Source organism: Sebastes fasciatus, chromosome 11 (genome assembly GCF_043250625.1).
Source record: "Sebastes fasciatus isolate fSebFas1 chromosome 11, fSebFas1.pri, whole genome shotgun sequence".
In the NCBI taxonomy this organism is placed as follows: Eukaryota; Metazoa; Chordata; class Actinopteri; order Perciformes; family Sebastidae; genus Sebastes; species Sebastes fasciatus.
The window spans coordinates 25287010-25429782 of record NC_133805.1 but is presented as its reverse complement, the minus strand read 5'-3'; the positions used below and the strand labels follow the sequence as shown (position 1 = coordinate 25429782).

The following is a 142773-nucleotide window of genomic DNA, read 5'->3' as shown; positions in this document are numbered from 1 at the left end:
ACACCATCCGGATAAAGACCATCAGCTGAGCCGTACTGCTGCTGTCCACCGACTCGTCACACTGGATGCTGAACCACCGGCACCTCGCCAGATCACGGTCCAGCTGGTCGGCCAAGTTCCCAGACATCATCGACACTCTTCTTACCATTGTAGTTGCCCCGAGTTGAACATTGGAGAGACTGGAGAGTACATCGGTTCCATACTTCTCGTCTTCAAGCACAGTTTTAGCAATTATCATCATTGCTTCTTTGACAACCTCCCCGTCTGTAAATGCCTTCTTTTTCTTCATCAAGAATTGCGTAGCTCTAAACGAGGCTTCGGTTGCTTTTTGGGAGTTTTTAACCGGTCTAGTGAAAAAAGACTGCTGTTTGCACAAAGCTGCCTTTAACTCGCGGGCTTTTTCTGCTCGCAGTGCGCTGCCCGGTGGGTAGTTAGCATGGTAGCTTGTGTGACATGTAGTGAAATGTCTCTCCACATTGTGCCGCTTTGCTATCGCCACAGTTGCCCCGCAAATGAGACACACGCAGGATCCTTTCACAGTGGTAAAAAAAAAACTCTACCTCCCATTCGTCGTGAAAATGATATGTTTTCTTTCTTTTTTCTGCCATTTTTTGGGGTAACTCTTCTCCTCATTTTCGTTGCGTCTGCTAGCTTGTTTGTATGAGCGCAACAAACGCTACGTTTTGGTCATGCGCACAATACTGACCTTTGAACTATACTAGGTCAGAGTTCATTTATATTAAACACAAAAAACATTTTAAATTTTAAGTGTTTTTATATATATATGTTGTCATTTGTAAGTTACATGCAAGTCTGATTTAAACAACAATAGCAAAAAAATAAAATAAATAAAATTTAAAAAAAATAGAGGCAGCTCACTGGTAAGTGCTGCTATTTGAGCTATTTTTAGAACAGGCCAGCGCGCGACTCATCTAGTCCTTACGGGCGACCTGTTGCCCGCGGGCACCGCGTTGGTGACCCCTGGAGTAGAGTATATACTGAAGGTCTTGTGAAAAGTAATGCTCTCTGGCCCACCCATGCTGCACTTTGGATGAAAGTTATCTTAAATGTAATATGTTATTACCATATTTCATCTCCTGAGTATCACTTATATTAAGCAGGAAAAGCTCTTCCCTGAGTTTTATTTGCATGAAGTGCTTGTTTTCCCTGGGAAACAAAACTCCCAGAAAAAGGCCAGACAAACACAACTTGCACAACTTCCTGCACAGCTCCAATGAGGCAACACCACCTCTTGGAGTTTATACCATGGCTGCAGGCATTTGGCGGCAACACAGAAGTCAGCGCGAGTTATCCGAGTTTAGAGTCGATCAGAGGCAGGTCACACAGAATGAAGTGGCTGATGGATGGTCCGGGGTGACTGTTGTATTTTTGTGAGTGAAAAAATAATCATTTCCCCTTTGGGTTTGATTTGGCCAAGCGGAGCACATGTTCCAGTTTGACTGTGACTTACTGTATTTACTACAGCTGTGGGGGAGAAATGACTTCAGCAGTTTGTATTTTGAGCAATTTCATATTTTAAAGCCAACTACAGGAATTACAGAAGTACATGACCTTCACATCAAAGGGGTTAGGCCCTCAAACATTTGGATGCAATGAAATCCAATATATGCAAGAATTTCCCTCAACAGTGACGCCTCTCGCTCCAGTTACAAGAGAACGATTTGGAGAGCATTTCCCAGTACGCTGTATTTACATCGTCATTTCTTGGTATTTTTTTTATACCCAAAATATGCTTAAAATGTTTACAACAGCAATGAAAGTGGAGCCACTTTACCTCTCATATAAACAGATATTTCCGCTACTTGCCACTGCAGTAAATGGCCTTCAACCAAAACGGCTACACACCCACAGCAAAGAACTGCGGGACCTGAGGGAGAGAAAAGCCGGTTAATGAAAGCAACACTGGACGAGAAAATCAAACTGCGTAATAACACATGGCATCCATTTTGATCACAAAGTGTGATTCATCTGCAGGAATTCGTACCACGCTTGGACTGCATGTGGTTTGACATTTTCAAATAAAAAATCGTTACAGCTATTTGTTTTTCCTGACATATTTTTCATGGGGTGATAATGGCAGGTTAGACCTTGGGCCATGCGGGAGTTAATGAACTCCAAATAAAAAAAAAGTGAAACTCCTTGCCTGCGAGGAACTTAAACTGAACAGAGGAGACTAAAGTAACTCACTTTACCTATTATCCTCTCTTTATCCGCTCAAATTAACGATTATATGTGTTTCCCCTCAATATTCACGTCAACATTGTAGCGTGTTGGAAGATAATAGTGTTGGTGTATACAAGACATCTGTTATTGGTAACAGCACTGACAAGATCTACAATAAACATGCCAAAGTATTACAACCTCCTCCCATGTCCAGCTGCAGCATGTTGGTGAGTTCAGACATCTTTAGAGGAAGATAGCAGGACGGAGGATGCAGCGGTGACTCTGGAGGACCCAGACAGCCTGAACAACTGCTGCGAGCAGGTGTTTCTCCTCTTCGCTGAGCAACTCTGAACTCTCCAAAGATGAATTAACACTATCCATTTGGCCTGTATTTTTCTTTATACAATGAAATGATTGCATTAAGACATTGGGCGTTACATTTTCTAATTGCATTTTAAGATTTATACAAGATTGCTTTGAGGTGGGGAATAATGTGAGGTCATGGATGCATCATTTTATAATAGAGCTAGATTGTTGACTCCTCATGTTCATTCATAATTCATGTGCATTTCGCTATTCGCATCCATAAATATTTAAAACCGTTAAACCTAAATAACCATTAATAATTCACTGAATTTATATAACCGCTGATTGAAAAAGATGACACTGCGTGAATACAATTTGTGTTTCAGCAAAGAACTATTCAATGGCCCGATTGGACTCATGATAAATGACTGTCGTCTATGACGTGTAAACAGTGTTAACACACAGTCTGGAGTAGAGTAAGGTGGTCCAGAGTGGCTGCTACAGACGCTGTAGCTTTCTGATTGGCTGGTTTGAGTTTGAGGGGGTGGTACTGTAGGAGCAAAGGCTGCTTAATTTGTGTTTTGTGTCTCTAATAGATCTTGCATGGCACCATCCCTGCAGTTGCAAAGAATGATGGCCATTCTGTGAGCGGGCTGGCGTGAGTCTGACTGAACAGAGAATCTTCTGTTTGCTGGTTTTGATGTCCTGCAGTCTGACTCTTTGCAAACAGTCGCACTTGGCTCTTGAGGTGAATGTGGCTGTAGAGATGCTGATGATAGCAGTCTCTGTGGAAAGCTGTTTGGACATTTTGCAGATGGGCACACTGTTTAGCAAACAACATTAATGTTATTGATGGTACACAGAGATATGCCGGGCCTTTGTAGTAAAGCTTACACAGTTACATTAGCCTCAGGATACTCCTTTCTCTCTGTGTGCCGCTCGCTGTACTGCTGTTGTCAGCCTTTGTTTTTAGCTATAAGGAAATTGGCTCCCATGTGGATCATAATATGCTCCACACCTTGAAACTTTTGACCCCCGCCCTTCTCTTTGCCTTTCTTTCTAGTAGGGCTCCACAGTTCAAACAATGTACAGTCAGAAGGGCGCGATTTAAATGATGGTAAAATGCCTTTGATTTGAGTCAGATATAAAAAATGTCTGTGCATGCCAGGTTGTTTATTTTTCAGTGTTGGTTGGTGGGTGTGTGAGTGTTTGTAGTATGCATGCATGAGTGTTTTAAAGGGGCTTTGGGGTGGGGTGATGATTGGGAGTGGCAGGATTTGATGGAATAGCGGGATTAGAGGGCGGGGAGGGAGAAGTGGGGCAAGGTGTAGAGCTGGAAGGCCGAAGGAAGTGAACATCCTGCAGATCAATTCACTCGCTCTCTAGCATGCAGCCTCTTCCCCCGTCTCCACCACACACACTTTATTGCTGAATGCTTTTATTGGAGCCTTCCTGTCTTCATATTTAATGCTGTTGACATGGATGGATCCAGGATGTGCATACACCCTGTTTATTATGTTTGTGTTTAATCTTCCTCCACATGATGTTTCACAAACATCAATAATTAACCTAGCTGAGATAATGGTTTTGTGCTTAATTATAATTTCAAAACAAAATACTCAAAAATGATTATTATTTAATAGTCTAGTAGTAATTTAGATGTACTGTGTGAATGGAATCAGAGACAGAAAGAGGTATAAAAGACGGAAGGAATGAAGCAGAGCTGAAGAAGTGATGAGGCTGACTGATGATAAGTTTAGTTGGAATTTTGATTCTACTGTCCTCATGTAGTGAAATATTTACAGAACAAAGAATATCACCTACAGGTGTCATTATAATTAACAAAATCAACATGGAGCCATTGAAGCGAGAGTTCCCTTTAACAGTCTTTATCTGCATGGTTCCATATTCCTGTTCAACGTGTTCAGAGCACGCTGTGATATACACCTTTAATTAGTCTGAAATTCATAAATGAATCCTGCAGTTTCAGGACATATTTATTAAGTACTGTATTTAGAGATCTATATTTTTTCACATGACAGCTCCCCCTTGTGGAGTAACAGAAGAATGACAATTAAGAAAAAACATTTAAACCGACCTGGGGTTATTGTAGGCCATTATGTGATGTATGTATTATATATATACTGTCCATTTAAAATAACATTGAATAAATGAATACATCTAATTATATATACATATATGTATTTATGATGCTTTCCTAGACTGACTGGGAGTTGTGAAAGAGTTATATTCAGATCCTTTACTTGTATGAAAGTACTTCAAAATGTAAAAAATACTCAAAAAATCAGTAAAAGACCTGCATTTGAAATGTTAAGTAAAAGTACAGAAGTAACAGCAATTTGTTCTATCATATTATATTATATTAGAATATCTGGTTATTCTTACTGAAGCATTAATGTGTAAGCATAATTGTTATGTTGCAGCTGATCCAGGTGGAACTAATTCATCCTGTTGGGTGGTTCTGTGAATCATATCTATGAATCATGTAGAGAAGAATCTCCTCCCACTGCGACTCTACCTGCCTCTCTGCTTCCTTGATGGGCGGAGCCTCAGAGTCATTAAATGCAGCCTGCTCACCTGTTGCAAATTTATTGAGAAAAAACAAGCCAGCTGGCCTCTTGTGGATCACTTCAATAGTTTATCTGTGTATATGATATGTAAGTTTCCTTTTGTTTAAAAACCTTTATGGCAGCTTTAGTAGTTTATGATTTATTAGCTGTACTGATTCTGTTTCAGCAGTGGTAAAGTTATTTCTTCATTCCCAAATGTATGCAGTAATAATTTGAAGCTAAATTGCTGTTGTTAGATTATTAATGATTGAAATTAGCAATTATGATGTCTAGATTAATCTGTTGTTGTTTTTTATCCTTTTGCTTCTGTTGTTAGATAAACCAGTTGAACTGGAACTCCTGCCTTTCCTGGAAACAGACTATCCTGAGGCGAGATCAGTATCCTTTACAGTAAATATTCTTCAATACAGTTTGTATGTGAATTATTAAATTGACTTTATCTGTAAAGTTGCCTTTGAAATGTAGTGAAATAGAGGCATAAGTAAGGCCCTGATCATTTCTGCTGGTACTTTGCTGTAGTGTTGAATATCCCCAAGTGAACTTGCAGTTAATCAAATAACAAACCAGCTGACACACATTTCCTTTGGGTCTCCTGAAAGTCTGGGTTTTCTGGGCAGTTGCCTGGTTGGAAGGAGTAATATCAGAGAATATGAATGTACTGTAGTTAGTCCAATCTGAAATCAATATAGAATGGAAAGGAAAGATGGGAAGTCTTGTTTTGAATTTAACGTAAAGTTTTTTATAACAGTGAAGGCAGGTATAATGCAGCAGATACATAATGAAATAATTATTTGTAATGCATGACCCAGTCTTATGACTTTTCTTACACTTTGTCTTTCTATGCATTTTACTTGTTTTCAATGTGTTCTTCCCGGGCCATAAGTGTAGAAATAGGAGACAAAACCTTTGTTTCTGTTTCAGACTCCACTGATGTATGGAACCATATATGGTTGTTGAGTAATTTATTTATTTTATTAAGCTGATGTTTGGACTTTTAACTAAAATCCATGTCATGCTAACTCATTCATTTCTTTATTTATACAACATCCCGATCTGGAGGAGGATAATTCTTGTAAATGCCTCAAAAGAAATGGTCATGTTGAAGCGATTCTTATTTCCCCCAGACCTCTGGTCTTGACTCCTTGTAAGGAGATAAATGACAGAGAATCATATTTATGGGATATCACATAAATACTCTGGTTTTGATGATTTTCTTTTTTTATTTATGACACCTAGTGTTTATCCAAGCTGCTAAGAAGGAAGAATATAGTATGACTTTTATATTTACGTCTGCTAAATGGCATAAAAACACTACTCTCCCCTCTCCATCAAAGCATTCCACAAATACTTATTCTAAGTATTTTCATCACAATCTATTATCAGCTTTCCCATCTGAACTTAATCCACTCTGACATGACTGTCCTTAAAGTGTTGCCAAAACTTCCCACGTCGACAAGGACTGCATGACTCATTTACAGTCTTGTGCAGTTTTGTAAACATGCTTCTGCTCACAGGTGATAACAGGTCTTAAAAATGTGGTGTCTGAGGCGTTAATTAGAATTTTGCACTCCGTTTTAACGCTCACTGAGTTATAACACCGGAGCGGACTGTGTGAAGAAGAGGAATGAGTTTAGTGTTAGGTGGTGTAATTTGTTCTCCGTAAGGAATTTTTTAAAAGGGAGCTGTTTGACTAATGACATAAGAGGTTAATTCCTGGGTTTTAACTTTTTTTAACAATGCAAATTAGGTGCTTCTCATTCTGACATCATGACATGTATAGGCTTGATAGTTGTCCAAGTCTACTGAAATTCAGAAGCTGCTGTAACTGAGTATCACTTACAACAGCTTCCACCTGGTCTGAAGTAATGCATTGCTACAGCGTGTCATTTGCATTTACAGAGCCGAAAAACACAGTCTGAATATTCATTTGATCCAAAATCAATGCAAATTAATTCTGTTCAGATACAGAGGAATTTTATTTGGGCAACTACAACAAAGAACATTTTTACTGTTCCATATACCCTGTGGAGTTTTACACCACAAGTAGCACTATGAAGCAATGTATTTGCCCGCGTTACAAGTGTGTCAGGTTAGGAATGACAACTTGTTGAAAGCTACTGGTTGCATGGCATCTAGCGGCACCTTGCAAGTGTTGCGGGAATTAGTTCTGTCTTCACTCCCCACAAGGTAGGGCGCAGAGTGTTGCAGAGGCAGCAGGTAAAATATCTCCTAAAAAAGAGCGCAAGGAATGCCATTCACTGTTTCTAGGCAAAAACAATTGCAGCTGTTCTCATTGGTTGCACTTTGAAAGGTCAGCGGCAGCCGAGGTCAAAGGTGAAATAATTTAAACTTTGAGAGCAGCGCTCGGCGGCAATTTGGAGCGGTGCACCACGCCAAGGCTAGCTCTTCCGCCTAGTTGGGCGGCACCGCTCTCCCCACAGTAAAACAACCAGCGCAGAGCATTTTTAACACTGATCATGTGTAGACGGCTTTAGTGCTAGTGATTTTGGTGGACAACTAAAGCCATAGTATAGTATGTCGAAAAAATAACAAGCCATAGTATGTGGAAAAAAAGTTGAAATATAGCATGTTGAACAAAAAAAAAGAAATAGTACAGTATGTCGAAAAAAGTCACAATATAGTGTGACAAAAAATAAAAAGTCGAGAAAAGTAATAGTATAGTACGTCGACATTTTTTTAAAAGTCATAGAATAGTATGTCAAAAAAGTCATAGTATAGTATGTCGAAAAAATAAAATAAATCGTAATGTTGAAGTCGAAAAAATTAAAAGTCATAGTATAGTCTGTCGAAAAAAAAGTCATAGTATAGTATGTTGAAAAAAAGTCATAGTATAGTAAGTCATAGTATGTCATTAAAAAATGCAATTGGATTAGATTTTGGGATTAAAAGTTTATTGTCATTGCACACAGGTACAGGTTCTGAGACAACTAAATGCAGTTTGTACAGCATATATACAAAATAAAATATTGTATGTGGAATAAATGGTATGAATTCACTATAAATATATATATACAGTATATACATAAACACACAATATGAGCAGTATGAGCAATATTGACGGTGTGTGTGATTGCTGTGGAGTTCAGCAAGGTGTCAGCTGAGGGGAGAAAGCCATTCCTGAGCATGCTGGTCCTGGAACGGAGAGTCCTGTAGCGTCTCCCTGAGGGAAGGAGGACAAGCAGACTGTGGCAGGGTGAGAGATGTGCTATTACTGTGATACTATGTTGAAAAAATGAAAAAGAAAATGAAAAAAAGATTGTCATTCTATCCCAGCTTTTATTTTTAGCTTGTTTTTATCTTCCAATTTTTAATGTTTTTATAACTGTTTTAATTATTTCTTAATGTTCTTTTGCACTTTGTCGCAATGTTCTTGAATGTTTATGTAAAGCACTTTGAATTGCCCTGTTGTTGAAATGTGCTATACAAATAAAGCTGCCTTGCCTTGCCTTGCCTAGTGTAGTATGTTGAAAAAGTTTTAAAAGTCATAGAAGGCTATAGTATGTCGTTAAAAAGTCATAGTATAGTATATCGAAAAAATAAAAAGGCATATTATAGTGTGTGGATAAAAAGACATAGTATAGTATGACGAAAAATTTAAAAAAGTCATAGTATGGTATGTCAAAAAAATAAAAAAGTCACAGTATAGTATGTCGAAAAAAAAGTCATAGTATAGTATGTCGAAAAAAATTCAGTGTAGTATGCCTTTTTTTTTTTTTAATTCATATAGTATGTCGAAAAAAAAGGTCACAGTATAGTATGTCCACAAAAATCATAGTATAGCATGTCGAAAAAAATCATAGTATAGTATGTTGAAAAAGACATAGTATAGTGTCGAAAAAAAAAGTTATAGTATGTCGAAAAAAGTCATAAAAAGTAATATAGTGTGTCGAAAAAAAGTCATAGTATAGAATGTCAAAAAAATTCATTGTAATTCATGCTTGACAAATCTCCCTTTAAGGTACATTTCAAACAGTTGAAAAAGGTGATTAATTTGCAATTAATCATGGACAATCATGCAATTAATTGTGATTAAATATTTTGACAGCCCTAAGAAAGGGTCACAGTGTGGTATGTAATTTAAAAACTAATAAAGTTATAGTATAGTTTGTCATACAAAGTGTCATATCGAATGTCAAATAATGTAAAAAAAACTGTCATACAGTAGGTCATAAAAAGTTATAGTACAGTATGCTATAAAAGTCATACAAAATGTCATAGTATACTTGCCACTTGTTACTGACAGTAGTGTCTTTGTCCCTTCGGTACAGGGACAGCAGTGTTCTTGTGCCTTCAGTCTAGGACATCCTGGGAAAAAAAACCCAGAAGATCTCATAACACTTATAACAAAAATTTGGTGAAATTGAATCCAACTCTAAATTTTGAGCTCCATTTGAAATCATTCATTCAGTCCTCCTTTTCCAGTTAACATTTCAAACCCTTCTTCAGCCTTATTATTTAAAAAAAGTCATCCCTGCTTTTACTTTTGACATACAGAGTATGGCCATACTTACAAGAGTTGTTGTGCCCTCTGACCACTGGAAGGAGGCTCACATCTCCAGAGCCGGGACTTCTAGCTGTTCAAGTTCAGGGCTGAAAATGAAATGTGATCATGCTGTTGCTGTTGTTTTTCCTCGACAGTGGTGGAAAGTAACTACTGAAAATACATTTAGTCAAGTACAGCTTTTGGGTACTTGTACTTTACTTGAGTAATTACATTCTCTGCTAATTTACTCCACTACATCTCAGAGAGAAGTATTTTAGTTTTTATTCCACTACATTTATCCAGCAACTTTAGTTACTTTGCAGATTCAGGTTAATAACATCAAATAAATGACAAGATAAATAGACCAAGATAAATTCCACAAGCTACCCAGCAGTATATAAAGTCATTAAAATCAGCTCCACATTTACCAACTGCAACATTAAAGTGATGAACACATTAATTTATCAATAACATACATTATTCTAAAATGGTCCATTCTGCATAGTGAGTACCTTTTTACTTAAGTACAATTTTGAATGCATTACTTTTACTTAAATAAAAGATCTGAGTACTTCTTCCACCACTTCTCCTAAACTCTGTTTTCTTTTTTACACATTGTATTTTGTGGGTTGTACACTTCATTGCCTTCTCTATTTTATCTATCTGTCCGGTCGTGTCTAGAAGGTAACCCATAATTTGGTAACTCTTGTGAGATGGTTAAGGCCAAGTTTGAGGGTTACCTTCTAGACACTACCCTTTGTTCCCCTGTTCTTCTTCCCATAAAGCACTTCTGTTTAGGAAAGTCCTGCGTATAAATAAAGTTTACTTACCTAGTTGTGCATTTCACCTGTTGTACTCAAAAAAGGGTTGCATTTAAATTAACTTAACTAGAGGTTTGTAAAAATCAGTGGGGAAGAACCTATGTTTTGGGTTTCTTATGCAGATTTGTTTTATACTGTCCCAACATCAAAGGTCAGAATTTGTTTGTTGTTTCATTACACGTATTTATGGGAGACACAGAATAATACTTTCCTACTGAGTCACCACAGGAAGGCAGGTAAGGAGAGTTTGGGGGCAACAGCAGTTATGTTCCTAGTTTGGATGTATATGATTTGGTTGGGCTGTTTTGATAGGTACATGCATCAAAAATTCATGCCCTTGTGCGTGATGAATACTTTATAAGCAAGTTTTGGCCCTATTCCTGCTACACGCAGTCCGAGCACAGCATACATCAACTTGTAGGCCAGATCCAACACATGAATACCAAACAGATGAACCGCTCTCCCTTTCTTTGGCTGTTTTGATTTAATACATCTACAGGAAACAATCAATGTCAAAGTATACCACACTCTAAGGATGTCTTGCTCTGAAATTTGGATTTAAGTTTGGATCTTACATTGAAAATCAGATCAGGTATCAGAAGGAAAAAATCCCAGATGTAAGTCCAAAATGGTTTATTTTGTAAAGGGGGGTAGTTGGAGGAGATGAGAAAAACATGGTGCGCTACTAAATGATATATTCAAATGTACATGACATTCAAAGGGTATTAAGAGTTATCACTCAAATTTTCCACACATGAACTTAAGTCTTCATTCCAACATGTTTTCCAAATGAAAATGGATAAAAAGTTTGTATAGCTTCAAAATAAAAATATGTATCAACACAGTAAACCCTTGGGATGCTGAAGAGAAAAAAGGAAATAACAGTTACATGCAGAATGTAGACTGATGAGCTAATTTTGATTTGGAAAAATAAAAAAAAACCACAAAGTGAATGACTAACACATCTTATTAATTTAGAGACAAATTTGAGGTGAATCCTTCTGCTGTTTTGTCCTCGCATCATTAACTCACATTAGCAGAAACTGCATTGTTTCAGTCTTTTATTCTGTATAATATAGGTCAATAGGAAATATAAGAAACTGCTATTAATGACAACTTGAGTGGTCTTGGCTAGCCATTACAAACTGCACATAATGTGTTGAGATGTGTTCCAAAATAAATTACATTTGCCAAAACCTAACGCACAGACTGGTTGGGATGGGGGGGGAGGTTGGAGGAAGGTTGGACTCAATGTAGGAACAACTGACTGATGACTAGTCAAATACAATGTGAATGAAGCTCCTCTGGATGTGTGGCGTCCAGAGGTACGGCTGTAGAGTGAGTAAAAAGGTCCCAAAGTAGAAACTGCAGTCTTAACATGTGCCATACTTTAAAATGTAGAGGAAAACACCCTTACACTCATCAATATGATGAGCAGAAAAGTCCCAAACCAAAGCTTTGAAGTCTTTATTTTTGCTATCGGGGAGAGGAAAAAAATACTCGAAAACAAAAATAAAACACAAAACAGGAGAGGGAGGGAAGAAACGACTCCAGATATTACGCTGAATGCAGAGAAGATGAACTGCACGAGTTGGGTGAGACACTCCGGCACAAGGGGTTATTTCCTGGAGCTAGACTTCTAATATCCAAAAGTACTGGTCTGGAGGACCCATGTTGGTCAAGGGGTGTCCATGGAGATGCCTACAGCAAAAATGCCTCAACGGCAGCATCTTAGCAGGCTGTCCAAGAGAGAGCGCTATGTGCTTCCTGTTGCCTGGCCCTCTCCTCCCTCTGAATTACCTGCAGGAAGGAAAGTGACAGCAGGTTATCAAGGGCTTTGTAAGCGAGTGGGCTAAATATATACATCACAAAACAGCAATGAAACCCACAAACACTCCAAATCATGACTTTCATTTGGTTTAAAGGTACAGTGTGTAGGATTTGGTGACATCTACTGGTGCGGTGGCAGAATGCAACCAACTAAGTACTCTTCTGCTCTCTGGATGTCACGAGGACCGATACTTCGGTACCAAAATTCTAAAAATGTGACGGTACTCGTTTTCTTTCGGTACCGAACGATGCCTGTAATGGTCATTTGGTACCGGAGCGGAGGTACTGGAGATGCGATTCTTCCGGATCTAATGGGGGCAGTATACACTTACAAGTGTTCTCATCTGCCGTGAAATGAAGGAAGACGAAGAACGCCGTAACAGCACGGAAAAAAAACAACAACACGAGACGTGAAAGATGCCAGCTGGCTAGTTAGCAAAGATACGTGCAATGAACGAGAGCGAAAACGCTAAGCAACCGACCGGCCAGTTGTTATTATTTTTCGACACACCTCCAACTCCGGGTAGTTTGTGAGCTGCGGCAAGGAATAAATCCGGCTCTGTTAAGTGCAAAAGAGGAACCGTTTCCAGTCTCCCTTCTTCTACAAGTTAGCCACACGCAACGTTACAATAGATTCGCAAAAAACAGTATGCGGTGCGGTAACGGTGCCGTCATACTTTTCTTTCCAAAGGAGGAAATACTTCCAATTTAGCAAAGCACCTCAAAGACAGACATCCAGACAATATTGTTTGTTTTAAATACTTGAAGGCTACATGCCACTGTTCTGTTTTTGCAATGTTAATAGACGTTTCTTTTTATTTATTACTTCAAGGCTACATGCCTGTTTTTTGTAATGTTCAAATGTTTTAATAAAAAGGAGTGTGTGTTGAATTACATGGGATTTATTGTTTTTTTTTACCGTGGTACCGAATTGGTATCGAGAATAGTGTAAATTCACTGGTATTGGTATCGACTACTAGATTTCTGGTACTGTGACATCCCTACTCTGCTCACTCCTTTCCAGTTAGAGACCATCCTTACCATGATAACACTACTTTAGGAGCAATGGAAGTCAGATGGCGCCCGGTGGTACCACGGTTTTGCACTCAGTGGCTCACATTATCGCAGTTTCACAAGTGTGTTGGAGAACCACGGTGTACTTCAGGTAACATAAAAGGATCTCTCTAGAGCCAGTGTTTGGTTTGTCCATTCTGAGCTACTGTAGAAACATGGAGGACTCTGTGAAGAGAACCAGCACCCTATAAATATGAAGGGCTCATTCTAAGCTAACGAACACAATGATTCTTAGTTTCAGGTGATTATAAACTAATGAAAACATAGTTATGAATATTATATTCCATTTCTGCTAATAGATCCCCCTAAATGTTACAAGCTGTTCCTTTAAGAGCAAGTAAACCAGGGAATGTTGAAACATGCACATTAACAATAAAAATCACTGACTCGTAGCAGGAGTGGAGGCTGAAGCTGAGGCGGAGGCATTGTCTTCCTCGTCGCTGTCGTCCTCGTTGGACTGCGGTACATCGGTGTCAGGGATGGTTGTTGTTGGGGTCTCGGGCTCCTGATCCGCCCTGCTCTTCAGGGCTAAGATACGGTGATGTAACGCTGCAGCCAGCTGACCTATGTCCTTAGAGCTACCCTGAAGAGTAGAGAGACATAGGGAGAGACCACTCAGCACATTGAGAAAACAAAAAAAAAGAAATCAACATTCATACATATTATATGACGTTGTTGGCGTCAAGTGCAGACCTGGAGTACAACTCAACTCTCCATGTAGATGTTTCACATTAAAAGCCCGCCTGAAATATAGATTATGCCCTTTCAGCCACTGGGAGGCTTTTAATGTGAAAGATTTGTGCAGGAAGTTTTGAATTTCATTAACAGAAACTTGGCACCAACTGAAATATATAAGTGAATGAGAGTAGTACTTATATTAAAAATCAAAACAAAGGGTTGAGTATTGTGTAACTATGTTGTTGTATAGATGGGAATTAGTGCTGTGGAAATGTTCATCATCTTGAATTCATCAAGAACTGGTATATATGGAGGAAGAGCATTAACCAAACCAAATTCTACTTTTTAAGCTCCGTCACTTCCCATAGCTGGGTAGCTAACGCTAACTTGCCAGTTGCCTGCAGATATCTGGCTGACTATGTCTTGTCAAGAAGTATTAACAATATGTAGGTATGTATGTGTATATATGTATATATATATATATATTTACTTTTACGGTCAGTTTAACCAGTTATTTTATGTAAAATGTCCCGTTTCACCCATTTTTATAATTCATTTATTTTTATTTATTGGTTTTGGGGGAGGGTGGGGGGGTCTGACTGTATAGAATAATAAAAATATGTTGAAAAAAAAGAAAAAAAGAAGTATTAACAGTGTCAGCAGTTGAATTATGAGAAAGCATTGAGTTTCTGCCCTGTTTGTGCTGAAACTGAGATATAACCAGATGTCTGTGCTTTACTTAATTGAAGCATCTGGTAGTGATATTCTACAGCTATAAAAAATAACCCGCATTTGTTTACAAGGAGATGTTTGTCTTATTGCCTTCGTGTAAATTTTCCCCAAGATTGGAAAAAATATTGTACAACTCTAGTATAATGTTTGATGATACATACCGATATTAGGAAGACCTTGACCCCCTGGTCCTCTGTGTCCATGGCAGTGATTCGTACACTCTTCTCGCTGGCCTTGTCCACCTGCATCTGGGCCCAAAGTTTAGTGTTGAGGATCAACCGGAGGCTGCCCTGGGTCCTCATCACTGGAAGAGTTTAAAAACAAAAACACACACACAACCGCAATGAAGTACAGTGTGAGGTAAGTATGTCATTTTAGTCCAATTCCTCCGGGGAGGTCAGAAGAATAGTCAGGTTTGGTGTTCAGTTAGTGGCAATGTGCAGCCTCACCGCTAGATGCCACTAAATCATACAAACTGGTCCTTTAAGCCAGTGCTGTACTGAGGGGGTTTCTGGTGTTTTCCAATGCTGAAGCAGAACTTTCTTCATAGTTATAAGGCCATAAGCAATAAATTGTCTTTGAGAATTCCTTAAAAAGGTAGAGTGTGTAGGATATGGCAGCATCTAGTGGTGTGGTTGCAGACTGCAACCAAATGAGTACCCCTCCACTCACTCCTCCCTTTCCAAGACTGCGGTTTTGTATACATAATGTCAGACCTACTACTTTGGAAAAGATGCTGAAAATGTCCTCCCAGTATTTGATCAGCTTTGGACAGCAGGCCAAACTATGTAACAAGGTGCCCTCCTTACACATATCACACTGTGATGATAACTCAGGCTGTATTACTCAAAAAGTAAACTCCACACCATTTTTCCTATGCAGCACCTTAAATTGAATTAACCTTTGTCTGCCATTTATAGAGCTTGTATGAACATAATGTAGATCATCATCCCAGATGTCTCCAGATATCTCCCCAGATATCTCCCCACCCAGTTCTTTTTCCCCATGCTTGTTTGATGGTTTCTGTGTAAGCAGAGTTCATCCTTTGCAGTTTCATATATGATAGTTGTTTTTAGTGCTGGAAATAGACTTCAAGCAAAAATCCAGTTTATCTGGTTCTGAGGTGGTGAAGTCTGGCAAGTGTTGTTTGATATAGTTTCTCTTGTAGGTACCTGAAGAAATTGGATGTAGGTAAGTTTCTAAAATAGTGTTGTAATGCAAAACATCCCTTTTTGAAATAAAAAGCAAAAATCTAAACTTTCAGTAAAAAAGGTGCTTTGTCTGTTATTATAGTTCTCTTTCTTTGATGACAAAACACATCGTACTCCACGTATATACAGTGTATTACAGTGCATTTAACAGCATGTTGTGGTGCCTGCTCCACAGAAGTGTATAGCACAGGAATGGGCTCCCCCTTGTGTTCAATGTCAGGTATTGCAATAATTATGGCAATGGAACCCACAACTAAGAACCATTTGTATTTTTTTTTTTACGGAGAATGTTATCTCTAAATCCTCCCATATCTATCTGGCACAAACATTCAACTTACAAACAAACATGAGCATTCAATTTTGCAATCAAACTACGCCCTGATCAATGAATCATAAAAATCTGGAGCAGTGCACATTCTTAACAGTCAGATGTTTATTTACATTTTTAACCCCCAAGAAGTTTCGGCAGGTGTGCTTACCTAAACGGGACTGTAGCGTGCCGTCGTCTGTTGATGCCATGTCGTTGAGCCTCAGCAAACCTCGACCTCTCTCTATCCACGACTGAGCAGTCTTCTCAAAAACATATAACTTGCACTGCATCTGAAAAGAGAGTGACAAAAACAAGAATTGTATTGCTTTCTACCACATCTATTTACTGCATGTGTTGAATCGAGTGCCTTCTACCTGTAAAACATTGCTTTCTGATTCCTCTCCAGTTTTGACGTCGACTTTCTCTAAGATGCACTTCTTGGCTGTGGCTTTGGTGTAAGCTGCTGCAGACTCCTCCAAAGACTCTGACACGCTGTTCACTGGCGAGATAAAAAATACAGTGGTGAGAAATCTGCACCTAGATGGAGTTATTTTGATGCTGAGATTTTTATCAAATACTGATGTGTCAGTGAGAGAGTCTCCTCTCACACCCATATCGTCTTGCAGTGACACAAAATCAACATTCTCTGCAAAAAAATGTTGGACAATCCAGTGCTGAAGCGTGATAATGAAGGACCCAGGCTGTCACTCCATCACTTAACACAGGTGCTGTACAGGCCGCTGCAGATCATTTGCAGAGAAGAGCCGCTTCAGCTCTCAGCTCATATTAACGAATGCCGGTGCACGCAGCAGCTATGAAATGCTCAATGTCGTTTCATTGTCATTGGACAAAGAGGACAGTCACTGAAACATACCGTCAAACCAGAAAAATGTATGTACAGTATTATCTCACTCAGTGATGTAGCCTTTTATGTTTAGGCCATAAAATAACTGACTACTGCCAATTTGTGTTAACACAATGACCTTGGTTATAACGTAGGAGTTCATGAAACCAAATGAAATACATGCCATTCTCTAAAATAATAATAATAAAAAAATAACCAAAAGAAATATCAGTATAGTCATAGCCTCCATTGTTTTAAATATATTCATCAAACCAGGTCATGCAGTATTGAGTCTTACATTATAAGGCTGCTCGATTATGGCAAAAATCATAGTCACGATTATTTTGGTAGGTATTGAGATTACGATTATTTAACACAATAACTCATTGACTTTGGAAACATCATGCATTTTGATAGAGAACTTTTTACATTTTAAAGTTAAATGCATCAATTTGGTGTACTTTGCAAGCAAAAGAGGCTTTAGAGAGAGGGCACAGTGAGCACTAAGTCCACGGCCTGGGAAGCGGCGAGGACCAGGCGAGGGGTGCTGTAAAGCTCAAGGACGGATCCACGAGCCACCTTCACCCCGGGCCTTTCCAAGCCGACCTAGAACCGGTCAGGGCGAACCGCCACAGAGGAAATGCACCAGGTGAGGCCCAGCTGGCGCCGGGGGAGAGGTCCCACGAGGGGATCCTCCCACACAAGTACGCCGTCCCTGACTGGCTGAACGCGGCAAAAACGCACCGCTGTAAAGAAAAGGGGTGCGCTGGCTTTATAACACGAGACAAAACGAGAACATCATTACGAAACGGAATGCGGCACAATAATGTTTTTATCTCGGTTATCTTATTTTCATAAACGTTGGATGCCAAAATCGCAATTGCAAATAAAATTTGATGAATTGCCCAGTCCTAATTTGTAATAATATGCTAATCAAACACTAGTTCCCAACTAATCTGATCTGGATATTAAAATACTTTACATAACATGTTAAATAGATAAACACATATTTCAGTGAATATTTCTGTTAGAATTATAATTTCAATGTCTCGTTTCTGTTGAAATGCTTATTTAACCATCCCAGGTCTTGCTTTTGTTGTGTGTAGTTAGCACTGGAGTGCAGCCAAGCATCTCTCTTGCATCTATTAGTGGACAAGCCAAACATCAAACACTTTCAGTAATCAGTGGGGTTTGTGTTTTTACCCTTCTCTGGGGTGGCTTCCTGTGATGAGGGCTCTGAAACAGGGGCAGCTGTAACTTCTTTATTTTCATCACCTGAGGACTCGCCCTTCGGGGGACTCTGAAAACAGAACAAAGCTGATTGTTGGAACTGGTTCATCACCTTTTCCACGTTTTCCAATATGGCAGACTCACTGTACAACAGGTTGCATCAACTCACCAGAACTCGCTCAGACATGTTCTGCCCAAAAACAAATTTTGCCCCACTGTCTGTACTGTTTGTGGCATTGTTTGAACTGAAAGGACAGGGAATAAAAAAAAAAAACAGTGAGTTGATGGAAGTTAAAAATGAATGAAGAGGAGTTGCTAAAAATACTTGAAGGACACATTTACATTACCTTGGGGTAGAGATGTACTGTAAGAAATAATTAGTGGCCTCTGATTGAGAGTCCAGTGGCACACCATCCTTTGACTTGCCTTCTGTACTGTTCTCCTCCAACTAGAAAAAAAAGGTGGTACATTTGGAGTTATGCTTAAAGAAATGACCCAAACTTAAAGACCAAAAAACTTCTACAAATCTACATTAATAAAACTCAGACGGACCACAAAATGATACAAAATAATATTGGACAAAACACCACAGGAAATGCACCTCTTATCAGGAACTTGAGTCACAAAACATTACAGGAAATTCTCTTAGCAAGGGAACCGATACCCTTGACGTTGTGTTAATATGGAAATGCTTCAAGGGCCAGTGTGTGGGATTAAGAGGGATTTATTGGCAGAAATATAATATAATATTCATAGCTAAGTATTCATTAGTTTATATTCACCTGAAACTTAGGAATCATTGTGTTTTCGCTAACTTAGAATGAGCCATTTATATCTAGATAGGGAGCGGGAATTCTTCACGGAGTTCACCATGTTTCACCAGTAGCCCAGAACGAACAAACCAAACACCGGCTCTAGAGAGGGCCTCTTTTACATTAGTAATGTAATTTTTACATTACCTTAAGGCCACCATAGGTTCTTCAATACACTTGAAAAGGGATGGTTGAGCGGAGGTTGGTTGTAAACTGCAACCTCATTGCTAGATGCAGGGCTCAAAAATAAGGATTGCCCAATTGCTCATGGTGAGAAAAAATGCCATGTCTGGCTAGTAAATCTAGCAACTTACCTGATCAGGTAAGAGGTTAAAGAGGTAAACACATTGGGCCTCATTCACTAATATGTGCGTAGAAATGTTCTTGCTTCGCACACAAAATTACCGTCGGATTCATGACACATGCACACCGGCCAATTTTGTGAATCAGATTCATTCTAAACTGAAAGGTACGTGCCCGCTATTTGAAATCAGTATACTGCCACGCCCCCATTTCTCTTTATAAGGAAAGGAGTCTCGGGTTGCAATAACCGAGGCGGTGAATGTTGTGTCCCCTGAGATACCCAGAGTTTTTTTTTTTTTTTTTTAGTGTGATGACATCATAAAATACGCAAACGAGCATTTCAATTATCCTGGAAGCTGGAAGGAGTTTAATGAGGTGGCGTTAGAGGACGTGGGCGAAATTCCAACTATGTATTGCACAGTTAGCTGCAAGTTTGAGAGCAAGGCGTAAAAAAACGGTGGCTGCCATAACAAGAGCTGATAATTTCAATAGGGGCGAGTAAAATTTACTTTGGGCAAGTATATCTCTAACCTACAAGTGAAAAAAACATTAAATTGAACCCTGAGATGTCACTAAATCATACACACTGGTCCTTTAAAAGTCACAAATTAAACATAAAATGTAGACTACAACAAGGCAACTCATTATTCACAGTATCATCTCAAATGTGTAATAGCCTCTCCTCCGTCTGCCACATTTAACTGTGCATTTCTGTTTTTGTTTGTCACACATTCTCGCCTCAAGTTTGCACGCTCACTATGTTAAACAGGTGTAAGACAAGTGGAAAACAACCCACCTTCGCTCTGTCTTTGATATTCTGACCAAACACAAACGATATTGCTACATCCGTCTCCTTCTTCTCTCTTTCGTCTCCGTCTTTGTTACCACTTGCTCCATCTTCCTCATTTTCATGTTTCTGAAACGGGAACAAAAAAAGCACCAAGGTCAACTTTACATTTGTCCGTATTTTTTTTATACAATGCCAGTTCTAACAACAATGTTTCTAACATTGCTCTGAATTGAATAAAAGCAACTTACTGACAAATTCCACTTGCAGTACAGGGAATCTTTTGATATCCAATATTTGCCTAACAGATTCAATATACTTCCTCATTACACAGGAGCACGGAAATAACCACAAATTTTCTGTAAATAACCTACAGGTTAATGCTTTTTCACACTTTTCTTTCCAATGCCGTAAACAAAGCCCGTACTGAACTAACTGCCATTGTTCATCAATACCAAGCCCTTATTATAACAGGCAGATTTAGCCACTCCTCACCTGTGACCTGTGCTCTGTGTTGTTCAGGAAGAGGGACTGGATCCCAGAGCCCCCATCTGTTGACTTTTTCACACCGTTGGTTCCACAACTGGAATCTAAATGAACAGACAGAAAGGACAAAGATAATTTACTTTTTTTTTTTTACTGTCCCAAAGGAAATTTAGCCTGTTAGGCACATGCCGAAAACACACTTTGCACTTGCACTATGCAAGTTATCATTATTCAAAGTTGAATTAATTATCAGACAAAGAAGATTTTAATGATATTTCAGAATGTTTTATAAGTATCAACTAATGAGTGCAGGTGACTCCAAGCTGCACTCACTGGACTCTATATGTGATTTAGAGGGCGGCGCCTGGAGAACTGCAGGGCGGAGGACACTGCGTTGCTGCTCCTTGGGTTTCTGACTTGGGACGCCTGCAACAGAGCCAACTTGTCTCATACTTTTTGAACACAATGAGATGTTCTGGGTCTACATGTTCAAGTCTAGATGTACCATTTCCATTTCTAAGAGGGGTCATATAAAAAGGGTGCAAGTCTGGGTTCAAGTTCAAGTCTTTTTTCCATTTCAATCAAGTCAGGGTGAGAAAAAGATGAAGGCTCACAACCTCAAACACCAACCTGAACTTGGTGCCTGTCCATGTATGAGAGTTGGTGGCTTTAAACGGAATCCGACAGGCTTCTCCTCTGGTGAGACGGAGCACAAGAGAAGGCAGACATTAAAAAAAGATCTTATACAACTTAGAAAGCGTGCATTCCTTCTGTCTTTGCACCTTTCTAACCACAGGGCCCGTTGCCACAGTAACCCTTGTAGAGCCTCGAGAGTTGTGTCGCAATCAACTCTTGTGCAGTTACATGGCGGGCTCTAGGGCCTCTGATCTATTTCTACCTCTGACTCTCCATCTCAGTGGCTTTATTAGCCTGACATGACCTGGCCCTAATCAGTGCTAAAGCAGAAACCACTTGTAAAAACGGCATTCTCTTTTTCATCAACATTTATGAGATCATTACCATGTCCAGTGAACATAAATTTAAACAAAATCTCTTTTTTTTTGACAACCAGGGCCTTATTATATTTTACTAACCAACATAATTCTTAGGACATGGAGGCGCACTAGACACAGCTGTTCAATGGAAAAAGGCAACTACAAAAGCGAAAGAGTCCAATTTAATCAAATTAGCGAAACGAACAGTACAGTATAGTACATCGGACCTGCCATACTTACTTTAGTTCTATATGTCAGTGTTTGATTTCTAGTGTGTACATCTTTGTTTTCACTTCCAAATAAGGGCTTTATGCAATATGCTGAAAATAGTTATTAATTATGCCCAGTTTGTTCAAATGGATACCCTGTATTCTCTGTAAAGCTGTGTTAACTGGTGACATCAACCCTGCCAACTCAATAAAACTGGTGATAAGAATTTAAACAATCAAATCAAAATCCCAATCAAAAATTTAATAAGACATATTAACAGAAAATGTACACTTTTAAAGGAACAGTGTGTAGGATCTTGCGGTATCTAGCGGTGAGGTTGCAGATTACAACTTCCCCCGTGTGCCAAGCGTGTAGGATTGCTACGGTTGCCGCCGTGAAAATGCAAATGGCCCTCTCTGGAGCCAGTTATTATAAGAATAGTGTGCTTAGAGTATGTGTATAAGTGGGAAGTGAGTGATGAAGCAAGAGAGAGAGTGGCGGCGACGGGAGCAAGTAACATTATCGACTCCGGCCCAAGCAGGACAAGTTAACAGTGTTTGGTTTGTCCATTCTGGGCTACTGTTGAAACATGGCGGCCGGCTCCGTGAAGCGGACCCGCTGCGTATGTAGATATGAACTACTCATTCTAACGTAACGAAAACACAACGATTCTTATTTTCAGGTGATTATACACTAAAGAAACATACTTATTAATATTATATTCCATTTCTGGCCATAGATCCTCATAATTGTCACACACCGCTCCTTTAAATAATTTACAAAAAAGCACATACATTTTTGTTAAAGTCCCACTGCAGTCATAATTACAGAAACAGTCTGACTTATAGACATTGTATGTTGTTGTTCCTTGTTGTATTGTTTACATATATTCTTTTTTTATATATCTATTTATCTCCTGTCACCTACTGATATGTAAATAATAGCTACATGTTTATGTTTACCCTTGTTCAGCTAGTTTATTGTCCTTGTTTTTAGCTGTATTTATATGTTGAGGGCAAAATAATAACTGGCTAATAAAGCTGATTCTGATAATTTAAGCAACTGTGTGATTTCAGTTTTGTATTACTCCCTCCAATGAAATGCACATGGTGAACTATAACAAATATTCTACCAGAGATGATCAACAGCATGCTACCAACTGCGATATGATAAATACTGTATGTTAGACACACAGGGGGTTCCAAACCTCAGCAAATAGTCTGCACAAGCGTGGAACTGAGACCCAAACCAATTCTGTATATGAATCTTTAGGACGTAACTCAACTTAACTGCCGACTTGTACTGCTAAATTTGAGACCCAAACTCAATGTTATATTTTATTCCTATTTTAAAAGAGACAGAAAGGCTTTCTCTCAAATACAAATGAACTAATCTGGGGACAGCCATTATATATGTAAGGTCTATACAGAATAAGGCACAGCAGCCCACCAAAACAAAACACAACTGTTTTATAATCCCTCATACCATTGATTTTACATGTTCAGTGGCACTACAGAGCAGTCAACTACAGCACATAACATTACGGCTCATTATAATAATGAAACCTATGCCATTACCAATATCAAGCTCAACTTGTTCCCAAACTGGCATCATAAATTTGGCTGGTAAGCTCAGAACTTGTTTCTGATCTGAACTTGGCAGTTCAAACAGTCATAATCCAGAACAGGACTACATTATGAACCAGCATGGTCACAAGGTCATAATGTTCCCACAATGAAGAAGCCTCCGCTGAATTACAGAGGATTTTGAGAAGCTCCTGTTCTATTTCATATAATACTGACAATTAGCTTACAAAACAAATGCAACAAATAGACTTCATCATCATCTCTCTGCTGCATGTTCTTGTTGCAACACATGACGAAATTGACACAGGCCATTGGTGCAGCCATAGACAGAACAAGAGGAGAACCAAAAACTATCAAAATAACCTCAACCAGAACCTAAACGTAACAGCCTGAACCGATACAGCGATATCCAACCTGACTGCACTGATCTGGCACAGTAAGTTCCTTCCATTTTAGTAATTCTATATGACAAATACTACATATAATAGGGGTGTCATGATTTCGATTCTAAATCGGAAATCGATCTAAATTAACTTACGATTTCAATCATGGAAATCAAAATTTGCAATATTTGCATTTTGAAACATAGAACGGCAAACTTAAATCTACTCAGTCCAGCACTCGGGACAAGGCAGGCATGATGGGAAATGTGGGCCATCCCTGTCACTACGATACTCAGGGCACTTCCTGCATATGCCTATGGCATTTTACACTGCATGAATTAGCCTAGCGGGAAAGCAGACTTAAGTTTGTTTTTTTCCTTACTCATAGCTCTCTTACTCGGTTTAACGTTAAGTCACTGCATCTCCCGACAAAACACCACCATTGAATTTCAGCCTACGTGCACGTTTTTTCAGCTCAACATTGTTTGATCAGTGCAACTGATATTGGTAGCGAGAGCAACAAGCTAGCGGGACTGTTGAGTACCGTCCCTCAGCGCACACAGTCTATGTCCAAAGCTCCGCCTCCCCCTCATTGACAAACAGCTATCAGAGGAGAGAGAGGGGAGAGAAACAAGCGCGACAGTAAATGACAACAAAACCGTATTTTTGTAGATTACAGCACACATGTAATGCACTGCAGAAGGATTTATGTTTTGTTTTTGTAATGATTCTGTACTGAGGTGGGTCACACAGATAATGATATTGAAAAGATGCAGCTTTTTAAATTGTAGACTGTTGTAGTCTAATTTTTATACTTTCTAAATAAAAAGGGAGTTTGGTTCTCTTTTTAAAGAAGAATTTGAAAGTGTAAATGACAGTTGTCAGGACATAAAATCAATGGTCTGTTGATTTTTACAAATCAAAACTCTAATCTAACAATGGCATGTTTAAATCGAAAATCGAATCGAATCATGGCCTTAAAATTGAAAGTCAAATCGAATCGTGACACCCCTAACATATAAAGGAGGCAATTTAGAGTAAATTTCTTGTTCTACATTCACTTATCATTTAAAATCATTCCTGCAAAAAAGCCACTCATGCCTGAGGACTTTGGCCGTCTATGGAAGTTGTGCTTTGCATTCTCTAACTGCTTCTTTTCCTCAATCCATGAATAACGTCAGACCTCCACAGCAGATACCTGAAGGGCTAGCTCAGAAGTAAAATTACCACATGCAAGTTAACTAGAGCTGGTCAGAGTGGATGGGTGCATTTGCAGGCAGGGAATACACAAAACTTCACTGACATCTTATTTGCAACTATTGATGTCATGATGTTAGAAAACATAAACACATGTTCAAAAATAAGTTCTTACATATTCTCGGGCTAACAAAAGTTTGTTTACCAATCAATTTATTGTGTTTGTTGCCTTAAATTGTTGTAAAGAATTACATGTTTGACCCCTGAAACTAAGATTTTTACTGCAGGGGGGCTTTAAGCTGTGAAGAGAAACTAATGGTGGTCTAGATGCCTCACCTGGCTCAGAGTCAGAGTTCCCAGTTGGAGACTGGCAGAAACTTGAGGGCATGAATACATTGTTCTTGGGAACTGCAAAGTAGCGAAGAGGCATTGCACTCAGCATACAAATCAATGTGTACACCACAAGCAAAAACCAAGAAAAAAACAAATGCTCTGCTTAGTCACCACGTGCCCTTACCAGAATGTGGGGGTGGGAACGATGAGGTCCTTTCCCTTTTCACAGGGGGGCAATAGCTTGCCTCGTCTTTATCTGAATCTGAAAATGGTAAAAAAAATATTAATATTGCAGTTTAAATAAATAATATGAGAAATGTAATAACAAAGAAAGTGGCCAGTTTGGACATTTGAATTACCTTCTCCATCCTCTGCACTTGAGCCATCTGCAGATCGCTGCAAGAGAAGTGAAGGATTTGAGATTGACAACTCTCCTGCAATGTGTGCTTTTCAATAATGCTGTCCAGACTGATTATCAATATAAATAAAGTCTGCAAAATGATCAAATATGGCTTCAGCCTCAAAAAATTCTTGAATAACATAGAGAGACTTACCTTCTGTGCTTTATCTTTTTGGAAAACAAACACAGGTGGCGCTATGGCAGGCTTGTCTGTTAAGAGAAGATGTAGGCTAGTCATCCAAGCACTAACTTAAAGTGTACAGCAATCCCATTTATTTGATTCTCCGTCATGGTTTACAGTAGAACACAAAATATAGCTAAGGCTCTAGCTTACTGAATCTGTGGCCTTGATTTTCCTCTAAAAAAACAGTGACAGCATGAGTGTTGATAAAGCTAGAAGGTTATGTGCATTGGTACTAATCAGCAGCATAATCATCCAGCACTAAATCAAACACCAAATTCCAATGCACAGTGATACATACTGCATGCATTAACATATGATGCCAAAAGTCATCCAAAATATTAGACATCCTATATTTCACAGACAGTATGGCAGACAAAAGCTTTGGTTCACAAACTTATTGCCTGCCTTATACTTCTGGTGAAGCCTTCAGTGAGGCTAAACACAACAATTCGCAGTTTATTTATATGTCAGATTTAGCTGAGTCAAAAAATAAGTGTAAAAATAGGGGAAGTGTGAAAACATTCTGACCAAGGTGACTACAGAAAAAACATTTCTATAATGCTGAACAATGTTGAATTTCAGTCAAAAGAAAATCCACTCTTAACCATACTATACCGATAGAGTTAATTATGCAATCCTATTAAAAGTACCAGGAAAAAACAAATCACATTGTGTTGACCTAAACGAAACAATCCTCAAATACCAAACAATATGAACCGATGTAAAAAAAAAAAAAAAAATCAATAAAGTAAATACCACAGTAATCACACAGCCATCAAATGTCCAGTCAATCCACAAGGCCAAACTGTAGCTACTGTTGTCATCAAAAAGGGGATTTTATTCAGCTCACCATGTTGCTGCTGCTATTGAAGCTATTATCATACCTAACCGAGAATAGCAATCCACAGGCAGGTTAATGATTTCATGGTCACCTCAGGCCACTTAACTCGTCTACCTGTACACTGTAACCTCTGTAAGATGTCTAATCCTATAACGTTAGCAGACAAAGGTTTTCCTCTGTCTGTCTGTCTGGGTTGGGCCTGTAACACTGAGCAGGTGTAGCATCGTCGTGAGCCTTTTTTGCCGGGGTTATGAACACATACATGCGGTCAAATATCCATAATAGTCAACAATGCACACATTGCCAAGGATTGTTTACTGGACCAACATGTCAAACACACAACCCCCTCATGGCTCATACTAGCTGTTTGTGTATATGATGCAAGAAAATGCTATGTGACCTATATTAACAGTATCTTTCTGCTGCTTGCAATATTGGCTTAATGACTGTAAGAAATGCCGACACTGATATTCACTGCAGAAATCCAAGCAGCCCGAGATGCTCCCGGCTTATGATAACCAGCTAGCATTTACACTATCTGACCCGGCCCAGCACATAGACGGCGCCCACCACCGGTTGTTTTCCCTAAAGCCCCGGACGTAGCTTAGCTTACTAGCCTACTAATGCGCTCCATCCCGCATGAGTCATCTCGCTTGACAAGCAATAACCACCAACAACCTCACTACAATCTCACAACATAATAACGAGCATAAGTACTAAAGTGGAGAATGTAAAGGAAGCAGTGATTACGCCAAAGCATTGTCTCTTAACGTGACGCTTTTCTCTCTGCGCGCCTAAATGATCCTGCAGCTGAGCGCTAACTCCACTAAACAAGCAGGATGCCGAGCTACAAACGAGTCATATCAATTAACACACACGTTTAATAGCGTTGTTACTTCTCCTCTTTGGGCCTAACAAGCTTTGGGTTCTGTCCACATTACATGTTTGGCCAAACACACAGCCTATAAATAGCCGGGTGCTAGCGCGAGGAGCTAAGCCAGCTATGAGGCAGGCAGCGTCTCGAGGGCGTTCCGAGGCCATTCCAGGTATTACCCACATCCCAACCAGTTAGCATTGTTAGCCTGCTCTGCTAACAGTGTAAGTCTTGTAAACCGCCGCGAAGCTTGTTGTTTACTACACGAACTCACGATTCACATTCAGGCCAAGCACAGTGTTATTTCAGTTATCAAATATGCACACAATGTACAGGTATATGTCTACAGCGGGCACATAAAGCGGTATTGTTTTTCTTCACTCTGCCACTTACTCACCTTCGTTTGCCAAGTCCGCCATTTTACTTCGACGCTCACACACCCACAACCCACCGCGCAGATAACCGGAGAGCAGAGAGCTGAGAGCAGAGAGCGGAGAGCTGAGAGCAGAGAGCGGAGAGATGTGTTCAGAGAGCTGAGAGATGTGTTCAGAGAGATGAGAGCAGAGAGATGAGAGATGTGTTCAGAGCAGCGAGAGAAACATTGAGCACGTTGAGAAAGCCCGCTGAACTATCTACTGTAACAGACAGGAAAACACAAACACAAAACACTGTCTGTCCACGCCTGTTAAATGTGTTTATGTTTTGAAGGGAGCACATGTTTCACCCAGCCTTAAAGGCCCCTTATTGTAAAAAAGTGAGATTGTCATGTCTTTTATATTATAAAGCAGGGTTAAAGGGACTATTTGTAACTTTCAGAAATGCTTGTTAACAGCGACACCTGTGGCCGTGAAGTTAACGAAAGTCAGCATAGGGCTCGCGCTTGTGCTCGCTCTACATAGACATGAACGAGCATTGCTCAAAACAGTGAGGCGACACACGTCAGGTAAAACCACAATATCACTCTATATTTCAGCTGCTTGGCAGTAATGTTAGCTGACCAGACGAAGGTCTCTCCATGAATCACTGCTGATCCTAGTGTTGGCTTTTCCTGCTGGCTGAAGCAGGAAGAGAAACGTTATCGCCTCCGAGCGCGCCCGTAGGGAGACACCGGCACCCGGTCGGAGACGGTAACGTTTCTCTTCCTGCTTCAGCCCCGCTGATAACGTTTCTCGCTACAGAACCCCGTCACTTCACAAGACACGGAAAACCTCTGTTGGTCTGGAGGAGCTGCAGCATTTATTTCTGCACAAACGTCCACTGTACATTCACTAGATATTCTCAGAGCTAAACTAACTCTTCTGCAGTGTGTAGTGTGCGCGCATTCACATCTAGAGGTGGAGCGAGACAGCAAGAACGCGTGCGGTGTGAGTGAAGGCAAGCAGAGGAGCAGTGACTCCGGCCACACGCGGGTGCGCATGTGTCCCGACCCGGTACATTTATACGCTTAAAAAGTTATAAACAGTCCCTTTAAGTGATATATAAATACTGTGAAAGTATCAAAACACTCAATCCATGGAGAAATACAAACACGGTTTTAAACTTAGATATTCTAAATGTGTCACAGTTTATTTCCTGTTGCAGTGTATGTGAATGACATCAGCTGACAGGAAGTAAACATGGACCCAAACTGTTGCCTAGCGACGCAATTCCGTGGCAATTCCGTGGCAATTCTGTTGAAATGCACTAAACAGAGCGTTTCAGACAGAGGGTAAATACAGGCATATTCAGGCAGACAGTACGAGGAAAATAATGTGTTTTTTGTAGATTACAGCATGTAAACATGTTCTATTAGAAACCCCAAATACAAGTATGAACCTGAAAATTAGCATAATATGGGACCTTTAAAGAACAACTTAAAGTTTGCTTGGGTAGCCTTACAGCAGCTGCTTTAAGGCCCCTATAGAAATAGCCTACCATGTTGTGATAATTTAAAAAGTGGTGTCAACTATGATAAGGTTGCACTGAGTGGCACAGAAACTCTAAATAAGTATGAATAAGGTGAGTTTCTTATGACCTTGGAAAGAGTAGTTTGACAGAAAAAACTAATTCTGACTCTGGGGGCCACATCTCATGATCTTCCCCGGCGGATGGTGTTTGTTGAGTTGTCGTGGAGATAGCTTCAGTTGGCATCATCATTTTAATCACAATGATTGATGTAAAAAAAAAAAAAAACAGCCGCCAAGGCTTTGATATAGATGAGGCAAATTGCCAAGAGGAGGAAACGCTGCACAGATCTGACACACTTGCTCATGGTGTATACAAACAAAAGCAACCACATAAGATGAAATACGTCCAGAGTGCTATAATAATGGAACCTAAAGAGAAGTTGCTGAGGAATAACAAAAGAGAAACTGAAAGAAGACAAAAACTTAAGCTTCTGCAGCACAGATAAGTACTCCAAGTCAGCTGTGATGGGGGGAGGATGAGTCAATAGCAAAGGTGACTCATAGATAAGTCTTAAGGTAAGAAATTCCTGCAGACTGTAAAAAACGACTGCAGAAAAATGGCTCTCACAATGGTTTAAACCCTTCCCACATTGAGAGTTATTCTAGTCTTGGATACACAGTTCACAAACAACTATTTTCTTGACACATTACTTATTTAGGGTATTTACCTTTCTATTGGAGACAGTTTCTTCTAAAAGTAGGCTATCTTGTCAGTTTTGTAATAGAGTGTTCCAAATCATATTTGTTTTACAAAGTCAGCTGTACAAATCACTGAGGACTTGTAATTTGTGGGGATTAAATAAAAAAATAGCAGATTTTATTACCATTTGTCAATAAACAGTAACATGCTGGCATATCCTACTGTTGCATACTGTAATCAATATACAGATAAACTGTTTAAATAAATGCTGGCATCTGCTGCCAGTATTTTACTGTTATTTTACGGTGAAATTGGTTACAGTGCAGCTGTAGCTCTACGGCCTTCTTCAGAAGGGTTACTACAGGTGGTGGTGGTGGTATTTACTCTGAAAGCCAATAAAGTGAAGGTAAACAAACACGGCCTTGTTCACATTTCATGGAATCAGATTGTGTCTCATCATGTTTACATTTCTACACACGGTGGCGCAGTGCTGCCACACAGTGGGTTTGAATCTACTGGAGAGCTAGGCCTTTCTTCAACATTGACAGAAAAACACCTTGATGATTAATATGCATGTTTATTAGGGAAAGGAATGAAAGGAATTTAAATCAAAACTAAAATCTAAAGCTCTTTGGAAGGCTTTGGCAGGTCGTCTGCGGTAATTTCAAGAATGAGTCATTTCATTAACAGACTTAATTAAAGATAGCCTGTTGAGTTTTTTTTACAGTCATTGTTCCCATCAAAACACTTTGTGAGTCCTTGAGGTCTGACATGTTGAATATATTTAACATATATTTATATAACATATATTTAACAGTTGCAAAACTCTGCTCTGATTAAAAACCCAGGAGTGTCACATGCTTAGACATAAACAAAAGCAAGCACTAATCTGATTTTTGACCCCTTTCATTTAATCTTTTCTGATTATTATTGCCTAACATTTCGTCTAATCTGTTTTCATATGGATGCTTTTACAGTTTTGTGTTGTGTACAGACTATCTAAGATGCTGCTTTGCATGTCTTTTTTTTTTTTTTCAATTTAAAGCCAAAGCAGTTCACTACATCTGCCACCAGAGGGCAACAACATTTAATGCTAGAGGTAAGCCTCCTTTATACACAGACAGTTAACACAATACTCACTGAATCACCTCAGTAAAACTAAGTCATACAATGTTCACACTGAGGGAATTATTCAAACCCAAGATGCCATGTTTTTATAGCGGTACAATTCTGTCAAATGGAAATATTCTAAATGTCTTGTGACTCATTTTATACACAAACACACACACACACACACACACACACACACACACACACACACTATGCAGCCCACAACACAACATAACATAACATAACATAACATAACATAACATAACATAACATAACATAATATATAACATTACATTTTATATCTGACAAGCATTCATAAGTATTCTTTTCAGTGCTTTCAATTCTAGCGCAGGTTTTCGATAAATCATTTGAACAGAATATTTTACTTTATCCAAAGTCATAAAATGTCATTCAATCAAGGGCAATGAAAGTTCATAGAATCGTATAGAAAATATCTAATTTCCCTCCTGTAATCTAAAATTGATTTTGCAAAGTTTTTTTTAGGAGGTCATTATGTTTATTAACTTGTGAATAGGTTCCTAGCTGACAAAATTTTCTAACATCTATTCAATAGCCTGATAACAGTCAGATCGAGTGCAGCACACCATTAAACTCACATTTATACACATTGGCAATATCCTTTTTTTTTCTTTCTCAAAACTCCCCAAATCAGCTTCTATTATCATGAGAAAACTACTTTTTCTTTTTCTGGATGTAACCAGACAATAAACCCAACAATAGAAAATTACATAGTCATCCAGACATAATGAGATCATTATTTGATTGGATGGCAACAGCTCCGACACAAACATATATGAAATGTTTTCATTAGAAAGTGACCAGGTGCCATATAAAGAAACAAGAGTTAGGGCAAATACAGCACAGACATAAACATAAACCAGTTGTTTGCCTTGTTAGTTCAATTATAGTTGAGGAACACTGAATAGAGCACATTTCATAAGAGTTTTCATTGCACAATAACGACCAACATTTTTCAGCAAGAATCATAGTTCAAATTTCCCTTCAGGCGCAACTCAAACATGCCACTGCATGTGTTTACGCTGTTTCCCACAAAAGCACTCATCTGTCAGGGAAGCTTTGCAATGACTTGCGCTTGGAGCCACAGCAGTTTCATTTTTTCTCTTATGCATCAGTGTAGCCGTTGTCTTATGTCCACTGTAAATCAGTGAGTCAACATTTTTATTGGTTGCAGGCCAGGGAGCTTAACTCTCACTAAACGCTAATTATACTCCGGCTAAATGTTTGTTGTGCTCAGCAAAATTGTCTGTGTCACCATCCAGTGTTTCCAAAAAGGCTCTGTAACATTATTATAATAGTAAAAGTGTCTCCAACAGAGACGGCAAAAGCAGACTTACTGTCCTTCTGATGTGAGTAATATGTGTATAAGGATACATTCTGCTTTGAAGTACAGTGACACTCTGTACACACACACTCTGTTACATAACAGACTTCGTTTCTTTCCGGATGATTGTAACTAACACCTAAATATAAAACCCAGGGGGATTTCACTAGCAAAAAAACATGATGCAAACATTCTTTCACAAAACCCAAAACCATCTCATTTGTTGAGTGGTGTAATAGTTGATCTTATCTCTGAGCAGTGTCATCTGAAGTACATAGCTTCTGGATATAGAGCTAATTACAGCTGAGTGATGAATAAATTAGAGTAAAATAAGAATGCTAGCTTGAAAACTGCACTCACAATAGTGCAGCGGAACAGCTCGAAAAATGGTCAATTTTGTAAATATTTGTATACGTGTATGGATTTTTCTTGGTGAACGAAACCGCCTAAAAGGCCTAATGCCAGAAAGAATGTTAATATTGGACGTTTGGAGCGAAACCCCAGATTACGTTTGTTAACGTCCAGTGTCAGCGTTTTTTTTAAATAACCTTAAACTTAACCTTTATTAGATTTGTCATATACATACATGAAATTTGACCTCCTAAGGTCAGCAATGGGCTGCTATAAAGTGTTTGGGGAGCAACTTGGGGTTCAGTGTCTTGCTCAAGGACACCTTGACATGCAGACAGTAGGAGCCGAGGATCGAACCGCCATCCTCGTTAAAGAATGACCTGCTCTACCAACTGAGCTACAGCCACCCCCAACCTTTGGCTACAACGTCTGTGCCTGGCAACTATGGTTGAGGTTAAGGAACGATCACTGTTAAGGTAAGAAAAAGTGTATCTTAATTGCAGCTCTGTGAAGAGACAGGAACTCCAGTCTCCCATACAAAACACCCCCATCCACCACCCCAACACCCACAACCTTACTTATTGCTTTGCTACATAAAGAAAAACACTACTTCCTGCATTGGAACTAAATGTTGGCACTGGAAGTAGATTCATTTGTCTAATCTGAATGTAATTCCTTGGATACTGTGGGTGGGCTTTGTGTATATTAAGTCTGTTAAACTGGTACTACATTAAGTGTTGTTTCCCTGCAAAAAACACACAGGTATGCTAAGTTTAAACTTTTATATAGTGGTGCAGGAATGAGTTCTAAAACACAGAAATGAGTTAGCATTTTTGTACTTCCGGTTCCGTCGTCTGGAAGTCAGTTGAATGGGTTTTTAGTTAGATGTCTGAATTTAAGTCTGTAGTTAACACAAGCATAAGAGATTTTAAAGTTTTGTTCTACAACATAATATATGTCAGTAAATATCCCACTCATGAATTTAGAAGCCTTTATGTGTCTTAAAAAGGCGGTCGCTTACAAGTGACTAAATGAGACTACTAAACGTCATCACACCGAACACTAGTCCACCTTTAGTTTAGTGGTGGTGATGTGAAGTCATGCGACCGTGGTGTGGGTTGTTTATAGCCTAACGTTAGCTTTATACCTCTGGCGATTGCATTCACACTTCAAAAATCATAAAAGTGGTGTTCATTTTTAAAGATTATAAGATTTATTATTAACAAAACGTGTAAGTCTTATTTTCTGCAACAATCCAAAATCCAATGGAAAAATCCCATTGGCTTTTTGTCGAGGCAACCAGTGTGATACTAACTTCCAGGTTGGCCTACAAAAATATGTAATTTCTGCACCACTCTGTACCAAAGTACTTTTTGGAAATACTGTGGAAAAAAATATTTTTGTAGAAGCAGAGAAGATTTTTTTGCACAACTTCACCTAGGTGCATGGAGAAGGGAAACATTTTAAGAGGTAAAACTCCAGCAGTTGTTGTATCAAATTATAAATTTCCCACATTCTACCCAATTCCTATTAATTCAAACTGCCTTTCTCCCCATGACTCATAACCATTGGTTCACATAAGGAAAAATCATCCCATTACAGTACACCATCTCGTGGAACCTTTAAAATTGCAGTGAATATACTTCTGTTTTTTGTTGCTTTACTTGTGCCGATAATGGGATTGCCTCTGTCGGTCATTTCTTTCTATGTTGTTTTGTTGGTGGTATATGAAAAGTAATGGCTGGATTGTGACTTTTGATCTTGGTGACATTTCCTCATCTAAAAATAATTAGGGCAAAGTTACACTTATCAAATGAACTTATCTCCTCAAACTTTTTACATTATAGATTTTTTTTTAATTTTCACATTCATGCTCCCAGCAGAAGTAAAACAACTGATTTTGCAACTCCTTGGCCTTTCCGTTTGTCATCAGAAAACCTGAACCCCTCTGATGCTTCAAAATCTGTAAAAAAAAGAAGAAAAGAAATATGACAACCGGTAAAAACTGCTTTCCTCCAGGTTTGCTTTCATTTTTCTTTTTCATGTACATGTAGTTTATAAATGGATGGTTGCAAAAGAAGTCAAATCAGTATCATTATTCAGTCTGCCACATTCGAGACATCTCCGGCCTCATCTCTGCTGTAGTTTTGCTGTACTGTGTGCCAAAGTAAAGTTTCTCACACATTGGAGTTGTCTGCATGCAAAACGACAGTGACTGTGAAGGGCTGAAACAACAGATCATATTATCTGGAAGGAATGCTGAAGAGAACACGCTGTATCATCACACAGCCTGAGTCCAAGTTTGGCAGTGGACCATCATCTCCTGACAAATACTCAATGCCATTAATCCATCAGGATATTTCAAATACACAATCGCAAACAGGAATAGAGACAACCACAGCCAACTCTCAAGTGTTTTTTTTTTTCTTGTTGAAGATGCAGATTGTTTTGCCAACGGACATTTAGATCTCTTTAATTTTTATGATCAAACTCAAACACCTGGCAGGGAGCAAGACCAGAATCGCACAAAAAGACTGAGGCAATTAGTGAATTAATCTTTAATGCCTGGGTGGCAACTGGGAAGAAACAGGAAACTCTCTTTAACGACACAATGCACATGTCGTGTGTTCTGGAGTAGAAGTGTAGTAAACAACTTAAGTGATCACCAGATATCCTGCAGGCAAAGGAAAAGAAAAGGGTAGGTTCATGAACCGCCTCATTGGGCTTTAACAAGAGTAAAAGTATAAACAGTGAACAGCCTTATCCGATGTCCACTCAGGCACTCAAGGCTCATTAATATCTGTCAGCATTCATCTCGGGGAAACGAACACTGCGGCCTGTTTTCAGGAGTTAACGGGAAAGGTTTTGGGTGGATACGCGATATGGCAATGCTGACAAGTGTTTGTAATGCACAGCTTCTACCTGTCAGATCAAAATATGACTAAAAGAAGGTCATCTCATATCTGATTCTGTTTCATGCATCAGAGTCAAGTTCTCCGGGAATACTGACAAGCATGACCAAGAGAGTCAACAGGTTTTTACTTGAGACATGGTGTATTTCCACACAACACACTTTCTTTCAGTTTGAGTACAGACAGCCACCTAAATGTTCTAATTGCTTCGTTTGTCACACGTCACTGAAGTCGATATAACTCTCTGGCACAAATGTCAAGACATTTTCAAAATCAGTCTAACCGTTTCTTTGAAAAGTGAGTTTTTCTTATCATACTATATCTAGTATACAGACTACATGGGACTACTGTTTTTGCTTCATTATATTTTAGGAAACACAGTTGTCCCATGTGCCCAAAGACTAGATATAGTAAGAAAATGTCTGTATCTCAGAAACTACAAGGAGCACAATCAAGTATTTGGTATCTATGAACTCATAACAAGTTGAATATCAAAGACATGCACACATACGGGTGTAAAAAATATTTCATATTGAAAACATTTAATAAACACAATGATAGTGTTTTTCCTCCTTTTTCAAAAATCCTGAATTGGACCATAAAACTGTGATATTTCATGTGATTTAACAATTTCAGTTGTGTTGTTAGATACTTGCCAAAGTATGTCTGTACCAAATTTCAAGACTTTGGACCAATCTAAATGCTTAATTTCAATTCATTTTTATTTTATATAGCGTCAAATCATAACAGAAGTTATCTCGAGACACTTTTCATATAGAGCAGGTCTAGATAGTCCTCTATAATTTAGAGACCCAACAAAAAATCCACCATGAGCATGCATTGTTATGCGACAATGGCAAGGAAAAACTCCCTTTTACCGGGTAGAAACCTTGGGAAGAAACTGGCTCTGGGTGGGCGGCCATCTGCCTCGACATGTTTTAAGAGAGAGAGAGAGAGAGAGACACAGAGAGAGAGACAGAGAGAAAGAGAGAAAGAGAAAGAGAGAGTGTGTCACTCTTTCTTCAAGTCGATATAACTGGTTTAAAATTGTTAGGCAATAGTGATATCAGACTAATAAAGTTGACACATATAGGCCATTCATTTTAGATGTACATGCATTAATGACTTTAAAATGCAATGACTAATGACTTCCTCTTTCCCATCAGCTCCAAGGATCAGAACAGGCCGTTCAGATTTTCAATAGTCACTTCATGTGAGCTTTATTGATTCTGAGATACAGTCTTTATGGCCTGATAAGACTTACTGGTTGCCATCTGTTGGGGACTTCCATACACAATTAAAAAGTAAATGAGCAACAGAAACATTTCACCTTTACACTGTACATCAACTAATGTTCTCTAAATGATATGCAGCGTTTATGTTTCAAACTTTAAAAAGCTAACCAGAGACAGTGAATGCAGTTTATCTCAGCATAAAAAATAATGTGTAAGAGCTAAATGAATAACCAATAAAACGATACCCGTAAAATAGAGATGATATCATGCTTCATGTCATCAAATGAAGCTTAGAAATTATTTCACGGGACATTTACAGGCTTAAAGTGTGATGCAGTCAGAGAAGATTTATAGTTGATTTCTCTGGAAAACAAATCTTGTATTGTACTATGTGTATTAAAAATACAAAAGATTTTAAAACTTAAGGGGGGATAGTTTTCTAAATACAAATAAGATGTCTCCAAAATGAAATAGGAGTTCATACTGTGTATCACTGTAACACCAGCAATCATTTTGTATCAGTGGAGGGTCATCATTTTGAGGGGACAAGTGGAACTACATAAGGCAACAACAATGTCCCTATGCTGTTGCAGTGTATGTGAACATAAGCTGACAGGAAGTAAACATGGACCCAAGCTGTTGCCTAGAAGTGCAATTCTGTTGAATTGGTCTATAATGCCCTCAATAAGCCTGGAATTAACAGTTGCATCTTAGCACAAAAATTCAATGTCTAGATCTGTTATTCCATATAACATGGGACTTAATTCTACAGTAAGATCGGTTTCCTCTTCCTAAATCTAAATGTAGACTAAGAAAGATACATGTAAGAACAATAACCTTCCACCTCCACATACATGCATGCTGAGGATTCCCAACTTCTTGATAATTTCAAAGATGTTATAAAGTAGCAAAAGCTAAAATTTCTGGCTGCAACACACATCAATATTGCCTCGGGGAAAGAAAAGAGAAAAAAAAAGAAAGATGTCGAGGTGCAAAGGTGAATAGCGTTTATGGAAACATGATCCCTGGCAGCAGTCCTTTATAAGCGTGCTTCGCCTTGCCTTCACAGACACAAGAAGAGAGCAACAAGTACATCAGGAGCTTTGAAGGTAGGTAACTTATAATCCTAATATAAAAGGAGACACTGCACTGTTTTCATTTAGAGTTTTCTTAATATTTTATAATGGTCATAGCTATTCTATCAGATAAGATTCAGTAAGATTTATATGATTTCTAGAAGTATTTGTTTGGATTATTATTAACTTTACTTTACTTTACTTTACTTTACTTTACTTTACTTTACTTTACTTTACTTTGGGTACATGCATTCACATCAAATCTATGTAAATGTGTCAGATTTAACACATTTTCATTTGCAATCCCTGTGCAGGTTCATGTTAAGAATTAAAATGTTATGCCTTGAATTAAATCAAACAGATTTCAGTAAGTGAAATAAGATCACAGATTCGGTGAAGACATGTGATTTTTTTTTATCAGCACATCAAAAGCAATAATATTTAGTTTTGTTTCTTTCCAAAAGATCGAAATGACTTGCTTAACAAAAGCAAAAAATAATATAAACAATAATGGTCATCAAAAACAACACGTTTTAGAACTATGATTGCTTTATTGAACAGGTGTCAAAATATCCTGTAATGTAAAGAGAATTAAATTTGTTTAACAACCGAGAGTTGTAGAGTTAAAACGGTCAAAGTTGTTGGATAAATATGTACATGCACACACAGCCTATATACGCAAAAAGAATCGATATGAAATATTTGTTCAAGGTTCAAGGTTTCACATGTGAATAGGGAAGGCGTGGCAGGAGCTGAGGTACAATGATTACAGAGCGATAAGGCTGATTGCAGGTAAACATTGTAATTCTTTGCATCCTTCTGGCTTCTTGCAGAGCTGAAACTACAGACGACACCATGCGGTTCAACACGCTGTTCTTCCTGCTGATCCTATCATGTCTCTGCCTCGCCCTGACACAAAGTAAGACACTGCCAGCTGGTATCTGGCAGTAGTTTCACATACTGTTGGTTTTCATGTAATAGAAGTCAGTCAGTGAGGTTTATTGCCTTACCACCTGCGTAGGCTGATGTGGCCTCACTGTATTGCCTTGTTCAGGACCTTTAGCATTGTGGCAATTACCTTTTGATCGATTTATTTGACTTTGTCGTACAAATACTGTTCATACTGTGGTGGCACTGGATTGAACTGGATTTCTGACTTTACTGTCCTGGGTTTCTAATTCAGCGACCTATGAAGACTGCTGTTTTAAGTATGTGAAAAGAATGAACCACCGTACTCAAAGACATGCAGTGAAGTACAGACTGCAGGTGACAGACGGAGGCTGCAACATCCCTGCTGTAATGTAAGTACAAAGACGATAAGAACACCCACTGTAAAGCTGAACTAACTTTAACTGCCTAAACCGTTAATGTTTTCTCTCATCACTACTCAAAATGTTCTCATCAATTATCCTCTAGCTTCACCATGAAGAGGGGGCGTGATCTTTGCACAGACCCCAGAGAGGATTGGGTCGCAGAGCTGAAGAAGAAGATCGACGCAAAGGCAGAGAAGAAGGTCGACGCAAGGTCAGGCAACACTGGCCGCAGGAAAATCAAGAAGGTGGGTGATTACTGAAGTTTTTGCACTGGAAAACTCTCCATCTTATCAAGTCTATAGTTGAGTCCTAACAACCTTGTTTTCTTAAAACGAGTGAAAAACTCTGCCAGTGTATTGTGGATATTTCGGGAGCGTGTCTATGTTCCCTCCGACCAGTACCTCTGTCGTTGCCGTGCCTTTGTTCCGACAGCCCAACATTCCAAAACGCCATGACCCGTCCTACTCTACCTCTGATTGGCTTACCCTGATATACCCTAACCCTAACCAATCTCACTCCTCATGTCTAAACCTAACCAACCAAACCAAGGTCTGAGGGAACATAGGGCTGACCCCGCTATTTCAACCAGTGTCCAATGGAAATCATAGTTTTTAATCTGTTCTCCAGAAATTGTTGTGTTTGTATCTTGACATAAGAAAGAATAAGGCATGTTGCTGCTCTAGAATCAACAAAAAATACACAAGATTCTTGAAAATGCTTAAAACAATCTGAAATATTTGTGAAGTGATGTTGAAATGTATGCCTTTGCTCTTCACAGCACGACGGTCGTAGAGGCTGATTGTGACCGCCCACTGGCATCTTTCCTCCATCTGCCAAACCGTATCATGAAGCAACATGTAACTGGTTTTATGGAGGTTTTTACGATGCCTTACTGGAAGTTAGTCGAGGATGCTGGCCAAGGAAATCTTGTAGCATTACTTTTGCTTTCACTCTGCACTAAGATAAAGGTCAAAGCTTGGGTAGAATCGCAGCAGCACTTTGTTGCTCAGGGATGGACTGCTAATGCCGACTGGCCACCACACACATATACATGTCTTCAATAGCATGGCTGCTTCAGTGACAATATCTGTGACTGTTTTCATGAGGTATTCAATAAGCTTAATTAATGGTGACGGAGTGTAAATGATAATAACATATGTGATATTTAGAGTATTTCTTGCATTATGTGTCCAACTACTTGTTTATATGCAAACACAAATTGTTAAATGTAAATGCCTTTCTGAAATGTGTGTCATAGAAAAAGAGAAATTCTTGTCTTAATTTCGTCCAACCAGTTTAAACGTCTGTCTTTTCGTACATTTTGTGTATAGGTTTTATTATGTGTTCCCATAAAAGCATGATTAATAAACTTGCTTATCACCTCCCACTCAGTGTTGTTTAAAAGTTTATTATCACATAAACATTTTATACACTGTTTTCCTCTTGGCCCACTGGCTGTTCATTTTATTGTGTTATTTGAATTGAAATACATTTTTTTCCACTATATTTTCATAAAACAGGGGAAATGATGTAAAAACAAAAAAAGAGGAAAGGGGAAACCCCAATCCTGTCCGTGCGCACACAAAGTAACAATCTAAATGTTTACCTACACATGGTCTCATTTCAAGGTTTCTTTATGAGGCTGCTATAAAGCATAATTCTCCTTCATCACCTATATTTTACTTTACAAAAGTTTAAAAACAATTTAAATACGACACAGTTCGATGTAACAAGTAGATATGTAACTGATCTCACCTTAAAGGGCTAGTTCGGGGATTTTGAAGTGGGCTTGTATGAGGTACTTATCCATAGTCCGTGTATTACCTACAGTAGATGACAGTCGTCACGCCACCAGTTTGGAGAAACAGACAGGAGTTACCGCAGAGAACCAAAGCAATGTACTGCTGTGGACGGGGTCGGCAGTAAAACATATTTAAGAAAGAAAGGCCCCCCTAAAAAAATCAATATCAGTTTAAGTGTACGCTATATCTAGAATATTTTCACTGATTTACTTTGCTGTAAGACAGCTATACAGTCTATGTTTCTGATGAGGAACTGAAGCCGTTATCTATGCTCTCGCCAAAGCAACCAGACTCCATTGAAAAAAACACTAATTTTACCTCACAGACCACGGGAGTTGCTGATTTACTGCTGCCTCGCTGCCAGCGGTAGACCAGCAACAACAGTGTTCCGCAAGGTAAAATTACAGGTTTTTGGCTCTATTTAACAGATAATCTGAATGTGAGATGATTTTTTGATATAATAATTTCACAGTTTGCCTTTAAGATGCACACAATTTATTATTAATCATATTATATTATATATATATCATTTATTATATTAATTAATTAATTAATATTATCCCCATATTCATGTTGTTCTTGTCCTATCTTGTCTTGAAACTTTAAATATCACAGCCATTAGGACTTTGACTGCAGTTGATTAGCTTTGCACAGCTAATCAGATCTAAAAAATTATCTAACAAATTAAGTAAATTCCAGTAAAATTCAAAGATTTGAATATTCTGATTGCAACTGCAGTGCAAAATATCTACAGGAAAAATTTCAGGCACACATAAAGCTTCAATGAGAGTACCTTTGAATGTGATGATCTGACATGGTGCTGGGTTTACTCATTGATCTGTGTGTGTTACTATCTCATCTCCATGGACATCTACAAGAGCTGCTGGTACATGCAGCTGATAAGATCTCACTATGAGTAATGCAGCGATTTTGCAGCTGTCTGTGGAGATTTATGGCTTCTTTCACACATTTTGCATCGCAGAGGCTTTGTCTTGCAAACTGTGTGTGTCTCGATAGCAACATTATCAGACAGTACAGGCCTGTGTGCACTACAGTGGATTCATTATTTGATGTGTGTTGATTAAAGGAAAGGTGTGAACATATCTTTTCAGCAAAAGACTGAAAGGTGAGAGTGATAAAAAAAGATTTAAGTAGGGCAATCAACATTAAAATGCCCGCAGGTGATGTATTTCTTTGGCTGCCAACGTCGGCCTATAAGGAGATGATAGATAACTTGACAGATTTATAATAATTACACAACAATAATAGCATATCAAATATTGATGGACGTCCAAATTGCTTTGAGTATGACTGATAGATGCACCACATCCAGAGGTCAAAGAATGGGTTGCAGCATGAAAAGGATTTTGGTGCTGTGGGTTTCGTTTCTTCTTGTTTATATCACAACAACACTGACAAATGTGCTTTTTGCTTTTGCATGCTGGGGCAGAAAGAAATGACTGGTTGGCATCCTGATCAGAAATGTAAGCCTTTCTTTCATCAAGGGGAAAATACCATGAAAGGAAAATATGAGACGGAGAAACAACATGTGGAGAAATCCCTTTACACTGAAACAAATGTGATGAATTACAGGAAATAGGATGATTAACCCTCTGAGACCCGCGATCCCGACCGACTTTACTGTCTATCAGAGGATGTAGCAGGTTCAGTTTTAGAGTTACAGTAAAGGTACTGATATCATATGAAACTAGAAAACCTAAGGGATTCATTGGTGCATGTCAGGAATGAGGCTAAATAACGCTCCAAAGTTAGGCTAAATTTTGGCGAGGAAAAACTGGCATGGCCATTTTCAAAGGAGTCCCTTGACCTTTGACCTCAAGATATATGAATGTATATGGGTTCTATGGGTACCCGCGAGTCTCCCCTTTACAGACATGCCCACTTTATGATAATCACATGCAGTTTGGGGCAAGTCATAGTCAAGTCAGCACACTGGTAACTGACAGCTGCTGTTGAAATTCTCAAAAAAGTTGGGAATCCTCAGCATGCATGTATGTGGGGGTGGAAGGTTATTGTTCTTACAAATGACATTTATCTTTCTTAGTCTACATTTAGATTTAGGAAGAGGAAACAGAACTTACTGTAGAATTAAGTCCCATGTTGCCTGAGGTGGCTGTCATTGGAGTCTGGCCTGTTAAGGTCTTAAAGGTTTTAACAACCCCTCACACTGACAGTAACATATTGAGAAATACTTCTTCTTCCACAATAGCTGTTGAGTGAAGGTGTTTAATGACATTATTCTTACATAACTTGTTCTCAACCCTCATCCAAAAAGTTCCTCAGAGTAAATCTTTGTACTTAAGAACAGCAGCAACACAAAGGATGGAATAACAGACTAAGACATTGAATTTTTGTGCTAAGACGCAACTGTTGAAGCTTATTCTACCTCAAGTGTTGACATAAGCAACAGATCAGATATTTGTATCTTCGCCTTCGAATGATGTGTTTCTCCTTGCAATCAAGCACACGCTCATATCAGTGTGTCCTTTTGATATTTTTTTGATCAAACAGGATAGATATTAAAGGAAGGAACTCCAAATATCTATTTATATCAATATAACAATTATAACAATACAACATATACAGTATACTGAATAATAGCATAATTAACATCACTCAGTAAACCTCTTTCCCCTTTTAATACCTTCTCAGGTATGTACAAATAACAGAACAGCTAAACATATGCCTCGATAGTGGTTATTAGAGTATTTGGTGTTTATGCCACATTTAATATTACTAAAAACTAGGGCTGTCAAAGTTAACGCCATAATAACACGTTAATGTGAATTTGTTTTAACGCCACTAATTTCTTTAATGCTTTAATGCAATCAATCTTTCTAGCTAGAGGGAAGATGCTGGAATCATGAAACTAGAAAAACCTAAGGAATCCATTTGTTCCAACCATGTCAGACTAGGCTAAATAATGCTCCAATCTAGCACTAAATTTTGACGAGGAAAAACTGTCATGGCCATTTTCAAAGGGGTCCCTTGACCTCTGACCTCAAAATATGTGAATGAAAATGGGCTCTATGGGGACCCACGAGTCTCCCCTTTACAGAAATGCCCACTTTAATATAATCACATGCAGTTTGAGGCAAAAATGTGCAGTTTTTTGCATGCAGTATAAATGTGATATTTTTGCCCATGATGTTAGTCCCATAGTAGCCCATAGTTTCATTGTACTGAGACCATTTTTTGAAATTTGACCTCCCTGTATAAAATGACCAGTGGTGACCTCTAGGATAATAACAGCTTCATGAAACTTAACAACCACAAACCTAGGGCATTCGGAGGATGGATGGCTTTCCTAGGTAGATTGACAATAAGGGGGTTTCTGAGCAGTGTACAGAACAGAAGTGCTCGCCATCTAATCACCAAAAAATTGCAGTTCTTGCAGAAATCTCCAAATGTCAAAAGTTTTTGATACCAAATGACAGCATGGTTTTTTCTATGGAGTTCCTCAAAGTCTTGGTGTCTTAATGTGGTATTTTGGGGAGATTATTGATCTTTTTTATTCATTCTCGAGTGGTAAAAAATAATTAAGTTTAGCGCCAAATCTGTGTAACAAATGGTATCAACACAAAAATTGCTGCAACAATTTATGAGACATGATAGAGCCATCATCCACTTCTATCATAATGTCCTAAACCCTTATACAATTTATTTTTAATAATTTTTATAATTTAATAATTCATTCATTCATTCCTGTTATTTCTCATTTATGACCAGAACAACTTCACACACAGTGCTGATCTCCCTGTAACCTCCTAAAAAAGACAAAAATGGGTCTATTGTGGGCCTCAGAGGGTTAAGCAAATATAGACCAGAAAGCAGAGAAAAATGTGAAAAGTCCTCGAACAGACTTGTTTCCAAATGTTGAATCTCTGCCACCTTCATAACTTAAACCACTTTGAAAATTATGTCAACAGAAGTCTGTACAAGTTTGGTGTAGAAGACTGACACATATGCTGGAATTATAAATCATGACTTTTACGAGAGCGTAGAAAGAGCAAGAAAGAAAGAAATAAAGATGAAAGCCGTCGTCAAGCATTGCACACCACAAAGCTATTTGAAAATGACATCATATTTATTGGTCTAACATTTTGCACTGTTTAACCTAAAACAGCTGTGTTCTTTTTACTGTAATTGCAGGATCATAAATAACGATATTATTATATTGTGCTAACATGTGACCATGTATTTTGTAACTAATGAATGTAGTGAGTTGTTTGTCATTCTTAAAGGTCAATGTTACATTCAGTTTATCACAGGTTTCAAGAAATGTCTTGAGATCAAAAATTAAGATATTTACATTTATACACTTATTTTTATAATTTTAAAATGAAAAATACTATACATATAATATAAAACAAGATACAAGAGCAATTTTGCAGAAATAAAATAGACACAAATCATTTGCTTTCAGATATTAACTCCACACACCCCTTTGTATGAAAGATCTGTCAGGACATTTTAGGGAAGTTCCACATTATTATGTCTACAATATTAATCATGTATTTTCTTTGAAATAAACAGGCAAGAAAGAAAAATGAAAACCCAATGGAATCCATTGAATTATTTTAGAAAAACACATAACTGGCAGAAAAAATTCTCTCTCCCTGCTAATTTATTATTATTTATTGAAAGGTTATTGTACTGATAGGTCAATTTTTCACGTTTCTTTTCTAAAAAATATTTCCTTTCAGAATTTATGGAAATGTATCACTGAAAATTATAAAGGATCGAAAAAGATATATATATATATATATATATATATATATATATATATATATATATATATATACTAAAATATATTTTCAAAAATTAACCTTTTTCTGATTGACATTTCTCTCATTTATAATAAACATGGTTTTGATGTTTTCCACATTCCTGTGGTCTCACTGAAAGAGGAATCTCTGGGTCGTCATCAGTACTCATACGAAACGTCTTTCATGCTCAGTTGGCTTAACTCTATAAAAACGTTGGATGTTTTTGTAATGGACAACAGAGTGCCAAGTATGGTCACAGAGTTTGCCAAAGGGGTCTACGCTTTCATTCACAATGACCTGCATTAGCGTGACAGCAAATCATTTGTCATCAATGTACTTCCACAGCATGAGAGCTATTCAAAATCAGGTTCTGCCCATTTAACCTTGCTGAAACCAAAGATAAACTATTAAAGGAATAGTTCAACATATTGGGAGATATGTTTATTCTCCCTCTTTCCATGATTTAGATGAAAAGAACTGAAGTATGAAGCTGGTGTCAGAAGCAGGGTTATTATCGTAAACTAAAACTGAAACTAATACAAAAATAAGCAGTGAAAACTACGGTCGTAAACTGAAACTAAACAAAAACGATATCCTTCCATTTAGCTTAGCTTAGCATAAAGGCTGGAAGAAGAGGTAAACAGCCAGCCTGGCTCTCTCCAAAGCTCAAAAATACACTTACTAGCACCAATTCAAATAAGTACATTTCCTAAAATGTTGAACTACTCTTTTAAGAAACTAGACTACATGATAATACAGACTACAGAGTGGTGTGCGTTTAGCAGGCTATCTGATCCTGCTCTCCATGTGAGTCTGTTCTGGGACTCTTTGGTGCAGGTCTGGCTGTAGCCCACAGCTTCCACCGACCTCCTCTTTTGGATGCGGTGTAGCAGAATCCGGTAAGCTCCAGTAACGGGGCTTTTCAAGTCCAGGCTGCTGTTGAGGAGATGGACTTTGGTGATGCCAAGATCCTCCAGTGCTGCCTTCACATTCAGTTCATCTGAGCTGAGGATGTGGGAAGGCTCGACTAGGTGGCAGGGTGTAGGGCGACAAGCTAGGTAGGCCTCGGGGTATTCGATACCTCTCATCCAGTCGCTGTCCGTGATCTGCTCTATAGTGAGGCGGTCCACGGGAATCTGCCTCAGGAGGCCCGTAATGATCTCCTTGCATGATCCGGGTACATATTGAGGAATGGCATAGGAGCCCTGCAGGATACAACACCTAAGCCTGCCCGTGTTAGTAGCTTTGAATGGCATAGTGGCCGTCACCATGAAGTAAAGTAAGACACCCAGTGCCCACATATCTACATATTGACCAGTGTAACCTTTCTCTTTGAACAGCTCAGGGGCTGCATACGGTGGAGAGCCACAGAACGTGTGAAGGACATCGCTGGGGCAGCAAGATGTGCTGAAGCCAAAGTCACCCACTTTAATGCAGTAGGTGTTGGTGTAGAAGATGTTCTCAGCCTTCAGGTCCCTGTGGACAATATTATTAGCATGCTGGGAAAAGAGAGAAAAAGAGAGAAATGTTTTAGGCATTAGAGAGTTAATCAGCTCTCCTGCACAGTTGGTTTAAGGTATGGGAACCTATATACGCAAAGTCACAAGAAAAGCTGTATTCATGAGTATTCTTGAGATATTAGGTATCTTAAATGTATCTTAAAATTATGTCCTGTCCTTTAACCCCCTGAGACCCGCGACCGACTTTACTGTCTTTCAGAGCAGGTTCAGTTTAGAGTGAAAGATAGTGCAGATATCATATGAAACTAGCTTGTCGGGAAGGAGGTTCAGTAACGCTCCAAAGATAATAAAAAAAACAACAACAAAAAAAAACTGGCATGGCCATTTTCACAGGTGTCTCTTGACCTCTGACTTCAAGATATGTGAATAAAAATGGGTTATATGGGTACCCACGAGTCTCCCCTTTACAGACATGCCCACTTTATGATAATCACATACAGTTTGGGGCAAAAACCATGCATTTTTTTGCATGCAGTATAAATGTGTTATTTTCACCTATTCTAAAAATTATGTGTTTGAAATTTTCTGCATACTGGGCTCCCTAAACAGTCTGGAATTACATAAATTGAGTTTCACTGTAAAGCTGAGACTCTTGTGGATCTAATGAGCCCAAACTGTATTCATGTGTGATGATTTTATTCCCCATAATAGCCATTTCATTGTATTGAGACCATTTTTTAAATCTATAAAATGACCTGCTGTGACCTCTAGGATAATCACAGCCTGATGAAACTTTACAGCCACAAACTAAAGACCTAGAGAGGATGGATGGCTTTCCTAGGTAGATTGACAATAAAGGGGTTTCTGAGCAGTTTCAAGAACAGAAGCGCTCGCCATCCAATCGCCGAAATATGCAATCCTTGCAGAAATCTCCAAATGTCAGAAGTGTTTGATACCAAACCACAGCACATTATCAATTTTTGAATGGTAAAATATGATTAAATTTAGCACTAAATCTGTGTAACAAATGGTATCAACCCCAAAAATTGCTGCAACAACTGCCATCATATACCTCGATCATAATGCTCCAAGACCTTATACATTTTCACAATGAATTTGAATTCATTTATTCATTAATTAATTCATGTTTATTTCTGATTTTTGACTAGAACTTGACACACAGTACTGAGCCCCTGTCCTCCTCCTAAAAATGACATAAACGGGTTTATTGTGGGTCTCTGAAGTTTAAAAAGCATTTTGTTGTTTTAATATTCTGCAATGACAATCTCCTCTCTCATTTTACAGCAAAATGTATTTCTCACAATGTTCACTCAAAGGCTTACCATGTATTTGAATGCAGACAGGACCTGCGAAAACACAAGCTTGCTCTCCAAGTCTGAAAGGCGCCCCCTGGTGCTGATACGGGTGAACAGCTCTCCTCCGCTGGCATACTCCATCACCAGGTAGAGCCTCTTGAATGTCTCCACCACCTCATACAGGCGGACAATGTTGGGGTGAGATAGCTTCTCCATGCAAGAGATTTCTGAGGCGAAAAGCGCTTGCGATCGCTTGCCAAGACGCACTTTATCCAGGATCTTTACTGCAACTCTTTCTATCAGAGGATGACAGATATGTACAGTGAGGCCACAATGAATACACACACTTTACATTTTATCTCTGCCTTTTACTATTATTCACCCTTCCTTATGTTATGAACTGTTGCTTTCCCTTTATGTTTTGATTCATGCCTTTTTATCAATTCCTACAGAATGTCTGTCTATCAGGATCAGTATGTTGCACACGTGCTGCTGGCTGTGAAGGCTGAAGACAGTAGGGATTAGTGGATGTCTTCTGACATCTGGAATGACCCAGACTGGATTTGCATTGTGTAATATGTTGAGCTGAACTGACTAAAGTCTCTTCCATTAAATTAATCTGGATGTCTGAACAGGAGTTCTCAATATGTGAATCAGGTAACAAGTCATCTCACAGAAAAGCATCTGAATCTTAATATAAGTTTCCTTGTGTAAACCATGTAGAAGAAAACCTCAGAACAACATCATATTTTTGTTTTTCCACCATTGCAAATCAGCAATCCTGTATTCACTCTCCAAAGCGGTCTTGTAGATTGTCATATCCGTTTATGCCTACATAGCTTAGTTAAAGCTAGGGTTGGTAATGTTGAGAAACCAGCAAGAGTAAAACCCAGTGTTGCCAACTCTTTTCCAATGAAAGTAGCTTGCAGTGCTAGCTCCAAAAGTCACAAAATCGAGAGAGAAAGTTTCCAAGACAGCAACACTGGCAGTCCGTCCCTTCAGTCTCCCTCCAAAGCCACTTCCTCAAAATTATCATAATGAACATAAACTCACATCTGTCAAGCTAGCAGCTTGTTGAAGACTCCGGTGACATTTATTACATTTTATAAAAATAATTTTTAGGATACTCTGACAAACTTCTAAATTTGAAGATGTGCTTCTCTATGCGAGGTACTGTGTTTCCCTATGAGTTGCCGGTATGAAGGGCTCATTCTAAGCTAACAAAAATACAATGATTCTTAGTTTCAGGTGATTGTACACTAATGAAAACATTGTTATGGATATTATATTTCATTTCTGCTAATAGATCCCCCGAAATGTTACAAATCTCTCATAATATATAAACACTTAATGAAAAAGTACTTAAACCTTGGAAGTAAGTGACAAATTATCTGAAACAGCTAGCACAACCCACGTTTATTGGCAGTGTTTGCAGTGGTGCTTCAAATGTTTTACCTGGGAGAGATATGAGATGTATGGCCTTTTCTGACCAATTTATCATGACTTTGACACATTTATGGGACACTTTAATAACATCAGAAAGCATCTCACCTTTGGTCAGGTCATGTATCCCCAATTTAACCTTGGAGAAGTTTCCGGAGCCGATCTCTCCTCTCAGCTCGTAAAGACCCACCCGCCGTCCAAATGTCAGATCATTCATCACCCTCTCTGAATGGGTCAGATCGTAAAAGGCCTTCCCAAACGCAGTGAGCTTCATCGCCTCCTTCTCCTCTGCCGTGTTCTCCTTTGTCTCCACCTTTTTCCCCATCTTTGGGGACGTCGGGGTGAAGATCTCCTCTTGATGTGGAGTTGTCTTTAAGTGAGCCCCTGAGAGAGAGAAAGGAATCAAGGGATGCAACAGCAATGTGTAAACATGCTTGAAATTATTATTTACATATTGCCTTCAATATAATTAAATCTAGCTAAATAATAAAATCCTACAATTTAAATTTAGCAATGTGTTTGTACTCACATGTTTTCCCTTTTATGTTCTTCTTACTCCTCTCTGTGTTGATGGCATTATTTCTGCTGTGCAAATACATGATTTCTCACAAGAAGGTGCTCTACTTTCTGTTTTAATCCGACTTCTTGAAGATTTTAGAACACAAAAAGGTGGTAAATTACAGAGAAAACAAATTTCCACAAAACTGAAGGAAAAAAGTGATGATCGGAAATGTCGTGAGCAGCATGATGTGAATTCAAAACCATATGCATGCATCAGGAAAAATGCTCAAAGATGATGTTTCTCAGATATCCAGATGCTGTTGTAGGACCACTGCTCTTTTCCGCCTGCTGTCTCCCTATGCTGCAGTATTGTCTCCTGCTGTATAATCCAGAACTGCTGCATGACACCCTGTAATCCCAGAGTGTTGGACTCCTCCCATGCAGACAGACAATAGACAGGATTTACAGAGTACAGAGGCTTCTTTAAACCCCAGATTTGAACACAGCACCTGATGCAGGTGCTTGAACAGGACATTGATGGGATTATCTCTACGTTATGACCATCATCACTGTTAGGGGTCAAGGGACTGAGGAAAGATTATGACTACAGTTAAAGTGGTTCAGTTCCCTGTGGTCAGAACATTTAAAGCTAGGGCAGGTACTGTTGAGAGTATGCTAGATTACAAAAGTTATCCAACTAAAAATTGAGTCCAGTGTTGTCATACTTACTTAAAAATAGGGAGGATTTCAAAAACTAAAGCGGGGTGTCTGGGGGTACTCCCCCAGGACAATTTGAGTTTAAGAGACTTCCTGCACTTTGGTGACTTTTAAAGAATGAAAATAACTAAATAATAAGTACACTGCAACAGCATTTTTATGTTAAACTTCTAACTTTACCTTTAATTATCAGGAAAGAAAACAGAATAATTTCCCCATTTATTGGGCCCAATGCCCAATTTGGGCAATGAAAAATGTGAGTCTACCGGGAAAATCTGGAGGGTCGGCAAGTATGAGTGTTGTCAATTCTTTTCCAGTGAAAGTAGCTAGCAGAACTAGCTCCAAAAGTCGCTAAATATAGTGAGAAAGTCGCCAAGTTGGCCTCCCTCCAAAGCCACTCCCCCCAAATTATCATTATGAACGTAAACAGGTAGGTATAGGGGTTTATTACAGCCCTGCGATAGCAAAGAATGCAACTTCACCCTCACAACCAAGAGCTAAAGGAAGTGAACGTAGAGCGTCTGCGATTGTGGCCTACTGACCGAGCAACACAGTTACATGGTTACATGGTTACACAGCGACCCAGACACTGACCATGACACCAGACAGACACCAGGACAAACCGTCTGCTAGCAGTCACTCCAGCTAACCTCTGCTACCCAGACTGGACACGATGCTCGTCTGAAAGTCATAATGCATAAGCTGCATGTCCCAGTATATAATCCGATCACCTCCTCAGTGATCATCTCTGCACGTGCAGCGTTGAAATGGATTTTGGGATTGCGTTGAGGAAAGGTTTACTGGAGAGAGGAGAGAGAGGTTGCACTCAAACTGGTGTGTTTGTAAAAGAGGGGGCATTTTCACTATATTCAATTTAATTCATTTTTATATACTGTAGCATCAAATCATAACAGAAGTTATCTCGAGACACTTTTCATATAGAGCAGGTCTAGACCGTACTCTAAAAGTTACAGACACCCAACATGAAATCCCCATGAGCCAACACTAGTCCCCTATCACGGCTAGGTTATGAAAAGCTTGACCTAATTTACAAGAAAAAGAAGATGCCACTCCCTGAGTACCAGACTAAAGAATAAAGAGGAGTAAGACAGTTGAAAGTCTTGGAGATTTATCAGCTAAACCATGCTATGGACAGTAAGTGACACAGATTTTATACAATATTATATTATATTTATTAAAAAAAAAAAAAAAAAAAAAAGATTTACATCCCGGGCCAAATAAAATGCCACATTGGGCTAGTTAAAAAATAATTAAACACATTTTTTTTTCCGGAGCTGATGATGGAAGTAGCTAAGGAGTGAGCCATCTCGCTTCCTTTTCATCTCTGTTGAGGGTTGCACATGCGCAGTACCGATTATTATTTGATAACCGCTAATAAATAAAACTATTTGTATAGGGGCAAGTAAAAGTTTAATTTGGGCATTAGATTTCTGACCCACTTTCTCGACTGCGCAAGTGGAAAAAAAAAACTGCATCCCCAAATCTTCCATTTAATGTCCACCAAGGAAAAATAAAAGTATTTTAATAGAGAGGGTGTTGACTTTAAAATTCTTAAGAGTTTAAAAAAACATAATTCTTGACCTTGGAAACAGCAGATTGCAAAACAATCTCCCCACCATGTCCATTAGTATTAACTGCCCTGGAGCTTTCGGTTGTATCACACGATCTTCCTCAACAGAGGAATTTCGCCCAGTTGTCAGGGAATTGTACGTGTTTACATTTCCATTTTTCAAGTCCGTAAATTGTTCATCTACAATTCTATGACAACTGGGCAAACTTTATCTGCTGAGGAAGGTTGTGTGACACAATGAAAAGCTTGAGAAACAACGCAGCATTTAATTTTATTTGAGTTGTGAGTCTCATTATCAAAGTCTCTTGTTGTTAACCTCTGACCTCTGTGATCATATTGGTTCATTCTTATTAAAAAGTGAAAGTTTCCCATTTTACAAAACAAACCACACAGTGGTAAATAATGTAAATAACATTACAGTTTTGTGGACCCCCTCCTTAAGTGCCCTTTAAGTTTGAAAAACAACTGTGGTCATCTTTATAGAGTTTCAAGGTTTTCTGACAACATATCATCTACATAATTAAATCAAGTAAGACTTAATCTGGGTTTTACCCGGATTATGTTTCAGTTCAATAAGATTTGTTGTAACTGAAAGGAATCAACAATTGAAACTGTTGAAGGCATCACCTTAATCAAGGTGTCTGAGTGCTGACGGCTCTCTGGACGATGATCCGTCGATCCCGGTGAAAATGAGGGGATCACATCAACACTTCAAAGAATGACTAACACCTTATTAAGATAAGAATGGAGAATCAGTCAAATGAGACTTTTTAGAACATGATGTGTCTGAAAAATTAACAAAACAGTATTTAGGTTCCCTTTTAGATGTATTTATTTGAGGTGTATTCTGGGCCTTTTTGCCAGTATACCTTGTTCTTAGTTAAGTTTCCATTTTAACTCAAAAATGTTACACATAAACAGAGGTTGACATGTCTGAATACATGTTATTCTAATGCTTAATCTTAGCTCTTTCCTCTGAAGAGGGAAAAAGATGCTGGCCGCTCTGAGAGGCCTGGCCATTTGGTGTCATGTTGAATAAACACAAAGGTGCTGGAGTTTTCTGGAGGGGAGGCTCAGGCCCCCACGCTGATCCTGTTTATGTGTTTGGGCCGGGTTTTGTTTTAAGTCAGAGGTGCTAAACACCTTCCCCCTGAGATAAAAGATGATTAATGCCTTAGAATGAGCGACGCTTTAATGGCCCAAGGCTACTTAAGCACTTCATTAGGGTGAGCTCGGGCCGGTCGACACACTCGAGTCGCTGGGTCCCTCGCGGTAGAAACAGAAAAGCTGCAGAGACTTCCTTTGAAGTGGCCCCACAAACTCCAACCCACAACACATTCAGCATGGAAATTTGATTATTTGACCCCACACCACTCTGAGAGCTTGTTTTCAGGTGACATTTGGGGCTGAAGCTTGATCCCATATAAATATCAGAGGCACCAGTGAGCAGAGGGACACTATCTGGCAGCTGAGGAGCAGATTGGGACTGAAGCCATGGATGTACCCCGGCCATTCCTTCTCCTCCTGTGTGCCCTCCACCTGACCTGTAAGTACTGTTTGCTCTCTTCTATTCTGCTGCTGCTGGGACATGTATAGAAGCAGCTATTCACTAACTGGACTGACACATTTTTTTCCCTGTTAAAAGTTTTTTTTCGGGGAGTTTTTCCTCATCCGATGAGAGGGTCATACTGTCAAGGACAGAGGGTGTCGTATCCTGTACGGATTGTAAAAGCCCCCTGAGGCAAATTTGTGATTTGTGATATTGGGCTACACAAATAAAAGTGACTTGACAAACAAAGTTGAGTTTTTTTATGCACATCCAAAATGAAAATGTAAAGATGAATAATAATAATGCATGATATAGCCTAAATATTATTTTAAAATAAAAAGTTCTTCTTGGAACGCTAATGTATTAAACATTCATATACCTGTCTGAGCCTAAATAACTCCTAATTCATGCTTTTCATTAACAAAATGACCTTGAAGAAAATGGATTCCTGCACTATTTTGTGTCCCATGTTTAACTTGTGTGTTAACTATTGTGATCTCATGGATTCTAATATGCTCATCTTGGGAAATATAACTTCTTAAATCATCATAAAGAAAGAGTATGCTTACTCTACATCAAGTAAAAGGATAACAGTGTTAACTCCCTGATTTTTGTGTTATGTTTTCTAGTGACCGGCGTGTTGAGCAAACACATAGATCACAGAAACCTGTTCACACAGAGACTGTGCTGCAAAAGACAGAGCCACTTTGTCTACATTGGACAAGGTAAAGCACCACCGCATGTTTCTTCCATCAGTAAATTTGCACGTCTTTTAATTTGCCATGAAATGCATGATCCTCTAACAGAAGAAATTATTTTATAAACGGATTGAGAATTTTAAAAGCAACTGAGATGAATAATAATAATCCTTATGATAATAATCCCCCTTGCTGTGAGACATCAAATTGATTATATGTGTCTCTCTCTCTCTCTCTCTCTCTCTCTCTCCACAGACATCTCTGGGAGTCCTGTCAGTGTTGATGTGGGAATGTGCAGGTCTCACTGTGGAGCAGCCTCCAGGCCATCATCACATGAAGCAGCACAGCAGGAATACTCCAAACATTCCTCAATGCTGGAATTTCTCAGGAGCAAGAAAGTAAGTTCCCCACATGGCCACAAGGGCGCGCTGTATAACTTTATGATAAATTGTCCTGCTGAAACTCCAACAGGCCTTTCTTTACTTTATAATGTAAATAAAGCTAGAACTGAAGCACACATTTTAGGCTATTATTAAAAAGCATTATTCATATTTTTGCAGGCTAAGATAAGTTTTGATGAGAAACTCTGCAGCAATAAAACGTATTGTAAAAAAAACACACCATATCTCCAAATATGTTTTGCACCATGCACACAGAGACATGCTGTGACATGTCTGAACCAAACTAATCGTTTCTCTTACTAAAAGATGAGGACTCGCAGACCTGCAGCGTCAGAGGTCCCTGAGCCGCTGGACCAGCTGCCCTCCTGCGGGATGACCCAGGTGTGTGAGCCGACCGGGATGCGTGTGGACCGGCTGCTGCTGCTGGAGGGAGCCCGGCAGGTGGAGGTGGTGGAGGAGTGCCAGTGTGACATCAAACTGACTCAGTGCATCCGGGTCCCAGCGCTGAGGACCTACTACTCCGAGACACCGTACGAGACCGTCATCGACGTGGGAGGATGCTCCAGGTCCAAGGGCTCACCAGGTGTGTGTGTGTGTCTACCTGTCTAACAACAATCTGAATGAAACTGAACAGAGAGCAGCTTAGCAAATGAAAAAATGACAGACTGAGAGATGAGAAGATTGAACAAAACTGCAAAAAATATGGTGCCAGTTGGTCAACTTGCACATTTAAACTTTTTAAACCAAGTTAAGGGGAAATTATATAATTAGATTTTTTCACTGCCTTCACTCAATTTCGATTTTATGCACAAATAAAGTTGACTTAACGTTTAAAACTAGTTGTAAAGTTTGGTAGGGTTCAGTGCCACTGTGTTAATGTATTAATACACATTCAACAGTATGTTTATGGTGTAAGTAAAACATTATAACAGCATATACTTGAGTTATATTAGTATTCACTGCATGCCCATAGTCCAAATGGATTCACCACTATTAGCTATGCTGATCAAATTAAACCTTACCTTACTTTTTGAAAATGTTAAGATGTTTTAGCTGTACATACACGATACAAAAGATTTAGTGATTAAATATCTGGAATCATGGAAAAAAATCTAATCAAATAGGGGTCCGTGGTGTTATTTGTGTCAGTTTAGGGGTCCTTGATGTGGATGAGTTTGGGAACCACTGGTTTAGTGTATTAAAAGACCCATTAATGAGTCTTCACAAAGCTAATCCTGTGTTTTAAATGTTGCTATCTGTTTATTTTCATGTGGATCACAGATTATAATTGAGCCCATATAACTCTAACTTTTGTTAATCCTTCACAGAGGGGTTCTCCTGTGTTCCCACTAAGTTTGACTCAGCCTTGGTGGAAACCCCCAACAAAGTGGACCTCATCCAGACCGTGGTGGCCTGTGAGCTGAAGGAAAGCTGCTACAGAGTCCCATACGTGGAGTATTACTATGAAATAGTCCACCATGAAGGTGGAGTCAAAGAGGAGAGACTCAAAGTAAGTGTACACTCTAAACTATCACTAAAATGTTTTATTTCTAGTTCTAATAAATGCATCTTGTTTGTCCGCAAGAGAAAATATATATTTGAATCCTTTCTCTTCTTTGATGAGCATGGCATACTTAACACTAGAAGAGGGATTCAGTTGTGATGCTGGTGGTTTCACATTATCTTTTGTAGTCAAGTTGAGAGGAAACGGAGGTCTGGTTGGGTGCCAGACAGTAATGAAGTATCTTTATTCATCAGACACATGTGTGGAAGACAGCACTTAATCAAGCTAATCCACTGGCCAGTGGCTGGATATGCAGGCTGTGTTGACAATACACATGATAGTATAGCAGATTGGAGTCCTAGCTCAACTTCATTCACGAAATTAAAACCTGATTTAAACTGCTCTGCTGGCCATGTTGAAAATAAGGATTTAGCCTCATTATTCTCTCTTAAATGTATACCATTCACAAAAGCCACACTTTACTACGAAGTTCATCCACAACACTCTCAATGCCACAAAGAACAAAATACTTATTTGGGATTTTAACATCAGATTTTACCTGATAAATGACTTGATAAATTCCTGGACACAGTTGGTCATCTGCTCTGTTCCTCAGCACCAAAGGTGCGAGCGCAGCGCAAACACAAATGGCCCCTGCAGGTGTCGAATCAAAGCAGTTAACTTGCTAAACGGCAGCTGGGCCCCGACGCTACTGGGTCAATATGTGTGACCAGCTGTGAGCTGATTGCCCTCTCTCTGTGTTGCTAATTCTCCACAGGAAATAGATGTGGGCAGATGTTTGGGAGGCTGCACTACAGGAAACCGATGCCTTCTCAGGTAAGCATGAACACAGCTGCTACACACACACACACACACACACACACACACACACACACACACACACCCTCTCATAACAATTGCCTGTGAGCTCTGACACGTTCTGCCCTCAGCATGTTGTCCTCATTTCATTCCTGCACCAAATGTCCCTCTGTTGGAAATCTGCCACATTCTCAAAATAAAGCAGTAGGTGTATGCTTTATTTTGAGATTGTGGCAGACTTCTGACAGTGTAATATCAGTTTATCTTAAGTATATGAAAAGAAGAAAGAATAAGAGGTTCACATTCCTAATGTACCGTATAGTCTCTTCATCATATCGCTGTATAGCAGCAATTTTCTCTCTGCCCGGTAATCCACATTACCACGACTGTTACAGTCTGTGTATTGGCAATAATCTTGACACGAAAACAATCTTCAGAGTTAGTATATACCTCCATTTAAAAAGTTTACCCAGAACAAAATAAAGTTACAAGATTCCCTCTGAGCTCAACTTGGCACACCGGTAAAAAAACTGTCTTGCTCCACAGACTGATTCACCTTAACTGAGAGCTATTGGCTATAAAGTAGTCAGTAGTATAACTAAAGGAGCATTTCAACATTTTTGCTACTAGATCATTGAACACATGTTGTCAATTCTTAATATGGCTCTTATACCTGGACTTTAATTTTATGGCTGGAGGAAAAACAGTGCCCAAATAAATATAAAAATGTCTGTCTTTGAATTTAATTAACCCCTTATCATACAGATCAATATGTTCCAGTTCTTCATTGTAGCTATACAGTGTTTACACTGAGTGAAATATTCAACCCCAAGACCCAAGATGTTTTTATGGCCGCACCATTCTGTCAAATTCAAATAAGATTTATTATGCTCTTATTTTAGACACATTTCCTCTAAATTCAACCTGACATATTCAGTATCTTTGGAAACTTTGGGCTTTCAACTAGAATTTAAAGTCACGTTTTGGGGCTTTGTACAATTTCTTGGATGTCCAGCAGAAATTTGTTATCACTGCACCAACATGGGGGTCTGTGGGATTTAATATGAAGTTAATGCATGTATTAATGCATGGGATTCAGTTTCTATATTGCACAGTTGTAATACGTGTATATCAGCAGTTTTTCGCTATCTAATAGCTGTTGTGTTTTGAGAGAGATGCGTAAAACCTGAGTCAAATTCTTTGCGTGTATGTACTTGGCAAATAAATCTGATTCTGACTCTTGATCAGACCCATAATACCTCCATTAAACATCTACACAGGAATTACCCTTGTTGAAATGGACAATAAAAATTAATTAAAAAAAAATGTTGATGGACAGTCAGATATAACATGATAATACCTCACATACTAGCGTTGACTGTCTCAGTGTCACTGGACATATCAAAAGTAGGCTATATGTAGATAATTAAGGTATTAAATTGACATTTTTCTTTGAAAGATAGATGCTTTGGGCGATATTTAGAGCATATTAAGTGGTTGTTTGATGTAGTACACAAAGTGATTGTAATGCTCTTTCACTTTGCTTTTGTAGGAGTCAATCTGATCCAGCAATCTGCCACTTATGGGCTGTGAGACAGTCCAGCTCCTGTGTTCCTCAGGGCTACGAGAGCCACAGCTTCCTGAACCAGCACGGAGAGATACGCACAGTCCTCTCCATCACTTCCTGCCTCTGCCAAGACTGAACACTGCACCCCCTACTGGAAAACTACTGCCAATCTCTTCTCAGGAGTTGAAAAGTTTTAATTCACAGCCCATTCATTGATGACCCCACCAAATACTGGAACATTTGCTACCCTAAAGTATTATTGTATTATATGTAATATATGTAAAAATGATAATTTTGTAGATAAATTTAATACAACAATCTGCGAGGACTTGTCATTGGACCGCTGTGCAACACATTTAAACTGCTAAATATCATTTTGGAAAAGTGCATTACTAAGAAAATAAACTTTAAATGACACACAAGACATTCTACCACACAGCAAATACAATGTGTATCCCTCTTTTGAATGATAATATAAATATAAATGTAATTAGTATAATAAGTACATAAACTTTGAGTTCAGAAAACAATTTAACAGAAACAAGAAGAAGTTTTGGCGGCGTGACAGATTGTCTTTTAGACTTTAAGACAATCTATGAATCAATGAAATCTGAAATAAATTTAAATCAGTATCAGGGTCTAAAGATTCAAAGAGACAAAATGAGACTTTGAAGACACACTGGAAATGAGGACATGAAAAGCCAACCAATTTAGCAAATGTCCCTTTGAAAAAACACACGTGCAGGTAGTTAATAGCTCCTTATTTTGATATGAACGTGTGAAAGAACTCTTGTGTTTTCTAAGAGAAGAGGTTTTATGACTTGCTTCCAAGGTGTCATTTACAAAGAAAACTTTGATCTCTTAAATGTTTATTACAGTGGGGGGAAACTAACTTTTTTTTCCTCGTGGCAATCTCTCTTTTGTCCGTGCGTAATTGTGCGTAAAGATCAAAGTAACCAAATGGCACAGTGCGCCATCTCTGAGTTTCCTAGGAAGGAATTGAGTTGGCTAGAAGGAATAAATGAAAAATAAACAAGTTTAAAGAATAATTAGATTTATTTTGTGTTTCCAGATTATAATAGTTAATTATATAATTTATAAAAACTCTGTACCGAACATTTCCAGTTTACAAACCATTACCAGTACAATATGCTGCACTTAAATCTTTAGGAAATTCACACTGAAAGCACTATTCAGAACTATTTATGCCATTTACTGCTGTAAATTATATACAGACAAGTGTCTATTTTAAAAAAAATTAACTAACTGGTTTGAAGTTACAGTAATCTTTTTTTGTTTATTGTTTATTGTTTATTGTTTTTGCACAATTTAAGACTATACAACATAACAAAAGAATAAATGAATAATATACAGTGCAGGAAGAGGCAAAAACCCACTGGGCTTATCTGAAGCCCCCACCTAGAGACAAGATTAATATAAAGAAATAATATAACTATATAATAGTGATAAACAATTTTATGACTACATAATAATGATAAACAATTTTATGACTACATAATAGTGATAAACATTTTTTTTTTGTAGCACCACATCTCTGCCATTGCAGGAGGTCAATCCAGAGTTCTTTAAAAAAAAAAAAAAACTGCAAATTTGGTGATCATCCAACTCTAACTGGATAAGCAGTTATGTAAATCTGGCGACGTGTAGCCAGCGACACCCGTCTCTTTATCCAAGTAATTGGTTTCCACCTAACACACTGTGGCCATTATTCTAAATTAATGGATTCATTGAGGCGCAGTTAACCTCCCATGGTGAGAGCACTTCCTCAGGAGATCAGCTCCAACTTTATTCTCTTCATATTCTGCTATAACATGATCAATAAGAGGAAACATATATATTCCACTACAACAACATCCCTGGTCTATAAGTACAGTTTTTTTTTCTCAAAAGACTGAAATGAGTTTATTTGAGTTTGTTGCCAGACGTGGAGACAATGTGCTTGAATAAAACCTGCAATCTGGGTTCACACCTTGTTAACGAAGCCATTAGTCTCCCTTTACATTCGCTGATGGGTGATTTACATTTGCGACCAAATAGCATCTTTACTGCTGTTTGCAGAGGCTCTGGCGACACTGGAGAGCATCTGATATAAAAAGTGGAGCTTCCAGGAGGCTGCAGTCACTCCATCTCCAAGTTGCTGCTTCGAGGACGCAGGAAGGAATCTACTCACACTACTTCAGAGATGTTTGTGCTGTTTGTGCTCAGCTTGGCCTCTCTGGTGTGCTCCACCACCGCCAGGCCTTCCACCAGCAGCTACCTGGAGAACCATTTTTCCAACGACTCAGAGGAAGTAAGATCAGCTGCCATCAAGAGACTTTTGGAGGTTTTCGGCATGGATGACCCTCCTGCTATCCAAGGACACAAGCAGCCACCTCAGTACATGCTCGACCTGTACAACACGGTGGCTGATGTGAACGGTGTGACCAGGGACCCGTATCTTCTGGAGGGCAACACAGTGCGCAGCTTCTTTGACAAATGTAAGGTTTGATTTGAGTGCATACATGCAAGCTGCTGGCTTCTGTAAACCAATGAAGGCATGAAGTTTGTTCTGCTCTCTAATAATCATGTGATTTCCATTGCAGTGCGCAGTGAACAGGTGGAGTTCAGGTTCAACTTGTCCTCGGTTGCCAGATCTGAGAAGGTTCTCACTGCAGAGCTCCATCTCTTCAAGCTGCGACCTCAGGCAACGCTGACATTCAACAGGCACCATTTCTGCCAGGTATGTAGGAGTACAGGCTACAGTGAATCCAGTAATATACTCCTGCTGGTTTACAAAGCACTAAATGGTTTAGGGCCAAAATACATTTCTGATCTTCTGCTATGTTATGAACCATCCAGACCTCTCAGGTCATCTGGATCAGGTCTGCTTAGTGTCCCCAGAGTCAGAACTAAACATGCAGACGCAGCATTCAGTGTTTATGCACCAACTATTTGGAACAAGCTCCCAGAAAACTGCAGGACCAACTCCAACTCTGAGTTCTTTTAAATCAAAGCTTAAAACGTTCCTGTTTGCTGCTGCCTTTATTAAACCAGATAATGATCTTATACTGCACTAGAGCTTTTACTCTTGTGTGTTATATTCTATTGTAGCTTCTATCCTAGCTTTTATTTTTAGCTTGTTTTTATTTTCTAATCTTTAATATTTTTATAACTGTTTTAATTATGTCTTAATGTTCTTTTGCACTTTGTCACAATGTTCTTGAATGTTTATGTAAAGCACTTTGAATTGCCCTGTTGCTGAAATGTGCTCTACAAATAAAGCTGGCTTGCCTTGCCTTGGACATCACTGTAACCCTCCATCTCTTCTGTTTCCTTCAGGTTAGTGTTTTTCAGCTGCTTGACACCAGCAAAAACAACAGCACACAGGACAGGAAGCTGCTGTCTTCTCGACTCATCCCTGTCCACTCTACTGGTTGGGAAGTGTTCACCATTACACAAGCAGTAAGTGTCCACTTCTTCTCTTTGAGGCCATGCTTTAACTTCTGTAGCTGAATAATTCTGCCTGAATTATATGTGTTTTAATTGACTAATGTGAACTTTCTTCATGAAGGTCCGCTCCTGGATGGTAGATGAAGGCAGCAACGTGGGGCTCCACGTGGTGGTTCGGACCCTGGGAGGAAGCCAGATGGATCTGAAACTGATCCGCTTCGCTTCAGGACGCAACCACCACCAGAGCAAACAGCCCATGTTGGTACTCTTCACTGATGACGGCCGCCGCTCGGCTACTCTTGAAAGCCCAGGTGAGGATTTAAGTCAACTTTGATGTCATTTGATTGATCAAGTTGTGCCGAGTGATAGTAAAAATACACAGTTCAGATATTTCTGTGGTCTTACGTCTGATGAACAGGGGTGTAGATAAGAATTACGGGGCCTAAGGGAAACCGTGGACCTCCCCAACCCCCCCATTCTCAAACAAATCTCTGTACATTTTATACTTTACAAACCGAATATTTTACCAGTTATTCAAGTCCGATGCTAATCAGCTACCAAAACCATAATTTCATCAGCAGGCTGCTGACAACCAAACCCTTTTTTCAGAATAAGAACAGTGTGAGGGAAGAACATAAACAATTTAGAAAAATTAACTTGCTGTGCTCCAATTCAGAAGAGCATATACTATATAAAATACTGTGTTTTTGACAAAATGCTCCCTTCCCTCAACAGACCCAAACGATACTACAGCCACTTCCAGCCTGCCCACGGCCCCCATGTCAGGCCCCTCCTCCCGCAGCGTCCGCTCCGTGGACTACAGCGAGGAGGAAGGTACGTCCTCGCCCTGCCAGCGCCAGCCCCTCTACGTCGACTTCGAGGAGATCGGCTGGTCGGGCTGGATTGTGTCTCCCCGGGGCTACAACGCCTACCACTGCAAAGGCTCCTGCCCCTTCCCTCTGGGTCAGAACATGAGGCCGACCAACCACGCCACCGTCCAGTCCATCATCAACGCCCTGAAGCTGATCAAAGGCATCGATACGCCGTGCTGTGTGCCCGACAAGCTCTTCTCCATCAACTTGCTCTACTTCGACGACGATGAGAATGTGGTGCTGAAACAGTATAACGACATGGTGGCTGGAAGCTGTGGCTGCCACTGACATCAACTAGTCGCTGGTGTCGGGCTGCACAGACGTTCATAAAAAATACTATGTAAATCTGGGTTTTGGTGACTTTAAAACTCAACTAATGTGTAATGTGCAGAGTCCCATATGTGGCGTTGTAATATATGTAAATATCCATAAATTATAATATATGGCAGTGATGGAAGTGATATCCTGTGAAAGATGTGAATGTGTATATTTTATGTTTTCTATTGTGAATTGTTACAGTCAGAATAAATTGTGTAAACAAAAGATTATAGAATGAATTTATTTGTAAAATACTTTTCTCTCAGAAATGTGACATTATATCAAGAAGGTCTAAACATTATATCAAGAAGGTCTAAACTGAAGTGTTATTGTTTTATGATATTACAACAGAACAACAAAGAATTTTAAAATGGTCAACATTTAGTCAAAGGAAAAGGAAACGTCACAATTCTTGCTAGAACAATTTTGCCCAATCCTTACTTTATTTACACAAAAAATAGTCAGATTTGAAGAATGCTTGCAGTCTTCTCCAGTGACCAGCACATTTCAAACTAAATCAATCCTCAATCTCAGAAATCCCTCTTCCCCACAGTTATGTTATGACTTATAAAAGACTTCCTATTTCAGTAGGAAAGACAACTTCATGTAGACATGGGGATACATACTCTGTGTGTATTCCCCTCAAAAAGCATCACTAAGCAATTAGATTTATCCCAGAGGCCTTGCTATTTTTTAAATATGATGGCAATTTCTCACAAAATGCTGCACATTTTAAGAGAGCAGCTGCAATTTCAGTCATTTCTGATTGAAATTAAATTGAGATCCAGCTCAGACCACACAAGCAAAAGTCAATAATTGAGTATAGTGAGATATTGAAAGGCATATATACACGCACATCCAATCCAAAAGAGGACAGGTGATGAGCTTAAAGTGAGCAGATCATGTAATAAACAAATAAATAAATAACTCGCACACTGCAGGGCTCCAATGTTCACTAATTTATTGCATATTTATGTTTCGAGCACAACTGCTCTTCATCATAAAACACAGTTGTGCTCTTCATGATGCAGTATGCAAGCTATTTATTTATTTATTTATTTATTTGTTCACAGTGAGACATTATCAGAGAGAGGAGTTCCTCTACATTAGGTCAGATCATACTGAGTTTTCAGGACTATTTTTAACTCTGGCATTGTTTGTATTTTCTTAAAATGGCCAGATGTATAGATAGATGTATAGATAGATGTATAGATAGATAGATAGATAGATAGATAGATAGATAGATAGATAGATAGATAGATAGATTTCTTTATATATAAAGTATATAGAGTAATAGAGTAATATATGATATGTCTGCACCGGTGCCATCATGCATTTTCTTCAACATTAATTTAACATAAAAATACTCTCTTAATAAATTTCTTTGTTGAAATGTTTGACTTTTAGTTTCATTTACATTTTTTGCTTCCCTTTGTATTTTCTGTCTGTAAGGTGTGTTTTTATGCTGCTGCCTGTTATCATTGGAAAAAAGATTCTTAATGTCAATGAAACTCTCCTGATTAAATAAAGGTTAAATAAAAAATAAAATAACCTTTACAACAACTTGTTGCAGCAAGAATAGTAATCAAGGGTGTACCGTGGTATTGTCTCTCAGTTAGAAGGACTCACTTAGTCTTCTTCCACTAGGTATGCTTCTGCAGAACTGGAGCTCTGGAGCTCATGTCTGGAGAGATGCTGCACAATACCCACACCGATACAGTCACCCAGCACGTTGGTTGTCGTCCTCAAGCGATCTCTATCAACACATACAGGAAGTTCTGAAGTTAGGAACTCGTGAGTGTGACTTGATCACAACCACACACAAGTTGAGGAAGTCTAACGTTTTGCAAATTATGTGTAACTGTGTTATATACTCTTAAAGGAACAGCGTGTAACATTTCAGAAGATCTATTAGCGGAAATGGAATATAATATTCATAACTATGTTTTCATTAGTGTATAATCACCTGAAACAAGAACCTTTGTGTTTTCGTTAGCTTAGAATGAGCCCTTCATATCTACATAGGGAGCGGGTCCTCTTCCATGGATGTACAGTATAAAGAGAACTGGATACAGTGTTGTAGGCGGGCTCCCGTTAATTTCTATGGGAGTTGCTCAGTGGTGCATGAAGCCTAAGTGACTCGACTGCCGAGTGATAAAGTACCCGGATCATCCGGCGATCTCCTGTATCCATTAGGCCCATAGAGCAGGCGCTGTAGTGTTTCCTGATAACGTGAGCCGCAGAGCGCAAAACTGTGGTACTGCCAGTCGCCATCTGATTTCCGTTGCTCCTAAAGTAGTGTTATTATGGTAAGGATGGCCTCTGAGTGAGGTGAACGGCGTTACCACGGTTTTGCACTCGGCGGCTCACGTTACCGCAGTCTTGGAAAGACAGTAGTGAGTGTGGAGGTACTCAGCTGGTGGCAATCTGCAACCACACCATTAGATGTTGTCAAATCCTACACACTGTACCTTTAACAACATATATAAGCAGTCTACCAAGAAAGAATATGCAATCTGCAATATATAGCAGCAATATATTGGCAGAACATTTTCAGACTCTAATGGTTGCTCCTCAAATTCTGGCAACACACAAACAGATGCACACTTACAGGATCCAGTCAACAGCGATGATAAATGAAATGCCTTGGAGGGGCAGTCCAACTGATGTCAACACTATCGCCATGGATACCATGCCGCCCTGTGGGATACCTGTGGCCCCAATAGCTGCAACTGTGGCAGTGATGCTGGAATGACATCATTTTGAATGATGAACAAGTAATAATGATTCAATTTAATATCCAAGCAACTGAATTGAGAAACATAAAAAATGCAAAGAATGTATTTAAGTACGCTGTAAAAGATTATAGAACATGTTTGTGTGTGCATTTAATCATACCTGATGATGATGATTTGACCTATATTAAGCTCCATATTATGAACTTGGGCGATGAATATGGAAGCTACTGCCTCATAAAGCGCTGTGCCATCCAAGGTCACTGTGGTCCCTACAGGCAGCATGAAGCGTGTCACCCGTTTGTCCATGTGGAGATTCTTTTCCAGACAGCGGAGAGTGACGGGTAGAGTCACAGTACTGGAAAAAGACAATCCCAATTATAAAATACAGTACATTTTCAATAATAATAATAAGCAAATCATTATGTTCTGTATTTTCTCAAGCCAGATCCATCTTTAGTTATGTACTGTAGCATGTAAACAACAATGAAGACTGGAAGTCCAACACACCTTGATGAAGTCCCAAGAGCAGTGGTGAGAGGCTCTAGTAGACCAAGCATAAACCTGAAGGGATTCTTACAAGTGAACATGAAATAGATGAGGGGAAGGGTGAGGAAGAAGTGGATTACCAGGCCGGTGATCACAGTGACAGTATACATTGCAAGCTGGAGACCGACAACTTGAATGTGTTTCAGCTTCACAATCTGTCCTCCAACCAAGAAGAGGATTCCCACTGGGGAGTACCTGTGGGAGTGATTGAGTGGACGGTTTAGTCACAATTAAGGGTCGACATATCAAACTTTAAAATATCCTCATGTTCCACATCTTCATATTAGCAGCTTCTTATTCTTACCAGATGACTATGCTGATCAGAAGCATGGTGGCTTTATTCAGGCATTCAAAGAGGTCCCTGAGAGGTTTTCCCTCATTCCCCATACTGCCCAGGATGAGGCCAAAGGCGATGCAGAAGACCAATAAACCCAAAATGTTGACCCCGTCTGAGGTGCCTGGCAGCAGCACTGTGTCGTCTACAGGGTTACCAGCAATATCGTTAAAAGTCATGATGATAACCAAAAATGAATAGACATAATTGGTCCCAAGAAGGATAAAAGAAAATAGTCTTACTGAACTTACTTGTTTGAGTCAGATTGTCGTCACCAAGACTTTCGGAATAAACAGTTTTATACTGAATAAAAGAAGAAAACTATTATCAATTATGTCATTATTGTTGACAAATTTAAACAAATAAAATAAAACCATGATGGCTGCAGCTCTCACCCTTCTGAAACAAGAAGCCACCAGATTTGAGGGAAACATGTTTCTGCAAAGAAACAGAGGTTATAGGTTAGCTTAGACTGAATGTTTACATATGATTGAATAGATTGATCCTTTTTGATGCACACCTGATCAGATCCAGAAAGGCATCCAGAGGCTGCGCAGCTTCCACTTTACCACCAGAGGACGTCGAAGACTTCCCGGATGATTTCCCTGGCTGGATAAGAACAACTAGGATGATGCCAACGAACACAGCCATGAAGGTTGTCGCTATGTAATAGCAAATAGCCCGGAGACCGATTTTCCCATAAGCCTTTCTGTCCACAGATGACATGCCTGAAATGAAAAGAAGGTGCAACATAACTGTAACTCCATGTTTTAGGTTCATGGCTGACATATTTTGAAGATAGTATCTCTAGAGGATAAATGCCACAAAAACTTATTTTTGTCATGTACTGTATATACAGTATATAAAAAGAGGCATAATGCAAATTCAAGGAAAACATATTCACATGGTTAACACACTCTTACGTACTGTACTTGAGCATACATGAACATATTTTACAGTGGTTTCATCATTTAGAACAGTGAACTAAAACTAAGACATACACATGTGCAATTTGATGCAATCCAATACCACATCCGGCAATAAATCCCACCTCTGTGAATCTTATAAAGTGAAGTTTTAGGCTGTATTTAGTGGTGGTGTTGCTGTTTTAGATTGCATTATATTGAGGATGTTTCTAATATTCTGTCCCCCTCATGGAATGGGGTGGAAAAAGGTGGAAAATGCAGCTAAACTGAGCATCTGCTAGCGACTAGCACCACTGGATCAACTTAATTTCACTGTAACATCTGGGGATCTTACCTGTAATAAGACTGGAGGTGATGAGAGGAAGTATCAACATCTGTAGCATCTGTATCAACAGCTCTCCAGGAAAGGTGAAGTATTGTATGTCTCTGGCTGTCATGTTAGTGTGTTGCAGAGCAAGGCCCAGGCCAATCCCTCAGAGAAATAGAAACAAAGGTCAAAATGTCAGTATGTCTATTAAATGTACCTCAGAAAATACCAAATGCAGTGCAATCAATGCACTTTACACTGCTGGAAAAATAGCATAATGTCAACAAAAACAGGCACATTCTCCATTAACATGCCTGTAAGGTAATACATTACTCAGGTGAACATTTAGTCTGTCATATTCACTTCCATGGATGCCCTTCGGCCTTCATCGACAAAATGTCATTCAAGGAGACAAGTACCAACCAGAAAGAGACTCAAAATGACCACAAAGAAACAAAACGACTACAGAGACACACAAAGACTACGAAGAGACTAAAACAACTTCAAAGAAATGCAAAGTAGCTGCACAGACACAAAGAGACTCACAACTATGAAAAGGAGCTAAACAACCACAACGTGACACAAAACAACTACAAAAGAGACAGAAGACAACTAAAAAGAGACGTAAAATGACAACAAAGAGTCAGAAAATAACTACAAAGGGACAAAAACAACTGCAAAGAGATGCAAAACGACTACAAAGAGACACAAAACAACAACAAAGAGACAAAATGACTACAAAAAGAAAGAAGACAATTACAAACAGGCACAAAACGACTACAAAGAGACAAAACAACTACACAGAGACTCAAAGCGACAACAAATGGACAAAATACAACTACAAAGAGACAAAAAACGACTATAAAGAGACAGAAGACAACTACAAAGAGAAGCAAAGCAATTACGAAGAGACAAAACAATTTCAAAGAGATGCAAAACGACCACAAAGAGACTCAAAACGACTACAAAAAGACCAAAACAATTACTAAGTGACACAAAACAACTACAAAAGGACGCTAACCAACTATAAAGTCTCTCTGTGTGTTGGCGAGGTGGTGTGGCTGGTCTGTGCCCAAGGGCTCATAATCCACCCATGTTGACTGCTGGCATGACATGAAAGTGAACACTATTGTATAACTCTCTCACATTAGATAAAAAGGATGTGGGTTTTGGGATACATCCAGTCAACATTGGGATTAAAAGACAGTGTTGCTTTACAAAGATAGTGAAGTTAAATTTTGATTGACAATATTTTATAAAGAGACTTACCTATGATAATAGCAGCAACGGTGAGAAGAACTAAAGCATTTCTCCTTAGAAAACCTTTAATATTACATTTATTCTTGGATGAAGAATCCAAACTCGACTGGCTTGTCTGGGTATCGTGGACATCTATAACGTCCACTTTGCCCAGTTTGGACAGACCATTAGAGTTGGGTGGCATCTTTGGCGTACTCTGTCTCTACATTCAATAGAGAGGGCAGAAGAAAAGACAGGTAGGACATTTAATGTCTCAATTTGCCATTACAAAATATGCCTGTTTATGACAGCTATCCAATATAGTATAAAAAATTAACAACAGAATTTACTATATTTTGTAAAAGTAGATACAAAGGTACATGCTATTCAAAACACAACATGGTTAAAAAGTAATAACATAGATGCAAGTCTACAGAAATCGGTTTTAAGGAGTAATTAAAAAGATGACACTTAAATATGAAGCCAAAAGTCCTGAGGTATTCTTCATTCTAGTTGTTCTGATGGAAAAAAAAACACAATTCCCTTTTCATTTTCTGTCAGCCTCAGTAAAGAAATCATTGAATCAAACCTTTTAAAAAGCTAGAAAGTTCCAGATAGTTCCTTTCCCTCTTGTCTCTTGAACCAGTAGTGCAAGTTCAAAACCAATATTCTTTGTTTTATTCGTTTCTTATCCCGCCCCTTCCCTTAGGCCATCAGCTAGCCAATAGTTTTAATAGTTTACTTTGGATTTACTTAAAAAAATGTAATATGGGCGCCTGGGTTAGCTTAGTTGGTAGAGCGGGTGTCCATGTATTAAGGCTTGGTCCTGACCGCGGCGGCCCGGGTTCGAATCTGGCCTGTGGCCCTTTCCGCATCCACTCTCTCTTTCCCCCCTTTCAAGACTCTATCCGCTGTCCTGTCATAAAAATGGAAAATGCCCCCAAAAAAATAACTTAAAAAAAATAATTTAATATTATGACTCACTCTTAAAAAAAAAAAACTTCTCACATTATTTGCTTAAACTTGCAATTGGATATAGCACTAATGTCTCACTTGACGGTGTCTTTTTATTTTTTCATGACATTTCCTGAAATGCAGCATCCTTGTGGGACAGTTCATTCAGGAATATAAACCCTCCAGGCAGTGAGCAAACTGACAGATGAGAGTAAACGGAAGCTGCTGGAGGAGCGTCTTGCAAAACCGCAGCAAAGCACATGTCAACTTAAGACTGAATATATTGCAAACATAAAAGCCTTTAAAGGTACCGCCATATCAGTGGGATGCGATAGGTGTGGTAAAGTAGCGTACGATATAGAGCAGTGGTAGATTGAAGACTTTTTAAGACTTTTTAATACCATTCAGAATTCAATTTAATACCGGTTTCATGATCATATCAGCCAAAGTATAATGGAAAACCAGTAGGGACTTTCCAGCGGTACATAATAATAACTCCTAATGGTATCATCAATTAAATATACTGTCCAACACATTACTGCCAACAGCAGGCAAGAGAAAAATATTTAAGACTTTAAAACCAACATTTTAAAACTCTCGCAATATCTGTGCATGACAACTACGGTATGGTTGAGGTAGGGAACAGATCATGGTTACGGCAAATGGAATATATTTAAGGTTTTGTTAGGGTTAGGCAACGAATGCTTGGTTAAGGTTTAGGGAAGATTGTGGTTGGGTTAATAAAAGTGTAAACATTCATTACAAATCATCAACTAGACATGAACTCCAGTCTCCTGCGTTAGAGTTGGACTAACTACACACTCTTTCATCACCATGACTTTCTGCCTTGCCATATATAGGGTACGCTACTTCCTGCATCGGTACTGAACGTTGGCATTAGACATTAATCGTAAGGTGTAGAATCGTTCAATATGGACGTAATTCCTAGGGATGCTGGGCTGAATATTTCAAGGGAAAAAAGCAACATTTTGGGGAAAAAAAATATTGTCCTGTTCCATTTTTGGGGACCTTTGAGGGGTCCCGACCCCCAGTCTGGGACCCGCTGATAGAGTGTCCTGACGAAACTACACCATGTGGGATTTTCTAGAGAAAATACATAAGTTGATTTTACATAAAACTTCTCTTTGTGTCACTTTAACCACCTGTTGTTGTACCTTCTGTGATGTCTCATGCTAAGCATAATAGAGTGAGGTGAAGGTGGATTACATGCATTAGTCATGTAGTTCTCATCTGATGTTCTAAATTATAAAGGCAGGATAAAAGGCAACATTTGATTTTGGTTTCTCAAGTCCTAATTCTTGTGCTAAATGAATATGTTTTCAAGTTGGTGAGATATGTGATACCGGACCTAAAACTGAAGGGGAAAATGCATTCAATAACTGGATAAATATCCAATAATGGAGTTCTCAGCTGAAACAAAACTTGTCTCCCATCAAAAAGTCTATTTGACCACGACAAAACCCTGTCTCTAAAGAGTGTAACCTGAGCTGTGACCGAGGCGTTGGCCATAGAGTGGCACTAAAGGGGGTTGATACCACTTGGCATGATGCTGGACGACAGCCCTTATTCATTGTCAAAGGGGCTGCTATTCACAATGGAGAAAACGATGAAATGCTGCCACTATAATGGGAACCAAAGGGCCCGGTGGCAGCCCGACACCTGATCTCCTCTTTGGCTCTGGCTTCCTTTTGTCCCAGTATTTCATATCTGACATTTCCACACACCCTAAAAAAGCACTTGATGCTGGAGCAGCGATGGACCTGAGGCTTGGTGTTTGCGCGCTCAGACATGGGGAATAAACAGACCATCTTTACAGCACAGCAGTTAGATGCCTATCAGGTTGGTGCCAATCATGTTTCTTTCTGAGCCTCACACACTTTAAATGGTTCTTCTCTTATCAATACGAGCTGCGGGCATCTGTAAACAAGGTTAATACACTTGTTGTCAGACGTCACGTCACAACCTCCAACCTTACTGTTCAGAAAAGTCTCTTACTGGACCTTTTAGTCAACATGTCAAAGGCAATTTGTGGTCCAAAGTTAGTTACAACGAGTTAGTGACATAATATTAATCAAGTGTTATTTGGTGCCTCTCTATCTATAATGTTATCCTCATACTTAGTAGTGGGTCTGTATATCATTGTATGAGGAGTTTCGTGCATATGGCCACGCTCAGGGCTCACTTTCTCACTACCTCTGCCAGCAAATGGGGCTTCTAACACATTGGATTCCTATGTTTTATTATTTTATTTTATTTTATTTTATATCTATTCATTTATTTGGATTTTTTCTCATTATTGTTATTACTACTTTCACCATTCTCTCTCCTGTTGTTACAGGCTGTGTGACGGGGTTATCTGGGGTTATTGCTGAGTGTAATGCCCTGAAACTGCTTCAAAATTTTAATAAAGATATTTCTTAGAAGAAAGTGTTATTTGAACTATGCGATCTGTTTGCATATAAAACCAGTATTGGAAGTCAACCAAGGACATTTCCTCTAGTTACCTTACTGTAGTACTAGACTTAAGTATTATTTTGAGGCACTTGTACTTTATCTAAATATTTCATTTTGATGCCAATATTTTCAGAGGGAAATGTACTTTTTTTTAACCTCTATATTTTACTTTACATTAACTAAATGCTTACATGTTAATACATCAATAACCAATGATATAACAATATAACACTGACATGGGCCAATCTGCATAATGAGTCCTATTACTTTTGATACTTCTGTACTTTTAATTGAGTAAAAATTTAAATTGCATGACTTTTACTTGTACTGTAGTATTATCATAGTGTGGTAATGCTACTTTTACTTAAGTAAATATCTGAATACTTCTTCCACAACTGTATAAAGTCAGTCATTTAGCACCAGACTATATAAGAACAGCTGCATCCTACTACTCTTTGCAATAACTGCCATGATCTGATTGTATTTGCAGGATTGCACATATTTTACAAGAAAAGAAATTCTCAGGTGAGACAATTATTAGTTCAAAATGATACAAAATCTTATTATATCTGAGTCATTGCTGGTGTACACACATGACACAGCTGCACAATACTACACTGTAACTCTAAACTACAGTATCAGGAGGCCTGTCCTACTGTGGGGCAGGCAGGCTACCATTGAGATCACATGAAATTTAAAATCTTGCATTTTACTGTAGTGAATCTTTTTCAGTGTTGACCACAATAGAGAGAAATAGAGTTTTTGCATATGAATAGTAGAAGTTTTCTAGCTTCACTTTTCATAAATTGCTCCTCTAAAATACACAACTACATAATATAGAAGATATCTTGTAATTTAATATTGAAAGTAAATTTTTTAAACCTTCCCTAGACTGTTCGACCGCTATCGGGATTTGGCACCGCAGCTCGTTCCCCTTGACTACACCAGCCAGCCAGATGTGAAGTTACCATATGAGCTGATTGGCAGCATGCCAGAGCTGAAGGTAGACCCACTGGTCCACGCACACCCTGCAGACCCGCTCTCTCCCTGTGTTTCCAATCCATAATTAATGGCCAACTAATAGACAGAATTCTTTGAAACGTTATATGTTACCCGACTCCTTTAAACTTGAAGAATGCTGGTGAGTCCCTCAGGGCACACTTGTTGGAAATGGGTCAATTATATGCCTCTTTACACAATGACAGCAAGGTAAACAGGTGTGTTAACACGCTGGTCTCCGAGATGACCCGTGAAACTTTCCCCTCAGAGTCATTCACTATTCCAAATTTTACTACTTCTCATTAGAAAAAAATAGTAATCAGACAAGAACATAAGATACAAACTGAACCACAATGATGGAGCACGGGAGAGCCGTCAAATCCAACTAGCACCAGTTCATATTTCTGCATGATTAACTGCGCTGAACTGTTTTTATCAGACTGTTCTAGAAGTGCTGGTGTCCCCTCTGTCCAGGACAACCCATTTCGTCAGAGGATTGCTGAGGTTTTCTCCGAGGACGGAGAGGGAAACATGACACTGGACGACTTCTTGGACATGTTTTCAGTCCTGAGTGAGATGGCTCCGCGTGACCTCAAGGCCTACTACGCTTTCAAAATCTACGGTAAAATATACGAGGAAGTGGTACTTTAAAAAAAAAAATATATATCAAGGAGTTCCAATTTTCATTGTGTTTTGTTGAGATTGGTGTTATTTTTAACAGATCCCACTGCTGTATATGTCAAAATAATACTAATAATTCATATTTACCACATGTTTTCCTTTAAATACACTCTTTCTTTTCTTCTGATCTTTTACAACCCAATATGTAGAAAAGTATTGAAGTAGTAACTCTTCGCTTTCCGTCAAACTGAGCTTGAACATTTGATGAAGGTGACAAAATAAAACACATATAAGGACATGTTTCATATGATATGCACTATGCATGAACAAAATAGGGCTTGCTCCACATGATCTCAAGGCCTTACTACGCTTTAAAAATGTATGGTAAAATAGACAAGGAAATGTTATAATTTTTTTTTTTAAATCATATGAAGGACTTTCAATTTTCATTGTGTTGAGATTTTGTGTTGTGTAAACCCAATATGTAAAAATATGTTCTTCCCTTTGCCACAAACTGAGCTTGAATGAGACTGAGATTTGGTGACAAAATACAGAAATTAACATATTTCATGTTTTACTGTATATGATATTATGTGCTATGCATGAACAATACGGCTGCACAATAAAACACAATTTTATTGAAATCACAATATGGCCTACTGCAATTTTCAAGTCGCAATATTTGTCAAAGTTAATATGTGTGTAAAAAAACACCATTTTGAATTATAGTCGTGCTGCAGAGAAGTCCTGCTCTTCATATTCTACAGACTTTGTTTCGTACAGATCGCTGCAAAAACCACACCATAATCATTCTAACATGTTTTCAATGAAAATGAGAATAATGATGTAAAAAATGTTCCCCTTTAATATTGCAAATCATATCGCAATTCAATATCAGTAAAAATAATCGTAATTCGATATTTTTTGTAAATAATTCAACCCTAAACAAATATATATATTAATTTTGATTGCCAAAAAGTAATTCACAGACAAAGAAATGAACAGTATGTTATCCTACTTAGTGACTTTATGGTTATAATGTAAAACTCACTATGACTTAAATCCAGATCGATTTATTTAGAATTTGGGCGAAAAGATGCGGAGTAAAAAGAACTGCCAAAACCAATCACAGTGAAACTGGAATAATGCATCATTTTATGTAAAGGAATCAGGTCAAACTCATGTTTAGAAGTAATTCTAATAAAGCCATTAAGTATCATGGTGATAAAACAAGCTAAGTAAGTCGTTTTTTTAATGTTTTTTTTTGCTGTTCCAGAGGACCCCAAACAGAAGATTAGAGTAACAGTAGAGTGTAAAGAGGCACCCTGATAACAAAATAGGCCCCACCTTTGTGCAACATATTCATTCAATCGCTTGCATAAATTTTAACTATGAAGTAAGTTTAATAACAGTAGATGAAACATGGAAAACTTATCAATATTAATATGGTACAAGCATGTGAAGGGTGAAGGGTTTTGGAGCTGTAAGCATGACGGATGGTGCATGGAATATTATAAATGATTAACCAGCCTGTTATAAAGGCAAACAGCTTGTCAAAGTCCAGTTTGTACTCAGCACCAGTGTCCCCCCCTAATTAACAAACGTTGACAGATGAAGAAGTTACATTCATTGCCATGGTCATTTATTATTCAAACATATATAGGGGGAGGGGGCGGGGGGGGGGGGGGGGGGAAACAAGGAAGGTGACATACTGTAAAAGCATAATTGTGTTATGAGGAGCAAGACTGATGAGGTCACATGGGCACAGTCACCTGAAATTGCCTCTCTAGTGAATGTTGTGTTGGGTGAATGTGTAATGCTAAACAAATGTGTAATCAGTGCCTTAAAGGGATAGTTTGGGTGTTATGAAGTGGGGTTGTATGAGGTTCTTATCCATAGTCAGTGTATTACCTACAGTAGATGGCGTTCGGCTTGCCCCCAGTTTAGAGAAACAGACAGGAGTACCGACATGGGAGCAAAGCAATTTACTGCTACTGACGGGGGGAAGCGTCAAAACATATTTTAGCCACCTAAAAGAAAGGCCCACCTAAAAAAAATCAATATCAGTTTAAGTGTACATTACATTTCAAATATTTTCACTGCTTTACCGTTAACTATGCTCTTGCCAAAGCCACCAGACTCCATTGAAATAACTGTATTTTTTAGGGAGTTAGTCTGCGGCTGCCTCGATCGGTTAGCAGCAGTAGACCAGCAACCCTCATGTTCTGTGAGGCAAAATTATTGTTTTTTTTCAATGGCGTCTGATGGATTTGAAGAGGGGATAGATGGATACAACGGCCTCAGTTCCCCGTCGGAAACAGCTGTCTGACGGCAAGATAAACCAGTGAAAATATTCTAAATATAGTGCACACCTTAACTGATATTGATCTTTTTAGGTCAGCCTTTCTTTTTTGGTGGCTAAAATACATTTTGCTGCTGCCCCTGTCCACAGAAGTACATTGCTTTGCTCCCATGCTGGTACTTCTGTCTGTTTCTCCAAACTGGGTGCGTGTCTACCATCATCTACTGTAGCTAATACACTGACTTTGGATAAGTACCTCATACAACCCCACTTCAAAACACCCAAACTCTCCCTTTAAGACAGTATCAAGATATTTTTTAACATGATACTAACTTGGGGACTAACTAAACTATGGGGAGTTCATGCAATTTTATTTGGAGAAAAAGTCGAATTTCAATACACTGAATATCGTCACAAAATAGCAGCTGCAAAATCTGCAATCCTAAATGGGAATTAGTTCTGAATATATGAAGGATATCTCTAGAAAATGTCAGAAAATAGTGAAAGATATCCACCACTTCGGCATATTCAAATAGCTTGTTTTGTCCAACCACATTAGTCCGAAACCCAAAGATATTTAATTCAGTATTATAGAATACAAAGAAAATTGTCAAAACAGTCGCTCGACTAATCGATTAATCAACCAATCGTTTCCTTCTTTTCCATTTTCTGCAAGATTTCAACAATGATGACTTCATCTGTAAGTCAGACCTGGAGAAGACAGTGAACAAACTGACCCGTAACGAGCTGACGGAGGACGAGGTGAGGATGGTGTGTGAGAAGGTGATAGATGAGGCTGACCTGGACAACGACGGACGTCTGTCCCTGGAGGACTTCCAGCACATGATTGTCCGAGCTCCAGACTTCCTCAGGTATGCCGATGGTAACCATTTACTATAATGAAAGGTGAATCCACCTATAAACAATACATACGAACACATTCATTTATATTCTGATACGTTTTAATGATTGTCATCTAATGTGCATGTTTTGCCTATCCTTAAATTTGTTTTTAACCCTGAATGAGGAAATCAAACTACTCTAATGTCTGTTCACAGCACCTTCCACATAAGGATATAAAGAAATGAAGCAATCATGAGCATTTCATTTGAATATCACTAAAAATGGACTTATACCGCAGAATGTCTGGAAAGTGGGGGAATCCCAACATCTCAACCAAAAACCAACTATCATCTTGTGTATAAGTAGATTTTTGCTTTGTGTTATATTTTGTAAAAAAACAACATTCTGATCTTCAGATAATCAGACTTTGACATTTAGCATCCAGAGTAACTATGAATTGTCTTGTCTTTAATGGGACCATTACTGTAAAACAGAATTGGAGAAGATGTCCACTTTTTCTTTTATTATCGCAGCTGCAGAAATAACACCAGTCATGTTGTGACTGCAGATCTATCATCACGTGGAGGCATAAACCAATCCATCAAGACAAGGCTCATTAGTTATGACCATCAACAGTAGATTTGTGTTTTGTATCTAAAGGGGTTCAGTTACACCAGACTATAAAAGAGACACATGCCAGAATATTCCAGTGGGTCGTTGCGGGACAATAAAAGGAGAGCCATTTGTCATGAAAGCTCCATTGTGGGAGCATGGGGTCAACTGATAGCGTAGTTTCCTCTGACAGCCGGCCAATAAAGACTTGAAATAGAAATAAAGTATGTTTTATAATCTTATTTTATTAAATCAAAAGTACACATATCTACAAATTGTAGATACATTTTCATATGGGTTTAGAAAGTACAGTACAATTTAAGTAGATCTTTTTTTTTTTCAATGTGATATTTACAATGTTTTTTTCACTTCTTTTTTTTCAAAATGTATTGTATTATTCTCCCTGTGTACTTCACAATCAATGGAATGAAAATATGGCTGTAAAAAGGGATGTACAGTATATTATTAAAGGATATGATTTAAAAACAAAATCAAAGAGGGAGCATTTCAGCTGAAAGCGATGCAGTTTTGACTCCCACAAACGTCTGCTCCCTATATGTTTCTGTTTATGACTTAAAGCTACAGTATCACTCGATGAGACAACAGCACTAGCTCCACAATTCAACGTCTTCCTACTGACTATTCCATCATGCTATATTGTTGTAGCAATGCAATTTCTACAAACAGAGTCCTGTGTTTGGCTCAGTGAATGACACAAAACAAAACGCCCATACATTCAACTGTACAGGTCTACAAGTATGTCTGAAAATTACATTACACACATATGCACAGGTCCAAGATTCACAATGCATAGCTCACCTATGACAGAACTGAGTATTAGCGGTTAAGACAAATGGCCATGGTAATCATGAGGTCCCAAATGATTTGATATTAAAAAAAAAGAAGAAAGAAAGTGCAGGCAAGCAAAAGCAGATCCTCCCTCGATATTGTGCATATAGGAGTTTGATTTTCAGACTAGTAACACATGAAGGAATGAAACATGAGGAACAGTGGAAATAGATTGAGACTCAACATCTATGTTAAACAGTTGGTACATGTTTGAATCGCACTAGTTCACTGTGGCTCTTAATAAAATACTGATTAAAATGTTAAATTCGGGTGGTGACCTACAGTGCATACTGTGCCTGTGGTGCCACCTAGTGGTCAAACTAAAGCGCCACAATCCAACAACACAAACACACGAGAGAAAGTGTACAATAATACTAATGGGACCACCTTGCAGCTTCGGTTAAGCCAGCGTTCATGTAAGAAGCCAAGAAAACATCACTTTTAAACTATAATTTGACAGGGCAGTAGCATAGTAACAGAGGCTTGCTAATTCTTTTTCCGTTTTATAAATATATATAAGCACATTAGGGCAATGTTTTTCAGTGAACCAACACCAGGACAGTGGATCACTAGCAGTGAAATAGCAAAGGAGATTTAGAAGTAGGTGTAGTAAAATATTTTAGGAATTATATGCCCATTATATTACCAAGATTCCAAACGTTTGTTTAACTAAGTAATTGTATTGCAAAACTATCACTTGGCACAGACTACACACAAAACACGAGTTACTGGTAAAGTGCAAGGAGAGCTGCGTGGATAGCAGGAAGGGGAGAAGGGGCTTACAGTGCGAAACTTCAAGAGGGATTTTATTTGCTGATCAAATATCCAGAGACGTCATTTAGCTTGACCGTGAATCAGAGCTGCAACAAAACCTTCAAGTCAAATTAAAGGCAACACTTTGGAGTAATCTTATTGAGAGCTGAAACAAGCAGTCAACTGAGAGAGAATAAATTGGCAGCTATTTCGATAATCGATTTAAGTCAATTTTCAAGCAAAAACAACAAACATTCGCCAGTTCCAGCTTCTGAAATGTGAGGAGTTGCTGCTTTTCTTTGTTTTATGTGATAGTAAACTGAATGTTTTGGGGTTTTGGACTGCTGATAGGACAAAATGAGACATTTGAAGATGTCATCTTGGGCTTTAGGAAACTTTAACAGGCAATTTTCACTATTTTCTGACATTTTATAGACCAAACAAATTAATCAAGAAAATAAGTGGAAGAATAATCAATGATAAAAAAAAAAAAACTCTAAATGAAGCCCTATCTTATTAAACTGTGCTCAAATTTGTAGGATTATTTATATTAGACAACGTGCACATTCTGATATTTTCCTAAATAGCGTACTTACATATGGGTAGCACATTATTACTTTCACACCACATTGTACAATATTTGCCTGCAGGTTACTACGCCAGAGAAAGCCTACGCAGAAACACGTCACCTCGCCAATGTTCTGCTGATAATTTGAAAGCAGACGTTTATCTACAGAGGCAGAGATCTGAATTATATTTTTAGGCCTTGTGTTGTCAAACTGTCTTCCAACACTTGAAAGCTGTGTGTGGCAGTATGTAATGATCAGGACAAGATGAAACACGCGTTTTAAGTCGCATCAAATGATTGTCAAGGACTACATGCAAACCAAAGAGCAGAACTCAAATGGAAACCCAAATAATCCAATTTCCTCTCTGATCCTTGACTGCCTGATGCGTGATATGATTCTCAACTCCTGAAAAGAAAATGAAAGTATGCGCAACTCTGTTTCTCTAAAGTTCAAGCCTATCGGTCTCTGGTTGACATTTATCACTTAAAAGGGGAAAGGGCACTAATAAAAATGGATCTAAATATCACATTTGTATTTGCAATCCCAAAACCTTGACATTAACATCTGGACAATGCTCCTGGCGGAGTCCTCTACCAGTCAAAGCACTCTGACCCATGAAGACAACGGATCTCCTTTAAATGGAAGAGATGCACCACTGGAAGCTTTCAGAAGAGGAAGAGAGGAAGGGAAGTCCTCCCCTTACTGGGAATATAATGATTTGTGTGGACTGGGAGGACAGGCCATGGATGGGTAGAAAGAAGGAAGGGGAAGGAAGTGCTGAGAGCAAGCACAGTCCATTTATGTCCAGCCAGCTGGCAGCCAGTGTCGAAGGCCTCGGTCCTCAGAGTAGGCTACAGCGGAAGAAGCTGGTCTTTTTCTGAGGCTCGGAGATCTTGACTCCATGACTGCTCCCCTGCGGCGTGTTGCCCTCCTGCAAAATGACAAATAAACAGGTCACTGCTGTCTGTTTGCACAGTGGCTGCTCTCATAAGGTTCAGCAACTTTCTTCACAGAAATCCTCATGTACTGTTCCACAACACTGCTATTGATAGTGAACAGTTTGAAACTTGGAAAAAAAACATTTCACATTTAATATTAATTTATTATTTTTTCTCAATTTCTCACATTGCAAAAATACTAAGTTGTATTATCAAAGAGTTCTTACCAATTTTGTGTCCATTTTTGATTTGATGTCTCTGGCGAGTGTCAAAAATGACTGTGAACCAGAAGAAATATGCATGTTGTCACATTGATGATATCTGATCTGTTAAAGTCTCCCTCCAGCAAGTGTTACTTCCTTTTTTTTTTTTCGGTTTAAGTTCTTTCTCAAACAGAAAAAAGGGGGTGTGGTTAATAGCCAGACATATTTCATTACTGTGGCAAGCAAGATTGCATCATTTTTCAACTCAGTTAAGATGAATTCAGCTTCGGTAGCTTGGAAAACAGCTAGCTATATGGTACTGAATTTGATGAATTTACTGTTTATCAGACAAGAATTAACACAACACACCGACTCTCTCTCACTCGCTCTCTTCTTTACCATCTCCTACTGGCGAGGCGGCCGTCTGGCTGCTGTTGCACCGAGGAACCGCATCGCCGCGCACTGGCCAAAGCGCACTGCAGGACTGATAGATATGTTGCAGAGGCCCGCCGATGGAAAAGAAGTTTCGGGATATTTTGGAGGTGCACCGTCCACCAGCACCGGCCGCTCTCGCCTCAGCACCAATACCCCACCGGGCTGCACTGGGATTTGTTTATTTCTCCAGAGGGACTGTTCTCTTGTTTTCTCTTGGGCTGAAAGGTATGCGCTCCCCGGCTTCCAGACCTGTTAGAGGCTGGGTGCTGGTGGACGAGGCAAACCTCCAAAACGTCCCGAAACTGTATTACAAATGACGGACAACTTATCTATGATCTGTCCTGTGGTGCTCTGTGGCCGGACACAACACCGGCATCGGCTGCTTTTCGTTAATTGATCTCCAGCAGGAGGAGACGGTAAAGAAGAGAGCGACAGTCAGTGTGTTGTGCCAATTTTGCCGATGGGATTTTGTGTAATCCACTGCGTTGATTGCACCCATTCACTGCACACACAAATGTCATTGTGAAAATAAACAACACACTAAACGAAGGTGGAAGAAACAAAAAAATAGAATAACCCTCAGTTACAGTACCTAGCTAATACAATAAGTTAGGCTAGCTATGAGTGCAATTGCACAAGCTTGGAGGATGACGTATGACTTGCAGCTTCTACTATAGTCATACCCATTTTAGCAACAACCTTCTATTTTTATTAACTGTGAGCACAAAATTAAGTTATTTGTCAAAAAAAAGGCAAACGGTGTGGCTAATCAACATTGTCAGGAAATGACTCCAATAAATATGAAATATCATAGAAATGCCAAAATACACTGGATGGGGGCTTTAAGCATATTATAACTCAAGGAAGAATGGCTTCTTACATTTTCCACGTTGATGTTGGCCTTTGCACTGGTCTCCATGAACTTTATTCCATACTCTAACGCGAGCTGAAAGAAAATGGGAGGAAATTACATCAGCTTACATTTTACCAAGTCTTTTGACATGTTTTTTTTTTTATGTATCATACCAATGACAATGTATTATCTTCACTTGAAACTTCTCACCTTCTCCCCCCTGTCTTTGGACACCTGCCGCTTGTCGTTGATGTCACACTTGTTGCCAAGGACCATCTTCTCAACATCAGATGATGCATGCTGGATCAAGAGAAATTTAATAAAAACAACATGCTTCATGTTGTCATTTGGATATTTGAAGAAGTAGCAAGCACGTAAAAAAGGGTCTACATGAACCAGTACATACCTCCTCTATGTTCCTTATCCAGTTCTTGATGTTGTCAAAAGACTTCTCGTTGGTGATGTCGTAGACAAGCATGATGCCCTGTAAAGAGCAGTAAATCAAATGTGTTGAGATTAACAGAGCTCAAGAGTGTGTTACATTGTGTTACATTTGTCTGACAACACGTGAAGACACCCACCATTGCTCCTCTGTAGTAGGCTGTTGTGATTGTTCGGAAACGCTCCTGACCAGCCGTATCCCTGAAAAACACCAGAATTATGACATCTCAAAGTATAATATATCACAAAGTTTAAGAAAAGGAAACGCCTTTAAGATCGATATTATGATAAATCAGGTGGGAAAGTTTCCATCAATATCTCCCTGCAGTTAAGTATCCCAGCCAGGGTCTGAAATTAGCACCCGCCACCCGCCAAATGCGGGTAAATTGTTGGCAGTGGCGGGTGAAATCATCAGGACACCTGCCACTTTGGCAGGCAGGGAAAACGCTAATGATGGTGGTGTATAGAGAACCGTAGTTGTCTGCTTGCAAATAACAAAGTACAGTACAGTACTGTGTACACCACCCTCCACGGTAGTAATTCAAACACTGTAATTTACCATGCATATGTTTTTTGTGTTAAATATATTGAACATTGAATGACATCAGATCTAAAATGTTATTCCTTCATTTAGCGCAGAGATTTCAAAAGTGGCAGAACATTTTTTTTGAGTGGCAGACAAAAAAAATACTTCTCTGCCACAGTGGCAGGAAGTGAAAAAGTTAATTTCAGACCCTGATCCCAGCTATGTATTGAGGAGGCTGGCTTACCTTACATGGACTTTTACCAACAAAGTAATATAGCAGGGAGGTATGAAACTTTGATAACGTCATATTACAGGTCAATGTAGAGGCTGGCATTAGATTTATGCATTTTGCAGGCTATACAACCAGAGTGACCATAAAGTGACATTCAGCTACAATTACCATTAAGACCACGTACGTACATTCAATTTTAAAACAAGTAAACGACTTTAAAAGGCTGATAATTCACATGTTAAGAGTGTCAGTGACCTGTAGGCCCCCTACTGCACATCTGTGAGGATCTGTACCTTCAGTAAAGTGTGTGTGCCATCCATACTTTATTAGCCAAATATAATTAAAAAAAACACTGCCAGCGTGTCACACAGGAATTAAATGATGATAAACTTACCATATCTGTAGCTTTATCTTCTTGCCGTCCAGCTCTATCGTCCTGATCTTGAAATCAATGCCTGGAGGATACAGAAGGATCATGTCAATCATCACGGTTAGTTAGCTACGGCTAGCTTCCTGTAGCTGCATGTCAAACATTGGACTGTGATACAACAAAAAATACACTTGTGGACTGGGAATAAACTTGCCAAGCTTCTTGTCAAGGCATACAGGAAGTAATGTGTGCATAAAAGAGCAGCATCATGCTTAAATTAACCAGCTAAAGTCTGCTACATAGCAGGGTTTCCGGTGTCTTGTCCAGGATGTAGACGGCGCCGTAACGTAAAGGGCCAGCTAGCAGAGAAGCCACCCGGCATGAATATCTAACACAACAGAAACACTTCCACTCACACATTAGCCTCCTACACAACACACTGGTAACAGCGTCACCTCTCGCCAGCTCTTATTAATCACATTTAAAAGTATAAAGGCGCATTGACAAAGAGAAACTACTCTTAGCGTAGCAGAGCAGTCCAGTAAGTAGACGGAGCCTCTGAGGTGTTGTAAACAGACAGAAAGACTCAGTTTATATCTCTTTAAACTCATTAAACTCTACCTATGGTGGAGATGAACGTGGAGTTGAAGGCGTCTTCTGAAAACCTGAAGAGGACACAGGTCTTCCCGACGCCGGAGTCTCCGATTAGCAGTAGTTTAAACAGATAGTCGTAAGTCTTCGCCATACTGGATGATATTATTATTGCGGAAATCCCGCCCGGCGAAGCAGTGATGACGTCACTGTGGAGAGATGACGCCCCCTGCTGGCCAGGAACTCACCTGCTGTTTATATACTGTATGTGATGGGACCAGCTGGGCGTGCACTCACTGCACTAACTAAGAGTCTCTCTGTGGAGGACCACAAGAGGCAATAGTAAAAGAGCATTTAATTGATTCACTTGTTAGCAACTAATAAGACGCATAAAGGCTTAAAAATATAGAGTGGGATATATATTGATGTATTTTATGTCATAGAACAAAACGATTAATTCTTTTAAAGGGACTATTTGTAACTTTGTACGCGCATAAATGTAGCGGGTCGGCACACATGCGCGCTCGCATATGCGTGTTCGCGTGTAGCCGCTGTACCCTCCTCCTCTGCCTGCTCGCCTTCACTCAGACAGCTCAGCTCGCTCCACCTCTAGACGTGAACGCGCGCTCACTCCACACTGCAGAAGAGTTAGTTTAGCTCTGAGAATATCTAGTGAATGTACAGGGGACGTTTGTGCAGAAATAACTGCTGCAGCTCCTCCAGACCAACAGAGGCTTTCCGTGTCTTGTGAAGTGACGGAGCTCTACAGAGATTTACGTTGTCTTCTCGTTACCGACCGGGTGCCGGTGTCTCCTCTGCTCTCTCCGACTGCGGGCGGAGAGAGCAGGGAGACACGCTGGAGAGCCCCGCTGCCTCAGCCTGCACTTAGGCAGGAAAAGCCAACACTAGGATCAGATCTAAATCATGTTCATGGAGAGACCTTCGTCTGGTCAGCTAACATTACTGCCAAGCAGCTGAAATATAGAGTGATATTGTGGTTTTAGCTGACTTGTGTCGCCTCACTGTTTTGAGTGATGCTCGTTCAGGTATATTGAGAGCGAGCAAGCGCGAGCCCGACGCTGACTTTCGTTGATTTCACGGCCACAGGTGTCGCTGTTAAGAAGCATTTCTGAAAGTTACAAATAGTCCCTTTAAGCTTGTGTTTACCACAGACCTTATTTCATGCATCTAACTAAAAACCCATTCAAAAACCCATTGATTTCGAGACGAGGGAACCTGAAGTGCTAAAATGTTAACGCATTTCCAGGTTTTAGGACTCATTCCTGTAGCACCATGGATGTATAAAGAGAAGAAAAAAGAAAAAAAAAGTGTATCGCTATTATTTTGAGGTTCTTGTGCTTGAATATTTTCATTTATGCTACTTTACACTTGTACTTTTCAGAGGTGAATATTGTTCTTTTTACTCCACTACACTTATTACTACTAAAGTTAGTAGTTATTATCCAGATTAAGATTTTACATATTCAATTTCTAAAATATGATGCTTTACTACATTAAAATGCAGCTTACATGATAATGCATGTTACTAATCCGATAATGCAACACTGAAAGGGTCCATTGTAGATAATGAGTACTTCTGCTTTTGATATTGTGTTTATTTTTTCCTGATAATGCTTCTTTACTTTTACTGAAGTTAAATTTTAGTTAGATGGTCAGTTAGTTAGAAACTTTATTGTCCACAATGTGGAAAATAGTCTTTGGCTTCATCACAATCAACATGAGTTACAAATAAGATAATAGCAAGAAACAATACAAATATTGGAGGAGCTTGGAGTTCAATCAAATACAATTCCGTAGGCCTATTACAAATGTAATGTGAAAATTCTGCAAACATGAAATTCAGTGCAGGGGAGGGGTGAGGGGGATTAACTATGTATTTAATTATTTCATAATTTAACTGCGGAAAAATGATTTCTAATAGACATTTTTGGTGGCTTGTGTCTAAAGCGCTGTTCTGAGGCAATTAAAATTGTGGGTGCAATGGATGGTACGGGTCACTTGTTATGTTAAGAGCTCTCTTTTTGGTATTCAGTACATGCCTGCTGCTTAGTTGCATCTGTGGTTTCCTTTAGTTTTACTGGCTGTGTTAAACACTTTTGACAGGTTCCCTTTACATTTAACATTCAAGTGTCTGTACCAAGCAACCATGTTAAAGGACATGATGCTTTCCACCAGATTCTTGCACACCATTTCAAGAATATTCTGGTTCACCCCGAAGTCATTAAACTTCCTGAATAGGTGTAACATCTGCATAGCTATTTTAAAAACATATTCAGTGTTATTTATAAAATAAAATAAAAAGAAAGGTGGCTATCTATATAAGTTTTGAATGTTGGGCTTTACATTACATTGTAGTATTGCATTTTATAAAGTTTTCTCCTTTTTGACAAATAAAATCTCATTACAAGGCCCATTTTAGTTGTTGTTTTTGGAGCTTTCAAACACATCACATGGTCTTCGTGAGAAGATAGAGTTGGTCATGGAAATAGTTTAGTTATTATGGTTTAGTACGTATTACTCCTCAATTCCCTTTCGTGTGTGGTGCTTCTGTGTGAAACAAGAAAAGTTCTCATTTAGCTAACTTACACTACACAAAATGTCTGAACTTACAAACAACTTATTACTTTTTCAGGACAACATAATCTTTAACATTGACCTTATGTGGTGCTATGTCATTTTGATTGCTGTGGTTGATAAAAAAAAATACTTACAAATCTTAACTTGAAAAAAAAGAGTACTCAGTGACGTTACTGTTTTGGGAATAAAGGGTCAGCAGCTAAGCCATATATGCAGTTTTGTGTTTGATAAATCCACCGTCATAGCAGACAGAGCACACAGAAAATACTGTGCATGTTAGCACACGTAAATTGTGAACTTGTTTTTGACTCTGTTGAAATTGCCTCAAGGCCACGCACACAAAAGCACATGCAAAACTGTGCATACAAACACAATCAGTCAACACCATAAAACATAAAACTCACTTCATCATCATCAGTTTTATTTGTGCTCAGAGTTTGGTCTACAACACAATTTCCAGCACCGAAACTGATTATCATATGGACCCAAAACCATTTTAAAAAAAGGAAAAGAAAGAAAGGCACCATAAATATATAAAAAGGGGTACATGTGTTTTAACAACCAGGAATAAGAGTGAAATTACAGAGATGGATGGAATGTAGAAAATATCTTTTTGTTTTTTTAAGTGTTTGATGTTCTTCTTGGCAGTTTACAAGCAATTGAGCTCCTGCATTGTTTGGTCCAGGACTTGTTGCATTCCTAAGTTTTCCTCTTTTTCTTTCGATAGACGCTCTGCAATAAAAAAGTAACAGCAGATATAAAATGCAATCGCTATGTCAGTGAACAGATTATTGATCACATAAGTGCAATAGGTAAGCTAATACAATTTTTAGAATGGCCAATAAATATAGAAACTATTGAATGTTACAGCTAATGAAGTGTACCTTCTAAGTCATCTATGGTCTTCTCCAGCTTGGTCACTGTCCTCTCTGCGAATTCTGCACGGGTTTCCGCCTTTGAAAAGACAATAAACATATTATAATCATCCCGACACAGTTTCCCTCAGAGAATAGAGCTCGAGCAGACATGAACTTACCTCCTTAAGTCTGTCATTCAGGACTTTAATCTCCTCCTCATCTTTGTCTTCTTTCTCAGAGTACTACAGAGACAGAAAAGATAACCATTTCAATGCCAAAACAATAAATATCACAATGTTTTTATTTGTCAAAATGTATAGCTCCATCATTCCATTAGTTATTCACACTCAATATCTATGTTGTACACTCTATTGATAAACATGTTACAGGTGAATTGAATGTAATAAAACATCAAGAAGCTCTGCTGCTCCGGGGGAACAGCTGAGTAGTCATACTGAGGTTGTTTTAAGGTCAAACAGCAGGCTCATAGAGACAAACATGCACGCATAAACTGGTCCTTGTTGTTTATATGTTGTTTGTTTCTTTATTATTACTTCTATGGAGGCAGCTATATGATAAGACGACATGTCATGTGTCATATCATGTGTTCAAAATCTGAGTCCAAGACAAATTTCCCCATGGGGACAATAAAATGTATCGTATCGTATCGCATCGCATCGCATCGCATCGCATCGCATCGCATCGCATCGCATCGCATCGCATCGTATCGCAGGGCATCGTAGAGCGCCGTAGCGCATTGCGTCATATTGTGTCATATCGTGTCAGACTGCGTCGTACCGTATTGTATCGTGTCGTATCGTATTATATCATATTGTGGCGTGTTGCGTCATATTGTGTCATATCGTGCCGGATTGCGTTGTTTCGTATTGCATTGTGTCGTATTGTCTTGTGTTGTATTGTCTTGTGTTGTATTGTCTTGTGTCATATCGCGACGTATCGTGTCGTATTGTGTCGTATCGCATTGTAACGCATTGCGTCATATTGTGTCGTGTCGTGTCGTGTCGTGTCGTGTCGTGTCGTGTCGTGTCGTGTCGTGTCGTGTCGTGTCGTGTCGTGTCGTGTCGTGTCGTGTCGTATCGTATCATCCAGGAGAGATTACCAACACTTACCTTATCAGACTGAGCCTCTAGCGACTTGAGGTTGTTGGTGACATTCTTCAGCTCTTCTTCCAGGTCGGCACACTTACTGCATGAATAGAGGAAATACATTTAAATTTTCTGAATATGTTTGACCTTTTACCTTGGTAACAACTGAACGATGCCCGCGAGCATTCATATAACTTCATCGATTTGTGCTTACAGTTCTGCAATATCGGCCCTCTCTTCTGCTTTCTCCAGCTCACCCTCAAGGATCACCAGTTTACGGTCAACCTGACGTTAAAAAGATGTAAAATCACAGTTGAGCAAAAACAAGAAATGACATCGTGAAAACCGAAAGTCAGCTGAAACGTGACCTCCGCGTCCGCACCTCGTCCTTTTTGCGTTCCGCGTCCTCAGCGATGAGTTTGGCTTCTTTGAGCTGGCATTCCTGGATCTCCATCTTCTCCTCATCTTTCATGGCTCTGTTCTCGACCACTTTTATGCCTCTGGTGATCAGAAAGACAGACAGGTTTTAGTTCAACAACACCACAAATAGCACAGCACAAATAGCTGCAGGCTGCTTCTGACTATATGTTTGTGGTTTTGTGGTTTCAAGTCCCAACATTATGCAAATGCTAAGACTCTGTTTTGCACCTTTTACTACAATGAGCTCATAGTTATTGGTGTCACTGGACATACCAAACTGACAAAAATAAAGTCTCGACAGGAAAAAAAAACCAAGTATGATCTTGGTCTCTACTTATTTTGTATCTGTATATAGCTTTAATTTAATTTGAATTATTGGTTTAGCTTCTTTATTTCCTTTGCTCTAATTCTATATTTTTTGCATATGTATCTGGTCTGTTTCTTGTGCAGCAAACCCCTAATAAACACCTAATTTCCCTCTTGGCATTGTTTTATTTTATATTTCCAGAACTGCCACCTTGTCCACTTCATACAATTCAAACGTGTCCATCCCACTCATCCTATGAAGCTATACTTCACTGCTCCCAACCAATCAAAACATGGGCACATTTGGGACCTTCAAAAAAAGCCATTAGATAATCATTTTCCAGTCTTGTGGCTGATGGTATGTCTACAATTTTATTAATGAATGCATTATGACCGTTAATTCTCACCTTTCACTCTCATCTGCAGCCTTCTCAGCCTCCTCCAGTTTCTGCAGGGCTGTGGCCAGTCTCTCCTGAGCGCGGTCCAACTCCTCCTCCACCAACTGGATCCTGCGGTTCAAAGATGCCACATCGCCCTCCGCCTACACCAACACACACACACACACACACACACACACACACACACACAGATAGAAAGAGAGGTCAAAGGTCAGCCAGGAAACAAGCTGCTGCCACAAGAGGAAGGATACTGTTGAGGATGGCCAAAGCTGCACATTGAAAGCCATCTATAAAGGTTATATTGGTTTTGAGTGTAACGTCTCATTAATACTGCAGTAAGGTTTATCAGTTTATGTATACTTCTTGAAGTCAAATGGTCTCAACATTAAGAGCTGGGTATCGATAGTTATTTAATTATGCCTATCAGTCTTGTGTTCAACATTTTATTTTGGCCTATGTTTTTATGTTTTTATTCTGTATTGTTTTTATCTTGATGTTTGCACTATTTTAACTTATGTAAAGCACTTTGTAACTATGTTTGGAAAGGTGCTATACAAATAAAGTTTGTTATTATTATTATTTATTCTCTGGGCATGCATATATCCCTGTTTTCTTTTTCCTCCTATCCAATGAGTCAGATTTCTTCCATTTAATCAATTTCACTCTCAACAACAACCATGATGACTTCTGGACTTTGCAGCTTAACCAGATACTTTGAAAACTGCTGATGCAGAATAACAAGACTGGCAGCAGACTTAATAACCCTGACATATCTGAAGTGATACAGCTGCTCCTCTGCAAACCCATGTATGTTTGGGAGACAACAGATTGCTTCTTCTGAGGCCTGCTTCCTGTTTCCTGATATCACAGATAAACACGTCTGCTCTTTTCTTCCTGTGTGGAGGCTGAAGAAGAGGAGGAGGAGGAAGGCGCTCCTAATTCCAGATATATGTGTCAAATGTTATTCAGACAAAAAACAGAACAAAGACTACTGGATGCTTTGCCAAACAGGAACAAACCATTGACATAATTCGGGGGGGGGGGGAAATCCCAGTTTGAATAAAACGTAATAAGCCCGCCACACCTTAATATTTAAACCAACACTGACTATGGGTGTAATAGGCTACTGCGAGTTTCTCTCGTTGTATTCGTAGGTGTTTGAGAAGATCTAGGGCGGGTTCAAGTTAGATAACACAGCCGAACAAAAGTCTGAGAGGGAATGTCGCTACAGTGATGATCCCAACTTCCCATAAACGTCTAAAACGACCACATTTACGCATTCCAAGATAAAAACAACAAATCTACTATTGGGTTTGGCAGGAAAAAGTTTGGAATTCTTATTAGAGCGTTATCATCATCATAACGCTACAACATTGACACTTTGCGTTCTAAATTCTTTACAATCCTGCACTAAATGTGCTCAATAGGTGTGTGATAGTAAAGATAAAGTACTGAAGTTGGATAAATGAACCATTATCTCACTTTTTCGCGGCATTCCCGTTCACAGTCCAACACCCTTTGTACTTCCAGTGTACGGTCTTCTGCGTCATCAGCTTGTTGCTGGAGAGTCTGGATTTTCTTCTTTACCATCTCCATTATGTCTACTACTTTTGTTCTCCTCACAAAAACAAAGAATGAGCCCGACAAATGTAGCCGTCTAGATCGAACTAGGTGTTTCCTTTAAAACTTTATAAAGTTGCTAACTCCGAGGAAAACTCTTTTTTTCTCTCGAGCAGGAAGTCAGTCAGGGCTGGGATGGGGAGAAAAAAAAAGGGCTGGGAGTTTTCAGGAAATTTATGGCGAGATCCTCCAATCCTGTTGAGAAGCCGGTCCCAGATGACATCACAGGGTTTTAGGAGGGGAAGGCTCTGCTCTTTTCCTCCACAAAGAGGTGTGTGAAGTCAGTGTGCAGAGGCTGTCTATTGTGGACTTATATGGCAAATGTAAGGTGTTGCTTAGGCTGCATTCTTCTGCTCTGATCGAAAAGGAGGAGGGCACAGAGATCACCTGATTCATCTGTCTGTGATTCACATATATGTGACTAATGTGAATCATAACTTATGATTATATGGTTGTGTGAGGAAGGGGAAAGAGAAGAAAAGTGTGAATGTGTGAAGGAGCAATAAGAGGCAAGTTGTAAAATGTGTAGAAATCAGAAGGTCCAAAGATTATGGATCATGGCAAACCTCTCGACTGTCTTCTTTTATTCCTTTGTTTTGTTGAGACATGTCAGGATTCATTTCCGGGTTGTTAGTTTCCTTCTACATTGTGGTAGCAGACTCAAATTAGGAGTTTTGTGTAAATTGTTTCCATAGTGTACAGTACCTGCCTGTGTTCAATACACAAAAAGGGATTTTCAAATTCAATCTCATGGCAAACCTCTCAACTGTCTTCTTTTATTCCCTTGTTTTGTTGAAATCATAGGAGCCAAGGGACTTAAAGATTGTGCCCTTATAGTTTCCATGATTATAACTAGACAAATAACCCTCAAAGCAGGTTTTGATAATTATATTTTCTGAATGTCACTCTGCTGCTATGTTTCATCACTCTAGAAAAAAACTAAAATATTAAAGCGAGTGTAAGCAGTAGAAACAACACAGACTGAATGTAGAAGGCACTTAATGCAATGATTCTTGAAAACAAAAAGTAAAAGTGTGAATGTGTGAAGGAGCAAGAGGCAAGTTGTAAAATGTGTAGAAATCAGATAGGTCCAAAGATTAACTTGTGGAAGAGGAAGAGGGAGGGTCAATAAGTGATAATCCTCTTCAACAGGGGTTGTTGACCTGCAGCAGCCTGGAATGTAAATTGATTTGGTTGCAGACATGATGACCCGCAACCATAGGGTGGCGACACATTCCTTCTTCTGCCTCCTCCTCCTCCTCCTCCTCACTTTCCAGAGCAAAACCTGTGTTTATTTTCTCTTTCTGTCCTTGTGTACACATTTATATGTATCAGCATCCCACATAGGCTGTGTGGAACACATTATAGAAGAAGTAGTGGTGGACAGATCTGTGGTAGGGCTGCCCCCTCTTCATCGATCAGTTGTTTTTTTATGCTTCTTTCATGCTGAATTTCCAAGAAATTTATGGCACATCTCTGATAAACACAATATTTAAAGTGGTGCTTTTGTGTTATTATTTATTTATTATATAGTTTCACAGATCTGTCATTAAATCAATTAATCGGTTAGTCGCAAAATCGTATGGTAATCGACCAAAGATGTCTTTGGCCGAGGACAGCCCTAATTTTGAGGCTTTAATATACAGAATTGATTAGTGATTTTTTAATGCTTTTTTTCTTCATGCTGAATGACTTATTTCCAAGAAACTTATGAGCACATCTCTGGTAAACATAAGATTTCAATCAATTAGTCGATAAAATCAAATGAGTGTTGGTCAACTAAGAATTTCCATGGTCGAGGACAGCCCTAATCTGTGGGCATCTGATAGGTCATCTGATACAGAGATCATTTGTAATCTTGTAATCTGACCTTTAACCTTTGGGGTCTTATCTCACCTGCTTTCACTGGTAGATTTAGACACACACTGTGGAGGCTACTTTCATCTGTCAATTCCATTTTAGTGTAATTGTTACAACTGAAACATAAATTGATTATTTTAAAACTTATCAGCAACTATTTTGACAATAGATTAATGGTTTTAAAAACGTTTTCAACCAAAATGCCAAACTTTCACTGGTTCCAGCTTCTCATTTGTGAGAATTTGCTGCTTTTTAAAAAAATATCTTATGAAATAATGAGCTGAATATCTTTGGGTTTTGGACTGCTTGTCAGACAAAAGACGCTACGTTTGGCTTCAGGAAATGGTGAAAATTGTTTTTCATTATTTTCGGACATTTTATAGACCAAACAAGATAATAATAATTAAGAAAATAATCAGCAGATTAATGGATGATGAAAATAAGTGTTAGTTGCAGCCCAAGTAATTAAACATGTGTTACAACAACACATATTTTGTTACTCCCAGATAACACCTCCTAAAAATGTGAATGGTAAAAGAAGAGAATCGTCATGCGCCACTGGGAAAACCATATTAGAAAAGTATTTCAGGTGTCATATCAATAGTATTGCCCATGATGACCCAAAAAAGTTGAGCCTGATTGTCTCCAATTTTGTTGCTGAACCTTTTGCTTCAGATCAAAGATAACATTGAATCAGATATCATCTTTCAGGTATGTTGCTGTAAAAGCAAGATCATGAATGAAATAGATGCTCTTTAAAGGTGAATGGTCATTCAATGAGGTATGTGTACTATAAGGCCGGACAGAGCTGTGATATCTCTGCCCCAAAAAGGCCAGAGCATTGATTTCATTAGACACTGCAGTACGGCCTTCTCTGTTTGCTTAAGCTGCATTCCTGGGATTCCTGGTCGGCTACAGGCCGGCTAAGTTTTGTCTGTGCTTGAGAAACGGCTCCGTTGCAGACCTCACAAAGACGCCAATAACACTATGTGGGTTAGAAGATACAAATGACTCATGTCAGGATTCATTTCAGAGTTGTTAGTTTCCTTCTACATTGTGGTAGCAGACTCAAATTAGGAGTTTTGTGTAAATTGTTTCCATAGTGTACAGTACCTGCCTGTGTTTAATACACAAAAAGGGATTTTCAAATTCAATCTCATGGCAAACCTCTCAACTGTCTTCTTTTATTCCCTTGTTTTGTTGAAATCATAGGAGCCAAGGGACTTAAAGATTGGGTCATTATAGTTTCCATGATTAGAACTAGACAAATAACTCTCAAAGTAGGTTGTGATTATTATATTTTCTGAATGTCACTCTGCTGCTATGTTTCATCACTCTAGTAAAAAACTAAAATATTAAGGCAAGTGTAAGCAGTAGAAACAACACAGACTGAATGTATAAGGCACTTAATGCAATGATTCTTGAAAACAAATGTTCATAGAAAAGAACATCTGTTTTGGTCTCCATCACTAGTATTTTACCAATCACAGGATGATATTTAGTTTAGTCCGTCTGAAAGAGTGGCAATCAATACGTTGTCAAACTGAAACCTAGACGTTGTGATCTTCCACTGTAATGTGGATAATGTGTTTCAGATGGCGTCGTTGTGGTTAACTCACATCTGCGGCCTTCTTCTCCGACAGTTCCAGTTTCTCCTGAGCATCCTTCAGGGCCTCCGACTACTTGTCGAGCTCGTCCTCTGTTCCTTTCATTTTCTTCTGCAGAAACAGCAGCTCGTCCTCCAGCTGAGAGGAGGCAAACGTGACAGAGAGTCAGGAAGGATACAGCAAAAAAACAAACCAAAGTATGAATGAAACACTGCATGGAGAAATCCAGCAGTGCTTTGATACAGTGATGGGGGATTCAAGGATTCAAGGCTCGGGGTTGCACAGGTTATAGTCCATTGATGCTACACAAGAAAAACATGGCAAAACAAAACATGAAACAATTTGAGATTAAAACCAATTTAGTAGACTTTTTTAATACCCAGAAGCACTCAGACGTAGGGACATGACTAGTACCACTAAGTTAGATGTCTGTGGCTCTGTGGGACTTTAGCTACAGTGGTGCTTTGAGCTAAATGCTAATATTAGCATGCTAACATGCTCAGGATGATGTTAAAGGGACTATTTGTAACTTTGTACGAGCATAAATGTAGCGGGTCGTCACACATGCGCGCTCGCATATGCGCGTTCGCGTGTAGCCGCTGTACCCTCCTCCTCTGCCTGCTCTCCTTCACTCAGACAGCTCAGCTCGCTCCACCTCTAGACGTGAACGCGCGTTCACTCCACACTGCAGAAGAGTTAGTTTAGCTCTGAGAATATCTAGTGAATGCACAGGCGACGTTTGTGCAGAAATAACTGCTGCAGCTCCTCCAGACCAACAGAGGCTTTCGGTGTCTTGTGAAGTGACCGAACTGTGCAGAGAGTTACGTTGTCTTCTCGTTACCGACCGGGTGCCGGTGTCTCCTCTGCTCTCTCCGGCTGCGGGCGGAGAGAGCAGAGGAGACATGCTGCAGAGCCCCGCTGCATCAGCCTGCACTTAGGCAGGAAAAGCCAACACTAGGATCAGATCTAAATCATGTTCATGGAGAGACCTTCGTCTGGTCAGCTAACATTACTGCCAAGCAGCTGAAATATAGAGTGATATTGTGGTTTTAGCTAACGTGTGTCGCCTCACTGTTTTGAGCGATGCTCGTTCAGGTATATTGAGAGCGAGCAAGCGCGAGCCCGACGCTGACTTTCGTTGATTTCACGGCCACAGGTGTCGCTGTTAAGAAGCATTTCTGAAAGTTACAAATAGTCCCTTTAACATGTTGCAGGTATAATGAATACCATGTTCAACATTTTAGTTTAGCGTGTTAGCATGCTAATATTTGCTAATTGGCACTTAACACCAAGTACAGCTGAGGCTGATGGGAATGTCCGTTTTACAGGTATTTGGCCATAAAACAAAGCTTTGGACTAATTTGAATATTTGGCCTGATGAAGGCGCTATAGATGAAAAGTCAGAGGACCACCAAAGTTATTATAATTCATTCTCAGAGGACATGCATGTCTGTACCAGTGGGCAACCTCCGGTCTGAAAAGTGAAGCCAATGCTGAAGTGTCTTCAACTTGCATTCTATCTATCTTTCTGGTTGCAGAAAGAAGTCTGATTGTATAGAAGTCTATGAGAAAATGACCCTATACTTTCTTTACTATTACCTCAGTAAACAGTGTAAACATGAGTTTATGGTCTCAATCGCTAGTTTCAAGTCTTCTTTAATACATGATGTTCCTTTAGTAAATTATGGTCCCATTTAGAATACAATAGACGATAAAGCAGGTTATGCTTTAAGGCGTGGCTACCTTGTAATTAACAGGGCGCTACCATGGTGTTGTCCGGTCTGGGAGTTGTCTGTATTTTCGTCTTACAACTTTAACCCTTTCACAGTGTGTTTTCAGTTCATGAAAGTTAATTGTAACATTTTGGTCGCCTAAAAATATCTTATTCAGCATTCGGTTGTTCTTAGCTCCACCCTCTCGTGTCACTTCTGGTTGCACAAACACCAAGATGGTGACAACCAAAACCCAAGATGACGACGGCCAAAAATCTAAATGGTGACGGCTAAAATGCCAAACTCCAGGCTTCAAAACGGCGGTCCACAAACCAATGGGTGACATCACTGTGACTACGTCCACTTCTTATATACATCCATCCATCCATCTTCAACCGCTTATCCGGGATCTGGTCGCGGGGGCAACAGCTCCAGCAGGGGACCCCAAACTTCCCTTTCCCGGGCCACATTAACCAGCTCTGACTGGGGGATCCCGAGGCGTTCCCAGGCCAGAGTAGAGATATAATCTCTCCACCTAGTCCTGGGTCTTCCCCGTGGTCTCCTCCCAGCTGGTCGTGCCTGGAACACCTCCCAAGGGAGGCGCCCAGGAGGCATCCGTGCTAGATGCCCGAACCACCTCAACTGGCTCCTTTCGACGCAAAGGAGCAAGGACTCTACTCCGAGTCCCTCACGGATGACTGAGCTTCTTACCCTATCTCTAAGGGAGACGCCAGCCACCCTCCTGAGGAAACCCATTTCGGCCGCTTGCACCCGCGACCTTGTTCTTTCGGTCATGACCCAACCCTCATGACCATAGGTGAGAGTAGGAACGAAGATTGACCGGTAGATCGAGAGCTTTGCCTTTTGGCTCAGCTCTCTTTTCGTCACAACGGTGCGGTAAAGCGAATGCAATACCGCCCCTGCTGCTCCGATTCTCCGACCAATCTCACGTTCCATCGTCCCCTCACTCACGAACAAGACCCCGAGATACTTAAACTCCTTCACTTGGGGTAAGGACTCATTCCCTACCCGGAGTAGGCAATCCATCGGTTTCCTGCTGAGAACCATGGCCTCAGATTTAGAGGTGCTGATTCTCATCCCGACTGCGTCACACTCGGCTGCGAACCGATCCAGTGAGTGCTGGAGGTCGCAGACCGATGATGCCAACAGGACCACATCATCTGCAAAAAGCAGCGATGAGATCCTCAGCACACCGATCTGCAAACCCTCCTCCACCCGACTACGCCTCGATATCCTGTCCATGAATATCACGAACAGGATTGGTGACAAAGCGCAGCCCTGGCGGAGGCCAACCCCCACCGGAAACGAGTCCGACTTACTGCCGAGGATCCGAACACAGCTCTCGCTTTGGGCGTACAGGGATTGGATGGCCCTGAGAAGTGCCCCCCTCACCCCATACTCCCGCAGCACCCCCCACAGTATCTCCCGGGGGACCCGGTCATATGCCTTCTCCAAGTCCACAAAGCACATGTAGACTGGATGGGCATACTCCCAGGCCCCCTCCAGGATCCTTGCGAGAGTGAAGAGCTGGTCCGTTGTTCCACGGCCAGGACGGAATCCACATTGTTCCTCTTCGATCTGAGGTTCGACTATCGGCCGAACCCTCCTTTCCAGCACCTTGGAGTAGACTTTACCAGGGAGGCTGAGCAGTGTGATACCCCTGTAATTGGCACACACTCTCTGGTCCCCCTTTTTGAAAAGGGGAACCACCACCCCGGTCTGCCACTCCTTAGGCACTGTCACCGACTTCCACGCGGTGTTGAAGAGACGTGTCATCCAAGACAGCCCCTCCCCACCCAGAGCCTTCAACATTTCTGGGCGGATCTCATCAACCCCCGGGGCTTTGCCACTGTGGAGTTGTTTGACTACCTCAGTGACTTCCACCAGGGTAATTGATGATGGTCCCCCATCAGCTTCCAGCTCTGCCTCTACCATAGAGGGCGTATTGGTCGGATTCAGAAGTTCCTCAAAGTGCTCCTTCCACCGCCCGATTACCTCCTCAGTTGAGGTCAACAGTGTCCCATCCTTACTGTACACAGCTTGGATGGTTCCCCGTTTCCCCCTCCTAAGGTGCCGGATGGTTTTCCAGAAGCACTTTGGTGCCGACCGAAAGTCCTTCTCCATGGCTGCTCCGAACTCCTCCCACACCCGCTGCTTTGCCTCCGTCACGGCAGTGGCTGCTGCTCTTCGGGCCCGTCGGTACCCTGCAACTGCCTCCGGAGACCTCCGAGATAACATATCCCGGAAGGCCTCCTTCTTCAGTCGGACGGCTTCCCTGACCACCGGTGTCCACCACGGTGTTCGAGGGTTGCCGCCCCTTGAGGCACCTAAGACCTTAAAACCACAGCTCACCGCCGCAGCTTCAGCAATGGAAGCTTTGAACATCGTCCACTCGGGTTCAATGCCCCCAACCTCCACAGGGATGCCAGAAAAGCTCCGCCGGAGGTGTGAGTTGAAGATCTCTCGGACAGGGGCCTCCTCCAGACGTTCCCAGTTCACCCTCACTACGCGTTTGGGCTTACCAGGTCTGTCCAGAGTCTTCCCCCACCCTCTGACCCAACTCACCACCAGATGGTGATCAGTTGACAGCTCCGCCCCTCTCTTCACCCGAGTGTCCAAAACATGCGGCCTCAGGTCAGATGATACGATTACAAAATCGATCATCGACCTTCGGCCTAGGGTGCTCTGGTACCACGTACACTTATGAGCATCCTTATGTTCGAACATGGTGTTCGTTATGGACAATCCATGACTAGCACAGAAGTCCAACAACAAACGACCACTCGGGTTTAGATCAGGGAGGCCGTTCCTCCCAATCACGCCACTCCAGGTGTCTCCATCGTTGCCCACGTGCGCGTTGAAGTCTCCCAGGAGAACTATGGAGTCCCCTACTGGAGCCCCATACAGGACTCCATTCAGGGTCTCCAAGAAGGCCGAATACTCCGAACTGCTGTTTGGTGCATACGTACAAACAACAGTCAGAGTTTTCCCCCCCATAACCCGAAGGCGTAGGGAGGCGACCCTCTCGTCCACCGGGGTAAACTCCAACATAGCGGCACTCAGCCGGGGATTTGTGAGTATCCCCACACCCGCCCGGCGCCTCACACCATGGGCAACTCCAGAGAAGAATAGAGTCCAACCCCTATCCAAGAGTACGGTTCCAGAACCGAGGCTGTGCGTAGAGGTAAGCCCTACCAGATCCAACTGATAGCGCTCCACCTCCCGCACAAGCTCCGGCTCCTTCCCCCACAGAGAGGTGGCAGCGCACCCGACCCAAGCGGTTCTTCCCGCAGGTGGTGAGCCCACAGGATGTTCTTATATACAGTCTATACCAAATGTCATGGCAATCCATCCAGTAGTTGTCAAGACATTTGACTTAAAAGCTCAAATATCAACCTCATGGTGGCGCTAAAGGAAACATCAGAGGATCACCAATGTCATTAGGTTTCATCCTCTGGAAACCTTGAATGTCTGAACACAATCTCATGCCAATCCATCTGATAGTTGTTTAAATATTTCCCTCTGGACCAGAGTGTATATTTAATACAGAACATGCTGTCAAAGGTTTTCATCAGGACTATTTCTTCGGTAGAAAGCAGTTCCCATGTAATCTCTTGGTGATGGAATCTGTGGTTTATCAAGAGTAACCCGGGACATTGCTTCTGAAAAAGACATATTGCTTCTGAATTTTTTTAATTCTTTTGTAATTTGGGCAAGGAGATCCTTTAATTACTGCTTAATTATTGCTGGAGACCGTCGTTTGTGATGTATGTTAAGATTGAGTGTTAGTTTTGGCCTGACCGCACTCCGATGTTTGCCCCATCGTGCCAAGAATAGCAAAGAAAAGCTTCTCTTAGCACTGCTTGAATCAGTGCCATCCAAACAAACTCAAAGAGCTTATAGGATTTCATGCTGACTGTTCCTTGATGTGGAGGACATGCCGGGGGTCCATATGTGCAGTGCCAGTGACGACTGTCACTCCTTGGGTATGATTAGAAACCAAAGAGGAGATTCTTTCCTGTCTTTGCCCGTTCCTCTCCCACTCCCTGCTCTTTAGCATTCCTCCCGTACCGCTATGATGACGACTACCACCTCCCACTGTGCAATAATTGCCTCCATTTAGAAGCCTCAAATATCATATTACATCTCCAGATTCTACTTTGCTTGTATCAAGTGGTACAAGTACGCTATCATTAAGTCAGCCCTTGAAATATCAAACAAGCTCTGGTACCGCAGCACCAAATATGGATGTGCAGATATTTGGAGTTTGGAAGGTTTTCATTTCAGACATGAATTCATAGAAGGATGCTGGGTAATGCAGTCCTCTCCTGTGTAAGAGTCAGAGCTACTACAGATGGGTTGTTTATACTCCTGCAGCACCACTTCTGGTAGCTTCAAGTAATCCCCCTGGTTCGCTGTGGATAATCTGTCCAGCAGTCGTCACTGCACGTCCCTGTGGACGTCCTCCACCTCCTCCTGTCCACCAGAAGACAAGACCCATGGGCTCAGCATCAGCTGCTCTCTGTTATTCAGCATTTGGTGCTTTGGGAAATACTTGACATTTTATGTCGAGCCCCTCTGCAGTCTGCACAAGCGGTATGGCATTTATTTATTATCTTTAGACCAGATTATCTTTGTAATTTAAAAAAAAAACACCAATATGTTAATCTTATATGTGAATAACAAATTAAACACATTTGGCTGTTTTCACAAAATAATCTAGATAAATTAAATTTGGTTTATCAGTGAATGAAAGAGACTCAAAATCACCTCAGAAGGAAATCATTTCAACATACATGAAACTATTTCCAACTTCGTTCTGAAAGGAGCAACTAGATCTCACAATAACCTTAATGTGTTTTCCTAATATAGTTCAAATCAATATCACAACATTATTAAGAATACTTTTTGATATTGATATATATCATGATATGGAAAATGTGTACAAAATTGCATATGAAATAATCCAGATGACGTTCCGCTCCTTGCAATACATCCCAGAAAACTTCAACAACTAATATTGTAACTTTTTAATTACAGTATGCTTATTAATTTGGACAGTTATAACCATAATGTTGCATAGCTCTCTATACTTTGCATCTGTTCTTGTCAATTTCCGTGTGTGGGATCAATAAAGTTTATCTTATCTTATTAGAAGTGCACACATCCAGTCAGTCATCAGTCCATCAGCCTCGTCTCACCTGCTTGCATTTGTCCTCCGCTGCCTTCTGGTCGGACTCAGCCTGCTCTGCCCTGTCGATGGCGTTCTCCTTGTCCAACTTCAGCATCTGCATCTTCTTCTTGATGGCCTCCATGGTGGCAGTTGGGTCTCAGTGTCTCACAAGGCTTTAGAGGGGGAAAAAAAGTTTTATTTCTTCAGGTGAGAAGCTGTTGCAGATGTTTGGGAGGAAGACGCCTCACAAGAGCCCTGACGGTGGAGAGCAACCAGCAGATGCAGAGAGGAGGAGAGAGACAGAGCGAGTGAGCAGAGAGGAGGATGCAAAGTGAGAGTCGGTGAAGCTCTGTGTGATTTAAACTTGACTGGAGGTTTGGAGACAGCCCCAGTCTCTAGTGACAGCCCTTTCCCACCGTTCACCCCTTCCGTCACTCCCCGCGTTGGCTACTCTAGAGCTGTGCCCCCCTCCCTAATCTCAATTTCACCTCTTGAAGGAACAACATGGTGTAGATCTCCTATCTCCTTATTTGGATCATGGCCCTTTTGTTTTGAACAGGAGAGATAAGAAGAAGGAGAAAGACCCAGAATTAGTTGGACATTGTTCACATTAGTAATCTGAGTTCATTTCCCCCTTTTGGACTGCATACATATATGCCTGTGTTGTTACTCAGGAATGTTCAGATTGATGTTAATACCAGAGTTGGTTAGAAAGGACATAGTTTTCATTCTACCGCTGAATGAAAAAGGGCTGCTGGAAAATGATCCAGCCAAAGAAAATGTGGAGAAAGAGCTGCGTGTATGTGATCTACACCAGGCAGCTGCAGCGTTACAGTCGAGCTACAAACACATAAACCATAAGTCCACTGCAGTTAAAGTCCTCTTAATTACTATTGGTCTGACAGACCTTTATTTAGATCTGCTTTCTGTAATTTGTAAGGCGCACAACATAAAAAGCATTGTTGACTGGAGGTTACAACTTGAGATGGTTTCCAGGAATTTCTTTTTCTACACTTATAAGATATTTGGAAAATGAGTCATGCATAGTGTTCACGCCATGATCTTTATTTGCAGATTATCAGAAACCAGTTGGATTTTATCATTTTTATTTTTGTAATTTCTGGTTAATCTTGGTGCAGACAGTGGTAAATTTGAATTTGTCATAGTGCGTGTGAGCTGCCTATATCTATCTCATCAGCACCGAGGGACCTGTCTTTTTGCTTCCACCTCTTCTGTGCCAGCTGCCCCAGCTAAAAATAAAGATTACAAGGAAACTCAAAGAACAGCGAGGAGGCACACAGTGGCCATTTAAGTGACATCTGAAGATAAACCCGGACACATGCAACTCTTGGTTTTCTTGTTGCATTGCCACCGTTTCAGTGTATTTCCCCTTATTTGATGTCATTCCTTTGACATTGTCCTGGTTGTGCTTTGGCACAGAGGACTCTGTACAGGTTTTCTGTAGGTAGCCTGAGTTTTAGGAGCATATTGTTGCTGTCCATTGAAATCCACGTATTTTCCTATATGTGTTATGTGAAAATTCTTCTACTTTTTAAAGGAACAGTGTATAACATTTAGGGGGATCTATTAGCAGAAATGGAATATAATATTAATAAGTATGTTTTCTTTAGTGTATAAGCACGTTAAAATAAGAATCATTGTGTTTTCGTTACCTTAGAATGAGCTGTTTCTATCATAGGCAGCAGGTCCTCTCCACGGAGTCTACAGTTTGTTTCTACAGTAGCCCAGAATGGACAAACACTGGCTCTAGATAGAGCCATTCACGTTTTCACATTGGCCACCGTAGTTCTCCTACATGCTTGGCACATGGGAGAAGCTTCAGTTACTTGCAATCTGCAACCTCACCGCTAGATGTTGCCAAATCCTTCATTCATTCAAAGCCTTTCGCTCCTTTGTGGAGCATAGGCCGTTGACCACAGTCCGCCAGAGTCTTTTGTCCTGGGCTTTCCTCTCCAGTTGTTTCCATGTCAGCCCGCTCTGTGTGATGTCCGTGTCAAGGTCCCTGCGCCAGGTGTTCTTGGGCCGGCCTCTCCTTCTTTTGCCTTGTGGGTTCCATCTAAGGGCCTGCCTGGTGATGCTGGTACCGGGTTTCCGGAGTGTATGGCCAATCCATCCCCATCTCCTTCTCCTGATCTCTTCTTCAACAGGTTTTTGACCTGTTCTTTGCCAAAGATCATTGTTACTGATGGTATCCGGCCAGTGGATGTTTAAGATGCGCCTCAGGCAGTTGTTTATGAATGTTTGTACTTTTGTTGTTGTGGTCTTTGTTGTCCTCCACGTCTCTGAACCATAGAGGAGTATTGGTTTAATGTTGGAGTTGAAGAGTCTGAGCTTTGTCCGCCGGCTGATTTCTTTGGAGCTCCAGATGTTCTTTAGTTGTATGAATGAAGCCCTTGCCTTGCCGATTCTGGCTCTGACATCTGCATCCGTTCCACCCTGTTTATTGATGACACTACCGAGGTATGTAAAGGCTTCTACTTCTTCCAGTGCTGTTCCCTCCAAGGTCACTGAGTCTTCACTGGTTGTGTTGACCTTGAGGACTTTACTTTTTCCTTTATGGATGTTGAGGCCTATTTGTGATGATGTGTCTGCCAGTATTGTTGTCTTTTCTTGCATCTGTTGTCGGCTGTGAGACAGCAAAGCCAGGTCATCAGCAAAGTCTAAGTCGTCTAGCTGTGTTGTGAGTGTCCACTGGATCCCGTTTCTCCTCTGTGCTGTTGTGGTCTTCATTATCCAATCGATAACCGTGAGGAAGAGGAAAGGGGACAGTAGACAGCCTTGCTTGACGCCGGTCTTCACTTGGAAGCTTCTGGTGAGCTGTCCTCCATGGATAACTCTGCAGGTCATCCCTGCGTAAGAGTTCCTGATTATGTTGACCATTTTTTCTGGAATGCCATGGTATCGAAGTAGTTTCCAGAGGATGCTTCTGTCAATGCTGTCAAATGCCTTCTCATAGTCTATGAAGTTGATGTATAGCGGAGAATTCCATTCCAATGACTGTTCAACTATGATGCGGAGAGTTGCGATCTGGTCCACGCATGATCTATTCTGCCGAAAGCCTGCTTGCTGGTCTCTTAGCAGTGGGTCCACAGCTTTCTTTATTCGTTCCAGGAGAATTCTGTTGAATATCTTTCCTGGCACTGAGAGAAGCATGATTCCTCTGTAGTTAGAGCATTTGCTCAGGTCTCCTTTCTTGGGGAGCTTGACCAGATAGCCCTCTTGCCAGTCTGTTGGTACTTCCTCCTTCTCCCAGATCTTCTGAAACAGTGGGTGCAGCATCTCTACGGAGGTGTCCATGTCTGCCTTCAGCGCCTCTGCCGGAATGTTGTCTGGTCCTGCTGCCTTGTTGTTCCTCAATTGTGTGATGGCCTTTTTAATTTCCAGCTTGGTGGGTTTTCCGCAGTTGATGGGCAAATCCGTCTCCGCAGGTTGAATGTCTGGAGGGTTAGGTGGTGTAGGTCTGTTCAGAAGTTCTTCAAAGTGTTCTGCCCATCTCTCCTGTTGTTGCTCTAGTTCTGTGATCGTCTTCCCTTCCTTGTCTTTCACTGGTCGATCTGTCTGTCTGGTCTTGCTGGACAGCTTCTTGGTGGTGTCGTACAGCTCTTTCATGTTTCCCTTTGCTGCCGCCTCTTCTGCTTCTTTAGCCAGGCTGTCGATGTAATTTCTCTTGTCCTTCTTCGCACTTTTCTTTACCTTTCTGTTGACCTCTGTGTATTCTTGTTGGGCTTTTGCCTTGGTTGTTCTTGTACGACAGTTGTTAATCTCTGCCTTCTTCTGTCTTCTCTCTTCTATCTTGTGTAGAGTTTCTGCTGATATCCACTCTTTCTGCTGGCACTTCTTTAGTCCGATTACTTCCTGACATGTTGTTGTGACGGCCTCTCTTATCTTTTCCCATTGGTCTTGCATGTCTTCTTCCATGCCCAGATCTTGCAATACCTGGAATCTGTTCTTCAGAGTCAGCGTGTACTCCTCCCTTTTCTGTGTCTCTTCCAAAAGGCGGACGTTGAACTTCTGTCTCTTTGTTGTTGTTTCCATCCAGTGCTTCTTCAGTTTCAGCTTCAGAGTGGCAACTAGCAGGTGGTGATCTGATGCTATGTCTGCTCCTCTCCTCACCCGTAGGTCCTGAAGTGATCTCCTGAACTTCCTGGTTATACAGAAGTGGTCGATCTGGTTCTCTGTCACGCCATCCGGTGATATCCAGGTCGCTTTATGAATCCTCTTGTGTTGAAAGACGATTCCACCTATGACTAGGTTGTTCAGGGCACAGGTGTCTGCAAATCTCTCTCCATTCTTACTCATCTCTCCCAAACCCTGCTTGCCCATTACTTCTTCGTAGCCTGTGTTGTCTCTTCCGATCTTTGCATTGAAGTCCCCCATGAGAATACTGATATCTTTTCCCTTTATCTGTTCCAGGATGCTCTGCAGTCTGTTATAAAAGTCATCCTTATTTTCATCGTTGCTGTCGTTTGTTGGTGCGTAACACTGTATCACATTCATCTTGATCTACTGCTTCTTAGTTCTAAAAGAAGCTGTTATGATTCTTGGACCATGTGCTTCCCATCCAATCAGGGCTCTCTGTGCTGTTCTTGATAGAAGAAGACCGACTCCCTCTGTGTGCGGGGCTTTGTCTTCTTCATGGCCCGAGTAGAGTAGCAGCTCTCCTGTCATCAAATCCTTCATACTGTACCTATAAAGCTGCAGTGGAATTGGAGCAAATATGATAAAAAAAAGTTATTTTTATAAAACGGTCACTATATCCGGACATTAGTGCATGAGACTGGTAATCTGAAAATGTGCCACTGTGTCCTCCGGTGCTCATGGCGTCTGCAAGATTTCACAGACTGGAGGAAAACAACCATCAGAGCTGATCTGAGGTCTGCTGTCCATCTGCCGTCTATGAGAGCCGGCTGTCAATCACTCGCAAACTCTGATCAAACGGTCAAACTAGGCAGCGCTGATCAAATATGAATCAACATTCTGTTACTGTAATGCTTATTGTTCTCCTCAAATGTTTTCAGACACATCTTGTAGTGTACTGTTTAGATGTAAAATGAGAAAGTTTGTGACCCGGCAGCCATGTTGAGATAAGTTGAGGAAATACCAAGCACCGCCCACCAACCAGTGCACAGCCAATAGGAACGCTCAATAGGAACGCTCAATAGGAACGCTCAATAGGAACGCTCAATAGGAATACTCTCTATCTCTGAAATGACCTGTGATTGGCCAAAGTCTCCTGTCACGGGCTAGATTTTTCAAAGCCTGAAAACAGAGCCATGAGGAGGAGCAGAAGTCTGGTTTTCTCTCAGAACACTTGAATTACAATATGCTGAAAGGTTATTATGGAATTTTTGCCAAATGATGCCAAAAATATACTGCCTACCTTCACTTAAAGCTAAATAAAACATCTAAAAACCCATTGATTATATTAAAAATGTATTGTCGCAAAGCTAAAAACAACACTGTTTTTCTTACTTTATATTCGTGATGTTTTTCACAGGATGGTCTTGACATGTCAGATTGGCTGAGATCATTTGGTGTGAGGTTGGGGCCTCACACCAAATGAGAATCCATAAGAACTGTGTTACACAGTGTGTAACGTAAAAATGTAGATGCACAAATCTTTTCTGTTGGAGAGTTAGAGACTGATAGTGCTGTAAGTGGACTAATAGGATTCTTTCTAACTGTAGCAGGGGAGGGAACCTGCAGCCTTTTTTGGCATAAGTTTATAAAAGTGGTGACAGTTTGATAGCTTTACAGCCCGGGGGTTAAGCTGACATCATTACATTGTGACTGTGTGCCTTATTTGGTCGGTCAGGATGCTGGCTACACACAATGTTATGATAATACAATGCTCAGACACTATTCAATGTAACAAATGTTGATTTTGGACGTGTTGTAGTGATGTTTTCTTTTTAATAAAATTCTTTTCAGGTTGTATAGTGAGCCTCAGCGTTGTAGAAGAGAGAAATAGAGACAAAGTGAATCATATGCAGAGTGAGAGAAATAAGAACCCTCCCACAGGAAACTGAGCTAAACTCCTCTTCTCCTTGTATGGTAAAAAACTCCCCAAAAAGCCACAGGATCGCCTTGGGAGTAGAGTCAAAGTCCTGCTAAGTATAAATCACAAAGCCATGGGAATGGTGGAACAGATTATATGAACGCTACCATGAAGAATACAAACAGTTTTAGGAGTCTTAAGTGCTTGATGTCATGCAAGGGATATGTGGACATTACAGGTCTGGGTTAAATGTTGCCACTGTATGATCAAAACACATTTATTACAGTCTTTACAGTCTAATACGAACGTCTGTAATATTCCTAAAATTTGCTGTGGCAACACCTGCACATGTAACACCTGCGTGACGCACTGACTCATAGTGTAGACAAGCCCTTTCCGCAACAAGAGTAAACACGTCAGCCCTGCGGCTTCTGCACAAACATGTCTTACTAACTACACAACGACATCCAGCGATCCCCACCTACAACCCCAAACACAAACACTGTGTGTAGTGTATGGAAGTGGCTGAGGGAAGTGGCAGTCTGTTATATTTGGCTGTGTAACTCAGTCCAGTTGTATCTATGACTTCTGACAATGTCTAGACTCCATCTTACCCAAAGGGATCACATCTGTCACTCATATGAGGTACAGTTGTCTCGCACAAGCCTGGTGCTGAAAGGCCTTTCACGCCAAGAGGGTGGGGGGTGTTCTTAGAGAAAAAAAACTCAGATGGTCATTTTTACTGTCCCTCCTTCAGTTGCTTCTATATTTAACTGTATCAAATGTCACTGCAGAATTTTCACACTGTTTTCTCCCAAAAGGACCCAGCTGATCATTCACACATCTTCATCCCTTCTCTTCTTTATCTCTTTGACACACAGAGGTGAAAAGCACCTGCTGTTTGGGTTAGTTTACTTGAGCAGGTCTTTAGACCTAAGTTATTTTAATGTTAAGCCTGCACTACCTCAATGATTACTCCAGTAGCTTTGTGTATTATAATACACTGACGTACGAAGTGCTATATTTTTAGATATAAGAAGCAGCAATGCTTCTACTTGTGCTTCAAGAATCTTTTCGCCTCGGATGAAGTCAATATTTGCTGCTTGGCTGCCATTTAAGAGTTGCAGTTATAGTCTGTGAGATGATTGGGTTCATTTAAGTTTAAGTATGAAGTTATAGGACGTGGGTCGGCACTTATGACGGTGAAGATTTGCACAAATACCAGTTTGCAGTTGAATGATAATCTGAGTTCGTTTAGTGAGGTTAGACACATATTAGCACCATTGCAATGGAAATACATAATGAGTGGCTGATTATGCAAGATTCACCACCCGACCACACAACTAGATGGCCAAATGTATTTGGACATGCTTGATGATGTACTTTTGTGTATGTATATGTAAAATAGCCCAAAGCTTTGAAGCCCAAAAAATGGTATTCGGTACAGCATTAATTGATACACACACAGAAAACACTAAGGAAAAACAACAACAAACAAATATCAACAAAAAAACACGATGTATCTAGTTCATTAGGTCATAATTCTGTCATGCATAAGCTACATTTCTTATTATTAATAATAATAATATGATAATAATAATAATAATAATAATAATAATAACAATAATAATAACTTTATCTATAGAGCACTTTTCATACAAGAGATCAAAGTGCTTTACAAAAGAAAATATAATGCAACACATTCAAACAAGGGCAGATAGACAATAAATTAGACAATAGGCCAGTAGATGCTAAAATATATAAGTGAAATTAAAAACACCATTAAGAATAATAAAAATGAGAGAATTGTTAGAAATAGTAATAATAATAACAATAATAATTAGAAAGACTGTGACTTCTACAGAAAGTACAGAGTTGGTTGGGTAACTTGGTTTTCCAGGTAGTACATAAAGCGTGTTTGTGGCCTTGAGTAGCATACGTCAGTTTTTCCATGCAGACAGCTTGAGATGCTATTCTGCCATTGATTAATAGTTGGTGCTTCAGATTTTTTCCATTGAAGAGTAATAAAATATTTTTGCCTGTAGGATACAAAGACTTGCCTCAGATTTTGATAGTTTCACATCATTAGGAAAGAGACCCAAGGTACAAAGACGTCAGCAGAGAGGTAATGTTACAGACACAATATCAGATGTGTCATCTACTTCCACCTACACTGTACTAATGTCTCCTCCTCTGAGACACATTTTACACATGAAGTGCCTGAATTATTTTCATTAAATCTGTGTAAAAGAGTTTTGTGTTCTTGTGGTCTGTGGCTGTTTTTCATGGCCTGGGGTTTGCTGTTTAGTTCCAATTAATGAAAATCTTATCTTATATATGTGGCAACAGTTTGCATTGCAGTTTGATCCTAACAGTTGAAAATGGTGCTATCTTGTGGTGATCATATTGAGGCAAGAGCACTTTTATCTGAAAACTGGTTGGCTAATGCCGATCAGCCATTCATCCAGTAGAGGGAGCTACAGGATGAAATCAAGGTTGATGACAGAATGAAGTTAATGTGACACAGCGGTTCCCAACCAGGAGCATCTTCTGGTAAAAAAAAGTTAATCAAGATGCATTTAATTCTGGAGGAATCAAGTTCAACATCTGTTTGTTGTTGTGTTTACAGCTTTGTTTTAGTGGAGTAAAAACAGGTGCATCATAGACAAAGCAGCTACTTGTTTGTATGCCGAATTGAAGAGTGGATTTTTTTTACTGTAAAATGTTTCAAACAATATTGTAAATGTGTTTGCCTGGAGATTTAAATGTCTGATTTACCATCTAATTTAGTTTGAACACAAAATATATCATCTCATAATGGATGACTAAAGATTAAAGAAAGTATACATAAATAATAATAATAATAATAATAATAATAATAATAATAGTTTTATTTGTAGAGCACTTTCCAAGGAAATTCACATTATATATAACAGAATACAATGAAACACAAATAATTAAATAAAAAACAATAGAATGGGAAAATAAAGAAACAAGCTGCATAAATACTATATGTACATTTCAGGTCCTGGTGTGCCGAAATTAGTTTTTTTATTTGTTTGATGTTCTTCTTGGCAGTTTACAAGCAATTGAGCTCCTGCAGTGTTTGGTCCAGGACTTGTTGTATTCCTAAGTTTACCTCTCTTTCTTTCGATAGACGCTCTGCAATAAAAAAGTAACAGCAGATATAAAATGCAATCGCTATGTCAGTGAACAGATTATTGATCACATAAGTGCAATTGGTAAGCTAATACAATTTTTAGAATGGCCAATAAATATAGAAACTATTGAATGTTACAGCTACAGAGTGGTGGAAAGCAGGCTTAACTGAAATGACAGAAGACAGGGTAAAAGAGAAAAATATCTTTATTGAGCTTTAGATTAACACAAAAGGAGCCAGAGGCATTAAAAGCAAAGGGAGAAAGGAAGAGACAAAGTGCTTCTAATCGGGCAAGGAGAGAGACAAAGGGGAAAGTGGAAACATCATGAGCTAAAAGCCAGGTTTACAAGGTGTTCATATCATTGAGGGCATTATCCAGCTCCTCGCTGATAGCCTTGTATCTCAGCTTCTGAGTGTACAGTTCGTCTGCAGGTCAGAGGGCAGAGAGAGAGAGCAGGTGGAAGACAAGGCAGAATAGTGCAGACCATGATGGGAAATCAGGAGGAAAAAGAGAGAAATCAGATCAAAGATTAAGAAAATTAGGTACGATAAAGATTTGAACGAAAGGTTGAGCAAAAGAAGGATTTGAAAAGAAGGATTCAAATGAAGTGTACCTTCTAAGTCATCTATGGTCTTCTCCAGCTTGGTCACTGACCTCTCTGAGAATTCTGCACGGGTTTCCGCCTTTGAAAAGACAATAAACATATTATAATCATCCCGACACAGTTTCCCTCAGAGAATAGAGCTCGAGGAGACATGAACTTACCTCCTTAAGCTTGTCACTCAGGACTTTAATCTCCTCCTCATATTTATCTTCTTTCTCAGAGTACTACAGAGACAGAAAAGATAACCATTTCAATGCCAAAACAATAAATATCACAATGTTTTTATTTGTCAAAATGTATAGCTCCATCATTCCATTAGTTATTCACACTCAATATCTATGTTGTACACTCTATTGATAAACATGTTACAGGTGAATTGAATGTAATAAAACATCAAGAAGCTCTGCTGCTCCGGGGGAACAGCTGAGTAGTCATACTGAGGTTGTTTTAAGGTCAAACAGCAGGCTCATAGAGACAAACATGCACGCATAAACTGGTCCTTGTTGTTTATATGTTGTTTGTTTCTTTATTATTACTTCTATGGAGGCAGCTATATGATAAGACGACATGTCATGTGTCATATCATGTGTTCAAAATCTGAGTCCAAGACAAATTTCCCCATGGGGACAATAAAATGTATCGTATCGTAAAGTATCGTATCGTATCGTATCGTATCGTATCGTATCGTATCGTATCGTATCGTATCGTAGGGCATCGTAGAGCGCCGTAGCGCATTGCGTCATATTGTGTCATATCGTGTCAGACTGCGTCGTACCGTATTGTATCGTGTCGTATCGTATTATATCATATTGTGGCGTGTTGCGTCATATCGTGTCGGATTGCGTTGTATCGTATTGCATTGTGTCGTATTGTCTTGTGTCGTATTGTCTTGTGTTGTATTGTCTTGTGTCATATCGCGACGTATCGTGTCGTGTCGTGTCGTGTCGTGTCGTGTCGTGTCGTGTCGTGTCGTGTCGTGTCGTGTCGTGTCGTATCGTATCGTATCATCCAGGAGAGATTACCAACACTTACCTTATCAGACTGAGCCTCTAGCGACTTGAGGTTGTTGGTGACATTCTTCAGCTCTTCTTCCAGGTCGGCACACTTACTGCATGAATAGAGGAAATACATTTAAATTTTCTGAATATGTTTGACCTTTTACCTTGGTAACAACTGAACGATGCCCGCGAGCATTCATATAACTTCATCGATTTGTGCTTACAGTTCTGCAATTTCGGCCCTCTCTTCTGCTCTCTCCAGCTCACCCTCAAGGATCACCAGTTTACGGGCAACCTGACGTTAAAAAGATGTAAAATCACAGTTGAGCAAAAACAAGAAATGACATCGTGAAAACCGAAAGTCAGCTGAAACGTGACCTCCGCGTCCGCACCTCCTCGTATTTGCGGTCCGCCTCCTCAGCGATGTGTTTGGCTTCTTTGAGCTGGAATTCCTGGATCTCCATCTTCTCCTCATCTTTCATGGCTCTATTCTCGACCACTTTCATGCCTCTGGTGATCAGAAAGACAGACAGGTTTTAGTTCAACACCACAAATAGCACAGCACAAATAGCTGCAGGCTGCTTCTGACTATATGTTTGTGGTTTTGTGGTTTCAAGTCCCAACATTATGCAAATGCTAAGACTCTGTTTTGCACCTTTTACTACAATGAGCTCATAGTTATTGGTGTCACTGGACATACCAAACTGACAAAAATAAAGTCTCGACAGGAAAAAAAAACCAAGTATGATCTTGGTCTCTACTTATTTTGTATCTGTATATAGCTTTAATTTAATTTGAATTATTGGTTTAGCTTCTTTATTTCCTTTGCTCTAATTCTATCTTTTTGTATATGTATCTGGTCTGTTTCTTGTGCAGCAAACCCCTAATAAACACCTAATTTCCCTCTTGGCGTTGTTTTATTTTATATTTCCAGAACTAACAGCTCTGCCACCTTGTCCACTTCATACAATTCAAACGTGTCCATCCCACTCATCCTATGAAGCTATACTTCACTGCTCCCAACCAATCAAAACGTGGGCAGATTTGGGACCTTCAAAAAAAGCCATTAGATAATCATTTTCCAGTCTTGTATCTGATGGTATGTCTACAATTTTATTAATGAATGCATTATGACCGTTAATTCTCACCTTTCACTCTCATCTGCAGCCTTCTCAGCCTCCTCCAGTTTCTGCAGGGCTGTGGCCAGTCTCTCCTGAGCGCGGTCCAACTCCTCCTCCACCAACTGGATCCTGCGGTTCAAAGATGCCACATCGCTCTCCGCCTAAACCAACACACACACACACAGAGGGAAAGAGAGGTCACAGGTGAGAGATCAGCCAGGAAACAAGCTGCTGCCACAAGAGGAAGGATACTGTTGAGGATGGCCAAAGCTGCACATTGAAAGCCATCTATAAAGGTTGTATTGGTTTTGAGTGTAACGTCTCATTAATACTGCAGTAAGGTTTATCAGTTTATGTATACTTCTTGAAGTCAAATGGTCTCAACATTAAGAGCTGGGTATCGATAGTTATTTAATTATGCCTATCAGTCTTGTGTTCAACATTTTATTTTGGCCTATGTTTTTATGTTTTTATTCTGTATTGTTTTTATCTTGATGTTTGCACTATTTTAACTTATGTAAAGCACTTTGTAACTATGTTTGGAAAGGTGCTATACAAATAAAGTTTGTTATTATTATTATTTATTCTCTGGGCATGCATATATCCCTGTTTTCTTTTTCCTCCTATCCAATGAGTCAGATTTCTTCCATTTAATCAATTTCACTCTCAACAACAACCATGATGACTTCTGGACTTTGCAGCTTAACCAGATACTTTGAAAACTGCTGATGCAGAATAACAAGACTGGCAGCAGACTTAATAACCCTGACATATCTGAAGTGATACAGCTGCTCCTCTGCAAACCCATGTATGTTTGGGAGACAACAGATTGCTTCTTCTGAGGCCTGCTTCCTGTTTCCTGATATCACAGATAAACACGTCTGCTCTTTTCTTCCTGTGTGGAGGCTGAAGAAGAGGAGGAGGAGGAAGGCGCTCCTAATTCCAGATATATGTGTCAAATGTTATTCAGACAAAAAACAGAACAAAGACTACTGGATGCTTTGCTAAACAGGAACAAACCATTGACATAATTCGGGGGGGGGGAAATCCCAGTTTGAATAAAACGTAATAAGCCCGCCACACCTTAATATTTAAACCAACACTGACTATGGGTGTAATAGGCTACTGCGAGTTTCTCTCGTTGTATTCGTAGGTGTTTGAGAAGATCTAGGGCGGGTTCTAGTTAGATAACACAGCCGAACAAAAGTCTGAGAGGGAATGTCACTACAGTGATGATCCCAACTTCCTATAAACGTCTAAAACGACCACATTTACGCATTCCAAGATAAAAACAACAAATCTACTATTGGGTTTGGCAGGAAACGTTTGGAATTCTTATTAGAGCGTTATCATCATCATAACGCTACACATTGACACTTTGCGTTCTAAATTCTTTACAATCCTGCACTAAATGTGCTCAATAGGTGTGTGATAGTAAAGATAAAGTACTGAAGTTGGATAAATGAACCATTATCTCACTTTTTCGCGGCATTCCCGTTCACAGTCCAACACCCTTTGTACTTCCAGTGCACGGTCTTCTGCGTCATCAGCTTGTTGCTGGAGAGTCTGGATTTTCTTCTTTACCATCTCCATTATGTCTGCTACTTTTGTTCTCCTCACAAAAACAAAGAATGAGCCCGACAAATGTAGCCGTCTAGATCGAACTAGGTGTTTCCTTTAAAACTTTATAAAGTTGCTAACTCCGAGGAAAACTCTTTTTTTCTCTCGAGCAGGAAGTCAGTCAGGGCTGGGATGGGGAGGAAAAAAAAGGGCTGGGAGTTTTCAGGAAATTTATGGCGAGATCCTCCAATCCTGTTGAGAAGCCGGTCCCAGATGACATCACAGGGTTTTAGGAGGGGAAGGCTCTGCTCTTTTCCTCCACAAAGAGGTGTGTGAAGTCAGTGTGCAGAGGCTGTCTATTGTGGACTTATATGGCAAATGTAAGGTGTTGCTTAGGCTGCATTCTTCTGCTCTGATCGAAAAGGAGGAGGGCACAGAGATCACCTGATTCATCTGTCTGTGATTCACATATATGTGACTAATGTGAATCATAACTTATGATTATATGGTTGTGGGAGGAAGGGGAAAGAGAAGAAAAGTGTGAATGTGTGAAGGAGCAATAAGAGGCAAGTTGTAAAATGTGTAGAAATCAGAAGGTCCAAAGATTATGGATCATGGCAAACCTCTCGACTGTCTTCTTTTATTCCCTTGTTTTGTTGAAATCATAGGAGCCAAGGGACTTAAAGATTGTGCCCTTATGGTTTCCATGATTATAACTAGACTCTCAAAGTAGGTTTTGATAATTATATTTTCTGAATGTCACTCTGCTGCTATGTTTCATCACTCTAGAAAAAAACTAAAATATTAAAGCGAGTGTAAGCAGTAGAAGCAACACAGACTGAATGTAGAAGGCACTTAATGCAATGATTCTTGAAAACAAAAAGTAAAAGTGTGAATGTGTGAAGGAGCAAGAGGCAAGTTGTAAAATGTGTAGAAATCAGATAGGTCCAAAGATTAACTTGTGGAAGAGGAAGAGGGAGGGTCAATAAGTGATAATCCTCTTCAACAGGGGTTGTTGACCTGCAGCAGCCTGGAATGTAAATTGATTTGGTTGCAGACATGATGACCCGCAACCATAGGGTGGCGACACATTCCTTCTTCTGCCTCCTCCTCCTCCTACTCCTCACTTTTCAGAGCAAAACCTGTGTTTATTTTCTCTTTCTGTCCATTCTGTCACATTTATATGTATCAGCAGCATCCCTCATAGGCAGTGTGGAACACATTAGAAGAAGTAGTGGTGGACAGACCAAAATAGATCTGTGGTAGGGCTCTTCATTGATTAGTTGTTTGTTTATGCTTCTTTCATGCTGAATGACTTATTTCCAAGAAATGTATGGCACATCTCTGGTAAACACAATATTTAAAGTGGTGTTTTTGTGTTATTATTTATTTATTATATAGCTTCACAGATCTGTCTATTAAATCAATTAATCGGTTAGTCGCAAAATCGTATGGTAGTCGACCAAAGATGTCATTTTGAGGCTTTAATATACAGAATTGATTAGTGATTTTTTAATGCTTTTTCCATGCTGGATGATTTATTTCCGAGAAACTTATGAGCACATCTCTGGTAAACATAAGATTTCAATCAATTAGTCGATAAAATCATATGAGTGTTGGTCAACTAAGAATTTCCATGGTCGAGGACAGCCCTAATCTGTGGGCATCTGATAGGTCATCTGATACAGAGATCATTTGTAATCTTGTAATCTGACCTTTAACCTTTGGGGTCTTATCTCACCTGCTTTCACTGGTAGTTTTAGACACACACCGTGGAGGCTACTTTCATTCGTCAATTCCATTTTAGTGTAATTGTTACAACTGAAACATAAATTGATTATTCTAAAACTCATCAGCAACTATTTGGACAATAGATTAATGGTTTTAAAAACGTTTTCAACCAAAATGCCAAACTTTCACTGGTTCCAGCTTCTCATTTGTGAGAATTTGTATCTTTTTTTAAAAATATCTTATGAAATAATGAGCTGAATAGCTTTGGGTTTTGGACTGCTTGTCAGACAAAAGACGCTACGTTTGGCTTCAGGAAATGGTGAAAATTGTTTTTCATTATTTTCGGACATTTTATAGACCAAACAAGATAATAATAATTAAGAAAATAATCAGCAGATTAATGGATGATGAAAATAAGTGTTAGTTGCAGCCCCAGTAATTAAACATGTGTTACAACAACACATATTTTGTTACTCCCAGATAACACATCCTAAAAATTTGAACGGTAAAAGAAGAGAATCGTCATGCGCCACTGGGAAAACCACATTAGAAAGGTATTTCAGGTGTCATATCAATAATATTGCCCATGATTACCCAAAAAAGTTGAGCCTGATTGTCTCCAATTTTGTTGCTGAACTTTTTGCTTCAGATCAAAGATAACATTGAATCAGATATCATCTTTCAGGTATGTTGCTGTAAAAGCAAGATCATGAATGAAATAGATGCTCTTTAAAGGTGAATGGTCATTCAATGAGGTATGTGTACTATAAGGCCGGACAGAGCTGTGATATCTCTGCCCCAAAAAGGCCAGAGCATTGATTTCATTAGACACTGCAGTACGGCCTTCTCTGTTTGCTTAAGCTGCATTCCTGGGATTCCTGGTCGGCTACAGGTCGGCTAAGTTTTGTCTGTGCTTGAGAAACGGCTCCGTTGCAGACCTCACAAAGACGCCAATAACACTATGTGGGTTAGAAGATACAAATGACTCATGTCAGGATTCATTTCAGGGTTGTTAGTTTCCTTCTACATTGTGGTAGCAGACTCAAATTAGGAGTTTTGTGTAAATTGTTTCCATAGTGTACAGTACCTGCCTGTGTTTAATACACAAAAAGGGATTTTCAAATTCAATCTCATGGCAAACCTCTCAACTGTCTTCTTTTATTCCTTTGTTTTGTTGAAATCATAGGAGCCAAGGGACTTAAAGATTGGGTCATTATAGTTTCCATGATTATAACTAGACAAATAACTCAAAGTAGGTTGTGATTATTATATTTTCTGAATGTCACTCTGCTGCTATGTTTCATCACTCTAGTAAAAAACTAAAATATTAAGGCAAGTGTAAGCAGTAGAAACAACACAGACTGAATGTATAAGGCACTTAATGCAATGATTCTTGAAAACAAATGTTCATAGAAAAGAACATCTGTTTTGGTCTCCATCACTAGTATTTTACCAATCACAGGATGATATTTAGTTTAGTCCGTCTGAAAGAGTGGCAATCAATACATTGTCAAACTAAAAACCTAGACGTTGTGGTCTTCCACTGTAATGTGGATAATGTGTTTCAGATGGCGTCGTTGTGGTTAACTCACATCTGCGGCCTTCTTCTCCGACAGTTCCAGTTTCTCCTGAGCATCCTTCAGGGCCTCCGAATACTTGTCGAGCTCGTCCTCTGTTCCCTTCATTTTCTTCTGCAGGAACAGCAGCTCGTCCTCCAGCTGAGAGGAGGCAAACGTGACAGAGAGTCAGGAAGGATACAGCAAAAAAACAAACCAAAGTATGAATGAAACACTGCATGGAGAAATCCAGCAGTGCTTTGATACAGTGATGGGGGATTCAAGGATTCAAGGCTTGGGGTTGCACAGGTTATAGTCCATTAATGCTACACAAGAAAAACATGGCAAAACAAAACATGAAACAATTTGAGATTAAAACCAATTTAGTAGACTTTTTCAATACCCAGAAGCACTCAGACGTAGGGACATGACTAGTACCACTAAGTTAGATGTCTGTGGCTCTGTGGGACTTTAGCTACAGTGGTGCTTTGAGCTAAATGCTAATATTAGCATGCTAACATGCTCAGGATGATGTTAACATGTTGCAGGTATAATGAATACCATGTTCAACATTTTAGTTTAGCGTGTTAGCATGCTAATATTTGCTAATTGGCACTTAACACCAAGTACAGCTGACGCTGATGGGAATGTCCGTTTTACAGGTATTTGGCCATAAAACAAAGTTTTGGACTAATTTGAATATTTGGCCTGATGAAGGCGCTATAGATGAAAAGTCAGAGGACCACCAAAGTTATTATAATTCATTCTCAGAGGACATGCATGTCTGTACCAGTGGGCAACCTCCGGTCTGAAAAGTGAAGCCAATGCTGAAGTGTCTTCAACTTGCATTCTATCTATCTTTCTGGTTGCAGAAAGAAGTCTGATTGTATAGAAGTCTATGAGAAAATGACCCTATACTTTCTTTACTATTACCTCAGTAAACAGTGTAAACATGAGTTTATGGTCTCAATCGCTAGTTTCAAGCGTTCTTTAATACATGATGTTCCTTTAGTAAATTATGGTCCCATTTAGAATACAATAGACGATAAAGCAGGTTATGCTTTAAGGCGTGGCTACCTTGTAATTAACAGGGCGCTACCATGGTGTTGTTCGGTCTGGGTCGTTCTGTATTTTCGTCTTACAACTTTAACCCTTTCACAGTGTGTTTTCAGTTCATGAAAGTTAATTGTAACATTTTGGTCGCCTAAAAATGTCTTATTCAGCATTCGGTTGTACTTAGCTCCACCCTCTCGTGTCACTTCTGGTTGCACAAACACCAAGATGGTGACAACCAAAACCCAAGATGACGACGGCCAAAAATCTAAATGGTGACGGCTAAAATGCCGAACTCCAGGCTTCAAAACGGCGGTCCACAAACCAATGGGTGACATCACTGTGACTACGTCCACTTCTTATATACAGTCTATACCAAATGTCATGGCAATCCATCCAGTAGTTGCCAAGACATTTGACTTAAAAGCTCAAATATCAACCTCATGGTGGCGTTAAAGGAAACATCAGAGGATCACCAATGTCATTAGGTTTCATCCTCTGGGAACCTTGAATGTCTGAACACAATCTCATGCCAATCCATCTGATAGTTGTTTAAATATTTCCCTCTGGACCAGAGTGTATATTTAATACAGAACATGCTGTCAAAGGTTTTCATCAGGACTATTTCTTCGGTAGAAAGCAGTTCCCATGTAATCTCTTGGTGATGGAATCTGTGGTTTATCAAGAGTAACCCGGGACATTGCTTCTGAAAAGACATATTGCTTCTGAATTTTTAAAATTCTTTTGTAATTTGGGCAAGGAGATCCTTTAATTACTGCTTAATTGCTGCTGGAGACGTCGTTTGTGATGTATGTTAAGATTGAGTGTTAGTTTTGGCCTGACCGCACTCCGATGTTTGCCCCATCGTGCCAAGAATAGCAAAGAAAAGTTTCTCTTAGCACTGCTTGAATCAGTGCCATCCAAACAAACTCAAAGAGCTTCTAGGATTTCATGCTGACTGTTCCTTGATGTGGAGGACATGTCGGGGGTCCATATGTGCAGTGCCAGTGACGACTGTCACTCCTTGGGTATGATTAGAAACCAAAGAGGAGATTCTTTCCTGTCTTTGCTCGTTCCTCTCCAGCTCCCTGCTCTTTAGCATTCCTCCCGTACCGCTATGATGACGACTACCACCTCCCACTGTGCAATAATTGCCTCCATTTAGAAGCCTCAAATATCATATTACATCTCCAGATTCTACTTTGCTTGTATCAAGTGGTACAAGTACGCTATCATTAAGTCAGCCCTTGAAATATCAAACAAGCTCTGGTACCGCAGCACCAAATATGGATGTGCAGATATTTGGAGTTTGGAAGGTTTTCATTTCAGACATGAATTCATAGAAGGATGCTGGGTAATGCAGTCCTCTCCTGTGTAAGAGTCAGAGCTACAGATGGGTTGTTTATACTCCTGCAGCACCACTTCTGGTAGCTTCAAGTAATCCCCCTGGTTCGCTGTGGATAAGCTGTCCAGCAGTCGTCACTGCACGTCCCTGTGGACGTCCTCCACCTCCTCCTGTCCACCAGAAGACAAGACCCATGGGCTCAGCATCAGCTGCTCTCTGTTATTCAGCATTTGGTGCTTTGGGAAATACTTGACATTTTATGTCGAGCCCCTCTGCAGTCTGCACAAGCGGTATGGCATTTATTTATTATCTTTAGACCAGATTATCTTTGTAATTAAAAAAAACAAACACCAATATGTTAATCTTATATGTGAATAACAAATTAAACACATTTGGCTGTTTTCACAAAATAATCTAGATAAATTAAATTTGGTTTATCAGTGAATGAAAGAGACTCAAAATCACCTCAGAAGGAAATCATTTCAATATACATGAAACTATTTCCAACTAGATCTCACAATAACCTTAATGTGTTTTCCTAATATAGTTCAAATCAATATCATAACATTATTAAGAATACTTTTTGATATTGATATATATCATGATATGGAAAATGTGTACAAAATTGCATATAAAATAATCCAGATGACGTTCCGCTCCTTGCAATACATCCCAGAAAACTTCAATAACTAATATTGTAACTTTTTAATTACAGTATGCTTATTAATTTGGACAGTTATAACCATAATGTTGCATAGCTCTCTATACTTTGCATCTGTTCTTGTCAATTTTCGTGTGTGGGATCAATAAAGTTTATCTTATCTTATTAGAAGAGCACACATCCAGTCAGTCATCAGTCCATCAGCCTCGTCTCACCTGCTTGCATTTGTCCTCCGCTGCCTTCTGGTCGGACTCAGCCTGCTCTGCCCTGTCGATGGCGTTCTCCTTGTCCAACTTCAGCATCTGCATCTTCTTCTTGATGGCCTCCATTGTGGCAGTTGGGTCTCAGTGTCTCACAAGGCTTTAGAGGAAAAACAAAAGTTTTATTTCTTCAGGTGAGAAGCTGTTGCAGATGTTCGGGAGGAAGACGCCTCACAAGAGCCCTGACGGTGGAGAGCAACCAGCAGATGCAGAGAGGAGGAGAGAGACAGAGCGAGTGAGCAGAGAGGAGGATGCAAAGTGAGAGTCGGTGAAGCTCTGTGTGATTTAAACTTGACTGGAGGTTTGGAGACAGCCCCAGTCTCTAGTGACAGCCCTTTCCCACCGTTCACCGTAGAGCTGTGCCCCCCCTCTCTAATCTCAATTTCACCTCTTGAAGGAACAACATGGTGTAGATCTCCTATCTCCTTATTTGGATCATGGCCCTTTTGTTTTGAACAGGAGAGATAAGAAGAAGGAGTAAGACCCAGAATTAGTTGGACATTGTTCACATTAGTAATCTGAGTTCATTTCCCCCTTTTGGACTGCATACATATATGCCTGTGTTGTTACTCAGGAATGTTCAGATTGATGTTAATACCAGAGTTGATTAGAAAGGACATAGTTTTCATTCTACCGCTGAATGAAAAAGGGCTGCTGGAAAATGATCCAGCCAAAGAAAATGTGGAGAAAGAGCTGCGTGTATGTGATCTACACCAGGCAGCTGCAGCGTTACAGTCGAGCTACAAACACATAAACCATAAGTCCACTGCAGTTAAAGTCCTCTTAATTACTATTGGTCTGACAGACCTTTATTTAGATCTGCTTTCTGTAATTTGTAAGGCGCACAACATAAAAAGCATTGTTGACTGGAGGTTACAACTTGAGATGGTTTCCAGGAATTTCTTTTTCTACACTTATAAGATATTTGGAAAACGAGTCATGCATAGTGTTCACGCCATGATGTTTATTTGCAGATTATCAGAAATTAGTTGGATTTTATCATTTTTATTTTTGAATTTCTGGTTAATCTTGGTGCAGACAGTGGTAAATTTGAATTTGTCATAGTGCGTGTGAGCTGCATATATCTCATCAGCACCGAGGGACCTGTCTTTTTGCTTCCACCTCTTCTGTGCCAGCTGTCCCGGCTAAAAATAAAGATTACAAGGAAACTCAAAGAACAGCGAGGAGGCACACAGTGGCCATTTAAGTGACATCTGAAGATAAACTCGGACACATGCAACTTTTGATTTTCACGTTGCATTGCCACCGTTTCAGTGTATTTCCCCTTATTTGATGTCATTCCTTTGACATTGTCCTGGTTGTGCTTTGGCACAGAGGACTCTGTCCAGGTTTTCTGTAGGTAGCCTGAGTTTTAAGAGCATATTGTTGCTGTCCATTGAAATCCACGTATTTTCCTTTAGGTGTTATGTGAAAATTCTTCTACTTTTAAAGGAACAGTGTGTAACATTTAGGAGGATCTATTAGCAGAAATGGAATATAATATTAATAAGTATGTTTTCTTTAGTGTATAAGCACGTTAAAATAAGAATCATTGTGTTTTCGTTGCTTTAGAATGAGCCGTTTCTATCATGAATGAGCCGTTTCTATCCTCTCCACGGAGTCTACAGGTTGTTTCTATAGTAGCCCAGAATGGACAAACACTGGCTCTAGATAGAGCCATTCACGTTTTCACGTTGGCCACCGTAGTTCTCCTACATGCTTGGCACATGGGAGAAGCTTCAGTTGGTTGCAATTTGTAACCTCACCGCTAGATGTTGCCAAATCCCTCATACTGTACCTATAAAGCTGCAGTGGAATTGGATCAAATATGATAAAAAAAAAGTTATTTTTATAAAATGGTCACTATATCCGGACATTAGTGCATGACACTGGTAATCTGAAAAAAATCATGTGCCTCTGTGTCCTCCGGTGCTCATGACGTCTGCAAGATTTCACAGACCGGAGGAAAACAACCAATCAGAGCTGAGCTGGAGCCTGACGTCTCTGAGCACTCAGTTCACTTGCGAACTCCGATCAAACGGTCAAACTAGGCAGCGCTGATCAAATATGAATCAATATTCTGTTACTGTAATGCCTATTTCTCTCCTCAAATGTTTTCAGACACATCTTGTAGTGTACTGTTTAGATGTAAAATGAGAAAGTTTGTGACCCGGCAGCCATGTTGAGATAAGTTAAGGAAATACCAAGCACTGCCCACCAACCAGTGCACAGCCAATAGGAACGCTCAATAGGAACGCTCAATAGGAACGCTCAATAGGAACGCTCAATCGGAACGCTCAATAGGAACGCTCTCTCTCTCTCTCTCTCTGAAATGACCTGTGATTGGCCAAAGTTTTAGATTTTTCAAAGCCTGAAAACAGAGCCATGAGGAGGAGCAGAAGTCTAGTTTTCTCTCAGAACACTTGAATTATAATATGCTGAAAGGTTATTATGGAATTTTTGCCCAATGATGCCAAAAATATACTGCCTACCTTCACTTAAAGCTAAATAAAACATCTAAAAACCCATTGATTATATTAAAACTGCATTGTTGCAAAGCTAAAAACAACACTGTTTTTCTTACTTTATATTCGTGATGTTTTTCACAGGATGGTCTTGACATGTCAGATTGGCTGAGATCATTTGGTGTGAGGTTAGGGCTCATATCACATCCATAAGAACTGTGTTGCACAGTGTGTAACGTAAAAATGTAGATGCACAAATCTTTTCTGTTGGAGAGTTAGAGACTGATAGTGCTGTAAGTGGACTAATAGGATTCTTTCTACTGTAGCAGGGGAGGGAACCTGCAGCCTTTTTTGGCACAAGTTTATGAAAGTGGTGACAGTTTGATAGCTTTACAGCCAGGGGGTTAAGCTGACATCATTACATTGTGACTGTGGGCCTTATTTGGTCGGTCAGGATGCTGGCTACACACAATGTTATCATAATACAATGCTCACATACAATTGAATGTAACAAATGTTGATTTTGAACGTGTTGTAGTGATGTTTTCTTTTAATAAAATTCTTTTCAGGTTGTATAGTGAGCCTCAGCGTTGGAGAGGAGAGAAATAGAGACAGAGTGAATCATATGCAGAGTGAGAAAAATAAGAACCCTCCCACAGGAAACTGAGCTAAACTCCTCTTCTCCTTGTATGGTAAAAAACTCCCCCAAAAGCCACAGGATCGCCTTGGGAGTAAAGTCAAAGTCCTGCTAAGTATAAATCAGAAAGCCATGGGAATGGTGGAACAGATTATATGAACGCTACCATGAAGAATACAAACAGTTTTAGGAGCCTTAAGTGCTTGATGTCATGCAAGGGATATGTGGACATTACAGTTCTAGGTTAAATGTTGCCACTGTATGATCAAAACACATTTATTACAGTCTAATAATGAACGTCTATAATATTCCTCAAATTTTCTGTGGCAACACCTGCACACTTATCAAGTGTGTAACACCTGCGTGACGCACTGACTCATAGTGTAGACAAGCCCTTTCCGCAACAAAAGTAAACACGTCAGTCCTGCAACTTCTGCACAAACATGTCTTACTAACTACGCAACGACATCCGATGCGTAGATCCCCACCTACAGCCCCAAACACAAACACTGTGTGTAGTGTATGGAAGTGCCTGAGGGAAGTGGCAACCTGTTATTTTTGGCTGTGTAACTCAGTCCAGTTGTATCTATGACTTCTAACAATGTCTAGACTCCATCTTACCAGCCAAAGGGATCAGATCTGTCACTCATATGAGGCACAGTTGTCTCGCACAAGCCTGGTGCTGAAAGGCCTTTCACGCCAAGAGGGTGGTGGGGGGGGGTGTTCTTGGAGAAAAAAAACTCAGATGGTCATTTTTACTGTCTCTGCTTCAGTTGCTTCTATATTTAACTGTATCAAATGTCACTGCAGAATTTTCACACTGTTTTCTCCCAAAAGGACCCAGCTGATCATTCACACATCTTCATCCCTTCTCTTCTTTATCTCTTTGACACACAGAGGTGAAAAGCACCTGCTGTTTGGGTTAGTTTACTTGAGCAGGTCTTTAGACCTAAGTTATTTTAATGTTAAGCCTGCACTACCTCAATGATTACTCCAGTAGCTTTGTGTATTATAATACACTGACGTACGAAGTGCTATATTTTTAGATATATGAGGCAGCAATGCTTCTACTTGTGTTTCAAGAATCTTTTCGCCTCGGATGAAGGCAATATTTGCTGCTTGGCTGCCATTTAAGAGTTGCAGTTATAGTCTGTGAGATGATCGGGTTCATTTAAGTTTAAGTATGAAGTTATAGGACCTGGGTCAGCAGTTGTGACGGTGAACATTTGCACAAATTCAGTTTGCAGTTGAATGATAATCTGAGTTCATTTAGTGAGGTTATTAGCACCATTGCAATGGAAATACATAATGAGTGGCTGATTATGCAAGATTCACCACCCAACCACACAACTAGATGGCCAAATGTATGTGGACATGCTTGATGATGTACTTTTGTGTATATAAACTGGAAAAACAAAGTTCGGAAACTTGTGTTTGATGGACTATTTCTCTGTTGTTACAATGCTAAATGGCATTGTATTTTACATCGTTGGAAAGCCTGTTTATTTACCTTCACAATGATGTCCAACTTGTAAGGATCATGCATTTGTGGGATGAGCAGCATAGCTGATTATGTGGGTAGCGCCCAAGAAAAATTTGCCAAAATGCTCCATCAATGGTAAACAGTGTATTCTCCTGTTGGTACTGACTCTTGTTTTGAGTTGTTTGGTGGATTGGATGATTGAACTCTCTATCAGTAACAAGGAACAAACAAGACATATTGGCAATTTTACACTTTATTCATTTAATACAATATGTCAGGAGCCTCAGTAGCGGGTGGAAGATCCATACGCCGCCACAACAGCCTGGCACCTCCTCCTCATGCTGGTCACCAACCTGGTCACACGTTGCTGTGGGATGGCGTTCCATTCCTCAACCAGGTTTCATTGCAGGTCAGCCAGTGTAGTTGTGTGGGTCACTCTAACACGTACAGCACGCCCAAGCTGATCCCACAAGTGTTGAATTGGGTGGAGGTCTGGACTCTTGGCAGGCCGTTCTATTCTCTCTACTCCCACATTGTGGAGGTAGTCTGTGATAACCCTGGCTCTGTGGGGGCGAGCGTTGTCATCTTGGAGGATGAAGTTAGGTCCCAGATTGTGGAGATATGGGATCGCCACTGGCTGCAGAATCTCATCCAGATATCTCACTGCATTGAGATGGCCTTCAATGATGACAAGTCTTGTTTTACCAGTGAGGGAGACGCCGCGCCCCCCCCCTCCCCTCCCCCACACCATGACACTGCCCCCACCAAAAGCTGTTACTCCATCGGCGCAACAATCAGCATAGCGTTCTCCGCGTCGTCTCCATACTTTGACCCTGCCATCCAACTTTGGCAGACAGAACCTGGACTCATCACTGAACATGACATTCCCCCACATGTTCAGGTTCCATTGTCTGTGTTGTCGACACCAGCGCAAACGGGCCTGACAGTGAAGGGCAGTCATTGCAGGCTTCCTGATAGCCTTATGAGAATACACTGTTTACCATTGACGGAGCATTTTGGCAAATTTTTCTTGGGTGCTACCCACATAATCAGCTGTGCTGCTCATCCCACAAAAGCATGATCCTTACAAGTTGGACATCATTGCGAAGGTAAATAAACAGGCTTTCCAACGATGTAAAATACAATGCCAATTAGCATTGTAACAACAGAGAAATAATCCACCAAACACAAGTTTCCGAACTTTGTTTTTCCAGTATATATGTAAAATAGCCCAAAGCTTTGAAGCCCAAAAAATGGTATTCGGTACAGCATTAATTGATATACACACGGAAAACACTAAGAAAAAAAACAACAAACAAATATCAACAAAAAAGCACTATGTATCCTGTTCATTAGTTCATAATTCTGTCATGCATAAGCTACATTTCTTCTTCTTCTTCTTCTTCTTCTTGTTCTTCTTTTTCTTATTATTATTATTATTATTATTATTATTATTATTATTAATAATAATAATAATAATAATAATAATAATAATAACAATAATAATAACTTTATTTATAGAGCACTTTTCATACAAGAGATGTAGCTCAAAGTGCTTTACAAAAGAACATATAATGCAACACATTCAAACAAGGGCAGATAGACAATAAATTAGACAATAAAAGGACAGTAGATGCTAAAATATATAAGTGAAATTAAAAACAGAGACCATTAAGAATAATAAAAATGATAGAATTGTTAGAAATAGTAATAATAATAACAATAATAATTAGAAAGACTGTGACTTCTACAGAAAGTACAGAGTTGGTTGGGTAACTTGGTTTTCCAGGTAGTACATAAAGCGTGTTTGTGGCCTTGAGTAGCATACGTCAGTTTTTCCATGCAGACAGCTTGAGATGCTATTCTGCCATTGATTAATAGTTGGTGCTTCAGATTTTTTCCATTGAAGAGTAATAAAATATTTTTGCCTGTAGGATACAAAGACTTGCCTCAGATTTTGATAGTTTCACATCATTAGGAAAGAGACCCAAGGTACAAAGACGTCAGCAGAGAGGTAATGTTACAGACACAATATCAGATGTATCACCTACTTCCACCTACACTGTACTAATGTCTCCTCCTCTGAGACACATTTTACACATGAAGTGCCTGAATTATTTTCATTAAATCTGTGTAAAAGAGTTTTGTGTTCTTGTGGTCTGTGGCTGTTTTTCATGGCCTGGGGTTTGCTGTTTAGTTCCAATTAATGAAAATCTTATCTTATATATGTGGCAACAGTTTGCATTGCAGTTTGATCCTAACAGTTGGAAATGGTGCTATCTTGTGGTGATCATATTGAGGCAAGAGCACTTTTATCTGAAAACTGGTTGGCTAGTGCCGATCAGCCATTTATCCAGTAGAGGGAGCTACAGGATGAAATCAAGGTTGATGACAGAATGAAGTTAATGTGACACAGTGGTTCCCAAACCTTTTCTGCAGGGCACCCCTTTTGTTGATAAAAAATATTTTCAAGCCCCCTGCAGGCCAGTGCAGGACCATGCATCACCAATATTTAGCCTCGCCACACCCCCCCTTTTTATAACTCTGGGCCCCCCATGAAACATTACTCGGAAACATTTGAAGCTTTTAAGCCTGTTTGCATGGATGAAATACAAACTCAAGATTTATAGTGGTCAAATTGTGTCTATTTCTGATTTGTACATTATTCTAAAACTGTCAGAATAAATGAACATTGCATTTTGCCATGCAGATCATTCACAAATTATCTAACAAAAAACTACTACACATACTTTATTACAAAAGATGGAATAAACACAATTTAAAAGACAATAATATTGTTAGTAGCAATATCATAAATGTGAAACTGAATACGGACATTTAGATCAAGAACCTCATTCCATGTCTGCAGAAATGGGATGAGATTAAAGGAGCGGCAGTGGCTCAGAGGTAGAGCGGGTCGCCCAGCAATCGAGAGGCCGGTGGTTCAATCGCCGGCTCCACCAGTCACATATCAAAGTGTCCTTGAGCAAGATACTGAACTCCAAATTGCTCCCGAAAGTGTGTGAATGAGTATTTAGATTAGATCCTGATGGGCAGGTTGGGACCTTGCATGGCAGCCTCTGTCATCAGTGTGTGAATGTGTGTGTGAATGGGTGAATGCTGACATGTAGTGTAAAGCACTTTGAGTGGTCAGAAGACTAGAAAGGTGCTATATAAATACAAGTCCATTTACCATTACTAAATTATGGGAACGAGTATGTAGTTTCTGTCTGGGCTGTTGTCAGGACAACAGGTGACATGTTGCATCCATCAATGACCATGTTGCACAGGTTTATAAGCAGGGAAACACTTTGGGTTACCACACAGGACAAAGATTATTTTAACATTCACATGAGTCAACCTGATGCGCACGGTCAATAAGACAAAACTTTTTATTTATTTGTTAGATGTTATGCCTATATATCAAAATATCAGCCATTTACCCCATCTAGGGCGACCAGATCCCAACAAACCAAATGTGGGACAAAGAGTGTGGGACAATGTGGGACACGTTACCAAGGCTGAGAGGTAGTCTACTATTTTGATATAATGTCTATCTAACTTAAATAATAAACATTTCTATTCTGCCCCTTATTTTGTAACATCTCTATGCTTTGCCCGAATGCATCCAGAGATCATCACATCTCTTTTTGAGCCATGTTTCTTGTGAGACTCACGTGTCGCTTCATGTCGAATTCCCCCGTGTGAAATTGAAAAATAACTTGCAAATTTCACAAAAATCTCAGAGATTCGCCTTCCACCGGCTTATAAATACTTAAAAGTAGTTTCACAGTCTTTGTTGTAGCTATTTTTCCTTTTCTTTGTGGTAGTTTCCATCATATCCCGCATAAATCTGCATAAGAGATTGTGACTTTGCGGTGACTCCTAATTTTCTCCGTTGGGCATAGCGTAGCAAAGACGGTGACAGATTAACCTGCACTTGACCCACCTGTGTTTCACAGCAAACACAGCCTTCCCTGCTTTCTTCACAGCCATTGGATAAAAGATTTTAGAAAAGCATCTGTCCTGCAGTAGTTTGGCTTTTGAAAACTAAAGCCAATGAAAATGTGGGACATCGTCTCAATATGTGGGATGTAGGACAAGGGATAAAAACTCTGTGCAGTCCCTCGTAAAGTGGGACACTTGGTCACCCTAGCCCAGGGGTCTGCAACCTGCGGCTCCGGAAATAAATGAATAACTGTTTTTTGTTTACATTTTCATTTTTATTTATCATTGTTGTAGGTCTATGGTATGAAGGAGTATTAGGGCCACATTGAGGAAAAAAAATAAATCTGAGATTTTGAGAATAAAGTCACATGTTTACGAAAAAAAAATCGTAGTATTATGAGAATAAGGTCATAATATTAGAAAGTAGTAATTTTACGTGTTATTTTCTTTTTTCTCGTAATATTATGACTTTATTCTTGTTATATTAAGACTTTTTTCTTGTAAAGTTATGACTCTATTCTCGTAATATCACAACTTTTTTTCTCGTAACGTTACGACTTCTCTTCTCGTAAAGTTATGACTTTATTCTCGTAATATTACATGTTTTTTCTCGTAATATCATGATTTTATTCTCGTAATCTCAGATGTTTTTTCCCTCAATGTGACCCTAATACTCCGTAGTACATTTGCACTTGGGCCCTCACTGCATTAGACTTATATACTATATACTTAGACTATAAACTGTGTTACCTTCATCACAATGCTCAAATGTTTTGCAGCTCAAGACAGATTTTTTTTTGTTGTTTTTGCCTAACCTTTCTTTTGATAGTAAAGGTTGCTGACCCCTGATCTAGACAATGCATCGTGAATAGTTAAGTGAACATTTTTTACTTTTGAGCATTACAAGCTTATTATGACACACAACATTTCCTGAATACTAGTGAAATATAGCAAAAACAATATCCCAGCTAATTTCAAGATCTCTTTTTATTACATCTTATTTCAAGAAATCTTGGCAAGCAAATTTTCATTTTCACTTTTCACAGATTTTTTACAAGCAAAAACACTTAGTATTCATTGTATTTTTATTTATTTTTGAAGTGACCTTAACCCCATCTATTCACAATTAATACCAGTTTGTATGTTAAAACCCAGTTACCTGGTCCTCCCTCCTGTGGAGCAGTACCTCCTCCCGGCCCACAGGGGGCGCTCCTCAGACTCACGGACAGTGTGACAAACAGGGAAGGGTGGCTGGTGGTTTGGCTCTTTTCAGTATTATGAATGAAAGTCTGTTCTTTTGGTTTTATCCTTGAAGTAGTTATTATCAAACATCACCAATAAGCTGCTGAAGAGGAGCTGAACTATAGAGTAGTTCGAGATGTCTGCTAGTGCGGTGTATGTGTTGGATTTAAAAGGAAAGGTAAGATAACGGAACAGCCTGCTAGGTTGATAAGCTACCTGACGTTAGCAACCGAGCTAGCAGCCATGCTAACACATTCTTGGCTGTCAGATTATGATGATGTGGTTTAATCTGCAGCAGGGTGGCTGATGCAGGTTCATATGCTTTGTTACGGGTTTGTCCTTTAATGTGAGCCAGTAAAGTGCTCTTAAATAAAGGGGATCGGTGTCCTGTGATGGTTTAACCTGAACCATATTAGGCCACGTAGCGAGAAGAAAACAAACACCAGCTGTTAGCAGCAGAATGTCAATGTGGACCAAACTGCCTTCACATTTCCACAGTTTTACACCTTTTTGCTCATATGCAGGGTGTTATATACATTGTTTGATATACATACAGACATGTTTTCAACTGGGAGTGTCTTCTGGTAAATTCGGCTTAAAAGTTAATCAAGATGCATTTAATTCTGTGAAGAATGAAGTTCAACATCTGGTTGTTGTTGTGTTTACAGCTTTGTTTTAGTGGAGTAAAAACAGGTGCATCATAGACAAAGTAGCTACTTGTTTGTATGCCGAATTGAAGAGTGGATTTTTTACTATAAAGTGTTTCAAACAATAGTGTAAATGTGTTTGCCTGGAGATTTAAATGTCTGATTTAGCATCTAATTTAGTTTGAACACATAATATATCATCTCATAATGGATGACTAAAGATTAAAGAAAGTATAAATAAATAATAATAATAGTTTTATTTGTAGAGCACTTTTCAAGCCCAAAGCACAAAGTGCTTTCCCAGGAAATTCCCATCATATACAACAGAATACAATGAAACATAAATAATTAAATAAAAAAACAATAGAATGTGAAAATAAAGAAACAAGCATATACATATTCATACAGTTACATATGCACATATATACACATCAGCACACAAGCATACAAAAGACTATAATTCAGCTGATTGGAAAAACCATTCTATAAAAGTGGATTAAAAGACGGGATTTAAAAGTCGTGACAGAGTCTGCTGATCTAATGCTCATTGGAAGAATAAATAAAATAATAATAAACAAACATAAAAAAACATAATAAATAAACAAATGACAATATATTTGATTTTGACTATATTGATCATTTTACCCATTGGTAACTGACCACCAACATTTTGATAACTATTTCATTACTATATATCCATGATATTCCTCAGGCTGTCAACATTACCAGCAATACTGCGCTAACATTCAGTAATGTTGATATTGCAAGCTGCATAAATACTATCTGTACATTTCAGGTCCTGGTGTGCCGAAATTACCGGGGAGATGTGGACATGTCAGAGATTGAGCATTTCATGACCCTTCTGATGGACAAAGAGGAGGAGGGGACCCTCTCTCCGATCCTGGCCCATGGAGGAGTCCGTTTCATGTGGATCAAACACAATAACCTCTACTGTATCCTTATTGCTCACTGCATGCTATTTGTACCCAAACAACTTGTCAACACTTGGTTTTATGATGTTTGTGCTGTTTGGATTTTCAACTCTTGTAGCTAAACTTCTTAACACACATCACATCAGTGGTTGCAACATCCAAGAAAAACGCTAGCGTCTCGCTGGTCTTCTCCTTCTTGTACAAAATTGTCCAGGTAGGATTGCATGCTTTTAACTATCTGCAGCAGTATTCGATAATAAACAACACTAACAAAGCCAGATACTTTATATTCACGGTGATGGAACAAACAGGATTATAAAACAGCATTTGTGTTCTTCAGGTGTTTTCAGAGTATTTCAAAGAATTGGAGGAGGAGAGCATCAGAGATAACTTTGTCATCATATACGAGCTGATGGATGAGCTGATGGACTTTGGCTATCCTCAGACCACCGACAGCAAAATTCTGCAGGAGTGAGTATCCTCTTTGCCATAGTCTCACTGCAATTAACTTTATGTACATTCATTAGAGATGCAACTAATGAATGCTGCCATTATTGATCAATCTTTTTGATTGTTGTTTTTGTCTATAAAATGCCAAAAACATGACAAATGTTCATCAGTCTATCCCAGAGTCCAAATTGATGTCTGAAGAGCAATCAAAAAAACAAAATTTATGCTGTTAACAATTATATGAATCAGAAAACAGTTGAGAAGCTTTAATGTTTGGTGTTTTTATGCCTCCACGACATCTGTGGTCAGAGGCTTTATGTTTTCGGGTTGTCTGGATCATTCTTGTGAACGCGATATCTCAGGAACGCATGGAGGGAATTTTTTTCAAATCTGGCACAAGCGTCACACTTGGACTCAAGGATGAACTGATTAGAATTTGGTGGTCAAGGCCACTGTGACCTCACAAGACAAGTTTTTGGCCGTTACTCAAGAATTCATGTACTAATGCCAATTTTACAGAACTGTCTGATAGGATGAAATGATGACATTTTGGACAGACATGGATGTAAACTGCAACTTGACTGGTTGGCGGAGGTATACAACCGCGAGGCGGTTATTTCTAGTTTTACCTGATAATCAACTTGATCAACTATTTATTTAAGCACGCATTTGCATGATGACATTTCCTCCTGTTTTCACCAATCAGAGTAGCACACCGTGTTAAACCAGCTATTTGATGTTAAGTTTTTATACATTGATAGTTGGGTAGCCGTTAAATCAGGAATAAATAAATAAATCAGGTTTTAGAGATTTTTATTTCAGCTTTGTGGTATTATTCTGTCATTTCTAACTATCTGCAAGTCAAAGGGAGCTTACTGACCTCACCATGAAGTACTTTAAATGACCTTTTTAAACTCAACATGACGTGACGGTACTGTGGTTGTTGCAGACATGTAGCAAACTAACTCTGGATTTCCCCCGAGTGTTCTGAGTACAGACAGTCAGGTGGTACTCCCTTAATAACCATGAGAGTTCTTCTTTGATGCTTTCTGGGAACTCACCCCCACAGACAGTTGTTTTCCTCATTTCCCTTTTTTACCTCAGTGTTTACATTTTTTTGTCTCTCAGATACATAACCCAGGAGGGGCACAAGCTCGACACCGGCGCCCCGCGACCCCCCGCCACAGTCACCAACGCTGTCTCCTGGAGGTCAGAGGGCATCAAGTACAGGAAGAATGAGGTCTTCCTGGACGTCATTGAGTCAGTCAACCTCCTGGTAGGAACTCCTTGTTTTAGACGCGCTGTGTTGCTTAAGGAATGCCGGTCACAGTGCTTGTAAACTTCCTCCCTCTGTGCGTCACAACATTAGCTAGCTGATCTTACTGTATGTTCCGCGAGTGCTCTCTTTGATAGGGTTCTCTGTGACACTTGTAATCCCTCTATTTGCCAGGTTAGTGCCAATGGTAATGTTCTACGTAGTGAGATCGTTGGCTCCATTAAGATGCGTGTCTTCCTGTCTGGGATGCCTGAGTTGCGGCTGGGCCTTAACGACAAGGTTCTGTTTGAAAATACTGGAAGTGAGTTCTCTCTTACAACAGACTTCGGTCAAGTTGTGTTATACATGATTTGAGCTGCCTGCCTGACGATATACTGATAATAAATTACCTTTTCAAAGTATACAAGAGAGAAAATCTGCCGATTCTTCCTGGCACTCATTGTCATACATCATATCTGTCACCTTATCGGAAAAACCCATAAAGTTATACGCAAATGCAATTTCACCCAGGCCTGATTTTCATGCCACTTCATGCAGTGCAGGTACCCTCCTCTTGTATTTTTGCTAATTTGAATATCACCTCTTGTTTTTTCCTGGAGGAGGAAAGAGTAAATCAGTAGAGCTGGAAGATGTGAAGTTCCACCAGTGTGTCCGTCTGTCTCGCTTTGAGAACGACCGCACCATCTCCTTCATTCCTCCCGATGGAGAGTTTGAGCTCATGTCCTACCGCCTCAACACTCACGTGAGTACTGTAGATCCGATGCCGTCTTTTTTTTTTTCAAAAGACAGTGTTACAAGTGCTTTAATGACCCTGGAATCTTGACTCCAAACAGCAATTAAAATAAATATTTTTACTACATGAAAAGAACAGTGGGATCTGCATTTGCATTTATCACAGTCCCTGTAACATCCAGCACCATAGCACTACTTTGAGAGGGCACATATCTTTGCTATTGAAATAAAGTAATGACTGAGTTAATCTTTGCATGTAAACTATTAATTAAAAATCAATAGTTTTTTCGCAATAAAATACTGTATTGATATTTTCCTACACCCTTTTCGGCATCCCCTGCACCGCCGCAGCCCAAATGCACTATCCACCTTCAAATGAACAGGAGGACTGACGTTTTCGCCGCAATGTCTGGTTTGGTGTGAATGCAGCTTTAGCGCGACCCATAGAGTCACAATTGCCACATTTATAGGAAATACACCGGGTTGAAATATAGCAGAATTTCTACTTTAACCGCTACACCATCAATTCAACAGTGTGTTACATAAACTGAGGTAAAAGCAGGTGACTCGTGACCATACACTACAGTAGATGAACTATGATCATGATTCGTGAACATGCGTTATTCCATGTTTCACTTTTTTAATGTTCACGCTGTAAAGCAGAATAACTCCCGGTACTCCTGACAGCCAGCCTCCCCCTGGTTTCTGGTTAATATTTACAAAACTGCAAATCCTAGAGATGATCCTTATACTAAGCAAAGATGTTTACAATAAGCTTTCTGGAAGGCACAGTCAGTAAGCTAGGTAAATATTTAAACACAGAACTCCTAACCTGGAAAAACTCAAAGCGATGGGATCTCGGCCAAACCAAACCAGCTGTTGCTGAAATGAGGTTTCATCATCAGTCAGGCCAAAAACATGTGAAAAGGGGGAGGCTATAGGCAAGCAAGAAGCAAGAAAACTATACGTGGCATCAAATTCTCAATACATGTTTCACAATAGAATTGCCAGTAAGCTTGTGGGAAGGGAAGTAGTACAGTGGAGCAGAGGTCTCTAGAAACCAGGAAAGTCTCTACCCAAGAAACGTTGCGTTAAGTGACTGACCACATTTAAACATGTAGTGCCTGCTTATGTACATATACATGCATATTACTCTTACTCATACCTGTCATATCTCCTGTTTCCCTAATCCCATCCCTTTTTTGGGGTGAAAAAATTAGCACAAAAAAATATAGTTAAAAGTTACATATTTCTTCATTAAGTAAACTGTAACATTCCCACTCAGTATGTATCTTGGTCACAATTATAAAAGAGACAAATTTAAAGGATCAAGATTAACGTTAAAACATTTAGTGCCTCATTATCTTCTGATCTGATATATTGAGATCAATATCCGTATAGTCCGGGCTACATACTGTATACATGTTTTAGGTGGATACACTAAGAAACGTGTTACACACAGGGTGTCAAATCCCCCCCCCCCAGTTTTGCGCAATCTGTGTCTTCCCCTAGATTTCCTCTACAGCACTGAGAGAGCACACAACACTGATTCCACACAATGCAAGTTTGAGTATGTGACTATTTGTTGTTTTTGTTGGTATTAATGTAAATGTATGTATGCCAGCAAATGTATGTCCTTTTCTTAAATATTTTATGTTGGTTCTTGTTATAGTTATATCTGCAGTCCACCAGGTGGTGACTGTGTCATACGGTATTTAAACTGACATGTATGCTCAGTGTGGTAAAGCCTGTTTAAATTTGATATTGGGTAAAATATGAGGGCTGACAGTCGATTAAAATATTTAATCGTGATTAATCACATGATTGTCCATGATTAAGTGCGATTAATCGCAAATTTCTTATCTGTTCAAAATATACCTTAAAGGGAGATTTGTCAAGTATTTAATACTTTTATCAACATGGGAGTGGGCAAATGTGCTTGCTTTATGCAAAGGTATGTATATATTTATTATTGGAAATCAATTACCAACACAAAACAATGACAAATATTGTCCAGAAACCATCACAGGTACTGCATTTAGCTTAAATGCATCAAATCATAACATGGCAAACTCAAGCCCAACAGGTAACAACAGACTATGACTTGCCCCAAACTGCATGTGATTATCATAAAGTGGGCATGTCTGTAAAGGGGAGACTCGTGGGTACCCATAGAACCCATGTTCATTCACATATCTTGATGTCAAAGGTCAAGGGACCCCTTTGAAAATGGCCATGATCGTTTTTCCTCGCCAAAATGTTGGAGCGTTCTGTAACCTCCTTCCCGACAAGCTAGCATGACATGGTTGGTACCAATGGATTCTTTAGGTTTTTGTAGTTTCATATGATGTCAGTATCTTCACTTTAAAAAACTGAGCCCGCTACAAGGTAAAAATCATAAGTTGCATTAATGCGTTAAAGAAATTAGTGGCGTTAAAACAAATTTGTGTTAACGCGTTATTATTGTGTGAACTTTGACAGCCCTATAAAATATGTGTGTTGTTTATGTCTCAGGTGAAGCCCTTAATCTGGATTGAGTCTGTCATCGAGAAGCACTCCCACAGTCGCATCGAGTACATGATCAAGGTTGGTCACTTTTGCACTTGTGTCATTTACAGTATAGCAGCATCCTCTGTAGTTTATTCATAAAAGAAATATGAGTTGATGGTAATGCAGTTCAAGCTGCATTTTTTGATTTTCAGGCACTTATGTATCTAGTTTTCATCGTAGCAAACTCTATTTAATACAACCACTAAGCCCTGGTTTGATACCCTGTTCAGGCGGGACGTCGTGTTAAACTTGATCTGCTTGTTTCTCGTCTCAGGCGAAGAGTCAGTTCAAAAGGCGTTCCACAGCCAACAACGTGGAGATCCACATTCCTGTGCCAACAGACGCTGACTCACCCAAATTCAAGACCACAGTGGGCAGCGTGAAGTGGGTGCCCGAGAACAGCGAGATCGTCTGGTCAATCAAGTCGTTCCCTGTGAGCAGAAATCATGACTCATGAGTATCATATAGATGGTTGCAAAGTGATCTTATGTTAGGGGTTTTACTGTAAGTACAGTAATACCTGAAGATTTTGGGTTGGGGTTTGCTTCTGTTTTGCACCTGTTTCTTGTCATGGTGGGGAAAATGTCAGTTTTGTGTTATCAAGTCGTCCCTTTTAGGGTTTAACACACAAAGTTTCCAGAGTTTAAGTCTTGTACTATAGAGTTTGTGTTGTGACTTCTCACAGGGTGGAAAGGAGTATTTGATGCGCGCCCACTTCGGCCTGCCGAGTGTAGAGGCTGAAGACAAGGAGGGGAAGCCACCAATTAGTGTCAAGTTTGAGATCCCGTACTTCACCACCTCAGGCATCCAGGTACATCTTGTGCACACACACACACACGACCTCTGTCAAACAGTATTTGCAAATGATTCCACAAGTAATTTGTTTAACCTACTTGCAGCAGCATGTGTGTAGAGGTAAAATAAGATGAAACTCAATTCCCCTTAGAGAGTTGATAAGACATTTTAATAAAAGAATTAAAGTGTTTATGACAGGAAAATGTCCTAAATGTGTTTACAGTTCCAACCAATTTGTTTATCATTCCTATTTAGTGAACCATCTGGGAGCAGGTTGCAAACAAATGCTGCAGTTTATCTGCATCTGCTGTTTGATTATCGCACAGTGTACATGCATGCATAGTCCACATATCTTGCGGTCCTCTGTTGTTTCCCTGTCATCCTGGATTTAGAATTTATGGCCATAGCAGTGTCTCTCATATGAACTCTCTCTCTCTCTCTCTCCAGAGCAGGAATTTAAACAATTCATATGTGTCCTGTGTTTGGCCAGAGGGGGCAGTAAGGGAGCACTGTTGAACTCTATTAAACTCCCTTTAAGGTAGAGAACATTTCTACTGTTGAACAAACCACAGAGCAACTGCTCATCAGCTTGGACTTGGCCCTTTCTGCCTTCATATTAATCACAGTGATAAAGAGAACATTTTATTCTTAGTTACAAGTAAGCAGATTCATTGGGATTTGACTGTGATTCCCATGAAACTGGGAGAGAAGCTCATGTTTTTCCGTCATGTTTGAATGAAAACTCTCGCTGACCACAGACTTACACAGATGTGCTGTATAATCACAGTTGTCCTGTGATTATACGTGTAGCCCCACAGCAACACAAAATTAAGTTTCCCCATGTCTTGATGTGAGGAAACGATGGCAACTTGACAAACTCCATTTGAAAATATCATATTATTGCCGGAAAAAGGAAAAAACAGAGTTCACCACAGGTACATTTACACAATTCCACCTCAGTGTTGCATTAACCAGATCTCATCTGACATTGTGCTTCCTTATCTAAAGCAAGAACTCTTGAATTTCTACTGATGATTAAACCAGAAGTTGTGAAATGCTGGTGGATTCATTTAAATGCTAGTTTTGTAGGGACATAGGACAAGTTATCAATGCCTTAAATAACAAGAAGTTTATTCAAATGAAAAGACTTTAAAGCGGCGATGGACGGTGCATAGAGCAGAGTAATAACAATAAGTGTTTGTTACTTATTCTTTGTAGAGTAGCTTCATTATTAAGCATTAATGAATTCTTATAACGGTGTATAAGCATTCAAATTGCATATAAACTTCCTATATCAAAACTTACTTTAATAACAACCAGCGTATTGTTAACATGAAGTTCTTTGATCAACTCTCTTCTTCTCAGCTGATTCTCTCCTTCTAACACGTCTTTATTTACTTCTTAACTTCTCACACTGCGTTCTGTATAACTCTCATTAAAAGAGCCAAGAGGTCATATTTTCCAGCTTCTCCACATTTCCTATGATAGTTAATAAAACCTTATTATGTTGTACGGACATTAAGCAGCCCACTCGGAAACAAGAAGCTTGAACCCAAGATAATTGAAATATGCGATACTTTTAATATGGGTGGTTTTGGCAGTGCAAGAATCCTTGCTTTTCCAAGGTTAATTAGGCAGCTGAAAGAAGTAATCTGCTTTTCCTTCCTTCCTTTCAAATCTTTGCCAATCCATAAATGAGCAGATGCTCGAATAAAAGCAAGTGCGTTAAGTTACAGTGCAGCGGCGGGCAGGTGTCGAGTTGG

The 142773-nt window shown here is 39.7% G+C and overlaps 10 protein-coding genes, 1 long non-coding RNA gene and 2 pseudogenes across 20 annotated transcripts in view; 6 read left to right on the top strand and 7 right to left on the bottom strand.

Annotated features, from left to right (window-relative positions):
- Positions 1-11022: 11022 nt before the first annotated feature.
- On the bottom strand, positions 11023-28235 carry ranbp3b (RAN binding protein 3b). 7 transcript variants are annotated; one of them, XM_074651856.1, is made up of 17 exons: positions 28104-28233; positions 25962-26017; positions 25767-25803; positions 25592-25669; positions 25411-25482; positions 21334-21399; positions 21037-21129; positions 20713-20807; positions 20227-20346; positions 18663-18763; positions 18485-18560; positions 18289-18385; positions 16616-16740; positions 16411-16531; positions 14882-15024; positions 13698-13893; positions 11023-12206 (listed from the first exon to the last, which is right to left on the bottom strand). In XM_074651856.1, the coding sequence occupies exons 1-17, from the start codon at positions 28123-28125 to the stop codon at positions 12163-12165; spliced, it is 1542 nt and encodes a 513-aa protein (XP_074507957.1). In that variant the 5' UTR covers positions 28126-28233; the 3' UTR covers positions 11023-12162. The 7 variants fall into 7 exon arrangements, with proteins under 7 accessions (XP_074507957.1, XP_074507954.1, XP_074507959.1 ...); XM_074651853.1 differs by lacking the exon at positions 28104-28233 and adding an exon at positions 27711-27888; XM_074651858.1 differs by lacking the exon at positions 28104-28233 and adding an exon at positions 27583-27607.
- Positions 28236-31372: 3137 nt separating this feature from the next.
- ccl25a (chemokine (C-C motif) ligand 25a) lies at positions 31373-41039 on the top strand. The gene is made up of 6 exons (XM_074651860.1): positions 31373-31391; positions 38333-38372; positions 39173-39258; positions 39523-39640; positions 39756-39897; positions 40431-41039. The coding sequence occupies exons 3-6, from the start codon at positions 39195-39197 to the stop codon at positions 40449-40451; spliced, it is 345 nt and encodes a 114-aa protein (XP_074507961.1). The 5' UTR covers positions 31373-31391; positions 38333-38372; positions 39173-39194; the 3' UTR covers positions 40452-41039.
- A 4485-nt stretch (positions 41040-45524) lies between these two features.
- Positions 45525-51503, bottom strand: LOC141777520 (serine/threonine-protein kinase NIM1-like). The gene is made up of 4 exons (XM_074651829.1): positions 50993-51503; positions 50572-50847; positions 49048-49316; positions 45525-47743 (listed from the first exon to the last, which is right to left on the bottom strand). Exons 1-4 carry the CDS (start codon positions 51060-51062, stop codon positions 46988-46990), a joined length of 1371 nt encoding a protein of 456 aa, XP_074507930.1. The 5' UTR covers positions 51063-51503; the 3' UTR covers positions 45525-46987.
- Positions 51504-53864: 2361 nt separating this feature from the next.
- On the top strand, positions 53865-60133 carry pnhd (pinhead). Its single transcript, XM_074651828.1, has 7 exons — positions 53865-54818; positions 55451-55546; positions 55775-55917; positions 56227-56503; positions 57249-57430; positions 58203-58261; positions 59796-60133. Exons 1-7 carry the CDS (start codon positions 54767-54769, stop codon positions 59944-59946), a joined length of 960 nt encoding a protein of 319 aa, XP_074507929.1. The 5' UTR covers positions 53865-54766; the 3' UTR covers positions 59947-60133.
- Positions 60134-61620: 1487 nt separating this feature from the next.
- admp (anti-dorsalizing morphogenic protein) lies at positions 61621-64635 on the top strand. Its single transcript, XM_074649747.1, has 5 exons — positions 61621-62308; positions 62414-62550; positions 63150-63272; positions 63382-63571; positions 63996-64635. Exons 1-5 carry the CDS (start codon positions 62014-62016, stop codon positions 64418-64420), a joined length of 1170 nt encoding a protein of 389 aa, XP_074505848.1. The 5' UTR covers positions 61621-62013; the 3' UTR covers positions 64421-64635.
- An 84-nt stretch (positions 64636-64719) lies between these two features.
- On the bottom strand, positions 64720-70748 carry LOC141777512 (excitatory amino acid transporter 1-like; annotated as a pseudogene).
- A 2425-nt stretch (positions 70749-73173) lies between these two features.
- cib3 (calcium and integrin binding family member 3) lies at positions 73174-81888 on the top strand. The gene is made up of 6 exons (XM_074651827.1): positions 73174-73354; positions 74460-74494; positions 74861-74972; positions 75443-75590; positions 78568-78763; positions 78950-81888. The coding sequence occupies exons 1-6, from the start codon at positions 73304-73306 to the stop codon at positions 78969-78971; spliced, it is 564 nt and encodes a 187-aa protein (XP_074507928.1). The 5' UTR covers positions 73174-73303; the 3' UTR covers positions 78972-81888.
- LOC141777516 (ras-related protein Rab-8A) lies at positions 79572-86348 on the bottom strand. The gene is made up of 8 exons (XM_074651826.1): positions 86137-86348; positions 85540-85600; positions 84528-84588; positions 84353-84430; positions 84157-84246; positions 83974-84039; positions 82683-82733; positions 79572-82448 (listed from the first exon to the last, which is right to left on the bottom strand). Exons 1-8 carry the CDS (start codon positions 86258-86260, stop codon positions 82359-82361), a joined length of 621 nt encoding a protein of 206 aa, XP_074507927.1. The 5' UTR covers positions 86261-86348; the 3' UTR covers positions 79572-82358.
- A 2760-nt stretch (positions 86349-89108) lies between these two features.
- On the bottom strand, positions 89109-93893 carry LOC141777515 (tropomyosin alpha-4 chain-like). Its single transcript, XM_074651824.1, has 8 exons — positions 93274-93893; positions 91801-91934; positions 91050-91167; positions 90882-90952; positions 90692-90767; positions 89741-89803; positions 89589-89658; positions 89109-89436 (listed from the first exon to the last, which is right to left on the bottom strand). Exons 1-8 carry the CDS (start codon positions 93385-93387, stop codon positions 89354-89356), a joined length of 729 nt encoding a protein of 242 aa, XP_074507925.1. The 5' UTR covers positions 93388-93893; the 3' UTR covers positions 89109-89353.
- Positions 93894-102924: 9031 nt separating this feature from the next.
- Positions 102925-104115, top strand: LOC141777518 (uncharacterized). The gene is made up of 2 exons (XR_012595911.1): positions 102925-103207; positions 103767-104115. It is a non-coding gene; the product is annotated as an uncharacterized LOC141777518 (long non-coding RNA).
- Positions 104116-105656: 1541 nt separating this feature from the next.
- LOC141777511 (uncharacterized) lies at positions 105657-109117 on the bottom strand (annotated as a pseudogene).
- A 2304-nt stretch (positions 109118-111421) lies between these two features.
- On the bottom strand, positions 111422-124145 carry LOC141777513 (tropomyosin alpha-3 chain-like). 4 transcript variants are annotated; one of them, XM_074651820.1, is made up of 9 exons: positions 123809-124145; positions 120571-120696; positions 115715-115848; positions 114959-115076; positions 114791-114861; positions 114601-114676; positions 113730-113792; positions 113578-113647; positions 111422-112965 (listed from the first exon to the last, which is right to left on the bottom strand). In XM_074651820.1, exons 1-9 carry the CDS (start codon positions 123920-123922, stop codon positions 112883-112885), a joined length of 855 nt encoding a protein of 284 aa, XP_074507921.1. In that variant the 5' UTR covers positions 123923-124145; the 3' UTR covers positions 111422-112882. The 4 variants fall into 4 exon arrangements, with proteins under 4 accessions (XP_074507921.1, XP_074507923.1, XP_074507922.1 ...); XM_074651821.1 differs by lacking the exon at positions 111422-112965 and adding an exon at positions 113152-113389 and having other exon boundaries at positions 123809-124130; XM_074651822.1 differs by lacking the exons at positions 120571-120696; positions 123809-124145 and adding an exon at positions 117167-117607.
- Positions 124146-133601: 9456 nt separating this feature from the next.
- The window catches only part of ap1m1 (adaptor related protein complex 1 subunit mu 1), a 15418-nt gene continuing 6246 nt past the window's right edge, over positions 133602-142773 (top strand). Inside the window, exons 1-10 of the mRNA XM_074651819.1 lie at positions 133602-133806; positions 135072-135228; positions 135354-135421; positions 135548-135678; positions 136786-136933; positions 137108-137234; positions 137533-137675; positions 140180-140251; positions 140490-140648; positions 140901-141026. Of these exons, the coding sequence (XP_074507920.1) occupies positions 133765-133806; positions 135072-135228; positions 135354-135421; positions 135548-135678; positions 136786-136933; positions 137108-137234; positions 137533-137675; positions 140180-140251; positions 140490-140648; positions 140901-141026 (1173 nt within the window). The 5' untranslated portion in view covers positions 133602-133764. The remainder of the gene's footprint in view (positions 133807-135071; positions 135229-135353; positions 135422-135547; positions 135679-136785; positions 136934-137107; positions 137235-137532; positions 137676-140179; positions 140252-140489; positions 140649-140900; positions 141027-142773) is intronic.

Coding starts and splice junctions, on each gene's coding strand:
- pnhd (XM_074651828.1), top strand. CDS start 54,767: ATGGATGTACCCCGGCCATTCCTTCTCCTCCTGTGTGCCCTCCACCTG. Junction 55,918..56,226: donor AATTTCTCAGGAGCAAGAAA/GTAAGTTCCCCA, acceptor TCTTACTAAAAG/ATGAGGACTCGCAGACCTGC. Junction 56,504..57,248: donor CAGGTCCAAGGGCTCACCAG/GTGTGTGTGTGT, acceptor AATCCTTCACAG/AGGGGTTCTCCTGTGTTCCC.
- LOC141777516 (XM_074651826.1), bottom strand. CDS start 86,260: ATGGCGAAGACTTACGACTATCTGTTTAAACTACTGCTAATCGGAGAC. Junction 84,589..85,539: donor AAGATAAAGCTACAGATATG/GTAAGTTTATCA, acceptor GGTGTTTTTCAG/GGATACGGCTGGTCAGGAGC. Junction 84,431..84,527: donor CCTACTACAGAGGAGCAATG/GTGGGTGTCTTC, acceptor TGCTCTTTACAG/GGCATCATGCTTGTCTACGA.
- LOC141777513 (XM_074651820.1), bottom strand. CDS start 123,922: ATGGAGGCCATCAAGAAGAAGATGCAGATGCTGAAGTTGGACAAGGAG. Junction 114,862..114,958: donor CGGACCGCAAATACGAGGAG/GTGCGGACGCGG, acceptor TTTTAACGTCAG/GTTGCCCGTAAACTGGTGAT. Junction 114,677..114,790: donor AGGGCCGAAATTGCAGAACT/GTAAGCACAAAT, acceptor CTATTCATGCAG/TAAGTGTGCCGACCTGGAAG.
- LOC141777520 (XM_074651829.1), bottom strand. CDS start 51,062: ATGTATTTGCACAGCAGAAATAATGCCATCAACACAGAGAGGAGTAAG. Junction 49,317..50,571: donor GATACATGACCTGACCAAAG/GTGAGATGCTTT, acceptor ATCCTCTGATAG/AAAGAGTTGCAGTAAAGATC. Junction 47,744..49,047: donor TGTCTGCATTCAAATACATG/GTAAGCCTTTGA, acceptor CTCTTTTCCCAG/CATGCTAATAATATTGTCCA.
- ranbp3b (XM_074651853.1), bottom strand. CDS start 27,873: ATGGCCTCGGAACGCCCTCGAGACGCTGCCTGCCTCATAGCTGGCTTA. Junction 18,561..18,662: donor CAGTACATCTCTACCCCAAG/GTAATGTAAATG, acceptor CTGTCCTTTCAG/TTCAAACAATGCCACAAACA. Junction 12,207..13,697: donor AGCCTCCACTCCTGCTACGA/GTCAGTGATTTT, acceptor TCCTTCCTGCAG/GTAATTCAGAGGGAGGAGAG.
- cib3 (XM_074651827.1), top strand. CDS start 73,304: ATGGGGAATAAACAGACCATCTTTACAGCACAGCAGTTAGATGCCTAT. Junction 74,495..74,860: donor ACAAGAAAAGAAATTCTCAG/GTGAGACAATTA, acceptor AACCTTCCCTAG/ACTGTTCGACCGCTATCGGG. Junction 74,973..75,442: donor GCAGCATGCCAGAGCTGAAG/GTAGACCCACTG, acceptor CCCTCTGTCCAG/GACAACCCATTTCGTCAGAG.
- admp (XM_074649747.1), top strand. CDS start 62,014: ATGTTTGTGCTGTTTGTGCTCAGCTTGGCCTCTCTGGTGTGCTCCACC. Junction 62,551..63,149: donor ACAGGCACCATTTCTGCCAG/GTATGTAGGAGT, acceptor TGTTTCCTTCAG/GTTAGTGTTTTTCAGCTGCT. Junction 63,273..63,381: donor TGTTCACCATTACACAAGCA/GTAAGTGTCCAC, acceptor TTCTTCATGAAG/GTCCGCTCCTGGATGGTAGA.
- ccl25a (XM_074651860.1), top strand. CDS start 39,195: ATGCGGTTCAACACGCTGTTCTTCCTGCTGATCCTATCATGTCTCTGC. Junction 39,259..39,522: donor CTGCCTCGCCCTGACACAAA/GTAAGACACTGC, acceptor TTTCTAATTCAG/CGACCTATGAAGACTGCTGT. Junction 39,898..40,430: donor GCCGCAGGAAAATCAAGAAG/GTGGGTGATTAC, acceptor TGCTCTTCACAG/CACGACGGTCGTAGAGGCTG.
- LOC141777515 (XM_074651824.1), bottom strand. CDS start 93,387: ATGGAGATGGTAAAGAAGAAAATCCAGACTCTCCAGCAACAAGCTGAT. Junction 91,935..93,273: donor AACGGGAATGCCGCGAAAAA/GTGAGATAATGG, acceptor GTGTTGGTGTAG/GCGGAGGGCGATGTGGCATC. Junction 89,437..89,588: donor GACCATAGATGACTTAGAAG/GTACACTTCATT, acceptor TTTTTATTGCAG/AGCGTCTATCGAAAGAAAAA.